We start from the raw sequence: 114,991 nt of genomic DNA, 5'->3' as shown, positions 1-114,991 counted from the left end.
GCTTCGGGGTGGTCAATCTAAGAGATGCCCTCATCACGGCATTGGCTTGACAAGAGACCTTTACTGTGGACTCCTAGCACTACACACACGCACAGGCACACACACGCACGCACACACAGTAGCACAATTTTCTGGTGAGTTAACCCCACAAACCTAGAGAGCGGCTAAGGCAAGAACAAGAGTATTTATTCAGCAAGTACAAGACCAGTTTGAGCGCTGCATTCGGTGCCACCAGAGACCCTTTTCGCTCCAGCCAGCAGCCCCCCCGGATCGGTGATGGGGTTGGCTGGAGCTCCGCACGGGGCAGGGAGTGGACACTGGGGGGGGTGATGGTTTGTTCAGCTCCTAGAGCCTCCTGATTCGCACCCAGAAGCTCCTGGGTGAGCACACAGTCTATGGAAGGGTGGACTTGGGTCTGTAGTGGGGTGGGGGCGGATGAAGCGGAAGGGCCCACAGCAGCCCCTTGAATGCGTACTCTCCCACCACCCCAGGGCACGCACGCACGCACGCACGCACGCACGCACGCACGTACGTCTCGGGTGGAGGCACTCAGGTAAAGCTTTCCTGGCCCAACCAAGGTGCCCAGCCTCGCCGGCCCTACCACCCCACGGATCTTTGGCACCTGCCCAAGGCCCATGACCAAGCAAGGGCAGAAACAGACAAAGATGACGTGTAGCTAGGCGTGGCAGCCTGCGCCTGTAATTCCAGGACTTGGGAAACCAAGGCAGGATTGCTGTGGGTTCAAGGCCAGGCTACATAGGCAAGACTTTGTCTCAAAAAGAAGAGGAGGAGGGAGGCTAAGACTGTACCAGGGGATCAGTATTTCTGTTTTTGTTACCCATGAAGGCTTTTCCAGGGTCATTACCTACTGTTTCCCCGCAGCTACCTCAGTTCTCTGGGTTATCATTTCAGCTCCTAAGTGAGGTCCATCAGGATAAGGATGCAACTGAAAACCACACACCGGTTCCCAACACTTCTCTCGTCCAGGCTCAACCCAAGGGCATACATTAGTCTGCTCACAATAAAGATAAAATCGACTTGTGCAAAGCAAGGCAGAATGCATCCCCAGGGAGAAAGCATTCTCTCTGGTTAAACTCCTGGTGGGCCTGACCACTGTTTTCCACAGCTAGGTGAGACAGCCAAGGTCATAAGGGCAGTCGTGGACACTTCTGGGGCCAGCTGGCCTTAACTTTTGGGGCCTCTGGGCTTTTTTTTTTTTTTTTTTTTTTTTTTTTTGTCTGTACGCTGGGGGACAGTGGTAGGCATTCCACCGTCAGGAGGCGTGAGAGCTGATACACGAAGTGCTTTGATGCGCCCAAAGCACTACAAAAATGTGCAGGGATGGGTGCCAAGATCTCCGGGGCCTCTGGCAAGTTTGGGGAGCTCAAACAAAAGGGAGATCACTTCCCAAGTGGGGGGGGAGGGATGAGGCTTATCAAAGGCCAACAGCTGGTCGGCTTCTCCGACTGTGTGGCCGCCTGTGAGAGGCTCCGAGGAGCTTCTGAGACAGGGCGGCTCAAACCAGTAGTGGACAAGAGCGTGATGTTGCGTGCAGGATCCTGCAGGACCCTCCAGCACTTGAGCAGTGGGGTGGATTCTCCAGCTAGACCTCGTGTGCTGCGGCCCCTTCCCTGGTGGCTGGCCGGCCAATCCTCTCCTACTCCCCCTCCTCAGCAGGTACGGGGGGGGGGGGGCGCTTGCTAGTCACGCAGGAGGAGCAGCTAGGCCTTGACCAGCAGGGGGCAAGTTATGGGAAGCTGTGTAGGGGTGTGAGGGTTATGGGTGTGGGGTTAGTGCTGGGAGAGATCAGGAGCAGGGACGAGAGAAAGGGGTTCCCAGGGTCAGCGTCCAGGACCATCGGAATGGAGGAAAGTAGGAGGGGGTGTGGCGAGAGGCGGGGGTGTGGGTCAGGGGAGGCATGGTCCAGGGCTTCTGGTAGCAGGAAGGACCCTGGATTGGAGGGACGGGGCCAGGGGCACAGCCTGCCCCCACGCCTGCCCTGTACTGTCTGGTTGGTGGCGAGTGCAGCATCTCCTAAGAACCAAATCTATTCCCGATTCTATGCTAATGCTAGCGACAAGAAGCACCGTTATTTTCCACAGGGTGCACACACAAGTCAAACCAAACCACTGCGCAAACCGAACGTGCAAAACAAAACCATTTACACGCGCCTGGCACCAGCCCCATGCCCACCCAGCTACCCTGCTGGGGCCCGAGACTCCCAGAGGGTGCGGGTAGGGAGTGGAAAAGAGGCTAGCAGAGGGCACAGGGTGTCCCGACCACGGCCACATCCAGGGTGTCCCGACCGAACCCACACAGGGCTAGGGGGTGAGTCGGGAGACGTGGGACATCTTGGGCACGGCTGGGGGAGCTGACACACCTGTCTGGCTTGGGAAATGTCACCATGGGACCTAAGGGGTGAGTGGGGGGAAGGCCCTTACTTATAAAACACATCTGCTAAAGTGCTCTGGACCCCTGTCTGGGTGGGCAGCGGGGCAGGGCACTCAAGTCCGGGCCTTCCCAGAAGCCAGCGCTGGAGGCTGTGGTGAGAGGTGGGCGGGGCCGGGCGCTATGCATATGCATTGGGTGCTGTGCATAGTGTGGTCTCTGGGGCCCAGAGACACCCCGGGGGGTGGGCCGAGGAAGGAAGGAGCAGGGCAGGAGGGACAGACAGCTCAAAGTGCCTCGTTAGGGGCGGGTCAAAGCCCCGTGAATCATGTTCAGACAAGGGGAGGGCTCTCCGCTTCCTGGAGCCCCCACTGGTAGTGCGCTGCCCTGCCCAGCCTCTCCCACCCACGGCAGCCGTGGCCGGAAGGTGCGCAGGTGGGTGACGGTGGAACAGCCTCACTTGGGGGGGTGCTGGTCAGAGCCTTTACCAAATACCGCTCGACCGGCCTCCAGGGGGCGCGAGGATCCGGGCCGAGGCCCGCTTTGGAACATGGTCATCAATCTGAGAACCTGCAGGAAGGAAGCAGGAAAGGTCAACCATCGCAGATGCTGCCTGGGTTAACAGGGCCCCTGTCACCACCCAGGCTCAGACCTCTCCCACCCCTCCCCTCCCTTAAGAGAAGGCTGTCCACCTATTTTAAGACGGGCCTGGAGCTGTGCGTGTGCCCGAGGGGGTGCTGGGGTCTCCTGGCGCTGGAATTAGGGGCCGTGAGCTGCCGGGCAGCGGTCAGTGAGTGCTGGGGAACTGGGAACTGAAACCAAGTCCTCTGGATGAGCAGTACACGCTCTTAACTGCTGAGCCGGCCCATGCCTAACTTTTTCAACGTGGTTTCTCGGAATTGAACTCAGGTCCTTGTGTTTGCAAGAAAAACGCTTTACTGACTGAGCCGTTCCCCTGGTCCCAGGAATTGGGCCATTTAACCCTGAGGACTCTATTCCAGTGTCTGGATGAGAAAACCAGGGCTCAGGGCCATCATACAATCTCCACGTTTTTACAGTCTAAGGGATTTGAAGAGCCTGGGTTTGAACCCGGGTTTTCCTGACTCAGAGCCTACTTTCTGAGCATCCCCACTCTCACATGAACGGCATACTTGCGCTGTTAGACCACGGGATTAGCCAGTTACCACACAGACCTTCACACACAGGTCTCAGTGAGTAGGCCAGAGACTAAAACAGGAAGCTGGGAACTACTTTGGAAAATGAAATACCCACACTCCAAAGGTCCCACCCTCTGGAATTCTGAGGCTCAGAAGGAAGGGTCTAGTGTCCCAGAGATCACAGGGGGGCATTCTTCAGTGCTCCCCATTTCCAACAGATTAAGACTTGGGGCTGGACGAGAGATGGCAGACAACTTGAGGTCTATCTACTGTGTCAAGCTCTTGGACTGGGGCAGAAGAGGCCACTGGCTAGTCTGGATGTTTCTGGGTACCCTGTGTACAATGTCTTCGAGGTGTTTCAGGGGATGAAAAACAGCGCCAGGGAGAGCATCTGGTGGCCGTGGCCTCTCTAGCGGCTGGTAAGCTCTCCTGGTCCTCCCAGCTGTCAGCCTAGGTCTCTAACAGCACACGCGGCATGTCCTCCCGGCTCTACGAAGGACCTGCAGGCTGCAGCCCACCGCCCGGGCCTCCCACTCCTGCCTGCCAGCTCCCACCACACCCTCACCCTTACCAGAAAGGCTGAAGCTGGATTCATGAAGGTCCCGCATGCCCCCATGCCGGGTGACCGGCCGCGTGGGGGTGTCTGCCAGGGGCGTTCCCATCTCTTTTTTCCCAGGGTGGACAACAACGGCGACGTCCCCTAGGTAGGGGGTGCGGTCCACTCCCCTCACTTTTAAGGTCTAGCGAAGAGAAAAGACAGGGACGTCAGGGCCCCTGCACACAGCTGCAGCCTCCTCTACATGACACATGCTATGTATGACACCCAGGACCCAAGACACACAGGGACAGGCTTCTTGCTTCTGCAGCCCAAGTGCTGAAGAAGGCCGTCCTTGCTTCTGCATAAGACGGGCGTGTGCCTTGCACGTACAGGTGCACGTGTGCAGGAAGTGCCTCCGTCTCTGCCCTCCACGTGGGTGGACTCTTTCCAGGGGAGTCTGGCAGGGATACAGTTGAGGAACTCCTCCACAGTAAACATCCAGGCGCATGCAGAGGTGTCCCGACGAGGCCAGGCTCCCAACCGGCCAGACCTTTTACTGTGGTCTGACAGTGCAGTGAAAACTTAGGCTAGGTACAGTTGGTTAGGACAACAGGACACCGCCGGAAGCAGTACTAAACAAACGGTCAGGAGTCGCACTGCACAAACCAGACCACCAGGGTTCCAACCTCAGCTCTGTCACTTAGAGCTGTCCTGGCCCAGGTCAGTTATGGTGACTCACTCACTATATTAAAAGTGAGGGGGACAAAGTGTGTCGGAGTGTGTGCTGGTGGCCGAGGGAGCAGCAGCAGTAGCAGAGATGTGAGCACTGTGTCCTTTGGGATCGACCTCCAGTGCACAGTTGCAGCAATCTGGCCCCTCTCTGCTTTCCCATTTAAATTTCATCTAAGCCGGGTGGCGGTGGTGGCGCACGCCTTTAATCCCAGCACTCGGGAGGCAGAGGCAGGCGGATCTCTGTGAGTTTGAGGTCAGCCTGGTCTACAGAACGAGATCCAGGACAGGAACCAAAACTACACAGAGAAACCTTGTCTCGAAAGCCTATTTTATATATATATATATATATATATATATATATATATATATATATATATATATATATATATATATATAGAGAGAGAGAGAGAGAGAGATTGTAGCAATGGCTCAGAGGTTAAAGGTGCGCACAGCTCTTGCAGAGGCCGTGAGTTCAATTCCCAGTACCCACGTGAGGTGACTCACAATCACTAGTAACTCTAGCTCCGGGGACATCTGTACCCTCTGGCCTCCATGGGCACCCTGACTCACAGGTATGTACATACATGTGTACACAAACACATGCACACATTAACAACAACAATAATAATAACAATAGATCTATGCAAAACGGGAAGTGGAAACCGGCATTCTCCAACTGCCACATACGCTCCTGAATGGATGGTGTTCGATAGCATCCAGAGAAAACAGTGTGTTAGGGCTTGAGTCCGAAATCCCCCCCTGTCCCCAGGCTCACATTCTGAATGTTCATTCCCCAGCTGGAGGCCCTGGAACTTGGCTGGGACTTGGCTGGCAGAAGTCGGTCACTGGGGTGGGCGTTTGAAGGCTACTAGCTGGCCTCCAGTTCTGGCTTCCGGCTTCTTCCCTGCCTGCTGCATGTGAGCGATCACTCTACCAGTGGTTCTCAGCCTGCCTTGAATACAGCTCCTCATGTTACAGTGACCCCCCCCCCCACACACCATAAAATTACTTCCTTGCTACTTCATAACTATAATTTTGCAACTGTCATGAATCATAATGCAAATATCTGATTGCTGAGAACCACCGCTCCCGTTATCGTAAACTGCACCAGGTTACGTTAAAGCTTCTGAAATCAGTTAACCCTTTCCTCTCTCTCTCTCTCTCTTTGGTTTTTCGAGACAAGGTTTCTCTGTGTAGTTTTGGTGCCTGTCCTGGAACTCACTCTGTAGCCCAGGCTCGAACTCAGAGATCCGCCTGGCTCTGCCTCCCAAGTGCTGGGATTAAAGGCGTGAGCCGCCGCCACTCGGCTCCTTTCCTCTCTTAAGGTATTCTGGTCACATTGATTCAAAAATAACATACAACATGAGAGGTAATGGAGGGAAGCAAAGATGCCCCCCAACAGGGGCCTTGACCTCGTCCCCCACATCTTCCTTCCTTCCTTCCCTGCCTTACCTTCTCTCTCTGCACCAGCTTCTTATAGACAATGTCTGGGAAAGACCGCAGAGGACAGAACTTGCCAGTGCCCTCAGCACACATGAAGACGCCGTTCTCATACACCACACGCCCCCTGCTGATGGTGACCAGTGGTACGCCATGGCAGCGCATGTTCTCATACAGATTGAAGTCTCCACCCTGCACCTGGGTGCTGGCTGAGATGGTCCTGGTGGGAGAGGAGGTCGGGACAAGATCTGAGCACAGGGAAAGACGGTACAGCTTGATGCAAAGAGATGCTGCCCCGTGGGAAGGAATGATACCCAGAGCTGTCAGATAGGGGCTTAATTCCATCCCCTTACAATTCTTGTGTTGAAAATGCTACCCCCAGCATCTCAGAATGGGACCATATTTGGGCCCAGAGCCTTTAGAGAATTAATGCAAAAGGTTATATACTTTTGTATATTAAAAAATGTGTACTTTTCCCGTCCGCCTGGCGTCCTTAGAAGAGGGGACAGAGACATTGGACATGGGTATACAAAGGAATGGTTTATACATGAGCTTGGGAGGCAGACAATCACCAGCATGTCACTGCCACATTCCTCTACACTTGAAATGCTGCAAAGATTATTCGCCTTTCAGTTCTGTACTACAAGTTCTTAAAAATCCCAAGCCCTCCTAGTCCCAGGAGACTAGCGGCAAGCTTTACTTTGTGGCTTCCGGGTCCCACACCACCACATCGGCATCGGCTCCGGGGATGATGCGGCCTTTGCGAGGATACAGGTTGAGAATCTTGGCTGCGTTGGAGCTGGTGACGGCTACGAAACGGTTCTCATCCATCTTCCCTCCAACCTGGAACGAGGTAGAAGTGTCAGCTCAGCCCGGCTCTGGATCTGTGGCTCCCTTTCCCAGGCACTTGCTACCCAGCCTGTGGTCTTGTAGCTCAGAGGGCCACAGCTGTGGTCCTAAGGCAAACAGTGTGAGTGGCACTGTCCCACTATGAGTCAACTGGCAGGGCTTGAGAGGGCCTACTGGTCCCTTTATCCCTCACCCGGCCACCCTGGTGACTTGTGCCAAAGGCTGCCTGCCTGGGACCAACGCACCTCCTAAGACAAGCTCCACTTAGACGCCCACTTGGGATGACTAAGGGGCTTCCCTTCATGTGCAAAAGCTTACGTCCTGTCTTGCTTGCTGGTCTTCTTCCAAGGCCCACACAGAACGCCCGAAACTACAGGGAACTGAGCTCTATTCACACTAGGCTTACTTCACATACGTGCACACCTTACGACCAAGTTAACTCCAAAGTTAGGCACGGCAGGAAGCTGACAAGAACTATTAGAATAATGGAACAATACACTGTAACAGAAATTATTTAAATACTTACAGTATAGGCTGTGATAGCGCATGCCTGTGATTTTAGCTCTGGGAAAGCTGAGGTAGGACTCTTGTGAATTTAAGGCCAGCCTGGGTTACAGAATGAGTTCCAGGCCGGCCTGGGGTACAATGTGAAACCCTGTCTCAAACAAATGAACAACTCCCCCAAACTTACGAACTATTTTTAGAATTTCCCACTAAATGTTTTGTGGACTGTGGACCACCTGACACAGTAGAAAGCTGGGAGAGGTTACGGTATCTTCTGTGTTCTGAGAGAACTACCTGCTCTGCTGCTGTGGATTCTCCTCAAGGGACATGCCCTGAGCTAGGTCCCAGCCTCACCCTGAGCAGATAGCTTAGTGTTTATGACTTCAAATCTCTTTGAGCTCCTACTGAGCGTTGGGAGTTTTCCATGATAGACCAAGACCAAAAAATACTTAACTCTCCGTAGGCAGAACAGGTGGCATTCAAATGAAATTCCAGCCCCGATCTTTTTTGAAATTCAATTAGACAAAACATACCCAGAACTTCATATTCGTATCCCTTGACCCAAAAATCCCCTTCTAGAAATCTGTCCTAAGGAAGTAATTAGAAATGGTGACGTTCTCAAACAAGGACTCTCCTACAGCAGCATTTGAAGTGTGAAAACCGGAAATAGCCAAAAGTTTCAAAGGAAGAATTAAATATAGTATTCCCATTGGAGGGAGTATTACGTAGTAATTTTTAAAAAGACACTTTGAGCCTAGGGGCGTAGGGAGTGGTGGAGCTCCGGCCTAGTGTGTATGAAGAGCTAAGCTGGATCACAAGTAGCAAAAACCAGCTTTTTAAAAAGCCCACAACCGGGGCTGGAGAGATGGCTCAGAGGTTAAGAGCACCGACTGCTCTTCCAGAGGTCCTGAGTTCAATTCCCAGCAACCACATGATGGCTCACAACCATCTGTCATGAGATCTGGCGCCCTCTTCTGTATACATAATAAATAAATAAATCTTAAAAAAAAAAAAAAAAAAAAAAAAAGCCCACAACTTTGTGGAGTTCTAGGAAGACACTCACAATGACTTAAAATATGAAGAAAATCAAGATGAATCCAGTTACTAAAATAGTGTATGTAGCCAGGCACAGTGGCCTCCACCTAAAATCCTGGCACTTGGGAGGATGAAGCAGGAAGACCGCCGACCATTCAAGGCCAAACATGTCAACAGAGCGAGATCCTGCCTCCAAAACCAGAAGGAAAGATCCAGTACATGCGCTGAACTTCAGAAGCACACCAAAATGCTAACGTTCTAGGTATCAAATTGTATGGATTTTTTTTCCTTATGCTCTTCTGAACTTTTCACATGTCAATAACAGGTCCTATCACTTTCTTAATGAAATGGGGTGAGTCTCCCCCCCAACCCCATAAGTGTGCGGTGACACTATGCTAGCTATACATGACCTCTGCCACCTAGTGACACTACCAACCTCTTTGCCTTGCTGTTGGGTAACACAGGAGCGAGCTGTGACTGGGTCATCTCTCCTGCGAAGGCTAGCCTCGGTGGTCAACTTGACTGGAATTAACTAAAACCCAGGCAGTTAGGCACACCTGTGAGGGATTTCTCTTGAATGGATTATTTGAGGTTGGCAGGTCCACCCCGATGCTGGGCCATACTCTCTGGTATATATATATGGACATGGAAGAAGGAAGCTTTTTCTCTTTGCCTGCTTGTCCTCACTCTTGCTGGCAAGTTCATCTACACTGTTGCTGGGGCATTCCTTCGCTGATATTAGAGCCTACTTTGTTGGTATTCTAACATATACTAAAGACTGGTTGAGACATCCAGCCTCATGGGCTGAATGACTACTGGATTCTTGGACTTTCTGTTGGGAGACAGACATTGTTGGGCCAGCCTGTGAGGTACTCTTTAAGATCCTATATATACGTGTGTGTGTGTGTGTGTGTGTGTGTGTGTGTGTGTGTGTGTGTTCACTCTATCAGTTCTGTTCCTCTAGAGAACCCTGACTAACACACCCCGCTAAGAGTGGGCTTGGCTGGAATCTTCAGTGCGGGCAAGGCTGCAGACACCTACCACTCCCCTCTCCCAGATCACGCTCATTCGATCCTGCACGCCGCTCACACCGTGTGGGATCTTGGTGAAGTCTTCCTTGCCCATGGCTTTCTGCTTTGTGGTGAATGGCCGGTGATCTGATGCCACAATATTCAGAGTGTCACTGGGGAGAGAGAAGTGGCCAGTGAGGGGACAGGAGGCCAATGCCCCGGGCGGGGGAGGGGGGGGCAGGTTGAGGGGAAAGCCTGGGCTTGGGAACCTGGAGAATCCATTTCCAACCTGATCTTGCTGCTTCCTTGCTGGGTGAGCTCTGGTGGTTTGTTTCTTTCATTTAAGAAATTTATCCATCTACAGAATTGGCATATGCGCAGGGCATGTTCCAGGAGACTTCTGCAAATGCTTGGGCTGATGATTGTTAAGATAGTGGGCAGAGAACTTACCCACCATTTAGAGCTTGGCGGGGGTGAGATGGCAGAAGTGATCTTAATGTCCAAGGCTCACATGCCAGCTCGCTTGCCCCACACTGTCCCAGGAGGACACACTTAGTAGGTGCTTGACAAAGCGTTTCCAAATCAGTGCTAAACTTGCTAAGTGGCTGGGAGCCACAGCGCCCAAGAGAAAGCATCCCAAGACTTAACAAACCACTGTCTAGAAGCTGATGACCAGTTCACCAGTTCACCAGTACCATCCACGACAAAGTCTTCAGGCGGATACAGAACCAGGGAAGGGTGTTCAGAGAAGCATGCTGTGGCCAGCTCTCTGCCAAAGAGGGAGGCAGACAGACGGACGCCCCTCCCTTCAGAGATTTCTGGACTGGAAGACGCAGCGATGAGAATGCTTATGTCACCAGGGCAAAGGAACCCTCACAGGGACCTGGCTGCCGCAAGGAGAGGATGTGGAAGCGGGGACATTCCTGGGAGTGCTCTGTAGAGCCCCCGAGGGTCTCATGTCTTGGGGATAAGCACATGGGCTAAACGGGCAGCCCACTCTGAAGGGGCCCTGGGAGCAGAACAGGGTGTGATGTGGTCTGGGGCTCTGGGGGCAGATTTTGAGGCTCTTGGCAGTTACCGGTCAGGCTACACAGAGGGTTGTCTCTCCCCGGACCTGGCAGGCCCAACAGTTCAGGCTCTTGCCAGAGACTAATAATGCCCCTGGCAAGTCCACGGCAAGATGACTCAGCTCTTTGGGTGGTAGGGCTGACCTCAGCCTAGGCTACAGAGACAGGATGAGACGTCCGGAGAACAAGAGTGTTCTAGAACCCCTGAGGCTCCCCATACCCCGTGAACCTGCAGAGGCCACAAGAAATGATGAGATCTCAGGGTCTGCTCTCTTCTCAGAGATCCTCAGATATCCAGGTGAGGCTTAGACTAGGGGGGATTCCAACAGAATAATGGGTTACAGGTCAGGGACCCCGAAACTCAGGCTCAACTCCCACCCTTTAAATGAGCACCTAACTTCCTCAGAAGCAGGTACCACTCAGCAAGTGTGAATAAATGGTAGTAAATTTTTAATTTTTGTTATTTATTATTTTTTTAAAGATTTATTTATTATGTATACAGTGTTCTGTTTGTATGTATGTCTGCAGACCAGAAGAGGGCACCAGATCTCATTACAGATGGTTGTGAGCCACCATGTGGTTGCTGGGAATTGAACTCAGGACCTCTGGAAGAGCAGTCAGTGTTCTTAACTGCTAAGCCATCTCTCCAGCCCTTGTTATTTATTATTTATCTATTTATTTATCTATTTATTTATCTATTTATTTATCTATCTATCTATTTATTTATTTATTTATTTATTTATTTATTTATTTATTTGTGTGTGTGTGCGCGCGCGCACATGTGGGTATCATGGCATGAGCATGGAGATCAGAAGACATCTTTCCTTCTAACATGTGGGTTCTGGGGATTAAACTTAAGGTGTCAGGTTTGGTGGCCATTGTCTTTTACCTGCCCAGGAAACCAGACTTGAAACCAAAGGACAAATGTGGCTTGTACTTTTTATTCAGGCTTCACCTGAGAAAGGATGCCATAAAGGAAATGAAGGGTGAGCAACTCAGATTCTCTCTCTCTCTCTCTCTCTCTCTCTCTCTCTCTCTCTCTCTCTCTCTCTCTCTTATTCCTTTTTATTTTATGGGTATGGGTGTTTTGACTGAATGTATAGCTCTGCATCACATAGATGCAGTGCCTGAGCAGCCAGAAGAGACCCTCTGGTCCCCTGGAACTGGAGTTACAGACAATTGTGAGCTGCCATGTGGATGCTGGGACTTGAACTCAGGTCACCTGGAAGAGCAGCCAGTGCTCTTAACTGCTGAGTCCTCTCTCTGGCCCTCAGATTCTCCTGTAGGACAGGTAACTGATGTCTGGGTTTACCAGCCAGCATTCTTCATCACATAAATTATACCAACAACATGTTATAGGAGAAAATTATAGCAATCATAAATTCCTATAAATAGTTAGAATTGTGCCCTGAATCCTATAAAATAGCACACATTTACAATGTGCACTGATTAAAAAGGAACTAAGACTATTTCTCTACCATATGATATCATAATTCTTACATGAGAATGTATTTAAATAATTAAAATCAATTAATTATTCAATGAATAATGCTTCCTTTTCCTGTCTGAGTATGGGTAGACTGAACACTTACTGTATTCTTGTTCCTTTGGCAAATTTTTTTGTAGCAAGTGGAATATTTCAAAGGACACTCTGACTTTGAACCTAGTCTTTATTACAGTATTATTTTTTAATATGTAAAAATGGTTGTTGTGCGTGTTTGCATGTGTGTGGCTGCACATGTGTGCATGCATGCATGCAGAGGCCCAAAGTTGCCATCACATGTGTCTTCCACAGTGGCTCTCCACTTCATTTATTGGGTCACGTGGGCACCTCCATTTGGCTATCAGACTCTTGAAACAATGGACCCCAAGAAATTAAGAGTTTCCCCAGAAACCTTCATGTTGAGAGACTGAGAGTCTCTGTGGGCGCCATGGGCCCTGGCCCCCGACTGGGAGTGGCTGCGGCCTTGCTTGCTTGACCTTGATCAAAATTCCTCCCTATTTGGATTCCCTGCCGGTATCCACCCTTCTGAATGCTTAAGGGAAGTTCCTTGTTGTGTATCCTGTATTTTGGGCGTTAACTACTTAGATGCTAGATGGTCGAACATTGAGTCTGGAATGTAGACCATTGACAGCGAACTTCTGCCCTCCGGGGGTTCCTCCATTTGTGCTGTAAGCCTGTAAGTATTTAAGGTTTCTCCCCTCTTTCAATAAACGGCATTCGACATCCAATCGTACGAATGACTCGCTGTCTTTTGTCTCTATTTTTTAATCCGCAGCCCTTCGCTCAGACATGGTGAACGGTTAGCAGTAACGCGGGCGTTACCGCTACAAATGGAGGTTCCTACCGAGATCTGAGAAAGAAAGGACCAGCTGACGGACACTCTTGGAAGGCCGGCCGGCATTTTAAAGGTAAGAGTGGATTGAAATGTTGAAATGGGTGCAGGTAGCTCACAGTCAGTTAATTGGACTGTTGAAGCAGGAAGGCACCAAAGTTAAGTAAGGGCAAGACAGCTAAAGATTTTAAATGAAAAAGGAAATCTTCCCCATAGAGAAGAGGGAAATTTCCCGTTAGAAAAGGGAGAAAAATTTTAATCAAGAAAAAAGGATTTTCCCGGTAAAAAGCGGAAAAATTTTTGAAACTAGGCCTAAAGATTGGGGCCCTGTAGAGGAAGGATGAAGGAAAGAGAGAAGCCTCTTCCCAGTGGTAATGGAGGATGTAAAGACTTTTTCCAACTGTAGAGTTTTCAGGATAGCTGAAACTCTGAGTTCTCTCTGCCAGTGCAGAGCCGCAGCATCTGAATTACAAAGAATCGGCAGGTAGGCCTCATTGCTGCTGTCTGAACAGCAGGCGAACCCAGAGCTTAAAGTTTTGCTGTTTGTTTGCTTAATTTTGGTTCAAATGTTTTTTATTTTTTCCTTCAGAGTGGGAATAGTTCAATATTTAGGGTCCCTTCGTGGGAAATGTTTTTCTGTTTTTCCCTTATGGTGGAAATAACTCGTTATTAGGTAGTCCCTTCATGGGAGTAGGAAGTTTAAGGGTGAGTTTGTGTGTGCGGGCACACACCCAATGGCGTGGCGGACAAAGGCGTGCACGAGATAGCCCAAAGCAGCGGGCGGGTGGACAGGTACACGCCGGTGGGAGGCAGAGTCGTGATGGAGTGCGGCCCAGGCAGGCGCTGGCAATAGAGCCCGAGCAGTGGGCAGAGCAAAGCTAAGCTACAGCCTCAGCTCTCGCCAAGCGATCAGAGGCCGGGAAGGGACTAGCACTAAAAGTTTAAACGGGCCTAACTTCTGGTGAATAATGGTTTCGGTCAGGACATGCTGAGTCAATGCTGTTTGAATAAAGGATGTTCTGTTCTTTTGATTGTCTTGATAAATGTTTGGATAAATGTTTGATCCTCATGGTAGATAAACTAAAGGAACAAAATTCATAATTTTGAACTATATATTAGATGTGCTCTTGTCTGTTGATCATTACTGAAAATTTGGCTCTACAATTTAAGTTGCTTTCTAAAAATTCTTGGTTTAATTCTATAAAAATATAACACCTAAAATGAATTGGGTTGTTAGCTTATTAAATAATGTTGCTAAGATAAACCCATAAATAATAATCTCTTACTAATAAAGAGGTTACAAAATTATTTTTACAGTAAATAAAATACAGGTAAATTGTTTGGTCCACATTGTTAATAATTGGCTATTTATGTTAATGTGTTACTTAAAATTTATAAAAAATAATCCTCTTTTTAAGATTTTATAAAAATACAAGAGTATTACCTAAAGTTTACCTTTTCAAATCCTATAGAGATTGTATTTAATGCTTTTATAATTGACATATGTAAAAAGGACCATGAAAACAAAAGCTGATGATAAAATTGCTCAATTATTATTGCTTTCATATTTTAAATTAAAAATGGCACTGATATATAGAACTAGAGGCTTTGAAAATACAGGAAAAAAGGTGTTTTGACAAACAGTTATCAATGATAAACAGCCTAAATTAAAAATAAAATTATGTGGGATTGAGATTAAAAGATTATTGGATTCTGGTGCTGGATATATCTATAATTTCACAGGAATCCTGAGATCCCAATTGGCCCCTTAAAAATTCTACCTCTAACCTACAAGGTATTGGCACAGCTCAGACGCCATTACAGAGCAGGCTACTTTTAAATTAAAAGGATGAGGAAGGTCATACAGGAACTTTTCAACCATTTGTGCTACCTGACATTCCAGTGAACTTGTGGGGACAGGATGTGTTAAATAATATGAGAAAGGTGCTTACTACACAGCCTATACAACAGATGCTAAAGAGTCAGGGCTACTGCCCGGGCAAAGGCTTAGGGAAAATGTTACAAGGAGACCTGCTCCCTGCGGCAGACAGAAACTGTGTCACTAGGGGTCCTGGCAATACTAGAGGATTAGGGTGTTTTCCATAGAGGTCACTGCATAGCAGCCTTCAATAATACAACCAATAAAAATCACTTAAAAAAGTGATAACCCTGTGTAGATGGCCAATAGCCCTACTATATGTCAAATCTATGTGTCTTTGGCCCTAGCTCCAGTTTAAAAAGCTTTTCCAGGTGTTTATATAATTCACTACATGGATGATATATTAATGGCTGCTAAAGATAAAAAACTTGTTTTTGATGCCTTTTCTAATTTACAAGAGGTTCTTAGCCTGGCTAATTTACAGATAGCCCCAGAAAAGGTACAGGTATCTTTTCCCTATCATTATTTAGGTCATGAATTGTTACGCACGGGCATACGCCCACAAAAGATTACTCTGCGTATGGATCAGCTACGCACACTTAATGATTTCCAAACCTTTCTGGGAGATATTCAATGGCTTCGTCCCACTTTAAAAATTCCAACAGGTCAGCTTCGCCCCTTGTATGATGTCTTAAAGGGTGACCCTGACCCTTCATCTCCCCGTAAATTAACAGCTGAAGGACGTGTAGCCCTACAACGTGTGCAAGAGGCCCTGGAACAGGCTCACGTGCAGTATATAGATCTTAATTCTCCCTTATTGTATTTGTGTAAAGAATCATTGTCTTCATGCTTTTGCTTACATGGGAATGCCAAAATACATAAAAACTGATAATGGTCCCGCCTATAGTAGTACGGGATTTTCAAAATTCTGCCAAGATTTTTCTATTGTTAATAAGACTGGTATTCCTTATAATCCTCAAGGGCAGGCTATAGTAGAACGCTGCCATCGTACCTTAAAAACTTATATTGCTAAAGTAAAAAAGGGGGAGCTAGGGGCTCATCTCTCCTCTCCACATTCTATTCTTTCCCTTGTTTTATATATTTTAAATTTTTTATTGGTGGATTCTGCTGGAGTATCTGCTGCAGATAAGCACTGGAGGGCTCCTGTTGCAAATCATCCTCTGGTGCAATGGAAAGATCTTTCTACTGGCACTTGGAGGGGACCCGATCCGGTGTTGGTGTGGGCCCGGGGATCTGTTTGTGTCTTTCCACAGGACAATGAAATTCCTCTCTGGGTTTCTGAACGCTGTGTGTGCCCTGTGGCTGCTGCTGAATCCCAACATGGCAGAGACCTATTGGGCCTTCGTAAAAAATTCTCCCCTTCTGATGCCGATGGGGATTGAGAGCCCAATATGGCCAGCCTTGGCAAACATTATTGTAAGCCTAGGAACTGTAGCCATGTGGTTGGATTCTTCAGAAGGTAATGTATGGTAACTTTTTTCAAAAAACATTGAGAATGTATCACACCTTAGAGATTAAGGATAACTCTGAAGGTCAATGAACTTCATTTGTTAACAGTAGCATGCCAGCTAAGCCTTTCACATTTCTCAACCCCCCTCAAGCTGGTGTAGTACCTACTTTTCAGGAATGGCTCTGTGCAACATTTATTTGCCTCCTGAAATTCATCTAGCCTTTTTGAAGATACCTCAAAATTTGTGAGCCTGAATGTGGCCATTATTGAGGCCATTAGTTCTACTCCTTGTTTGCTGTTTTTGTTTTCTGTTTTCTTTGTTTCTCAGTTGTTCTCTTGCAGACCTGCCAGCCTAAGTAGTGCTGGGACCAAGAAAAATGGGCCTTGGTGGTTCGTGTTCCTGGAGCCGTGTCCATGCCAGTGGACCGTGGCAGCTAGACACAGATGATGCTCACACGCTCCAGAAGAGACTCTGACATCGCTGTTGCCGTTGTTGCTGTTTTAGCAGTGGTGGTCACTGCTGCTATTGTTTCTGGGATTGCTATTTCATAATTGGTTACTACAGCTAGCACAATGGAGACCCTGGCAGCAAAAGTAGCTACCACAGTTAGTTAATCTTTCTTCTTATTGGGCATGACAAATTTAATTCCACTTTTATACATTATAATTGGCTTTGTAAGTTGTAAAAAATTATTAAAACTCAAGTTCCATTTGCTTATGGGATACCACCTTACAAGGACTCCTATTTACAGTAAGGCTCGTTTAAGAAGGGAATGGTTCAATTGCCCTTAGCTTCCTGGCTATGGGTGAGTTCGGACTTCTGTTGGTCTTTTCTGTGTCACACAGATTGCAAGCCCAGTGCCACTTTGAGATCTTTGGCGGCAGTCACTCTACAGCTCACATGGTTGAGTCTGTATGATAATGAGTATTCAGAGACGGGTAATGCTTGGGCGGCTGCCACCAACCTAAGACAGAGCACTTGTGTGGCCTGGGCAAGTGTCTCTATGACGGGTAAGGTGGTCTGCTGGTCCCACGCAACCTAAGTCAGAAGCTCATTTAATAAAAAGGGGGGAACTGTGGGCGCCATGGGCCCTGGCCCCCGACTGGGAGTGGCTGCGGCCTTGCTTGCTTGACCTTGATCAAAATTCCTCCCTATTTGGATTCCCTGCCGGTATCCACCCTTCTGAATGCTTAAGGGAAGTTCCTTGTTGTGTATCCTGTATTTTGGGCGTTAACTACTTAGATGCTAGATGGTCGAACATTGAGTCTGGAATGTAGACCATTGACAGCGAACTTCTGCCCTCCGGGGGTTCCTCCATTTGTGCTGTAAGCCTGTAAGTATTTAAGGTTTCTCCCCTCTTTCAATAAACGGCATTCGACATCCAATCGTACGAATGACTCGCTGTCTTTTGTCTCTATTTTTTAATCCGCAGCCCTTCGCTCAGACATGGTGAACGGTTAGCAGTAACGCGGGCGTTACCGCAACAAGTCTCCTGGAAGCTTGGTGAGAAAGAGGAAAAACTTGTCTCTCTGCAAAGAGATCTCCCACGGATCTGACAACTTGCCTGACTATCTTTTAAGGAGAGATTGGAGCTGGACAGTGATGAGTCAATGTTGGGCAAGACCACACGTTGACCAGTATAGCTTAGTTATGTGTGCCTCTTGCCCTCTCCGGACACCCAAGCTTCATGTCAGGGCCAGAAGACAGACTTCTCTTCCAGGGGCTGAGAGGGGCTTTAGGACACTGTCCCTGCTAATTTAGCCTACATCCAAGCTCTGGGTGAGACACAGGTGGTCTAGCCTGCTCTCCCACCAAAGCGATAGTCAAGCCCCATGAGGTTCCTGCGGGCTGGGGCACTATAGAAAGTGTCCTGGAGCAAGTGGCCTCACCAGGGCCCTTGCTGGTACTGGAAGCTGACTGAGGAACATGCCTGGGCAGGGGGAAGATGTTCTCACCTTCATTCTTCCTCCACCTTCTCTGGCATGAGCAGAGAGAGCTGGGGGGGCGGGGTCAAGGAGCCAACTATAAACTAGACAGGACTTTAACAGCCAAAGGGAAGAGAAAGTAATGTCTCTTCCCAGAATGCCACTAGCAGAGGCTCAAGAAGCTGCAAGCTGTCCCTGAAACAAAACCAACCTTTCGTGACGGTGGCTTGCCAAATCCAGAATGTTCCTTGGACTGTTTTCTTCAGGCTGGGGTTGAGCATGAGGCAGAGAGGGGATTGGGAATGGAGGTCGGGAGAGGGTATCACAGGGATGGAGGAAGACGGGGAAGGGGACAGAAAGAAGGATGGAATGCGCAGCAGGAGGAAGGGACACACAAGGAGGGAGAAACTGAGGCAATAATAGGGAGAGGTGACGGTAAGCATGGCTAATCTCTATGCCAACTGGATTGAATTAAGAGCTGCAAGGGCAATCGTGAGGTGCGCCTTTGGGTGTGTCTGTGAGGGCTTTTCTAGAAAGGACTGAGGGAAGAAGAATACAAGCTGTACCATCCTGAGAGCTGAGGGTCTGGGGTGAACAAACAGGAAAGAAAACCGGGTAACTCTGCACTTCTCTGCTCTCTGTCTCTTGACCCACTGAGATGTGGGGTCCTAGCAGCCTGCTCCCAAAGCCTTCATGGAGGGTGGTATCTCTGGAAAGGAGCTAAAAGAAGCCCTTCTTCTCTTAAAAGTTGGCTCTCTCAGGTATTGCAGTAATAAACTAACTAATGCAGTCAGGAAGGGAGAGGACAGGTCCTATCCCCCAGCGCCCCACTGGGCTTCAGGGTGAGGTGTCAATGGCCTCTGAAATGCTGGTCAATGGTCTCCACTCCAAATCAGGTTGTCAGAGACGCTCAACAGGACAGCAAGGGACAATTGGGGACAGGTTCAAGAAAAACCACCCCGAGGGCCCAACAGAACCAAACCCAGGTCAGGTTTGGTTTCTAGAGCTGGAGGACATCACCTTAAAGACCGATAGCCCCCCTGCGTGGAGTGCTGTGCGACTCCAAGCCCTTACTTGGCCAGCAGGCTCATGAGGTAGGTGGACGTGTTGGTGTCCAGTCTCAGAGGAGGCACCGTGACGTAGGCGGCTGCATGGGACCAGTCCTGGTGGTAGTAGTGCAAGCCTGTGAGCGTGGCATGTGCGTTGGTGGTCTCGGCCAGCACCACTTTCCCTGGAAGGAGAGGCGAAAGCATAACCAGGAAGGCCCTGGTCTGTGAGGTGGTTGGGTTGCACATCTCGCTGCACAGATAGATAAAGGAGCCGAAAGCAAACCGGAAAAGGCTTGCCCCAGCATGAAAGGCCCAGAGACGTTCTTATTGGGCCGACCCTGGGCAGAGACAGGTGTAGATTTCCAGGCCAGGGAGCATAGGAGAGAATTTTGAGGAGCCTAGTGTGGCCTGGCTGTGTACAGACAGCAGTCGGGGAGTGAGGCAGGGTGATGGTCGGGCATGCACGGACTGCCAGGCCTAGTGGGCAGTCCAGGCTGTTCTCTGGGCAGGCAGGGGATGTGCCGGTTCTGGGAGCTGCTGGAGTGAAATCCAGAAGCAGATTCGGGAGTCAGAAAGTCAGGGGAAGGGTCCATCCAGCAAGCTGGGCCAACAGTCCAGCTGGGACCCCTCAAGGGTCTTCAGCTGAAGGAGAGGCAGGATGTGGGTCCCAGATGTCAAGAGGTTATGAAGGCTGTGGCACCCACACTTCTGACTTACACCCACAGGGTTCTACCCTGACTTTGTTTCTTCTGTTACCAGTACCCCTGATAAGTACCCCTTACCAGTACCCCAGGCTAACAAGTTTGAGTACCACCAGGGAGTCTGCACTGGGGGTGGGGTGGGGGTCACACAAATGCCCCTCGGGGGTCAGATGCAGGGTTCACAGTGGTGATAAAGGGAAGTTGGGGGCCCACACACTGTTATTTCACCCTGCTCCCCCAGCTCCCCCCCCCACATGCCCCCTGGAACCGGTTTAGCATTTTGTTAGTTGCCAAGGTAATTTTTACCCAAAGGACATCAATTAACGAGTCAATTTAGGACTGTAATTTTACTTGACCTGGTCAAGGTAATAGACATTTCTGGAAAGCTGCTATGTATACACACGTGAGGAGAAGGGCTGGTTTGGATCTACTGAGCCCAGGCTAGCCCAGGGCACTCTGAGGCAGACAACTGTGAAGACATGGGAAGGGCAGGCTACCCCTGGTCTCAGCAGCCCAGCCGGGCAGAACGGGAGCTAATGGACCCTTCTCCTCCTCTGGTCCCACAGCACGAGGTACCAGGACCCTTACCTTGCATCTTAGCAGCTGCGATCACATCCCCAGCCGAGATGCTGGACACATTGACCAGGTAGATGGGACAGTGAGTCTGAAGACAAGAGACAGGAGGAAGTCTCGGTACCTGCCCACTTCCCCCCCCTCCCCCCGAAAGCTGCCATGTACCCAAACTACCCCTCCATCAGCCCTGCACCAACATACATCCCTGCATGTCATGCGTCACTCATCCCTAGATGAGAGTTCACACTCGGGGGATGCAGGGCTGGCGGTCTGAGCACACAACAGGGTGCGAATTGTGTGGAGCGAGGCGGAAACAGATGGAAGCCAGCATCGGGGACCACCAATCTAAGTGACCTCAGGCTGCAGCTGGTGAGTTTAAACCTCAGATTTTCTCTGATCTCATGGGTTTTCTCCTGCTTCATTTTTTTTTTTTTTTCTGTTCATAAGCACGATGACCCAGGAACAGTCGTGTGTTACATCCTACACCTGACATTTTGATGCCTGTGGTCCAAAGGTCACTTTATCAACAGACAGAATGTACCCAGGAGAAAAAAACCAGGCTCAGAGGCTAGGCTGGACAAAGTTGATCTTGTAACATCTGGACTGTCATATGCATCAGCTGTTCTACAGATGTGTGCAAACATAGTCCATGGCCTAATGTCTTTGGGCACTTTTGCACTGAGATGCAAGGAGCTGATGGTTGGTCAGACCCTTCCTGATTGTGGGCTGGGTGTCCACTAGGAAGTAGCTGGTAAGAACTGTTGTCATGACAACAGAACAACGTCCAGACCTTGAAGGAGCTAACAGGAAACCTTCCGAGATGCCATTCTGTGCCAGTTAGGAGACAGGGGCTTTGAGGTGCCTAGCATGAGCTGATTAACCCTAGGATTGGTTGATAGGCAGCCTCCCTGTCCTCTACATTCCTAGAAACATATTTCTGTGTTTCCACCCTTCCGGGCAGCCCAGGCCATTCCAGAGGGGAAGGCCCCAAGCAGGAGCCCTCATTAGAATCACGGGGGTTGGGAGAAAACAGACATCCTCCCAATACAGAATGCTGGGCACTGTCCCAGTTTCTGATTTACTGGGTCTCTCTGGAACTCGAGAGCTTGTTTATCTGAATCTGTAATTCTGACATGGTGCTGATTTTGCCCTCCAGGAACCACGTTGCGGGAAATCTATCGTTCTAGAGCCGGTAGTTCCGATTATCTGAGCAAATCAGACCCTTCAGCGACATCCTGCAGGAAGGGATGGCCTTTCCATGGCACAAAGTACTCTCCCTGAGTCCCAGCAGCTGTACGGAGCGGAGTAAGTGATGCCGCCACTCTGATTTCAGATGATGAAGTAGCGGATCAGAGGGGGCATGATGTGCATGATGTGCAGGTGGCTGAAAGCATGTATTTATCAGATAAGAGCAAGGCTCTGATTTCTGGCATCATCTCTAGCTGGTTCCCGCCACGCTCCGCCAGTGCCTTGTTAAGGCCTTTTCCTGAATCAAACCCGGGACAGAAGCTGGAACACTGAGGCCCCAGCGGCACAGGGTTAAATTCTAACTGCCTAAGCTACTTATACTTGAGCAATGAATCTCCGCTTTAGCGCTCCAGCTTCATCAAGCTCAAAGGGGTGGGGCAGAGAGCTGGGGCGGGCAGGATGCACACCGGAACTCTGGGACTAACACGTCCCTTCAGCCGGCGTTCCACCCCCCTCTCCCCGGGAGCCACTTGGGGCACTGGCCTCCAGACAAGAATGAGTTCACACCACGGTCCCAGGGGGGAGGACGGGGGTGGGGTGGGGGTGGGGGTGTGTGGGGGTTGGGGACGGGGACGACTTACCCTGTTTGCAATGGTGATGACGCGGTGAGTGGCCTCGGCTTCCAGCTGTTGAAAACAAGGGGCAACCGTTAGAGAACCAACCGTCACCATCTCCTTCAAGCCAGCCACACCTGCCTGAGAGCTCTCTGTAGGGAGAGCACTGGAGCAGCATCCACAGCAGAGGCTGGCTGCATCCACAGGCACTGGCTGTGGATGGGGGCCAGGCACCGGGCCCCAACCGCTAGGACCTCCGTGGCAAGACAGTCCCAGGATTTAGGATACCTGCTGCATCTCGGTACCCTAACGGTGTTTGCCAGGCAAGCCAGGTGACATGAAATCGTTGCTTGGAAACGACAGAGCTGTCCTCTGATTGCCACAGGTGTCCTATGGTGCCCTCCCCCCATACACAAGGTAATTAATAAAAATCTTTAAAAATGTCTTCAGGCAATGAAAGGATATTAAGCAAACAACAACTTAGAGTCTCACCTCTCTTGTCTGCTAGTGCGTTCACTCAGTGGCTACCACAGAAATGCAGTACATACATAAAGATGGAGGTTAGCCCAGATCCCAGTTTCTGCACCCTAATATTACTGACCCTGGAGCCCACGCATTCTCTATGGTTGAGGCTGTTTGCACACCGCAGGATGTTCACAGCACCCCTCGACTTTATCCATCAGGGATCAGCATCACTCTACTCACCGGCCCTGCTGGGCCAACGAAAACCATTACTAGACACTGTCGGATGTTTTCCGGACAGTCAGTCTGCCCTGGCACAGACCCAAGTCCGTCCCTCTTAAGCAGCAGATGCTGACTGTAACAATCATTGCTGTTACCAAGCCTGGCTCTTCCTCTTGTTCCCTGGCACAGACCGCTCAAGCCTGAGTCCGAGTCGGCCCTGTGTCAACCTTGTCACGATCCACCCTGGGGAGCAAGTGCGCCAAGTCTCCAGGAACCTAGGCCGTCCTTACACTCACAACACAGCAGAGGGTGACCTCGAACCCCTCTCAAGAGCTGGAATTGTGGGTGCATACCCCACTTTCAGCCATATGTGGTGTTGGGTATAGATCCAGGACCTCATGCCTGCTGGGCAAACATCTACCAACTGAGCTACATTCCCAACCCTGGTGCATATTTCTCTACAGATTCTGAGGTGCCCAAGCAGGACCTACATTTAGACCAGTGACTAGCAGGAACAGGACCAAGGCGGGAAGAGGGAAGCCAAGTTGGCTCGTGGGTGATGGTAGGATCACACATCGGCTCTCCTGGAGCTCCAACTACTACCCCGCTATAATGGATTGATTGACCAGAGAGAGGCTCTTGCTAGGCAGCCCAGGCCCGCCTGGAACCTCAGCCTTGCTGGAGCTGGGAATACAGAGTCCACACTACCCTCCCATTATTCTGCGTTTTAGGCTTTGAAGAAAAGAGAGGTTTCTTTCTACTGCAAATGGTGACCATGTCTGAATAGGGGGCCAGCACAGGAAGGTATTCTTTATCTACTGTGGCTCTCAGCAGCAGACTACTGGATATCCATGTCAATGCTCTATGAAAGTGCACACAGGGATACAAGCAGAGGGCCACAGGGCCTTTCCTGCTCACCCTGGTGAGTAATATGAGTGAGAGAGCCAGGGACACCATGCTTTGTTTTTGGTGGGAAGAAGGGCTCAAGGTCTTCCTCAGTTAGAATCTCATCGCCAGAGCGCAGAGTCCTGGCTTCGGGCTTCATTTCCTTCTAACACATCGAGGCTCTGTCTGTCTCTTTTGTCTCTGCACTCAATTATGGACAAAGTGACCCTCGAAATGATCTCTCCAAAGCCTTGAGATTAGAACTAAATGGGACATGACAGGGTTTACCCTGTCCTTCCAAAGGACGGTCAAGGTAGCCTCAGCATAGGTTTTTCCCCAGGAAGCTTCTAGATGGGAATTTCACCCATGGAGGAAAATGATGCAACATATATTTCCCCTCTGAAAATGACATAATTCTATTTTTCTTTATTTATTTTCTGAGAGAGGGTCTCATGTAGCCCAGGCTGGCCTCAAGCTTGCTATGTAACATATTTTTGACATTTCTTCTAAAAGATTGCATGAGTGTTACGTTTTGAATACGTAATGTTTCACAGGGTCTCATGATACAAATTCTTGGTCCCTAGATAGTGGTGGTATTTCTAGAAACATGAGGCAAGGCTGAGCTGGAGGAAGGAGGTCATAGGGATGGGTCCTTCCTTGGTAGTTCCCTGGCTACTTCCTGTTTCACTCTCTGTTTCCTTCCTGGTTGATCATCAAGTCAATAGTTCTCCTCTGCCACACATTCCTGTCACCATGACCTTCTGCCCAAGTGGAAACATCCACTGAATTCTTTGAAACAATGAGCATGCATAAAATAATGATAATGATAATAATAATAATTTTTCTCTCAGGTTTATTTTCAGTGACAGAAAGCTAATGAATTCAGGAAGTCTATATGAAAAAAATTGACCGTAGACACAGGAATTTTCTCCTACCTCCTCTGGACGGCTGATCTCGATTCCTTCTGGGCCTGTGATGCCCAAATCTAGAGCCTCCTTAGCACCCTGAATAATAGCGAGAGAAAGACAATCGAATTACAGAGATACAAGAAACTACCAAACCCAAGGGGCAGTAAAGTATGCCAGGCATGTCTTCCTTCTGTAACACACACTTTCCAAAGACTAACCCCGGGATCTCATGCTGTAAACGTCTCCTAATTCTCTCCTCACTTCTGACATCATAACATTCATACAAAATGATTACCTAAGACTTAAGAAACCTCTTGGATTATAAAACATAAGGAGAGATTTTAATATATATTTTAACACACACACACACACACACACACACACACACACACACACACACACACATTTAAAGTTTGGATTTCAGACCAAGATTTGGCATCCAGATGTTCACATCTCACACCATCTAACTACTTGAATTACACGAACCATGAAGGACAGTGACAAGTGGCCAGGGTGTCCCTGTGCGCTGTGTCCATCGGCTCCACCCCCACCCAACAACCTCTCCTGATGACTTGCCTCAGCCACGAGCTCCCCATTTTCAGCGTGGACTCGGGGGATCGCCCCAATGTCCCTGCAGGCATGAAACACTTGGTACAGCTCACTGTCTCGAAGCATGTACAAGTCCTTGTAGGTCATGAACATCTGGAAGGAGTTGACCCCCTTCTCCCTCACTAGTGTCTCCATTTCTGCTTTCACCTGGGGAGCAAATCGCAGAGTCAGTGCCAGGGAGGGTTGGCAGGTGCTGGCCCGGTGAGGAGACAGACCAGGGAGTGCTAAGAAGGGCAATGGTTAACTCTGTCTCAGCGCTGTAAACTCCAGCACACACAGGCCCTCTGTGCCTGAGCCAACTGCTCAGTGGTCCTCCCCATCAGCTGTTCATGGTACCTCGCGTACACATCGGGACATCCTGAGCCCTGGCAGTCAGGGCAAGGAGCCAACGCTCCTGAGTCTGGCCCATGGCCTTGGACTCTGCTGCAATGTGATGCTCACTGTGAATGCTGCAAAATAGGCTGTGGGAATCCACAACGATTTCCTGGTGAGACCTGAGCTTGCTTTCCACAGCAGGGCTGCATCAGGGGATGGCCTGATCGTGTGCATGGTCACCAGGTGTCTGGGATGGTCTGCACTTGGCTGTGCTGGGGGGAGGTCTTTTGCTCCACCCCTTGGCATTCCTTTAAAAGACCTTTAGTAGAGACAGAAGGGGCAGGTGGGTTTTGACCCAGGTCCTTCTAAGGCTATCCTGTGTTTTCTGTTTGTCTCTCTCCCTCTATATTTCTACCTAGATAATCCTCATTTCTCCCTGCTCAAGGTACCCTGCGGGGGGAAAAAGAGGGAGCAGGTATCCCTTAATGGGTCCTTTAAGATAGGCAGGAAAGTCCCCTTCCCCACCACCTTTATGGACTCCTAAATGTTCTGTTTGGCACATAGGGAAGCCAGAGTGGTGGTGGTGGAGGGTTTGTACACACAGAAGAGCATCAGGGCCCAGCCAGTTCAGTTACACACCCCTTTGTGCACCAGACCACTGGGGTCTTCTTTGGGGGTTCCATCAGCAGCGTTACCTTGGGTGCCCACCAGGTGATCCCCACATGGAGGGCATAATCACAGCAGACCTTGGGGTCAGCCAGAGCCCTGCACTTCTCGTAGGCTTCCACGAGGGAGGTCTCCTTGTCAGGCAGGACATGGCCCATGATCATCGTGGTGCCTCCAACGAGTGCCGCCTGAAGGAACAAGAGGAAAGGTCACACTCTGTCGCACTCATGTCACTGTCAAGGTGGGACACGCTGCTCAGGGTGCACTTGGGACAACCACGGAGATTCTGAGGATCCAACACGGCAAGGCTTGGGAAACCGGAAGGGGTGGTTCAGAGGTGCGAGGGATGATTTTCTTCAGAGCAAACAAACCCGCTCCTTCCTCGTGGAGAGTTCCAGCCTGGTCCTTTGGAAAAAGCACTTAGCATGTGGGATCCCACCTTCCCAGTAGGATCTCCCTCCAAGTGACTTTCGGCTAACTTCAATATAGAGACAACATGATCAAAGGCCCGAGTATATGTATATATCTGTCAATGACCAAGGGTTCATGTATAAAACTTGGTGATCTAGTCACACACATTAAACCATAGTGTGTAATAAGGTAGCATGAAGATATTGTTTTATTCCGTCACTTACTCTGAGGCAGTTTTACTTAAAATTCATATACATCTTCAACTTCAGACTTTTGGTCCTCTTTTCCCTTCTGCTAGCATATTAGCTTTATTTCCTTCCTTCCTTCTTCCTCCCTCCTCCTCCTCCTCTCTCTCTCCTTCTTTCTTTCTTTTCAAGACAGTTTCTCTGTGTAGCCCTGGCTGTCTCGAAACTGACTCCGTAGACCAGGCTAGCCTCAAACTCACAGAGATGTGCCTGTTAGCTTCACTTCTATCTGTCTTGTCTGGGCTAGAGTGCTTTTAGATGCATGTCTAATTTACTAGTGAAAAAATGACTCAATTCACAGGCTCCACACGCTACTATTTCTAAAAGATCCTCCCCTCATTTCTCATGTGTGTTTGTGCATGCCTCTTTGCATGTATGTGGGCACAAGTGTGTGGGGGAGGTGTGCATGCACGTGGGTGTACATGTGTGTGGAGACTCTATGTGGACGTTGAGAGTCATTCTTGATTGCTCTTCCATCTTGGCCACTAAGCAAGGTGTCTCAATCAAACCCAGAGCTTGCTGGTATAGACAGTCTGGCCAACAGGTGCTCTGGGGTCTCCTGACTCCACCTTTCAAGGCTGGGTCCTGGGAATCCGAATTCTAGTCCTCGCACTTGTGAGGTAAACACTCTGATCATGGAGCCCTCTCCTCGGCCCCTAAAAAGAAAATTTTAAGAAGCTTCACTCACAATCACAAGGCAAACCCCCAGGAAAAAATGATTACACCCATACTAAATTCCTCTACGACTCAAAAAGGAAAACTTGCTTGAACATGTGACTTTTGTGAACTTCTGAAACTGACATTTCCCAAAGGATGCTTCAGGTAAACGTGCTGTCCCCAAACCCTGTTGTCATGATTAAAATATCCAAGAGAGGGCTCTTCACACACGGAGCTAGCTTCCTGGCTAGACAATTGGAAGGGAGAGTCAAATCTCACTTTATGGAGTGGTAAGGGGCCATCTTGACGGGTGTGTTTAATCATCCTAATTACATTCCTTTCCAGAGGGGTGAAAAAGCCCGATGAAGCTGACGTCTCTATAAAGTCAAATTCCCTGATCCCAAATCAGAGAAACTGCTGGGGACTAAGGCACCAGAAAAAAAAAAGAAAAGGAAAGGAAAGGAAAGGAAAGGAAAGGAAAGGAAAGGAAAGGAAAGGAAAGGAAAGGAAAGGAAAGGAAAGGAAAGGAAAGGAAAGGAAAGGAAAGGAAAGGAAAGGAAAGGAAAGGAAAGGAAAGGAAAGGAAAGAAAAAAAAGTTCCGCAGCCGAACAATTAAGAATGAAAAAAAAAAAAAAATCTCAGCTTCTCGGTGGTTTGAATTCTTTCATTGCTTAGAGCAGCCAACAGAGGGCGCTAGCTCTGTGTAATACGCGAAGGATGGGGTGGGAGCGGAGGGGGTGGGGTACAGACTGTAGTTTACGATCTGGCTTCAGTTCCTGGTTCTGCTGGATCCCGCCGGGCTGATTCATCCTCACAGCAGGTGCATGTACTCTGTTTTGGCCTGCCGTGCCTTTCTCGCCTGTCCACGTGCACGCGGGGGCGTCTGGTGTACTAGTATGGTACTCCCTACGTTGTTTTGTTCTTTGGGTCTCTGGTGCTGTCTTTTGTGCCCCTTCCGCACCGCACAGCGGCAGCCGTGGATGGGGAAAAAAGGGACCCACGGAGAGCACCGTGGTAAAGGAGTTAGGATCCCCGAGGCAACGGTAGAAAAGGCAATCATTTGCAAATCTTCACATGCATGACCGTTCACATCAGGCTGATAAACCGTTATCCTCCTACCACGACAAATATTTCCTTCCAAGGGCCTCTGAAACTGAGCTACAGTGCAGAGACGTTGACTCTCCCTGAATTCCACCCTGTCTCACCACTTCCATCCTGGATACAGGCTGAGCACACAGGTCCCAAAACTGTTATGGCTGTAAAATGCTACCCTCGGACCTAGTGTGCACATCACATATTTGTGTTCTGATCCCCAAGAAGAGAGTGTAGGCTTGTGTGGATCCTAGAAGGGCTCTTGGCCTTTAGTCAGGGAATTCCAGGGACCAGCAATGGTGTAGATATGGGTTACCGGGGTTCTAGGCAGACACAACCTCTGAATCCTGTGGGAAAGGAGTACAAGTCGCCAGAGACCCCAAGCAGCATCCTCTGGAGTTGAACTATGGGAACTGAAGAGTTCTTGAAAACATGCCGAGTTGTGGTATTGACTTCCCTGCCTACTGGGTGTCATCTGGAGCAGCCACGGGTCCCCTCTGCGCCTCACACATGTGCATGCACACCTGCAGGGCAGCAGCTGTGGCAGACTTGGCACACACACACACACACACACACACACACACACACACACACACGGAGCCCACCTTTCAAACAGGCACAGTTCTGATGCCCAGGATGAATGCCTTGGGCTCCGTGTTCACAAGAACAGGACGACATCAGAGACGTGACAGACCTTTTCATCGTCACCCCACTTAGAGGCCTTGCAGAGATCATCACTGATCAAGGCCCTGTGTCCTGTCCCCATGCTTTCGGAAGGACGTGTTTAAGGATACTTGGCTGTGGGCCTGTCACATGTCATGACTATTTACACAAAAGCTGTTGCTTAGGTGAGCTGTGGATGATGCTTAGCGACAGGCAGTTAAGATGATGATCATGGATGCTGTCTTAGGGGTTCTATTGCTGTGATGAAACACCACCCACAAAAGTACCCTGGGGGAGGAAAGTTCCACATCGCAGTCCATCCTCAAAGGACGCCTGGGCAGCAACTCAAGGCAGAGCTGATGCAGAGGCCACGGCTTGCTCAACTTGCTTCTAATACACCCCAAGACCACCAGCCCAGAGGTGGCGCCACCCACAGTGGGATGACCTCCCACATCCATCAGCAATCAAAAAAATGCCCCGAGGCCAATCTGGTGGGGGCATTTTCTCAATGGGATCCCTCTTCTCAAGTAAACAAAACGCTAGCCAGCAGAGAAGCTAAGTAATAACATAAAAGGGCAATGCTGCAGGGAGCGGAGAAGCAGATTCGTTTGGTGCTACGCTAAGTCACACACAGGAAACATAGGAGGAAGCATGCCAAATACATTAATGACGGCTGTTTGGGGGTAATTGGTCCTGATAGTTTGTTTTTCCTTCTTTTCTAAAATCTATTCAACGGGATATGTTAATTTTACAACACACACGGAAAGCGACGTCATCTTTATAATGCGCACTATACAAATCAGCTTGGAACACGCCAAAACTAAATGTAGTTAGCCATGTCTCCATGTGTAAAAGATGTTGCAGTTATGAGATATTTCAGATGCAGAGTAATGTCACAGAGGACTGAAAACCTGCCCGTGTAACCTACCACATACATTTATCAGATACTAATAATTTTATAATTTTTGCTTCAGATATTAAAATTTAAACTTTTAATTTTTATTAAAAATATCATGGGGGGGGCAGTGGGAGAGGTCGAATCCAGGGTCTCATATGTGAAAACCTTGCTTTACCAGTAAGATACACCCCAGATGAGATTTTTTTTCCTTTGTGTATGTATGTGTCCGTGGTGTGCATGCATGTGTGGCTTCATGCTCATATGTGTGCATCTTCGGGTTCAGATGTGCATTTACATGTGTGTGTGCACATGTGCTCATTTGTGCATTCTCATGTGTGCACCTGTGTGTTCAAACATACATTTGCATATGTGTGGCTGCATGTGAGGGCCAATACCTGACATCACTTAGGCATCTTAATTGCTCTCCACTGTGTTTACTGAGGCGGAGTCTCTCCCTGAGCAAGGCTCGCACATTTGACGAGTCTAGCCAGCTTGCCCCAGGGTTCCTGTCACTGAACTTCCCAAATGCTGGCATTATAGGAGAGCTCACACACCCACCTCACGCTATGGCAAGTGGCTTATTAGCTGAGTGTCTCTCCAGCCTCAGGTACTTTCTAAATGAAATATCAATTCTGATATACCCCATGGTCTCCACTATTACCTGCTCTGAGGCTGACGTACTTCTCTGTGTTTATCAACGTGGACATGAACTGCTTCACCTCATGCTTGAACATTCTCACGCACGTGTGAGCAGAGCCCACACTCAGATGCACACTGGCAGGAAGTGGAAGTGCAACTTCATGGAGCCTGCAGACCTTCAACAACCCAGGCCTGACAGGGAAGAGCTGAACCCATCAAGGACTCCTTTTGCATGTGCATGTACACACACACACACACACACACACACACACACACACACACACACACTTCTGTCTAACCAGGCCTTCCATGGACACAACTTTCCCCTTATTGTAGGACTTCACATCTCTATCAATTAATGTGGACATGAAGACCATTTATCTAACCAGTAGTCACAATACACCGCGGTGCACATTTGGCAGGGCGTGAAACATCATTTTACTACTTCCCAAAGGCTACTGATATTTTGTTCTTGACATGTACGGCATACTCCTGGGTAAATCTGGATTTATTTGATGCCACTTTTATTCGTTCTTGGAAACCGCTAATCATACTTAATGATAATCCACTTTATGACACGGTTTCCATGCATAGACTTAGCCAAGACTAGGAACCAGTATTCAAATTCAATCTTTTATGCATGCCATCTTCATACGTCAGAAGGCCATTCCATCAGAGCACCCTATGGGGGAAAGGCAGGGGTCTGCATGCTCACCAGACACCCACCCTCAAACTGCACAGATACTACAGTCATTTAGCTGTTTATTTTCGGACACAGGATGGAACAATGAATTGGTCCTCAGCATTCTCAGGGCAAAGTGCTTTGAAGGGACATTCTCTTAAAATCTTTCACATTGCTACAGATCTTACTGTTTCCTCCAGTTTCCTATAGTGATGCCCCCTGACCCTCTCCCACAATGCTTCCCTATCCAATGTGGCTGTCTTGCTCCAGGGCCAAGAATGAACAGGTCAAGGCAAAAACCAACCAACCAACCAATCAACCAACCAACCAACCAACCAACCAACCAACCAACCAACCAACCATTGTCCTCTGCTGTTGAGAAGGCACTTGGGCCAAGGCCAATCCACCGGTTTTCCCTAGTGCACACACTCCCAGGATCACAAGGGTGGGTATGTAAGAGAAGCATTGGGATACTTGCTTTACAGATGTATGGCCCGAGGAAAACTCACTTTACAGGGAGTTATACTGAGATTCAAATGACGAGTTATCTGATGTTGCTATGGTGCGGATATAATTTGAATGCCACTTCCCAGTGGTTTTTGTGTGTCAAAATTTAATCCCCACTGAGAGATACCGGAAGGGTAGAAACAATCCCATTACCATGTTTTAGAGGTGGGGGGATTTAGGAGGCGATTAAAACAAGGTCATGGAGTGTGGCCTCATGACTTAAAACTGATGGTCTTACAGGGAGAAAGACCAGAGAACAGATAACCACATGCTTGTCTTCTCTGTCTCCTTGACACTCTCTTAGGACGCTGCTGGCAAAAAGGCCACCACCAGACGCAGCCCCTTGGCCTTAGACCTCCAGAATGACAAGCCAAACTAAGCCTTTTCCAGCACAAACCATGCAGCCGGAAGTATTTCATTGCAGCAGCAGTAATCAGGCCCATGCAGCTCTGCCTTGTAAATGCATCTTCATGCAGTTGCTGAAGCTAGCATCTGTTTATGTGAATCTGCTTCTCAAGAATGGCCAAATTCTTTCACTTTTAAAAGCATTCACATCCTCTATAAGGACTGAAAAAGATCACTGGCTCAGTGGTTTCTATACTTGGGGAAACATCCTTCACTATTAGTCGTCTGGTGCTTGTTGGCCTTCTTGGAAACTAGCTCTTGGATGGCATTGCATTTTGTTGTTGTTGTTGTTGTTTGTTTGTTTTTGAGACACAGTCTCCTGGTGTAGTAGCTCTGGCTGACTATGGACACTAGGTCGTCATGACCTTTTTTTAGTGCGCACATCCGCAGCATTCCTGTATGGAAAACTCACACCTTATCACTTTCTTCAGAGGAAACCGGCAGCGTTCCATTCACAACACACCTTAGGGTAAACACATTCCTCTCTGTGTGCCTGACACTTCAGGGACTCAAATGCTAAACCCAGAGGCAAAATTACCCCGGCATGAGTCAAACTTGGGGCGGAAGGGCAGATGGAGGCTTAAATCCTATTCCGGAGGCGGATGTAGTGGTGTACACCGCAACCTGAGCACCTGGGAGGCGGAGTCAGGAGGATGCGGAAGAGTTTGCGGGCAGCCTCAGCTACATAGTACATTTGAGACGGGCCTGCACTATGTGAAAATCTGACTTCATTTTTCCTTCCAAATTCTTTCTTAAACTACACTTTATAAATTTTCATCCCTTTTCGCTTTTGTTAACCCTGACTTTTCAGTAAAGCCCCCCAGTTCTGCAGCTTAGTAGCTGTTACACCCTTGAGCAATTTTTAATCACTCTGAACTCCATATGCTCATTTTACACACGGAGGTGGGAATACAGCCCTCATGGGGGTGACTATGAGAATTAAGAGGAGTGGCTGGAGAGATGGCTGGGGGTGGGGTGGGGTTTGGATGCTTGCTGCCAAATCTGACCACATATAACACACTAATGCAGGGAGGAGAAAAAAAAAAAAAAGAATTCAGTGGCATCATGCATGTCAAGTACCCAGCCCTGTGCCTGCACAGGGGAGCTCAATAAACTGTGACTGTTGGCAGCGGTGACTTGAAAGTGGCGTCATTTGTCCTCTGTGGAGCTGGGGCTTCATTAGCAAGAATATAAATACCTTTTGGAGCAGAGTCCAACTGGGAAACAGAATGAGGGGGAAACGCTCATTCCCAGTAGAAACAACTTCAGGACACTACGGGGGACACAAGGCAGAACAAGACAAAGTCCTCAAGGATGATGGAGACCGTCACCTTTCAAGAGGACTCGAGGAAGGGAGGGTCACACTGGGCAAGGGAGGTGGGTATGGCAACCAGAGCAGGAAGTGGTGTGGCAAAGTTAGGGCACAGGAAGAGGATGGAGAATGGACCTGTTTGGTTTGGGCTGAGGGAATTCTGATGAGGACCGAGTGCGTGAACCTTGATGAACCCGGAATGCATGCAACTAGCAATGCCGTCAACCTGTATTTACCGAGGTGGTAGCAATGATGGGGATCAGGGATGTGGGCCTAGGAACTCCTTTAGAGAGAACTCTGGCCTCACTCCCATCCATGGACAGGTCTATGGCCCAGGAAGAGGCTGTTTGGAGAGCTGGGATGTGTTTCTCCTTGATTTGTTTCTCTTGTTTTCTTTCGAGACAGGGTTTCTCTGTGTAGCTTTGCGCCTGTCCTGGAACTCACTCTGTAGACCAGGCTGGCCTCGAACTCACAGAGATCCGCCTGCCTCTGCCTCCCCAGTGCTGGGATTAAAGGCGTGCGCCACCGCCGCCGCCCGGCTCTCCTTGATTTCTGCCATAAGCTAGCTGCAGCCACAGCCAGCCTCAGATGACAACCATGACAATCAGACAAGAGTGTTACTCTGGCTGTGTGAGTGAGAGTTCAGTGTCAGCGTGGGGATGACCAGTCTGAATTTTGGGACTGGGATGGGAAGGGTGAAACACACTTCCTGAAGAAGCAAGTTTTGACAACGGAGGAAGAAAATAAGTAGCAGGCGAGGCTGAGTATTAGGAGAGGGGGTCAAATGTGCAGGGGGAGGGAGTTTTTAATAAAATGGGACAGAGCTGATTAAGGGACATTCAAGCGGAGACGAAACTTGCTGTTACTAACATAATTGAGCACTTACTGTATACATATTTTTGATGACAGCCTGTGAAAAAGATACACTATCCTCACTGGTCAGATGAGGAAGCTAAGTTGCTATTCACACCTGTTAGGCTGAGCTACTTCTTGCCATCCATTTGGGAAGGGGGTGTGGATACAGAAGGTGACCCCCCCCCAGGGACCACGATGGCGAGGGCTGAGGCAGCACATTCTCGGTCCCAGACTTCCTAGCAGAACAGGAAGTGAGGCCAAATGCCCTGAAAGCTGGCGTGAGCCAGGATGAGGGTCAAGAAAAGCACGTACAAATTCACTTTGGGGGCGTCACCGGGCTCACCCAAGGCCAGGAGCTGGGGCAAGAGAAAGCAGGCTGAGGTAGCTGAGCAGGGACAGCCAAGAATGATTGACAAAGGGGCCGAGGAGCCAGGCAGAAATCCAGCTCAGACACAAAATGTAGAGGGCTCCTGGGGCAGGTTAAATTTTGTTTGGGCTAAAGGTGTCATTTGTACCCCGCCCCCCCAGCCACTACGGCCCAGGCTGGCCTCAAACATGCCCAAATAGTTGAAGGCGACCATGACCTTTTGAACTGTCTGCCCCTACCTCTCCGGCGCTGGTATGACAGACACATACCACCACACATGGTTAAAGCAGTGGTGTGGATTGAACCCAGGGCCTCACGCCTGCTAGGTGGACACACTTCCTCTGGGTCATGATCCTAGACCTCTCTGTGCTCTTCACTTTTCTAGAAATGCAGTGCGATGATGACGCATGGGACCTGGGGGCAATGAGGCACAGGGTGGAACTTTGGGCTGGCAGGCCCGAACGAGACTCTCAGTTGTAGCAGTGAAGTGTCCTCGGACCCTGGGTGTGCTGGTTTGAATGAAAATAGCCCCCATATGGGCTGGAGAGAGGGCTTATGAGCACTGACTGCTCTTCCAGAGGACCTGGGTTCAACTCCCGGTACCCACACGGCAGCTCACAACTGTCTAACTCCAGTTCCAGGGGACCCGAGACCCATGACAAAACACTAATGCATATAAAGAAAAGAAAAGAAAAATAGCCCCCATAGACTCACAGGGAGCGGCATTATTGGAGATTGGAGTAGGTGTGGCCTTGTTTAGGAGGAAGTGCATCACAGGGGCTGGCTTTGAGGTTTCAGAAGCTCAAGCCAGGTCCAGTGGCTCACTGTCTCTTCCTGCTGCCTGCCCATCGGCATGTAGCAATCTCAGCTCCTCCTCCAGCACCACCAGTCTGCCTGCAGGCCACTGCGCTTCCCACCATGATGATAATGGACTAAACCTCTGAACTGTAAGCCAGCCCCAACTAAATGCTTTCCTTTATAAGAGTTGCCTTGGTCATGGTGTCTCTTCACAGCAACAGGACACTAAGACACTGGGTAAGGAAGCTCCAGCCTGGGTGGCTGTGGCACCATTCTCTAATGGAGGCATCCCTGGTAGAGGAATGGCTGTTGCTAGAAGTGAGGACCTCGGTTTGTTTTGAGGGCGTCTGAGTTGGTACCCAGAGCTGTCGGGCTTTGGTTAAACAGAGGAGTCATGGGGTACAGATTTCCTGTGAAAAGATTAGGGCTCAGAGGGAAAAAGAGTCCCGGTTTAGACCCACGAGGCAGCCAAACAGTGTTGGGTCACAGGCACAGACAAGACCTGGAAGACTAGCAAGGGATTCCTGAGGAGTCCCAGCTCTAGAAGCCAAGGCGTTGATACTCCCGGACTCCCTGGCTTCCAGGAGCATTTAGACGGTCAAAAGCGGGGCCCTGTGTCACTCGGACACAGTGAGCTTCTTATCCGCTGGTTCCAGCTCAGCAGGTGCACACCCACAGCCTGCAGCAAATCGCTATGAAATCCAAGCTTTCTTTTTCCTTTCATCTTTTAATAAAGAGTGCTGTTGGGGGCATGCGGGCCTTGCACTGGTCAGAAGGAGGCTGGCCACGGGCCCCTGTTCTCCTCCCCTTCCGACACAAATTCCACGACACAAAGGGAACTGCTCCAGCTGGGGGCTGTTGTGTGCAGCGGGGTTGGCCGGCAGTAGGACCATTGGCAGGAGCCTGGTAAGGCTCACTGCAGATCCCACAGTGAAAGACGCTTCCAAGATGATTCTCACGCTTGGACGGCTCCAGGGCAGCAAGAGAGTGCTTCCTACAGAAGACTTGGTGAAATTAGACCCCACGCCGTTCCAAGGCCCCGTCCTTCATGGCTCCACGCATGGATGGATCCAGGAGCAGGTCTCTCTAATCTTCACAGCTGCATGTGGCAGACGTGGCCATCATCCCAGATTTTCAGAGACCGGCCAGGCTGCAATCTAGGCATTTGTACTACCAAGCCCACGCTCTCCAGTGCTAACAGGTGTGAGGTGCCTCGGGCCGTCCCACCCCAGCTTCAGGGTTTCCCGGAGGGTGTGCTTAAAATAGACTGTGAGCCGGGCGGTGGTGGCGCACGCCTTTAATCCCAGCACTTGGGAGGCAGAGGCAGGCGGATCTCTGTGAGTTCGAGGCCAGCCTGGGCTACCAAGTGAGCTCCAGGAAAGGCGCAAAGCTACGCAGAGAAACCCTGTCTCGAAAAACCAAAAAAAAAAAAAAAAAAAAAGACTGTGAACAAGGAAGTGAACGCAGAGGGCTTAACTGTTTTTTTTTTTTTTCTTTTCCTCTTCCATTTTGGAAGTTAGGAATACATGAATATCACTTGGTGGGAGGACTATAAAAGCATGCGTGAATTTTCTGTGAGGTATGACACACGTACCCATGATTAAGACATTCCCTGTAAGTCCCAGAATGAAGGAATTTCCGCCAGGCTGGCCAGGGAGACAGACACAGCCTGTCACTAGCAGAGCAAGACATCGTCACCCTCACTGAAGTCATCGGTCTACTGTGACAGTAATTCCTAGGTTTAACTTCAGGAAAAAAAAAATACCGATAGCCGACTGTGTGCAGCGTTCTTTATGTTTACGATTGCTTTTGATCCTCAGAACGGCTCCATACGCATAGCTGGCCAAAGGACTGGAAATCAGTGACTGTTGAATGCTCAGCCCTCAGTGGGACATCTGTATCGACCTCCTCAAGGCTCAGGGAACACCGTGGAAGAGAGGATGGAAAGAGAGAAAAAGGTGGAAGATGGGTGGGGGAGGGGGCTGCTGGAAAACACACCTGTCTGGTCACGACGTGGCTGTGGTATGCATCAGCTCCCTGCAGCTGTGGTTTCCCACACATGCTCACGCCATCAAACTCAGCCAGCAGGCAGCACCGGCTGGATTCAACGGTTGTTAAAAAAAATTAAGTCATGCCAGGCAGTGGTGGCGCACACCTTTAATTCCAGCACTCGGGAGGCAGAGGCAGGCGGATCTCTGTGAGTTCAAGGCCAGCCTGGTCTACAGAGTGAGTTCCAGGAAAGGTGCAAAGCTACACAGAGAAACCCCGTCTTGAAAAACCAAAAAAAAAAAAAAAAAAAAAAAAATTTAGTCATGAGGGTGGGAAGGGGCTGTGTTGGGAGGTATAGAAGGAATAGGAAGGAGGAGTTGGGGGCAAGTATGATCAAGATACATTGTATACATGTAGGAAGCTGCAGAAGAATAAATAAAAGATACGCTTTCTTTTTTAAAAGGTTCTGTAAGTTGGGAACAGTAGTGTAGACCTTGCCACAGACGTGGGTCCCTGTGAGTTGGGGGCCAGCCTGGTCTACATAGCTGTTGTGTGACAGTCTCCTGTGAGATTGTAACATTGGGGGCCAGCCTGGTCTACATAGCTGTTGTGTGACAGTCTCCTATGAGACTGTAACATTCATCCTGCAGGGAGGCTCTTTAACCTAGAAGGTTAAAAACAACAACAACAACAACTTAAAATAGCTCCAGGAAGTCCCTGAAACTGACCAGATTCACGAGGTCCCGCCCTGCCAGAGTAAGTAAGCCATAAAAGCTGCCAAGAAGACGCTCAGACAAGCCAAGCTGCCAAGAAGATTCCCAGACCAGACCAGCTGAGCTGCCTGGAAGAGGCTGAGGGCAACGAAGCACTAGAAAGCTCACTCTGACCTGCTGAGCTGCCTTCAGGCTGTGCAGTGCGCTCCAGGTCCCCCCGCCCTGTGAGCTGTCACTCATGCTGGGGTGAGCTTTAGGGATGCAGCTGTCTGAGTCACGTCTGCTCCTGTAAGTAAACTTTCACCCCCACTCCTGTACATAACCCCAATAAAACTCATTGGTTACCGAGCCGGACGTCGGTGGTATCCATACTGTCTCTCCTGGGATCCCTGTCTGGGGTGAGTAAACACAGGTGTTTCATCTCCCCAGGGAAAGTTTTATCACTCAATAATAGTGCATTCTAGGCTAGCCAGGGCTGCATAGTGAGATTTTTGTCTCAACAACAATGGAAAAATGCCCTGTAATTACAAGTGGGGACTTGAACAGATGTGTACACCCACGTCTATAGCACTCACAATAGCTAAAAAAAAAAAAAAAAAAAAATGGGGGTAACCCAAGACTCCATCCATAGTCACAGATGAGTGGATAAGAACATGTGGTCAGCCGGGTGGTGGTGGCACACGCCTTTAATCCCAGCACTCGGGAGGCAGAGCCAGGCGGATCTCTGTGAGTTCGAGGCCAGCCTGGGCTACCAAGTGAGCTCCAGGAAAGGTGCAAAGCTACGCAGAGAAACCCTGTCTCCAAAAACCAAAAAAAAAAAAAAAAAAAAAAAAAAAGAACATGTGGTCTATGCATACAATGGAGTACTCCGACATGCTACAACCCGGATGAACCTGGAAGGCATTGCGCTAAGGGAAAGAAGTAGCCGCGATGGACAAGCACTGTCCCATGCCACTCAAACGCAGAACTTGAGTAGGCGTGCTCTCAGGGACAGAACACAGTATGGTGGTGTTACAAGGAGGAAAGAGGGACGGGGGTTAACCCTTAGTGGTGTGGAGCTGCAATTAAGATCAAAGCTCTGGACACATTGGTGGCCAAGTGTCCAAATGAACGTGCCTGAATCCCACAGAATGATATACCCAGACACGGTTAAAGTGGGAAGATTTATGTTATGTGTATTTACCAGGGCAATTTTTAAAAATTCTTGTAGACTAAGGGTTATAGTGGGGCTTCAAGGCCACCACACAGGCAAACTGAATGAGAGCCCATCTGACCACAGCTCCAGACTCCTTCCAGTTCAGTTACCCCTCAGCTCGGGCCAGCTCTGCATGACCGAGGGGCTCCCCATTTCCAAAATTCCAAGAATGGCAAAGAGTGAGAAGGAAATGAGACCTAGCTGTAGCTGTCATAGAGGAGAGGGTGTGGCTGGGGCTTGAATTACAGGGCTGACAGCAAGAATTGTACCAACATTTAAAATTATGAAATGAGGTGCCTGGGGCCTCGCTCTGATCCAGAATGATTATCTTCACAGCCGAGCACCCGATTTAAATTCATTGTGTCTAATACAAAGCCCCAGCACGGCACAGACTGTCTCCCGACATGCAGTTGCCATGGAGACCGGAGATGATCCTCAAAGGGAGCTGTGTGGCAGAAGGAACGTGGCTGCCAGCGCTCCAGAAGCCAAGGGGCCCGTGGAAATGGCTCTAAAGTGGAGCGGCACAGAGGGACCCTTTGTCACCCCGCTCTTCGGCAGGGCCCCTCCTGATCTCAAAGTGGGAAAGCTGACAGACCAGCAGGCCACACGGATGCCTAGTAAAAGCCCAGGCTGTCCACAGATGCCCGAGAGGAGCTGACCAGCAGCAGCCCAGAATGAAGTGCATGTGACCCCGCTTGCTCTCTCTGCATCGTCTGTTTCAAGGGGACCTTCATTTAGTCCCACGGCTAAGTGGTAACAACGCCACGAAGCTGTTAAGGAAGGATGCCAGGCCTGCCCTGCATTTATCCACCTGGCAAGTGATGTGACCTCTGAGGCCCAGCCTCCCACCCAGGAAGGACAGATCGCAAGGTCTGCCTGAGCTGGCTTCTGAAGGCCAAATCAGGTGCCTGCTGGACAGACAGAAGGGAGCTTTGAACAACAAGTCACGGCCCGACGGCTCAGACATGGGGTCAGGAGCCCCGCTATCAAAACAAGAGGATGCACGTGGAAAGCTTCAGGTCCTGGGGGAGCTACATGCTTCCAGGTGCTAGCAGAGGTCTGAGATCCCGGCCTATTGGGCGCTGAATACGCCCCATTTTGAACTCTGCGTTTTTCACATGGCAGGGAAAACAGACCACCTCAGGGCCACTGAGTCTGGGGCCTAGAGACGACAGACGGAAGTCCAAGTGTGTGTCACGTCTGGCAAAGGGAGAGTCAAGCAAGTGAGCATGAAGAGAGAAGCTTGCCCAGGCCTGATGGGAAATGGATCACACTGGGAACCCAACAGTGCTTAGACTTTCAGTCTGGGAAGTTACCCTTGTCTAGTTGGTTCGGGAGCCTCTAGCTGACCCACGGACCCTGAATGTAGGGCACAGGGAGCGCAGAATGAACTGTCTCCCAGGTTGCTGTCACATTTTCACAGGTTATACAAAGGCCATACATCCATTTACATCGCTATCTATAATCATACCATTATTTATTATTATTATTATTATTATTATTATTATTATTATTATTTCTCTTGGAGTAACGTCAGGAGCTTAAAAGGTCTGGGAATGTCACGGTTGGTGGAGAGCCCCCCTGGCATACCACAAAGCCCTGGGTTCAGCACCATGAGAAACAAGCATGGTGGCCTGAATCCTCGCACCTGCGAGGTGCAGCAGAAGGCTCAGAAGATCGAGGTCACCCTCGGGTACATAGTGAGTTCAAGGCTAGCCTGGGCTACAAGAGACCTTGTCTCCAAAAGAATAAAAATGATTAATTCTTGTCTACCTAGGGGAGGAACTGTTTTAGGGACCAAGAATGTTTGCCAGGTGCCTGGCTTATACCCTCAGTTCACAGTTCTTAAAGGTTCAGACCCTGCACTAAAAATGGCGGCTTCTGTGTATGTGGATGGGCAAAGGCAGCTTTGAAAATGAGGGTCAGAGTTAGATGGGTCAGTGCTACGTACTCTGAAGAACGTCCTTAAAGCTGCAATAACCAAGTGGGTGGTTCTGGTGTAGAGACAGACAAATTGGTGAAGGATCTCTCTCTCTCTCTCTCTCTCTCTCTCTCTCTCTCTCTCTCTCTCTCTCTCTATTTCTCTCTCTCTCTCTCTCTCTCTCTCTCTCTCTCTCTCTCTCTCTCTCTCTCACACACACACACACACACACACACACACAGGCCCCCATATCTGTGATCGGCTGACTTTTAACAGGGGGTAGATAATCTTTTATATAAATGGTGCTGGGGCACCTTGAGAGTCATGTATAAGAAACCTAAACACCAACCCTTACCGTGTGCCGTGCAGAAAAAACTAACTTCAAATGGCCACAGGCCTACTTACCTGAGGCTAAAATGACAGAAGAAAACCCTAATGACTTGAATGTGTCTCTCCAAAGACACATGCTGGTCAGATGTAGTGGTGCATGCCTATAATCCCAGGAGTTGGAAGGCAGAGGCAGGAAGATTGAGAGTTCAAAGCCAGCCTGAGCTGTAGAACCAAGACCCTGTCTTACAGGACAAGCAAGAAAAGTTCACATTACAAGTGTAATCTCTAAATTCCTAGGTTGATGGTTTTGGAGGTGGAGCCTCTGGGAAATACATTAGGACCTCAATGGAGTCATGAAGATTGGGCCCCCACATTAACAGCAGTGGCTTTTTAAAGAGTGAGAGTGACCAGTCCGGCACAACTGCCCTCTCTTGCCAAGTGATGGCTTTTGCCATGTTATGATGTAGCAAGCAGTTCCTCAACAGATTCAGTGCCATGCTCTTGGGATTCCTAACCTCCAGAACCATGCGCCAATCCGCCTCTATTCTTTACAAAGTTTGTGGCATTTAGTTCAAGCAGCAAAAAATAGACTAAAAGAAAATATAGGGGAGTGGGAGAGACAGCTCGACTGTTGAGCACTGGCTGCTCTTCCAGTGGACCTGGGGTTCAGTTCCCAGCGCCCACGTGGTGGCTCACACCCATCGGTAACTCCAGTCTCAGGGGATCCAGCATGCCGCCATGCTCCCCACCGTGATGATAATGGACTGAATCTCTGAAACTGTAAGCGAGACAGCCCAAGGAGATGTTTTCTTTGTAAGAGTTGCTGTGGTCATGGTGTCTCTTCACAGCAATGAGAACCCTAACTAATACATAGGGGAAAAACCTATACTCATAAAATAAAAATAATACCTTAAAAAATTACAGGAGAAAATCTTAGCGTGGATTTTATAAAAACGTCCAGATTCTACAACAAATAAATGAATTCAAAAAAAAAAAAAAAGAAGAAGTCAACACATAGAACTTCAAAATAAAAAAAAAACACTTTTGCCCTTTAAAAGTCATTGCTGAGGGGCCTGGAAGATGGCTCAGTGAGAAAAGTGCTTGCTGTCTAAGCATGAGGACCTGAGTTCGAATCCCCAGAACCCGCATAAGAGTCAGATACATCTGTAATCCTAAAGCTTGTACAGGGAAAATGGGAGACAGAGAGGGGAGGTTCCCCCGAAGTCCAGGGCCAGCCAGCTCAGTGGATGCAGCAGAAACAAAAGAAACTTGTGTCATCCAGCTGTGGTGGCGAACACCTTAATTACCAGCATCTGGGAGGCTGAGGCAGGTGTATCTCTTGTGAGTTCGAGGCCAGCCTGGTCTACAGAGTGAGTTCCAGGAAAGGTGCCAAAGCTACACAGAGAAACCCTGTCTCAAAAAACCAAAAAAAAAAAAAAAAAAAAAAAAAGAAAAAAAAGAAAAAGAAAAAGAAAAAAGAAAAAAAAGAAAAAGAAAAGAAAACTTGCAAAGACATCAGACACTTCACTTCACCAAAGATACACACAGGCAGATGAGCGTGGAAAAATATTCAGACACAGTCATTAGGGAAATGCCAATTAATAGTGCAAGGAGTTGCAGCACACACGAGCACAGCTAAAATTCAGCAAGCGGACCGTGAATGACTGCGAAGAGGCAGAGCATCTGCTGGGAGGAACATAAACTGTTGCAATCAGCGTGGGAACCAGTTTGACGATTTCCTAAAAAGCCAAACATACACCCACAGCATGACTGAGACATTCACTGCTAGGTACTTTCCAAAGGGAAATGTGAGCTCATGTCCATACGAACACACAGACACAGAAGCTCATAGTAGCATCTGTGACTGATAACTAATAGCTCAATAGTACAAGCTTAATGGTGAAAGCCAGAAAGCAGATTTTTAAAAAGGGGGGAGGGTAAGGATACGTGTTTCATCATCCCATATATACAGAAATGCTGGGGAATACAGACTGACCCATATCGACAGGGAAAAAGGTCAGTGGTTACCTGGGGCCTGGGAGGCCAGTAGTTGGAGAGATTACAAGGATATTAAGAAGCTCTGGGAGGGGAAGGCAGATGTTTCTCATATTAACTGGGATGCCATGCCAGTATATACATATATCAAAAGGTACTACACTGTATGTGCAGCTTTGGTGCTAGAGAGATGGCTCAGAGGTTAAGAACACTGGTTGCTCTTCCAGAGGTCCTGAGTTCAATTCCCAGCACCCATCTGTAATGGTGGCTCACAACCATCTGTAATGAGATCTGGTGCCTCTTCTGGCCTGCAGGCAGAACACTGTGTATATAATAAATATATTTTTAAAATGTGTAGCTTCTATTTGGTTATCCTATACTAAACAGTCAGCTCTAAAACTATATACATACAAGTAACACTATAGGGATTGAACAGGTTGTATTTTATATATTTAAGAATATACACACACACAGAGCAAAAATTACAGAAAAGGAGTCTGTAAATTTGAGATAGAGTAAGGGGGAGGGTATATGGGAAGAGCTGGAAGAAAGGGAAGGGAGAAAATGATATATTTTAATTTTAAAAAATGTAGCTTATTGTATACTGATAAATATATAATATTTATTAATAAACTTGTTCTCTTTTTTTCCCTCAAGATGGGGTTTCTCTGTGTAGCCAAGGCTGTCCTTCAACTCGCTCTGTAGACCAGGCTGGCCTCGAACTCACAGAGATCCGCCTGCCTCTGCCTCCCAAGTGCTGGGATTAAAGGCGTGCACCAGCTCTGCCCGGTGTGTTTCCTTTTCTTAAAGACGTATTTATTTTTATTTTATGTGTATGTTACTTTGCTGTTGGGTATGTCTGTGCCTCAAGTGCACGCAGCACTGGCAGAGGCCGGAAGAGGGCATCAGTTTCCCTGGCACAGGAGTTAAAGTGGTTATGAGTAGCCATGTGGGTGCTGGGAACTGAACCAGGTCCTCTGCAAGAGTCATGAATGCTCTTGACTGCTGAACCATTTCTCCAGCCCAAGTTATTTATTTATTTTTTGAAAGATTTATTATGTATATAGTATTCTGCCTGCATGTACGCCTCAATGCCAGAAGAGGGCGCCAGATCACATTACAGATGGTTGTGAGTCCCCATGTGGTTGCTGGGAATTGAACTCAGGACCTCTGGAAGACCAGCCAGTGCTCCTGTGCCATCTCTTCATTGGTGGGGGAAAAAAAAAAAGGAGTGGGGAGCCCCGAGTACCCAATCATAACTGTTACTTTCTATACAGGCTCTCCCCAAGGATAGCGCTCGCCAATAAGATAGCAAGCTTCATTGAATTCTTAAATATTAATTGAAAATATTATGGTACTTAAATCTAAACAGGACAAGCAATTTGTGGCTAGCGGTCGAATTAATTCACTCCCAATGTCATCTTCCAGCTCTGTCACTGTGTGTGTAAATGTGTGACCACAAGGATGCCTAGGGGTGTGAGAGCAGAGCTTGCACCAGACCTAAGTATCAGTCAGTGAGAAAGCTGTTCCTGTAGTCAGGTCACAGCCTTATCTTTCATAGTCACTAGGTAAGCATCCTCCAGCTTTGAAGACTTTTCTTGTCTTGTTTGTTGGTGGGGCAGAGTCTCATGAAGCCCAGCTGGCTTCAAACCAGCTACACAGCTGAGGCTGACCTTGAACTCCTGGATCCTTCTGCCTCTACCTCCCAGGTGCTTGGATTGCAGGCATTGCCCACCACGGCCAGTTTATGTGGTCCTAAAGATTGAACCCAAGGGCCTCGTGCATGCTAGATAAGCACTGTACCAACTGAGCTACATTATTCCTAGCCTTTAAATAAAAGGGTTCTAAAGGAGAGGATAACACTGCTGGTCGTAGGAACAGAAAAGCAAGGCTGGAACCCCCCTCGGGGGGATAGAGTCAGTGTCTACATGTATGGCCATCCTAAGACACGCACTGCATGTTCAATACAGGAATATGGCGACTCCAGAGGGGACCTCAGCAAGGCTTGGGAGGGCAGAGACTTGCAAATGAGTGCTTCTGAAATTTTGTGCAAGACCACATTAAAACGTTTTTGGGGAAGTGGGGAGGTGGGTTCGTGTATAGAGTGCCTGTCATGCAAACATGTGGATCTGAATTCAAACCCCTAGTACCTATATAAAAACCAGGCATGGCTGCATGTGCCTATCACCCCAGGGGTGGGAAGTGGAGACAGGTGGATCCCGGGACCTTGCTGTCCAGCCAGCCTGGTCAAAAGTGAGCTCAGGGGCAGTGACAGGACCCTGTCTCAAGGGATAAGGTGGAGAGCAATAGAGGAGAACCCTTGGCATCCTCCTCTGGCCTCCAAACGCACACGGATGGGTGTGTGCACATGCATACACATGAACACACACATCCACATATGTGCATGCACACATATACCACACACACAACACACACCCCATAAAATCTCGAAATATCAAAGAAAATATATTAATTGTCTTCTTTTTAAATTAAAAGATTGTATTTATTTGTGTGTGTGTGTGTGTGTGTGTGCGTGCAGTGCCATGGCACATGCCTGGAGGTGAGAGGACAATGTTTGGGAGTCAGTTCTCTCTCTCTCCTGCCGTGTGGGTCTCAGGGACTGAACTCCGGCGGCAAGCAAGCACTTTTATAGGTTGAACCATCCCATCAGCTCTTCTTTCTACAATGTCTGAGGCCAAGTGGAAAACACAGAGCTTTTTGTATTGGGTCTAGAAGTCTTTTAAGACGCACATGGGCCTGTTAAGCTCTATTCTGGTCTCCAGATTTCAAAATGCAGGGATCACTCTGTATTGATAAATTCTTTGCAAACGCCCTTTATTCTGGGAAGCAGGACGGAGGTCAGCAAAGGGAGTCCTTTCCAATCATAGATGTAAAAGCTGAAATAAGAAATGACAGATCTCCCTTACACTTGTTCTACGAAGGACTGATCTAGCCTTCTTCCATTTTGGGCTGCCAATCAATGTGCAGGCAGACTGAAAATTGCCAGCAAGGTTTTGTTAAGCAAGGTACCTTAACAGTAGAAATGGAATCCAATTTTTCAGTTCCTAACTGATGCCCACGGCTTTAATGCATGAGAGACCACCACAGTAGGCTTTCTTTTTCTTTCTTTCTTCTTTCTTTCTTTCTTTCTTTCTTTCTTTCTTTCTTTCTTTCTCTCTCTCTCTCTCTCTCTCTCTCTCTCTCTCTCTCTTCCTTCCTTCCTTCCTTCCTTCCTTCCTCTTTCTTTTTCTTTCTTCTCTCGTCTCTCTTTTCTCTCTTCTCTCTTCTCTCTCTCTCTCTCTCTCTCTCTCTCTCTCTCTCTCTCTCTCTCTCTCTCTTCTTTCTTTTTTGAGACAGGGTTTCTCTGTGTAGCCCTGCCTGTCCTGGAACTCACTCTGTAGACCAGGCTGGCTTCAAACTCAGAGATCCTCCTGCCTCTGCCTCCTGAGTGCTGGGATGAAAGACATGCACCATCACTGCCCAGCCACAAACAGATTTTCAAGGCTCTGCCTTTAGTCAACCCAATCAATATATGCATTTAACAAATGCTTATTTAATGCTTCATAAGCATCAAGTGCTGTTTTACGTTCTTCATAGCAACTCAATAAATGTAAACGAAGGGCCATTAATAATCTGTTTTCCAGATAAGGACATCGAGCGACCAGGAGACATTAACTTGTGTAAGCCACAGTCTGCGAAGGTGGAGCTGACCATCAGGCTTGGGGAGCGTGCCTCGGCTCCACTCCTAACTGCTACACTGAGCTGACAGTCAGTTGTGAGGTGGGGGCTGTGTGAGCCTTCAGGCAGTCACAGACCACACATAAACAAACCACGGTCTCTGGCCCTCAGAGACTTCCACCTGGCTGAGCCCAGGACGATGACGAGGCTGGGCCTGAAGTCACTGTAGGCAGTGTGACACTGGGGTACTGGGGAAGGGTACCACAGGTGGACTAAGGTGGCAACTGTAGTTCCAGGGGACCCAATGACCGACCTCCTCAGGCACCAGCCACACACATGGCGCCCAAATAAACATACAGGCAAAACCCTCACACATAAAAACATGAATAAATCTGCACCCGATCTTAGCCAAAAGGCCGAGAAGCGATGAATGGATAAAACTAATTTAAACGTTTTGAAATGTATTTGTACAACCTTCTTGATCTATTTATGTCTGTGTGTTGCATGCATGTGTACATGAGTGTGTGCACCAGTGCGCTCATCTGGGTGGAGGCCAGAGGTTGATGCTGAGTGTCTGTCTTCATTGCTCTTTACCTCCTTTTTTTGAGACAGGGTCCCTCACTGAACCTGGAGGAACCTGGAGCTTGCGGTTTGGATGGACTGGCTGGCCATCAACCTCTCAGGGTCCATGTGACCAACCCCAGCAGTGAGCTTACAAGTTTGTGCTGCTGTGCCTGGGTTTCATGTGGGCGTTGAGGATCAAAGTCAGGTCCTCATACTTCATCCACCGTACCATCATCTCCCCAGCCCAGGGGCAGAATCTTTAAAAAGCTTAAGTAGTTAACGAAACTGGTGAGTGGAAGGCAGAATGATGGTAGAATGGCTGTGATTGTGTACGTAATGCCTTGTACAAGGCAGGGAAAATTATAAGTGAACTCACAGTGACACACACCTTGCCGCACACACCCTTCCGTGGAGAAGGAAGGGACCCAGTGAAGAAGACAGCACGCTGTCTTCCAGAAAGGAAGCCAACTCTCTCTCTCCCCTCTCTCCCTCTCTCCTCTCTCTCTCTCTCTCTCTCTCTCTCTCTCTCTCTCTCTCTCTCTCTCATTTATTTATTTATTTATTTATTTTATTTTTTTGAGACAGGGTTTCTCTGTGTAGCTTTGGAGCCTTTCCTGGATCTCACTCTGTAGACCAAGCTGGCCTCGAACTCACAGAGATCCGCCTGCCTCTGCCTCCCAAGTTAAAGGTGTGCACCACCACCACCCGGCGGGAGCAAACTCTTTAAGTGGACCTCAGTTAACTAGGTGAATCTATCCTGCCGGGGGTCAAGGCTTATCCTGATGGGAGAGATTCTGGCTGGGGATTTGATGGCAGAGGGGGATTTGGGACAAGAGTGGCTTCGAAGATGAGTGCGGTGTGAGGCGGGTGTGAGGCAAGGCATGGCGGGCAGCCACTAAGGAGCTGAGATCAGCCCTCGGCTAAGAGCCAACAAGGACAGGGACCTCAGCCGCCTCCAACTGAAAGAAATGGCACCCTACCACTAGCGTAAGAGCGCCCTAAACTCCAGCGACACCTTGATGACAGCTTGTGAGACTGTGGGTGGCAGAAGACCTGCGTCCAAATCTCCCACCTACTAAACAGCTAATGAATGGCTATTGTAAATTACGACGAATACAGTAATTCGTTCCACAGAAAATTAACATATTCTTTGTAAGTGGTTAGGCACCATCGGGGAGGGGTACGGAGTTTCTTCCAGGTGTCTAGGAAGGGAGAGTCAGACCATGAAGCACTCACGGAACTCTCCTGGTTCGACCCCAGGTGACCTAGACCGCAAGGCAGAAAGAAGGGCGGAGCTATGCTGGTCCCGACCAGCGCAGCCAGGTGAGCGAGGGGGGCGGGCAGCCAGGAGGGCAGCGTGGCACAGCAGTCACTGCTGAGAGATGAGGGATGACGCCCCAAGAAGGCCAGTGAAGGCGCCACGGTGGGTGGCAGAGCCAGAGACACAGGCAGCGAGGGTATTCAGGAGGGCGGAAGAGGGGTCGGAGAGACGGACGGCTTGGCAGTTAACAGCGCCTGCTCACTAGCAGAGGATTGCATGCTGTCCCCAGCACCCACATCCAGTAGCTGACGACTACCTCTAACTCCAGTTCAGGGGATCCTGTGTCCTCTTCTGGCCTCGGCGAGCATCACACACATGTGCACATATATGCACACACACATATACAAATAATAAAAATAAAAATCTCTAAAGAAAAAAATCATAGAATGCTTCCATGGTAAAGCCAAAGTGAATGGATCTTTCCTCAGGGAACCAAAGCCACTGGAAGATGGCCTAGGGTTGAAGTAGTAAACCCTATCTGGGACATCACAAATGCTGGGTGACCACCTCGTTAACATTTAGAATGGTATGACCTATCCTGTCCCAAAGTGCTGACATCCACATGATCGTCAACATGGGGATAATCAGGCTGCCATCTTGGGTGGGTGGAGGGCTCAACAGTTCTGTCTCGTGGGCCAGTTCTGCGACATCCTTCTCTGGTCCAGACAACTTAAAATGCATGGAGTGCCAAGAAAACTATTTGTGTGTGGTCCACTAAGGGGTCATAAGGTTGTACAAGAGGTCATCAGGTTGTACACTGTTTAACGCAGTGGTTTTCAGCCTTCCTAATGCTGTGGCCTAATACACTTTCTCATATTGTGGTGACCCACAACCCTAAAATTATTTTGCAGCCGGGTGGTGGTGGCGCACGCCTTTAATCCCAGCACTTGGGAGGCAGAGCCAGGCGGATCTTTGTAAGTTTGAGGCTAGCCTGGGCTACCAAGTGAGCTCCAGGAAAGGCGCAAAGCTACATAGAGAAACCCTGTCTCGAAAAACCAAAAAAAAAAAAAAAAAAAAAAAAAAAAAATATTTTGCTACTACTTCATTACTGTAATTTTGCTCCTGTTATGGACAGTAATGTAAATATGTGATATGCCCGATATCTGACATATAACCCCTGTGGAAGTGGACTGCAAAGGGGTCACAACCCACAGGTTGAGAACCACTAACGATTTAAGGAATTCCTAAGAGAGTTTTTGAAAAAAAAAAAAAAAAGACCCAGTTCCACCAGGTGTGGTAGTGCACACCTTTAATCCCAGCACTCGGGAGGCAGAGGCAAGTAGAACTCTGTGAGTTCAAGGCCAGCCTTGTTTACATAATGAGTTCCAGGACAGTCAGGGTTACATAGTGAGACCCTGTCTCAAAACAAACAACAAAACAAAACAAAAACAAACAAGACCTAATTCTGAGAAACCTATGTTCTGATTCAGTTAGCTTTGGGACTGGGCAGGTGTGGGGGTGGGGTGGGGGGGTGATGCCTTCCTCCTCTCTCTGTCTCCGTAACAACAGGGAATAGAATTACAAGACTTCAAAGGTCTCGCCCAGCTTTGTTCAGGGATGAGGAAACACCTGAACTTAGGAACATCAGTTAATGAAGAAGACCATATGAGTCCGGATTCCCACATGCAGGAAGCATTACTGCAGTACTTAGAGACTAGAAACATGATTTCAGCCAGAATCAGCCAGAAACTGGGGTCATGCAAAAAGAAAGGCAATAAGCAGCCATTTGAAAGGTTTAATTTCAAGAGAGAAAACTTCAGAGGCAAAAACCAGCCTGCCCGATGGACCAACGGGTTCCTTGGGAATGATGTTGAGAAGGCTGAACATCCCAGGGAGTTCATTTATGAACTAGAGCCTGGCATATCTCAGGACCCTACGAGATAGGCTCCGCAGTGGGAGATGGAAAGGGTGGGGACATGACGGTCCTAAAATGTCTTATGCCACTTAAGAGCCCCCAGGCCTGTCCCACACCCGACAAGCACTCCTCCCCCGGGGGGGGGGGGGGGGCTGACTGTAAAAATCCCTCGATGCCGACGTTTTCACGGAAGGTGGTCTCTGTGACGCGGCAGCCCTCGGCACAGGGAGGAGGTTGTCTCTGGGACCTCCGGGAAGTGGGCCAGTCTCAGCCACTATCCTGTTGGATAACTGCTCTCACCAGCGGCCCACTTCTCTATGGTGATTTCTGCAGGGCACATATAGGAAGGCAGACTATGGTGCCAGGGGCGCTCAGAAAGTGTAGGGGCAGCAGGCTTGGGCTGGGATTTGGGAGCCCGTGTGTAGGAGCCTGGAATGTGAGTGGAAAAACAGATGCAAATAGGATTGGCAGGCAGGCTATGCCATCAAATGGAATTCAGCTGTCAGCCTTGGCACGTAAGCTGAGGACCAGTCAGATGGGCATCATAGTGCAGCCAGGGCACAGCGCCATTCCCAACAGCCAAGAAAGTTCCCCAACAGTCTTCCTGCCCGTGGTTAGAGTCACCAGGGTACCTTGAAAAATAAAACACGGATGAGGGCGGGAGCAGACCTGATTTAATTGGTCTGGGCTAGGGTCTGATACCGGCAATACAATACTGTTAAAAACTCCCCAAGTGCTTCTCATAATGAAGGTTGCTTCCAAGGACGGACAGCCATCAGCCTGCCTAGGCTGTGGTCCCTTATAATAGTTTTTGGACGAAGCATGGGAGGCACACAGGGTGCGTCTGACGGTGGTGGTACATGTCTGCCCATCTATCAGCATGTTCGTGAAGAGGCTGGTGCCTATTAAAAAATGGATTTTGGACCAGGGAGTTAAGAGCACTGGCTGCTCTTCCAAAGGACCGGGGTTCAATTTCCAGGACCCACATGGCGGTTCACAACCATCTTTAACTCCAGTTCCAGGGGATCCGCAGACATACATGGAGGCAAAACACACAGACAGACAGACAGACAGACAGACACACACGTTTTTTTAAAAAATAAAATAACTGATACTGATTATTTCACCTGGCCATGAGAACCACTGAGTGGTGGCACCAGTCCAACACCCCTGTGACTGTTCTTGGTGGCACCACATGAGGTGCACACAAAGAGGATGATCCCACCCCCTCAGCCAACACAGCGGGGCCACTGGATGTTTCCTTCTCGACATCTGCCTCCCCACAGTGGGAAACAGCCTTCCGGAATGGGATCTGGATTATCCCAAGTAGCTGGTCCCGCTGGAGGGGAAGCCTGTAGGTTGGAGTGGTGAGGGGGAGGTGGTGTGGGGGAGGTGGTGTGGGGCAGGCAGGAGAATAGGAGCAGTGAGTGGGAGCGCAAGGCAGAGCCTGCCGCTGGCTTGCTACAGTGCGGCAGAGAGAATTCTCCTCAGACCCAGCACAATGGAGACCCAGATGCTCCTGGCAAAGCCAGGCTTTCAACTACTTTTTCTTCCCCCTAAGCCTGATGGCTGGTCTCCAAACATCAAGCATGCCAACTTTGAGGGGGGGCATGAGGTGCAGGGTTCAAGACCCAAGTGGCTCTGCCAGGAACCCACACACAAGAAGAGATGCAATTCAACCCCTCTCTGCTCTGCTGGCCAATCACACAGGAGCTTTTCCTCCGGCCTGTGATTCTATTGTAAACTCAGACCCTTAGAGTCAATGAGTCTTTCCCAGTGCGAGCTAAGCAGATCGGTGGCCATTTCTCCGGAGTGTACAGCCTTTGCATGAAGGCCAAGTTGGCATAATTAAACCCACAGGTCCCTGTCAGTCAGTGTCTGCAGGGAAGCAGCTGTCTACTAGGGACTCGTTGAGACAGGGAATCGGAACGTTTGCTGTAGAAGCAGCAACTGGAGGAGAGATGTGAGGGTCAGTGAGGGAGAGGCCAGGGAAGTGGTCTCTTCTTGGGAGACTTGAGGCAGAACTTCTGAGGAGGTCAGGGCCTTTGTTACCTAAATGGTGGGCAATAGGAAGGCTGGGGCATAGAGGCTTGCTTAGGAGAGGGATGGAAAAAATAGAGGCCAGCGAGTGGGTCAGCAGGGGAAGGTATATGCTATACCATCCTGGGCACGTAATTTCCAATGCCAGAACCCATGTAATGGAGAGAACCCAAGTCATCCTCTTTACCTCTACATGCACACCACACATGGACACATAGACAGACACACACATGCGCGCGCACGCGCACGAGCACACACACACACACACACACACACACACACACACACACGTCCATTTATAGGTGTCGCTGTCACCAGGAGATGGCTTGGGGGAGGGGTGTCTACAATTTAAACTCCCATTACACAGAGTGGGGGTGTCTGCAGCAGCCCACACCCACAGCACTGGGGCCTTTAATCCCACAGAGGCCTTTGGATATTCTCTGATATTTTCTGTCCTAATGGATGAGCAGGCTGGAAATGATCAAGAGTTCCCTTCCACCTTGCACAGAAGAGCCGTGCCCAGAACTCTTGATCAGTTATAAAGAGCTGGAGGCTCTCCAGGGAAAACCTGTCACTCCTGGCTAATGAGGCCCTGGCCAGACAGCGTGGAAAAGAGGACAGAGAAGGCCACCCCGACCTCTGCGAGGCTGGCGGAAAGCACAGTGACACAGGGTGGCATCCGGCTCAGGATTAAAGGTCTCCCAAAAGCAGGGGCAGCAACCAGCAAGCTGTGATTTTGGTTCAAAGTCTGAGCATCCTACAGAAGGGGCCCCAAGACCGGAGCAGTCATGTCAATGTCAATCATCGTGGCGTCCACACTACCTGCTAGGGTTGAAGTGGCCCTAACCAGTTTGGAAGCTATCGGGCAGAGTCTACGAGTGCTGAACACGTCTGTGAAACATACCTTGACCTGACCAGTTACATCCCCAGGGATATGCACAGCACTGTGTACATCTGTGCTGGCCAAAAGACAGCCACGGCCACAGCCATAGCAACAGTACTGTAGGACCAGATGTTCACTGGCAGCAGGGTGGGTGAGTTCTATGTGGAATGCCACAGAGCCGGGCCCCTCAACAGACAACAACATGCAGCAACTTGTAGGAAGTTTTGAGTGAAAAAAAAAACAAAACAAAACAAAAAAACAACAACAACAACAACAAAAAAAAAAAACTAGTGGATTTCATTGACATAACCTTAGGTTAAACACTGAAAAACCAACCTATAACAGATATACTAAAAACCACTGACTCAGCTGCTTTGGTTTTATTTATTCATTTTGAGACATTTTCTATGTAGCCCTGGCTGAACCCGGTCTGGCCTCAAACTTCCGACACCCCCCCCTGCAGTCTCTCAAGTTCGGGGATCACAGATGTGTCCCCCACCCTCTTGCATACTTCACATAGTGAATTATGTGATTTGTGAATAATACCTCACTGTTCTATTAAAAAATCTGTAGCATTTGAAGTCAGGATGGTGGTTACCCTTGGTGGAGACTGGGCGGGGCTTCTGGGTCTTGGTTCATTGAAAGGGAGCTGGTAACAAGAGCATGCTCCGGTGTGACGACGCTGGGTGCCTGTGCATGTCTCTGTGTGTACATTGTACCTTAGTAAAACGGGCAGTGAAAATAACCACAAACAGCCGGGCAGTGGTGGCGCACACCTTTAATCCCAGCACTCAGGAGGAAGAAGCAGGTGGATAGTTCTGAGTTCAAGGCCAGCCTGGTCTACAGAGTGAGTTCCAGGGCAGCCAGGGCTACAGAGAAGCCCTGCCTTGAAAAACTGAAAAGAAAGAAAATAACCACAAACAAAACAGGCCTGGCCTCGGTGCTCAGGGTGGTGACCAGATACACTTTTAAGAAAAGTCCTAAGAAAAGTCCTAAGTGCCACCACAGCATCCTGCAAAGGACCCCAGGTTTATGAGGATGGGGTTTTCTATTTCACCAGTGCAGCATGACCTGCAGAATGCAGGGAGGTTCTCAGAGGAGAAGGCAGAGTGTCTGCTGCCTTTTCTCCCCCAGGTTGAGGCCATCCTCAGAGCCAGGAAACATCTGACCTCAGCTCAGAGGCTAAGCGGTGGCTCTTGTGATGTGTGACCCTCTGGGTTCGGAAGTGGGCGTGTCTTCACCCCAGGGAGACCTCTATAGGCCTTGATGGACAAACCTATAGGGATGTCTCCTCAGAGTCTCGCTTCTCTTGTCCCTCAAGCCCCAGCTAGAATCCTCAGGATGGGCTTGGGGGACCTGTCAGTCACTGCTTGGCAGCAGGAACACCTGAGCCCCCAGAGAATGAATCTCACAGGGAGAGTCCTGAGCTTGGGGTATTTAGGGTGCAGGACCATGGGGGGTTTGAGCCATCTCTCCAGCCCTTGTGGCAGTATTGGGAAGTATTGGTTCACATGGGTCTCATCTGGAGCAGTCCCAGAAACAGGATAAAGCTACAAAGGGAAAGTCACTTTGGGCACAAAGGAGCATTACCTTGGTCCCATGGTAGAAGTCGTCCACACAGGTGGCGTTCATGAAGGTCTGGTGGAAGTGGGTGCTGGTGTCAATCCCCCCGGGGATCACCAGTTTCCCGGTGGCGTCAATCACCTTGGCTCCTCCGGGGATCATGAGCTCGCGGCCCACCTGCTGGATGATGCCGTTCTCGATGTAGACGTCTGCCTCGTGGGTACAATCATCGTTGACCACCTTGCCTCCCTTGATGAGAATCCGCACGCTGGCTGAATTGGCAAGCATGTTCCTGGGGAAGGTAAGTGGAATCTGGTTCAGGTCACTTCATCCGGTGACACCTCAGAGGCCCCGAAGCCCATCCCCCTTCCTCCCAGAGCTCAATTTCACAGCCAGGGAATACAGACGGGTAGCCTGAAAATACCTGTCCTACAGGAAGCTTTGATCACAAGCCTTTCCCTGATCTCATAGTGGGTTCTTATGGGAAATCGTGACACAGTTGGTATTAATATAGAAGCTGGGGGCCCTGGGGCCCACCGAAACATCACTTTTAGGTGTGTACAAGTACCCATGCATGGGTGTAAACACATGTGGAGGTCAGAGGTCAACCATGGGTGTCACTCCTCAGGTGTTGCTCACTGTCTTTTTTTAAAAAGTTTATTTTTAGGTCTATTTATTTTATGCATATGAGTATTTTACCTACATATATGTCTGGGTACCATGTATGTGCTTGGTGCCCAAGGAAGTCAGAAGAGGGTTGTAGGAGCTCATGGAACTTGGGTTAAGGATAATTGTGAACCACCATAAGGGTGCTGGGAGTCAAAGCCTGGTCCTCTGGAAGAAAAGCTAGAACTTTGAACCGCTGAGCCATCTCTCCAGCCCCATTTACTGAGTTTCTTGAGAAAGGCTCTTTCACCTGGATTTGGAGCTTTCCAGTTAGGTGAGGCTGGCTGGTCAGCAGGCCCCAGGATTCTCCTGTCTCTGCTGTCGGGCTCTGGGATCCCCAGGGTACACCACCACACCCAGCTTTCCACATGGGTGTTGGAGACTGACCTCAGGTTCCCATGCTTGTGCGCAAGCGCTTTATTGATCAAGTCATTTTCCCAGCCCCTGGGACATCACTTCTCACCTTTCCAAAATGCTATCTGAATTTATATAGCCCTCTGTAGTCCTGGCTGGCTTTGAACTTTGTTCTTTCCAATCTACCTCCCAAGTATTGGGGTTTCAAGTATGTAACCCCATGCCAGCTTGCTATATGAGTTTAAAATATTCCCATATCCACTATTTACTTTTATTTCCAAAATTTTACTTTTTGGAGTCACATTTTACAGGTAAGAAATCTGAAATTGCTAAGGAATTTGTGGCTAACAAATAACCAGGTCAACCACTCTGGTTTATATGACCAGTATCTCTCTAGACCTCCATGGCTCCCAGGGCATGTCTCAGAGAGCCACATTCTCCACACCCCATGACTGTCTAACTCGTGACGTTCTTCATGTAGTCAGGGGCCTTCATGGCCCTGGATACGCCTCAAAAGTCTACTACCCATGAGGCCTTGGCAGCTGGCTGCTACCAAGTAGTAAACTTGCTGAACTGTTGAAAAAACACCTATGACCTATGGCCAAGCATGTAACCCCAGAGATTTAGGACTCAAAGGGACCTTTTATTTTTGAGACATCATCTCACTATGTAGCCTTGAATGGCTTGGAACTCACTCTGTAGACCAGAACTTACAGAGATTCATCTGCCTCTGCCTCCTGAGTGCTGTGATTAAAAGCACGCACCACTATACCCAGCTTGAAGTCCACTTTCATACATGGTGAATGTCTTGTCCTTCAGGACTCGATCCTACTGTCCTCTCTACGAAGGCACCTCCTCTGACTCTCCCTGTTTGTTTGTTTGGCCTTTTGCTGTTGTTTTGAGAGAAAGGGTCTCCCCTATGTTGCTCTGGCTGAATTGCAACTTCCTATGTAGACCAGGCTGGCCTTGAACTCTCAGAGATCCATTTACCTCTGCCTCCAAAGACTAAAGGCTTGCACCAATGTGTTCAACGGATGTGTGAAAGCTTTGCTTTTTTTCCTAAAGAGAGGCAGGAGGGATGTAAGGTGGTCCAGGCCAGCTGGCAGGACTCAGCCCATGTCCTCTTTTCTCAGAAGAGCCATTGCTGTTCAGAGGGCTCCAGCACACCCTCCCCTTCTCTCTGGGCTGCCCATCTAAACATGTGGTCCCCACCTCCCTGCTACTTCCCAGTTGGAATCACTGAAGGCAAATGTAGCCCTGACAGCTCCCCTGAAGAATAGCAAGTAATCCTACATCATCATCATCATCCCTTTCCTACCCCCACCCCCTACCCCGGTCTGGAGACACCATGCTCCAGGGCTGGGCCAGCCTTGGGTAGTCAGGCTGGACTGCACTTAGAACCACTGAGGGGGAAATTCTTTCATTACTCATCCACAGGAGGAGCGAGCTGTGATTGACACTGCACCACACCGCCAACATCTGCACACAGACCTCGGGATGGCCTTGCCATTTCTGTGAGCCTGAGGCATTGGGGTCCTTGACATGGCCGTCCTGGTGTCAACTCGTATTTACTTGGGATTTCATCTGCCCCTCCCCTCATATCTCCCCACCCTCGAGTGTGTATGCCAAACAAAGCCTTATGCCCCAGGGGCAGGGGGCTGTATCTGCAGATGAATCTTTAAAGTTAAATGAGGTTATAAATAGGATGAAGAAACCCTGACCTGATGGGACTTGTGCCCTTGTAAGAAACACCAGATGGTCATTTTTTTTCTTCTTTTTCTTTCTAAGAATGTTAAAAAAATAAACATGGAAATCCATATGAAAACACTGAGAAGGTAGCCATCTACCAGCTAGGCCCTTTCCAAAGTAGACTTCCGGCCTCGGAACTAGAAGCAAGTTAAGTTTTCACTGTTTCCTCCACCCAGTCTGTGACATTTTGTTACAGCATCCTTGGCATACAAATACGAATGCACACACTCTTAGCCTTAAGCTATGCTACCAATATGGATGTGGGATGGCCTAGCTCCTAGATCTACAGCTGCCCAGTGGAGCCACTTAGGTATTAACCACAGCCTAGCCTTGAGGCAGGATTGGACCCGGTTCCGTAAGCACCATCCTGACTTCTGGTTCCTCCTGGCACAGTGGACTGTTATCCTGGGACACCCTCAACCTGCCCTGCCTTGTTCAGATAATACCAAGGCAAAGTTGTTTAACACATGCCGGCTCAAGCATCTGGAGACTATTTCTTTAAATGCAATACTGAAATTGTTCGTAACTTCTTCCTTTTTTTTACTGGACACAATTGTGGAAAAGACCCAGGGCCTGCTCTGAGGATACCCAGCCTGCCCTGTGAGGGAGACATGGGTCACCACTTCGCAGACGCACCGAATGGTAAAGAGATAAACACACTGACGGATACTGGTTCACACTGGGTGCCTTTCCCAGTCTGCCAGACCAGAGCTGGCATGGGGGAGAGCAGCTTGTCCCGTGATGGTAGGGAGGAAGCCTTCTGACATCAGGATCCTCCCACGGGTTTCTACATTTTCAAGTCTGTGTCGCCAAGATGCCACGCCCTCCCAGGTCCCCCTGCTGTGGGCTGTTGACATTCATTATGCCTCTCACCTCCCCTGTAACCTCATTAGCACCTGTTCCTACAGCTTGTCCTGCTCAGCTCTGCTGAACTAAACAAAAGAAGCGTGTTCCTGGCTTCTCTCTCCACAGCTTTGCCAGCCGTCTGCAGGTGGAAGGGTCTGGGACAGAATGGAGTCAGCGTGGTCCAAAAGGGAGAGGTTTGAAGGCAACTGTAATATACTCTCTTTAGCACCCGTCCATTGTAATAATAGCCTTCAAATCTTCTTTAGCGCCATCAATGTCCCTGCCTATTCTGTCCCTCTGCTCTGGTGGAGCCAGCTGGCCCAGGCAGCATTCTAGTCAGAAGGTTCCAATCAAAAGAACAGAGACACCGTACAGAATGTTAGTATTGATTTTTACCAGATCACCCAGTTTATCCCCCAATCACGCTGCGACTCCATAGACAGAGCCCATATCTGGCCCACAGGTTCGTTACACAGAGTGAACGCTGTGTGTCTCCCTCCCAAGCTTGAAACCTGACTCCTCGGGGCTATGGATGGTACTTAGAGATGGAGCCTCTGGGAGGTAATTAGGTTACAAGGTGAAACCCTTACGGGTGGGATTACTATCTTTATTAGAAGAAGCAGGAGTCTGATGTCTCGCTTTCACTCTCCACCCCATGAGGATACAACATCAACACATTTGTCCCCAAAAGCCAGGAATAGAACCCTCAGCAAAAGCCAAATCAGTGGGTACCTTGACCTCAGCACTCCCAGGCTTCAGAACTGTCAAATCACCAAATCCATGCTTTTCCCTTCTGTCATTCTGAAGAGCCTAAACATCACACTAGACAGTAATGGGCATTATAATTAAATCACCATTAAGGGACAACTGGGCCTTGAAATAAATGTCACCGCATTTAGCGGCTTCTGGCCCTACGTTTAACAACAACAAAAATCTTAATCAGATGGTCATTTGTCTGTGCGCAAAAGAATTCAGAACACATGTCTGTCTCGGGCAGAAATGATAAAAAAAAAAAAAATATGCCGGATAGTTAAAGCCATTAGAAGGAATAAAGAATGGCATTCCAGAACTGCACCTATTGTCCAGTTTGGTGAGGCTTTCTCTCCAGTCTCCGGAGTTTTATCAACAAAGGATTCTCCAGGAGGGACAAGGGTAGTGTTCTCCTGCAAACCGAGGCATCTGAAAAATCCTAAAATTTATTCATGAGCAGTGAGGCCTTCAACAGCAAGATGGTGCCTATCTTGATGTGCCAAGATTTATCTAACGGCACACACAGCTTGCATCCCCAGATTTCCTGATTCTGTGGCCTGGTGTCTGTATTTCCTCACTCAGTCTGGGGTTAGTGCTGAGGGGACATGTCAAGCTGGGATCCGGGCTTTCTGGGCGGGAGGCAACACTGGGAGGAGGAAGCGAGGTCTTTCGGAGCGAGCCTCTACAGGCTCAAAATAGCAACAATTACCGCTATCCAGCTGCAGTCGTGCTGAACGGCAGAAGCCCCGCCCCTTGGAAACTGCAGGTGGGCGTTCCCAATGCAGAATCTGCCCTGGGAGCATCCTGCCTCCTACAGAGACCGTCCAGGTGAAGGCAGCAGCAGCCACGAAACGCACACACCATGCACTCCTCGAAGGCGGCGGTGTTCTGCCAAGGAAATGCCGACCCCGAGCCTGCACTTTGGAAATGTCTGCTGTCATCACCTTCCCCAGCTCCCCGGGCCTGTGGGGAGGCGCCAGACAAGGGAAGCCCGCACAGTCTGTCCCGCACAGCTGGCCCGCCCTCCCCCGCCGCAGTTCAGCTGGAGGCTGCATGGGTACATGGGTGCAACGGGGCCTCTTCCCGCACCGGGGCCTCAACACGAACTTGGCATCGGTTTTTAAGACATAGATTCCTATTTTTTTTAACAGGCTCCCATTTTCCCTTTTGAGAGAATCCGCACAAAAGTGTGTGAGGACGCGTTTCCTCCCTTGGGAACCCTGCCCACTCTGGGGTGTGTCTCTTTCCGCTTGATTTCTTCACTTTTCTGTGACGAGTCTTAATAAAGCTTGCTTCTGTTTTGCAAAGTGAGGAGAGAGAAGGCGGTGGGGGGGGAATGCGGGGGGGGGGGTAGTGACTGTGGTTTACCATATAACTTGATGCTAAGACATTAAAAAAAAAAAAAAAGGCATTCCCGTGGCACTTAAACTAACCCAACTGCTAGCTGGGTGGCAATTTGAGGGCTGAAAGAAGCTGGTGCAATCCGAAGCTGACATGAGCTGGCTGGTGTCGACCTAAGTAGTTAGTTACCACTTGCCTTGGGATCAACACTCACAGCTGTTTCAGAATAACGTGTGCTGAAAGCCTGAAGCTATTTTTCCTTCTAATCAGCACAAAAGAAAGCAACAGAGACATGGTATTTAGCAGCTTTCCCCATTAGAGAGCCATCCTCAAAGGGTGTGAGGATACGGGGTGTGGCTCAGTGGTAGAGCTTTCCTAGTATGTGGGACTCTTGGTTTGATCTTGGCACCGGAAAACCGAAAGGAAAAAAAAAAAAAAAAAGGAAGGGCGTACTGGGAGAGTTAACCAGCACCCTCGCGCCACTCGGGAAAGGATCTGCTTTTGAGTTAAAAACATAACAACAAATCAAAGCTTCAACAGATCCTGAAAAGCAGAGTCGGGAACTTGGAGGAAAGTGGGGGAATGCTGAGTTTACGTTAATAAATTAAATATGGTAAATTATTTTAGATGTGTGGGTGTTTTGCTTGCTTGTCTGTCTGTGTATCATGTACATGACTGATGCCTATGAACATTAGAACAAGGCATCAGATCCCCTGGAACTGGAGTTACAGACAGTTGTGAGCTGCCATATGGGTGCTGGGACCTGAACCTGGGTCCTCTGGAAGAGCAGCCAGTGCTCTTAACCACTGAACCATCTCTGCAGTCTCAATTTTTTTTTTTAAAGTAAAATTGATTTCTAAATTTAGAAAGCACAAAATAGTACTTCAGTCATATAAAACAGTAAAATTTTATAATTAATTCTTAATAATTTTTTATCAACAATTGAGTAGATTTTAAATGATATCTATGGGGTCAGCTCAGGGGTAGAACATGCATTTAACATGTGGGAGGTCCTGGGTTCAATCTCCAGCATTAAACTAAAACCATGTAGAATATTTAGGACACACAAGTAAGGCAAGCAGGTGATGACAGGTGGCCCTGAAGCTCTGTACTGCCATCAGCCAGCTCCTCTGAGAGAGGCAGGCACTCCTTAGTGTCAGTGACAACTAGGTGATCACAAAAGAAGAAAAAAGCCACCGCTGTCTCCACTCCTGTGTCTTTCCCCAGATGTTCCACAAGCAAACCCCACCTGCCCTGGGCGGAGCTCTTCACCAACCCTGGTTCTCTTTTCTCTCTTTCTCTCTCTCCCTTCCTTCCTTCCTTTTTTTCTTTCTTCTTTCCTTATTTTTTTTTTTTTAATAAGCAGGAATCTACAAACCCATTCCATTTCTTATTATCCAGGTACCCACCAGACCCTTCTGGAATGTTCCACAGGCAGTAGGGACGCAGCTCGTCCAAAACAAATTTTATTGTCCTGTCAATTTTCCCAAAAAACTGGCCTTTTCCGTGAGCCCCAGGCCAGTGTGACTGCCCAGGAGAGCTGGCTTGAGTGACAGACAGGCCTGATTTGGGTCAGCTGGGACGCTCAGGGGAAATGTTTTGAGGGATCCTGCAAGCAGAACCTCATCATCATGGGGAGAGGAACTGGGAGGACCAAAGGGCAGCTCTTCTGTACTTTGTCTGGGACCTCCAAAGACTGGTTGGGGATCTGGACACCAGGGATCTGGACACGAAGAAAGGCCAAATAGACAGACAAGGAATACCTAGACAAGCAACTAGAAAGTTGTGACATCATCTTGGGTCCTTTGTACCCACAAACACATTAATAGTCCAGACTGGCTAATAAAGAACCCTCTTAATGAGCCCCGGGACCTCCCTCTCTTTAGCTGGGAGGCTGGGCAGCATCAGGCCCGTAGAGGGTATCGTTTAGGTGGAGGACTGCACAGGGTGTCGGAAACCGGGGACCACAAAGCATCTACATCTGTAGTAGTGTCCCTCCTGGGTCACTGCACCACAAAGAAAAGTGGGAGAGGCCTGAGGTGACGGGACTTAGAGCCAGCACCCTAAGGGGCTTTCAAGGAAGAGAGCCCTGCTCTTAGGATGCCCATGTGATGGCTGGACCAGGTACTTTGTATTTGGAAAACTTTAAAAACTAACTCAAGGCAAAGGAGCTGCTGCTACAAACCCCACCCGCCCAAGAGCAGCTGCCTCCTCCACCCAGGCCAGGGAGGGGATAAAGGAACAAGTCCACTTCAGGAAGTGGGATCCAAGGGCACCGAGCCCTTAACAGGCTAAGATCAAGTAAGAGGTTTTAATCCCAGCAGTTCATCTGGATTGGCCTGGATCGGCGTGGCCGGCCCTAATGAGGCAGCAGCAGCAGTCTGAAGAGGACAGAGGCTACATTCCCAAGGATTAGCTGTGAGAGGGTGGGAAGAAGCGGATCACAGAACACTTGTTCAGGGAGGTTAGCTGTAAGGCATGGGGGGGGGGGGGGGAGACGGGGACACGGGGGGGGGGGGGGGCACACTGGCAGCTGTCAGAAGCCAGAGTTCAACGTGTGTGTGTGTGTGTGTGTGTGTGTGTGTGTGTGTGTGTGTGTGTGTGCGCGCGTGTTGAGGTGGGTTGGGATAGATTGGGACAGGTAACCTTCACTGTGTCGATGCCCATAGGCATCTTGTACATCCCTGGGTACTGCCTTGACCACGGAGGCAGACAATGGCTCTTTCTAAATGTCTAGAGGTCAAGTATTCTGAAGAAATGTAAGTACAACAAAACCCCACATTCACAATCCTGGTCCCCCAGACCCCAGGGAAGGCTGACAGAGGTATGTATACATGGGGGACAAGCACTCTAGACCTCTGACCAAGGCTTGAGCCAGAGAACACCCAAAACCAGGGACCAGCATTCACTACCATCCCACAGTCCCCTCCCTGATCCCCAGCAGATTCTTCAGCTCTGCTGAGCTCTCCAGGGCCCCAGCCAGCTGTCTCCAGACCCTAGAAAGAATTTCCCCAGCACCCTTTGAAGGAAGCAGCTGCGGCTCAAAGACCTCCAGAGTGGCTGCTTCCAGGAAGCCAGCCACGGTGTGGAGGGCCAGATGTCCCGAGCCAGGAGGGGACAGGCAACGGATCCTTCTCAAGTGGAGACCTATGTTCTGAGGTTGATAGTCACAAGCAGGAAAACAACAACAATAACACAACAAAAACCCAGGGCTGGAGAGATAGCTCAGTGGTTAAGAATGCTGGCTGCTCTTCCTGAGGACCCAGGTTCAATTTCCAGTGCCCACATGGCAGCTTATAGCTGTCTGTAACTCCAATTCCAGGTGATTAAAACAATCATTAAAACAAACAAATCATTAAAAACAAAACCCAAGTTTTCCTAACTGCAAAATTACCACGAGCCTGGACTACCTTCTAAAAATCTAGATTTAGATTGAACTGGAAGATAAAAAAGAACTGCATTTTTCTCATTTCGACTGAAAATTAGTATGAACTAACTATTGCCATATGCAATACTTGCAAACAATATTAGAGGGGACAAGGTACACACGAACGCATGAATACAGAATGACCTCATTAACACAATGATCGGACCAGGCAAAAGTGAATTAGAGAGGTTAGGCATGTTGCGGTGGAATGTGGAGAAAAGCCAAGGGCGCCATGGCCTGTGAGGTCAGGACAGTCATTCTATTTGTCAGGTAGGGAGAGGGGAGTGGGCTCAAGACTTCCTGTCACACATAGCTGGGTGTGACAGACAGACAGACAGACTTCCTGTCACACATAGCTGGGTGTGACAGACAGACAGACACTGGCTTCGAATCTGTGTTTAACCCGTTAAATGAATTCTTAGATGTAATTCATTAAACATTTAAAAATAAAAACAAAACAAAATCAGGATGGGCCCCTGTCTTAGAGGGACACAAACAGGGAGTGAGTGAAGAGACCCAGGCTTCCGAGGATGTGTGAGAGGAGGAAACGGGGTGGCTTTCAGCATAAGGTAGAGCCAGGAGCCTTGGAATTGCTTTCACCCCTGTGAACACACAGCTGTGGCTGTTGGGTGACATCAGCTCATCCTAACTCTTGAGCGCCTTGGCATGTCAGCCTCAATAACGCTGACAAGAGCCCTCTGAGGAAACCACTGTGACTCTTGCTGTGGCCGAGGAGGGTTGAGCGAGTTCCTGGGAATCAGTCCCCTGACAGTTGAGCCTTGCTGAATCCACTGCATCCTTCTGAGAGAGACGAAGGCGCTCACTAAACACGGGCCGGGGGACGGATAAGCCAGCGGGGTGGCGCTTTGCATGCGTCGAGGGTTGGTTATAAGACGTGTTGGTCATAAGAAGAGCCGAAAGAAATGGTCACGAAGGCTTCTCACTGAGAGTCCTGTGGGTCAGTGGCGGGCCAAGGGCTTGGGAGAGGACCACAGGAGGCATCTCTCATTTCTTTGGAAGGAGCCAACAGTGTGGGCTGCGGTGGCAAGCTCGTTCATAGTCTTGGGGCCTTAGAAGTGGGCCTGGGATGAGGAAGCTGCTTCGAGACAGGGGGTAAAGTCTACGAGTGCAGACCCAGCAGCAGCGGCTCTGAGAGACACGGCTCACGCACGGGGTGTGAGCAGCAGCCAGAGCAGCAGCCAATGTGTGGTCGTGGATAAAAATGTGATGGGACGCCGGTCTTAGGATCTTTAGCTGCCTGGAGGCAGAAAAGCCATGTCCATGGCAGTCGGGGCTGAGGATGCCCTGAGTTAACTAGGTGGCCAGCAGAATAGAAAAGGAAGGAACAGAGGTAGGAAGGGATCGAATGCTTTTAGGGGAAGAATGGAGGGGGCCACCCAAACTATACATAGCCAGGGTCTGTCTTGAAAATTAAATAAATACACGTTTTCCAAAAGCTGATGGTTACTTTCTTTCTTGAAATCCCTTAGTCCAGTCAGGAGATGACAACTAACCCATAATGATCAAGGGGAGGCGGAGAACAGAGACCTGGCCCTGAGTACTGCTACTCTTGTACAAGGCACTTCAGGACGCCTGCCTCACAGCTGGCCTTGGGTGATGCTAATTTCACTCGACAGATAATGTGGTGGTAATGACCAGGCCAGGTCACAGGCTTTGTGAAAAGGGGTAGGGACAGGAGTAATTCTAAATAATTATATAATGATCTAAGGTCTGGACGGTGCTAATGGGCTACCACATTGACCCCCCCCCCCTCTCACGTGGACTGTTTAGGAGACACCTCAAATCCAGCCTGGCACTCAAGCACTTCCAGCTCTTTCCTGTCTACTAAACAGATGTTTTTCATCTGTCCCACTGTGCTCAAGCCAGACCCTGATGGCTTACCTGAACTACGACATTGCTACTTCCTGAATACTCTAATTGGTGTGTGGATCTCTACACTGCTCTAACCGTGAGTCTGTTTAACTGTAATCCAGATTACAGAGACAGGGGGCCACAGTTTGGTGGGGACCCCCTCCTCTGCCCCGTGTGTTTGAATACTCGGTCCCTGGCTGGTGGCACTGTTTGGGGGAGGTTGTGGAACCTTTAGGAGGTGGAACTTAGCTCGAGAACTGGGTCATCGGGAGGTGAGCCTTGAAGGTGAGAGCCACCTGCTTACGGCCTGAGCTCTCTGCTGCGTGATGTGTGAGATGTGAGCAAGCAGCCTCATGGTCCACCGCCACGGACTCCACTGTGCCCTCCCCCGGCTCATGCCAGGTACCGTCCTCTCACACCCCGAGCCAAACACATTGTCCTTTAAGTTGTTTCCTACAGGTATTTTATCATAGCTGGCACAGACACACAGATACACACACACACACACACACACACACACACACACACACACACACACACTCAGACGGGGATGGGACAAAAAACAAAACAAACAAACAAACAAAAGCAAGGTCACTGCCTACCATATGATGGCACTGTGACAGAGACAAGGTGACAGACAGCATTAACAACCAATGAGTCGGACGTTTATAGCAGAAGAAATGCATAGTCAGAGAGAGTTCCAGTATGAGATGGAAACCACACGAGGTACGGCAGCCCTGAGAAAGGTGGGTACACACTCATCTCTGACGGGAGTAGAGGAACTGCCTCTCGGAAATGCTTCGGAGCTGAAACTTGGTGGTTGTTTAGCTCCCTGGGGCATGGGAGAGGCTAAGCAAGGGAATTTCAGACAGGAGCCGGCCCCAGAGGCCATTTGGCTCTGCATTCGACAACTGGTACATGTCATGCGTGGGAATCTCAAGGGCAGGGCCCACATGTGGCCAGGACTCTGAGAGCAGCAGGAAGGTTTGCCAGGGTCTTGAGCAAAGAAGTGTCATCATTAGATTAAAACACTAAAACACACACACACACACACACACACACACACACACACACACACACACTGGAAGAAAACATAGAAGAGGTATGTATAAACTTGATGGGTATTTCTGCAGTGGAATCCAAAACCAGAAAGAATAAGATTGATTTAGCTAAGACTATATGATACTGGGAAACTGTAATACTGCAAAAGGTACTACAAATTGCTTTTCATAAAAATAAATAAAAACGGGTCCTGACATGTTCCCAACATAAAATCAAGGATTAACATTTGCCACATACAGGCCTGCTTACAAATCATCCGATGAAAAATCCTCCAGTAGAGAAGACAGAAGAACTTGAGCAGCAACCTCTTGGGAGAGGAGGACACATACAGCTAACAAGAAAATGAAAAGATGTTCACCTTTATTAATATTCAGAGGAATGCAAATCAAGGTGAGCTTCCATTTTACACCTGTCCCAGGGGCCCAGAGGAAAAGGAACAACGCCCGGAGTGAGTGAGGAAGGCCGGCACCACAGCAGGGCTGGGGACACACGCCTACAATCCCAGCACTTGGGGGCAGACACAAGTGGACTGTGAGTTCGAGGTCAGTCTGGGCTACACTGCAAGTCCAAGTCTGCCTGAGCCACACACACACCATGAAAATGAGGGGGAGGGGAGGCAAGAGAGAGTGATGGGGCGAATATGAACGGAGTACAGTGATATATAAGTATGAAAATGTCATAGTGAAAACTTGATGCTGAATGTGAGCTAAAGCATCTTTTTTTTTTTTTGGGGGGGGGCGTTTCGAAACAGGGTTTCTCTGTGTAGTTTTGATGCCTGTCCTGGAACTCACTCTGTAGCCCAGAGTGGCCTCGAACTCACAGAGATCCGCATGCCTCTGCCTCCTGAGTGTTGGGATTAAAGGCATGTGCCACCATCACCCGGCCCTAGCTAAAGCATCTTAATTTAAAATACATACATACATACATACATACATACATACATACATACATACATACATACATAAAAACTGAAAACTGGGGATGTAGCTCAGTAGATACAGCGCATGCAGAGAGCCTTGGGTTTGACCCTCAGAACTGCAGAAAACTAGGGCCGGTGGCACATGCCTATGTTACCAACACTCCAGAGGAAGTGGGGGCAAGAGGATCAGAAGTTCGAGGTCATCCTTGGCTACAAAGTGAGTTTGAGGCCGGCCCAGGTGACACGGGACCCTGTCTCAAAATAAAAATATTATATATGCAATATACATCGCATATTATCATAGACATGGGGAGGAGCGGGGCACAGCCTTGCCTCACTATTTGGATGTGAAGGCATTTGTACCGTAATGTGGTTGTGTAGTTAGCAAGAGCCCTGGCTAGTGGGGTCAGTAGCACAAAAACACAGGTGGAAGAAACTTGTGCCAGGGCAGTCAAATTCCCCGGCGACCTACTTATTGCCTCTTGCACACTTATTTAACAATGAACTTGTGCAGCATGTGGCCTATTGTGGTGGTTCTCAACCTTCCTCACACTGCAATCGTCTAATACAGCTCCTTATGGGGTGGTGACCCCCCCAACCATAAAACTATTTCATTGCTGCTTCATAACTGTAATGTTGCTACCGTTGTGAATCGTAATGTAAATATCTGATAGGCTAGACACGCAATATGCGATCTCCAAAGGGGGTCGCGACCCACAGATTGAGAACCCCTGGCCTATTGGCAATTTCTGCTTTGGTATCTCACTGGTCCCAACAAAGATCATCATGCTCTGCCTCCACCTGGCTCCGGAGCCAGTGTCCCCAGCTTTAGTGAAAGTCACCCTCGCCCTGCCTGGCCCTAGCAGCAAGACATCACCTTCAGTGAGAAGAGTACATGGCAGGACCACTTGGGCAAGCAGTAGCGAGTGGCCCCCTTTCTCCATTGTGCTTCTTGAAACCTCGGACACGTGGCGTGTGCCACATGGCCGCAAAACAGGCACCCGTCCCACCCGGTGATCCCGCCTACCCGGAGGCTGCCTTCCTTGAACAAATGGGGGAAGAGATAAATGATAGAATGAAGTTTCAAGGCTCTTCCTAGGGGCGAGTCTGCAAAGCGGAAGTCACCTTTCAGCGTTCCAGAGCCTTCCCTTCCACACAAGGGCAGGGCTATGAAGTGTCTTGAGCAGGAATGTGATACACACACATACACACACACACACACACACACACACACACCACATATATATCAGAAGAGATGCGTGTGCTGTCCCTCGAAAGCCAGTCCAATGTGGGAACAGGGGTGTGGCTGCCTGCGTGTGTAATTCACCCATCCCGAACGCCAGTTCACTGTTCCTGCCGCGAGAGCTGTAGTGCTGAACCGACGGTCAGACACCGTGATTCTTTCCTATCAATGCTTGTTTATCCCTCCTGACTTCCCAGAAGAGCTGGCCAGTCTTCCTTTGTGCCTGGTCCCTGGCCATTCTGGACTGAAGCTAAGGACCATCTCTCTCCTCTCTCTCTCTTCTCTCTCTCTCTCTCTCTCTGTCTCTCTCTCTCTCTTAAAGATTTATTTATTTATTATGTATACAGTGTTCTGTCTGCATGTACCCCTGCAAGCTAGAAGAGGGCACCAGATCCCATCACAGATGGTTGTGAGCCACCATATGGGTGCTGGGAATTGAACTCAGGACCTCTGGAAGAACAGCCAGTGTTCTTAACCTCTGAGCCATCTCTCCAGCCCTAAGGGCCATCTCTTAAGGCAAGTTTAGAGTCCATCACATTGAGACTCCAGATTGGGACGTCTGGTGCTAGACCAGCCTTGATAGCAACTTTGTGGCCCTGACAGTCAGACCCCAGCTCCCCAGTCACGCTTTGAGTTCCTGGCCCTGGGCCCTGGTTGTAAAGGGCTACTGTCTTATTTCCTGTAAAGTGGTAAACTGGCTTCTTGCTTGGTGACATGCCCTCCTGCAGGGAGAAGGGGCCAGTCTGTGTCTGGGGGACTCCTCCTGTTGACGCTCTCTCCTGACATCAGCCGCCTGCCTCCTCCCTACCTGCGTCTAGGTTCTCATCACCACGGTGCCTGCCCACCTGTTTCCACACCACATGCCTGCGGGTTATCGACCAGCTGTCCCCCTCCATCACAGCTGCTCTTCCCAGGAGAGCGAAGCTGTTCCAGTGTCTGTCATCTGTCACCCCCCTACCCCATCCCAGCTATTCCAGGCCTAGCTTGTCCCACTGGGCCTTATTCTGTGGAGGTAATCGAGTGATCTATTGCCACTCTGAAAGTTGACAGAGTGAGACCAGTCTCCACATTAAAAAGTGTTCATCTCGTTGAAAAAAACATCTAAAGAGGCACACTGAACAGGATATAGGTAAAATCTATATAATGAGATGATACAGTACTAGAATTTGAGATTCAAGAAAAAGTGAAATGGAACACAATAAGTTCGCAGGCTGTAAAGACTTCTTCCTATAAAGGAGTCGATTCTCCCCTGTGGGGGTCACTGGATCCACCCTATCCATCCTAGGACTTTGCAATCAAAGTCCTAATAGACCATTGTAGATAGTGATAATCGGATTCCAACAGGAATCTAGGACTTAGAATAAACAAGCCAATTTTGAAAAAGGATAAATTAGGAAGGCAATCCTGTTTCAAGATTTACTATAAAAGTATAGGGCCAGGTAGTGTGGTCCTGGTGTGAGACCGGACAGATAGAGGCAAGATATAGGAGAAAGTCTAGAAATAGAACCACCTACAGAGGGTTAATTGATTTTTGACAAAAAGGCCAAGATAATTCAATAAAGGACGTAAAACACAGTCTAGCAAACAGGTGCATAGAAGTATCGAAAGATGTATTATATTAGGCTTTGGCCTCCTGAGGTCTGTTACACAAAACAAGGACAACTCCTGATCATGGATCACCATTCTTTACATCAACAAATCCACCCCAAAACAGGCAAGTAAACAGAACTAATAAGTTCTGAAAAGTTTGCCGAAAAGCCACTCCAAGTAAAAATTCTAACCATGGAACAGAACTGTGAAGGAGGTCAGGTTTCCAAGGAAAAAGAAAAAACACAAAACCTTCCCACGAAACATGAAAAAGAAATATTCCAGGGCAGGGGATGCAGCTCAGTGGTAGGGGACTTGTCTAGCAAGCACAAGGTCCTGGTGTCTTAGTCACTGTTCTATTGCTGTGCAGAGACACAGAGATCAAGGCAACTCTTAGGAAAGAAAGCATTTAACTGGGGGGCTTGCTCACAGTTTCGGAGGGTGAGTCCGTTATCACCATGGCAGAGAGCAGGGGGGCCTGTAGACCGGCACCTGAGCAGTAGCTGTGAGCTAGAGGGAAAGAGGGGAGGGGACAGAGAGAGATACCGGGCCTGGCTCGGGCTTTTGAGACCTCAGAGCCCATCACCCCCCACCCAGCGACACACTTCCTCCCACAAGGCCACGCCTCCTCATCCTTCCCAAAGAGTTCCACTCCCTGATGAGCCCATGGGGGACATTCTTATTCAAACCACCGCACCTGGGCTCCACCCCTAGCAGCACACAAGAATCAGTGTAGTGGTGCTCGCGTGCAATCTGGAGAGAGAACATCAGCAGTTCAAGGGTTTCTGTGGCTAAATAGCACGTTTGAGGGTACATGAGACCCTAACACACACACACACACACACACACACACACACACACACACACACAGCTGTAGTCATTACAATAGACAGGAATAGGATAGAGGGGGTGACTCTTCTAACCACTATTATTAAGTAATATTTTAAGGCTACTAGAAAATGCAGCAAGAAAAATCCTCAGGATAAACATGAGTAAATTAATTACAATTACGTAGTTTAAAAACTAACGGTAGGGGTCTGGAGGGGGGTTCGGTGGCTAAGAGCACTGGCTACTCTTCCAGAGGACCCAGGTTTGATTCCCAGCACCCACATGGTGGCTCCCAACCTTCTGTAACTCCAGTTCTAGGAAATCCAGTTCTGTTTTTTGGTGTCCTCAAGAGCCAGGCACATACATGGTTCATATACATACATGCGGGCAAACACACACATAAAAGAAATCTTTTTTTTTTTTTTTAATTTTTATTTTTCAAGACAGGGTTTCTCTCTGTAGCTTTGCGCCTTTCCTGGATCTCGCTCTGTAGACCAGGCTGGCCTCGAACTCACTGGCTCTGCCTCCCGAGTGCTGGGATAAAAGGCGCGTGCCACCACTGCCCGGCAAAATAAAATAAATCTTTAAAAAAACCAAAAAGGCCTGATAATCTATTAGTAAAATTATCTTATTAGTAAAATAAGATAAATACAGTAGGCTTTTTTCCCCCCTAGCAAGTGGGTAGCAGAAAAAATGGGAAAACGTTGTATTTGAAATAGGGAAAAAAATGTTTAAAACAAAACAAAACAAAACGAAAAAACCCACTTAATAATAAAGAAGAACAGCAGCAGGACTGGTCCAGAAAAGGCCCACCTCTACAGACAGCACCTTCTCTACTTGGATCTGTTTTGACAGGTGGTTTCCTTGGGGTTTAGGTGGAAGCCCCACCCCGGCCCCGCCTCTCTCTCTCCAGACCCCGCCCCCTGAGAAAGCCTGCCAAGCAGCAGCTCCACCCCGGAGCTGCTCAAAGACCACGCCTACAGGGTGTTTAATTAAGACCCGGCCATAGACATGCCTGGTGGTTTCCCCTCGTCCTCTGAGACCACCCGGGAATGCTTTACTCAGATTAAAACCCGGACTTTAATTCGGCCTGATTTGATTTATTGCGTTGGTGGAGAAATCCAATATCAGGGTAGGGAAACTTTTCACTTAGGGCTGGGGACGGGAGAAGCCATGGTAAATGGCTAAAGGATTCATTCCTTCAGTCACAGAAGGCTTCCTCACTATCATGGCTACATATTTCTTTTTCTATGATTTATTTTTATTTTATATACATTGGTGTTTTGCCTTCATGTGTGTCTGTGTGAGAGTGTCAAACACCCTGGAACTGGAGCTACAGACAGTTGTAAGCTACCATGTGGATGCTGGGAATTAAACCCCGGTCCTCTGGAAGAGCAGCCAGTGCTCCTAACTGCTGAACCATGTCTCCAGTCCCACGGCTACATATTTTTAACCATCAGTGGACTGCATCTTTAGGGTGGGTGATTGTTAAAGACCTTAAGTAAGTATTAAAATATGCTCTCCTGTGGGAGACCAGCTCTCACTTTTTCTTCCAGGGTACTCTTAGGAGGGAGAAGTGAGAAATATTTAGACAGAAATACAGGACAGCCTCAGGAGAGCCTGGATCAAAACCCACCAGCCCCTTCTGTCTCTTCCAAAGGGCTTTTAAAGGAATGCCAAGGGGTGGAGCAAAAGACCTCCCCCCAGCACAGCCAAGGGCAGACCATCCCAGACACCTGATGACCATTGCACGTAGTCAAGCAATCCCCCAACGCAGCCCTGCTGTGTCAAGCAAGCTCAGATCTCACTAGGAAATCTTTGTGGGCTCTGATACTCTTTCAAACCCCTGTCGTTAAAACTGAGGCAGCAGCATCTGATTAGTCAAAATCATGAGTGGGGACACAGTACTTGGCGGCGGACTCCAAAGCACTCTCTCAAGCAGAAGTAATAATTCACATCAATGAGAAAAATGACTCATGCCCTCAACGATAGCATAACTGGTTATGACTCAGGAAGGACATTAAATTTGCATTCCACCTTATAGTACACCCGAGTCGGTCATCCACCTGGAATTTATCTGAATGTAAAACACTAAACATTATAAACGCTAGAAGGTGGATGATCCACAAAAATGACACCCCCAACCAAGGAGCCAAGGAGACTTTCCAGCTGAATCTGGAAACCTAAACCACCAAGGACAGGACAGCTTTCTGATACTGTGCAATTAACTTGATAAAGTAAAAGGCGCCTTTGACTGTTAGTGTTAACTGTCAACTTAGTCTAGAACAGTGGTTCTCAACCTTCCTAATGCTGCCACCCTTTAATACAGTTCCTCATGCTGTGCTGACCCCCAACCATAAAATTATGTTGGTTGCTACTCCATAACTGTAATTTTGTTACTGTTTTGAATCGTAATGAGGATATCTGATATTCGACCCCTGTGAAAGGGTCATTCAGCCCCCAAAGGGGTCCAGAGACCCACAGGTTGAGAACCCATGGTCTAGCGTCACCTAGGAAACGGGCCTGTAGGGGATTATCCTGACTGCACTGACTACGGGTGGCTCCCTTTCCCTGGGTGGGGATGCTGGGGTGTGTATATGGAGAAAAGAAACTGAAGGGCACACACACATGCATGTATTGCTCACTTCTGACCGCAGCAGGGATGCGACCAGCTGCTTCAGGTTCTAGCAGCCTTGACTTCCCTACCTCGAGCTGTGAGAGAAAATGAACCGTTTTCCCCCTATCACAGCCACAGGAAAAGAAACCGAGACAGCGTCACAGAAATAAAAAGTCACCAGGTAAATAGTTAGCGGCCTGGGAAAGCGAGTGCGGTCCGCGTGACAGCTCCGGGTTCTTAAACACGGATAGGAACAGCATATGCAAACAAGAGAAAGTGTGTGGATTGAGCAATGCACAATGGAGCAAATCTAAACGTCCGGCCTCTGCAGCAGTCCAGGGCATGTGAAGGAAAGTAGCAGTGAGGCGATTCCTGACATTGGCAGGCATTGAGAGCATAGGTTTGGTGTAAGGACAGTCTCAGGCGGTACTGAGGGAGTCACACCTCTCCGGAGATGTCGGGAGAGATCGCTACCCAGATTTCTGAAAGCCCCGCGGCTCCACTGCTAGGATTTTAAGCACACAGATAAAGACACTGGAAGCTGAGGGGACAGCCACAGGGACGGCCGCAGCCACACTGCTTGTCCTCACACATTAACACTGGAAGCAGATGGGATGGCCGTCCGTGGGCAATGGTCGGGTAAGCTGCAGTGGTCTCCATCCCTTTGAATGTGAGATATGTAAACAAGAACTCCACCAGACCAGACAAGTTACAGACACGTACTTCACTAACATGGAAATCCAGTGCAGGCACTGTGATCGTTGCAAACTGTTCATTTTCACAAATGAACGAAGACAAAAATCATCTACTTTCATACTTCTATAAACATAAACTGGCGTGTATGGGCATGGTGTAAACAGGGACTGAGACACTCCACGGGTTACTTCATGTTGGGGTGGTAATTTTTAGATGGTCAAATGAGAAGACTTTCCTTTTTTTTTTTTTAAAGAAAGATATCAACCACTAAAACAATGGACCCGGGGCTGGAGAGATGTCTCAGCAGTTAAGAGCATGTACTGAGCTCACAGAGAACCTAGTTTGGTTCCAGCATCCACATTAGGTGGCCCACAACCACCTGTAATTCCAGCTCCAGGGGATCCAATACCCTCTTCTGGCCTCCACTGGCACCTGTGGTCACGTGCACAAACACAGGCATATACACATAATTTAAAAATAAAAAATAAATCTAAAAAGAAAATAAATACCAGAATGGGTGTTGTATGTGCGCATTTGTATAACGGGGCATCAAAGATGGTCGGCACAGTACTCATGGCGGCTACCTGAGGGGTTCACTCCCTTCTTGCTTCCTCCCTTCCTCATGGTATTTTCTTACAGTATGTCTGGCTGTCTCTCTTCTCACCCTTGAAAGCCTTTTGGTTTTGCTCAGCACTATCACACGCCGAGCACAGGCTGTAGGTTTTATATGCAGTCATCCGGTCATCCCTGAAAAGGGCTGGGTTCCAGGTTCCCCTTTTCCAAGATGCTAAAATCTGAAGATGCTCAAGCAGCTTATTCAGAAATGGCATACATTTCTACAGGACGTTTACACAGCCTCCTGTGTACTTTTGACATTCTCGGGCTGGCAAGCTGACTCGGTGGGGAGAGGTGCTGGCTGCCAAGGCCGATGACCTGGGTTCAGTCCCTCAGATTGGATGAAGAGAACCAACTCCTGCAAGTTGTCCTCTGACCTCCCTAGGCACACTAACACCCCCTTACCCTTACATACTAAACACATACAATAATATAAAAGAAGTATTCTCTACACTATTTACAATTCCTTAATATAATTTTAACACCACCTAAGTAGTTGTTATATTGTAGGAAACGATGTCTGTACATGTTAAAGACATGCAATTTTTCCCCCCAAATATCTTCCAGTCCCCACTTGGTTGAATAATCTCAGGAATTAGAGCCTGCCGCCATGAAGGGCTAAGTATACTCATTCCTAATTCTCAAAGCAGCCCTGCAATGGATGAGGCCCATCACGTTCAGAAAGGCGAAGTGACTTGACCCACAGCACACAGCTGATTAATAAACACGACAAGGCAAGATCTAAGCACACGGGCACACATGATGGCCCTCAATACCCTTGATGGCAGGGTTCAAAATGGGTACCTTCCTGCCGTCAAGAATCGCTGACTGCTGATGCCAGGCGGTGGTGGCGCACGCCTTTAATCCCAGCACTCGGGAGGCAGAGCCAGGCGGACCTCTGTGAGTTCGAGGCCAGCCTGGGCTACCAAGTGAGTCCCAGGAAAGGCGCAAAGCTACACAGAGAAACCCTGTCTCGAAAAACAAAACAAAACAAAACAAACAAACAAAAAAAAGAATCGCTGACTGCTAATGTTTCAGTCTGTGGTGCCTGGGGGAGGGCAGAGGACTGTGTTACAGAAATCTCGATCATAGCATGGGTGGTAATACTTGGCACTGGTCCTTGTAAACCTTCAGTCATTGACAACTGCTTAGCTTCGAACACAAGAAACCATGAGCTACATTTTCCAGCCTCTGGACTCTCTTTTCCACGCAGGGTCTTTCTTGAGGTCCACACACATTATGATAAAATTTGTATATCATAAAATATGCTCTGTTGACCCCAAGGTCAGCCTAAAGGTGAAACAAGACAAAAATTGTGACATCTTAACTGGAACAAGATGCTATAGTCGAGGAGAGGCCATGTGTCTCATGCTATTTGTTAGCTACTTGAAGCACAAAAGACCTAAGGAAGGTTCCCAAGGGGAAGAAAAATGTGTGATGTTATTTTACTCTAAGTCCACAGGAAATAAACGTATTGCATGTATGCACAGCATTTTCTTAAACATACACAGATACTAAAGACTATTTCCCAACGCGGCCAGGCATTGTCATGGAGTTTAATGCACAGGAAAAGGAAGGTACTTTCTGAAGGCAGTCTAGAGACTCAGTGCAATGCTTGGACTTTAAGGCAAATAATTTCACCCAAATTAATGTGGATGAAGCCAAGGGCTGCTCATGTCCCACGTCTCTAGCCCCACTCCTCAGGCCTAGCAGCCCTGGACTCTGGAAAGCCGATAGGTGCCAGTAAGGAAGAGCCAAGAAAAAAAAATTGAAACAGTGTCATGGCATGGTCTCGGCCGCCTTTAACCTCTCTGCCTGCTTCCCTCTCTCTGCCTCTCACGCCCCCTTTTCCCAGCCACTCTGATCCCACCAGCTCCTCAGATCTGTGGGCACTTCACACCTAGCCCTCTGCATGGGGCCCTTTCCCTACCAAAACCCATCCCAACCCCAGCTCAGCGAAGCCGTAGGTTGGATCCCAGCAGCCAAGAAGGTCCTCTTGGGGGCAGCCCTACAGCTGTGCTATGCGTTAGTTATTTGCAGCCACACAGTGCCAGGCTCTACACAGAAGGCAGCTGGCACCCCCACAGCCACTTTGTTACGGTGATGGATGTGAAATGTTCTCTGCAAGAGGCTCACTTGTTGAAGAAGATTTGGGCCCCGAGCAATGACTTGCTCAGTGGTGGGGCTTCAGAAGTCATTGTACCTCAGCGGATCCACTCATGCATGGGTTCATCACGTGATGGCATTCTTGGTGGGGGGTGGGGGTGGAGATTTTTGGGTGGGCCTGGTTGGAGGAAGAGGGTCACTGGGAGCACGCCTTTGATGGATGCTCTTATCCTCGCCCTTCCTATGTTCTTTGTCACTCTGCTGAGGTGGGCAGCTTCCCCTGCCATGAGTTCCCGCCGCCATGATATTCTACCTCACCACAGGCAAATGGCGCCAGCCCACCATGAGCCCTCTGAAACCGTGATCCAAAGCAAATCTGTTTCTCGGGGTATTTTTTTTTGCCACGGTGATGGAAACAACACAATCACCTTTTCCCTTCCGAGCTACTTAGATGTCAGCCATCGGCCCCATCTACTTCAAGGATTCTGCTGTGGGATTTGTTCCTGCTCTGGACAGAAAGAGGTCTAGATGTCCTATCAGCTGTCCTTTTCAAAGCGTGGCACCAGATAACCAGGCTTCTCCTCTTCTTCCTCTTCTTTAATTTGGATTGAACCTAGGGCCTCACACATAACAGACAAGCCCTCAACCACTGAGCTAGGTTCTAGCCTTAGCATGCACTTTCCCAAATGACTTTAATCGTTATATTAAAGCTAAATAAATAAATAAATGAAATGAAAGAGTATACTGTGGACTAGAGTGAAGACATCACATCGATTGGAACATGGGGCTTCAATGGTCACACAAGGCCAAATGGGCAAATCACACAGACAGAAGTAGCTGAATGGTAGCTAGGAGGTGAAGAGGCAGGGAGAAGATGCATGGGGGGGGGGGGGAGCGGGGGAAATGGGGTTGACTGCTGTTGGGCCTGAGAGGTTCCTTCCTGGGCAATGAAAGTTCTAACATTAGAATATGGTGGCATTTGTGCCACTCTGCAAACATATCGGAGCCCGTGGAATTGCACACAGGGCGACTTTATGGTATTCAGATCACGTCTAACTCCAGATCATGAAAGAGCCGCTCCAGGCCAGGCCCTGGCTCCCTGGGTTTGGGCTTTTTCTTGGCTGCCCGGGGGGCAAACTTGAAGCAGTAATAGGAAAAGTAGGGAAATTCCAGGCTGGCCTGGGCAAGTCAAGAAAATGGGTTCTCAGGCTGGGATGCTCCTCCACAGTAGAGTGAAGCGTGAAGCGGGTGGAGGAGGCTCAGGCTTTTCAGGAGGGCATCGAGAAAGAGGACAGGGGGCAGTGAGTGTCAGGACTGTGGGCACGGGTCCTGCCTGGTAAGTGGCCGAGCAGGGACAGTGTGAAGAGGGACCAGGGCCAAGAATCGAGAGCCGTTTCACGGGGTCATTCCAGAGCCGCACGTTGAGTCGTGGCAAGGGCACTGAGGCACAGGGATGGGACAGAGCAGAGCTGACTCTGACTCACACAATGGGCTGACTAGGGTGACAGATTCGGGGCGGGCAGAAAGGGCCTTCAACTCCACGGAGCCACGTAGCGTGTGGGAAAGGGCGAGGCTCCCCAGACGGCTTCTGAGGAAGATGCCTCTGGAGATGGAGAGCAGGGAAAAGAGGCATCTCCTTCCCGGGTGGAGAGAAACCTCCAAGACCACGGGCCAGCTGGCACAGGGAGCTTTTCCAAAAGGAGGGCTTGGGATGCGTCAAGTTCACTCAAACAGAGCACAGCCAGAGCAACGCGGGACGAACTGAAGCGGCTTCTGGAATGGGTCACGCAGAGTGGGAAGGGCCACAGCATGCAGTGCTGGCCATGGTCACCCAGGTCACCCACCCTGCTTCTAACAGGTTCTTTACTCTCTGTCTTGATGCACCTGCATCTCTACACAGCTCAAAGTCTCCCACTAAACAGTATCGTTAGCCCCGCCTGCCAAACACTTACAACGCCCCTCCGGCTCTGAGTACCTCATCCCATTAGCCCCTCAACAAACCCGTGAAGATGGTGTTAACAACCCCTCAGTTCACAAAGAAACAGGCTTTAGGGAGATGAAGGCGCGGGCCTCATTTCTCTTCCCCACGAGCTAGCTCCTTCCTGGGGATGGATCAGCGCCTGCTGTAGGCACTCAGCAAATACAGGCAGTCCTGAGAGAGGACGTTCATTTCAAAATATTAGCTCTGAGGAAAGTCAAGTTCTCATCCAAATGCCCGGTTACTAAGCTGTTGCGGAATTATTTGGTTACACTGTGTGAGGATGTGTCACTGTGATTGGTTTAATAAAGAGCTGAGTGGCCAATAGCTAGGCAGGAGAGAACGGGTGGGACTTCCGGAGAGAGAGAGGAACTCGGGATGAATCTGGGCACACGAAGAGAGGCCAGTGAGACACTGAGGAAGTCAGACATACGGGTGCAGAGGAGAGGTAACCGAGCCATGTGGCAGAATGTAGATTAATAGAAACAGGTTAATTTAAATTATAAGAGCTAGTTGGGAATAAGCCTACGCTAAAGGCCAAGCTTTCATAATTAATAATGTCTCTGTGACATGATTTGGAGGTTGGCGGTCCAAGAAAGTCAGCAAGAAAGTCGACCGACACTAAGCTTAACCTGACAGCATTTATCCCTGCTCCTGACTGGGGGAACTGTGTTCTCAGATACTGTGACTCTACCCAGAGCCCCAGAACTGTCTCCTCTCTCCACAATAGGGAGATCATTTCATTTCTCTCACAGTGGCCAATTCTTGGCGCTACCTGCTAATGAGAGATAGCATCATTAGATAGACCTTGCTGATAAAAATCAGCTTTTTCTTCGGGTCCTTTGTCTTTCCAAATTCTTATTGCAGGTCTTGACTGATTACCTCAGACAATTTTTTTTAAGTTTTATTACCTATATTTGTGTGTATAGGTGTTCTACCTACATGCATGAAGTGCCCATGGAGGCCAGAAGAGGCCACAGGACATAAGAGGGCATAGGACACCCTAGATCTGGAGTTACAGATAGTTGTGAGCTGCCATGTGGGTGCTGAGAATTGAACCTGGGTCCTCCAGAAGAGCAACCAGTGCTCTTGACTACTGAGCCATCTCTCCAGCACCACCACAGACAATTTTATGCCAACTTTCTCACAAACTCTTTGATGACCATCTCGCCATCGCGGCTGTCTAGGACGCATTCTCTGGGGAGGTAGTTCAGTGGTAGAGCTCTGGCCAGGCATGCACAAGGCACAGTTTCCTCTCTGGCACTGAAAAGAGAAATCTCTCTTCAGACAGATTTGTGAAGTTGGTCAAGCCAAGAAACTAAACACTTACTTATAACTTCTCTATATTTAAGAATCACTGCCAGGTCCAGGAGTACACGCCTGTAATTCCAGCACTTAGGAGGCAGAGGCAGGTGAATCTCTGGATTCAAGACCAGCCTGGACTACATAGCGATACCCTATCTTAAAACAAAAAACAACAACAACAACAACAAAAAAAAAAAAAAACAAGAAAGAAAGAAAACCCTTATCACTTACTATGGATGAAATTGTACCCCCTGACAGGCTACTGTGGACTCAAGAGACACAGCTTAAGGTGTTGCTCAAAGATAGAGTTTGGGGCCAGCGGGGTGACTCATGACAGGGGACAAAGGTCCCTGGAACTCAGGCTGACAACCCGAGTTCCATCCCAGGGACCCACAAAGTGGAAGAAGAGAACCAACCCCCGTAGATGGTCATCTGACATGTGTATGTGTACTACAATGTACACACACACACACACACACACACACACACACTAAAATGTAATAACCCTTTTAAAAAGTGCTCACCACTTATCTTACTGTTTGACACAATTTACTATAACCACACAGGTACGCCCTTGACCCAACAACTCCACTTTTCAGTATACACTCGAGAGAGACACATGTTCAATCAAGAAACACACCTGAGTGTTCATGGTAGCAGAGTTCATGATATCCGCAAACTAAAAGCTACCCAGATGGTCATCAACAACGCGTGAATAAACTACAGGGTGTTCCCACAACTCACACCACACAGCAAGGACCTGGGTGAATTAAACAGTGGCTGTAGGCGGTATGGCACAAAACTCTGGGCCACTCAGGAAGGGGGTCCACTGTACCATTCCCCTTGTTCAATAATGGGTGACGCTACCCTGCGCTGTGAGATGGATGATAGATTACTCGGTGGGTAAAAGTCTAGCTTTTCAAGTCTGGCGATCCAAGTGCCGTCCCAGAACCCACGTAAACAGCCTGATGTGGTGCTGGTCACCAATAATCCCAGCATCACTAAGGCCGCATGAGATGTAGAAAGCGGAGCAGCAGAAACCAGACCCTGTGTTTACAGGCGGACGGCAAGAAAGCACTCCCCAGAGTTGTCCACACCTGCCGTGGCACATGTGCCTATACGTACGTACACACATACACATACTTTAAAAAGTTTAAAAAATAAAGTCAGAAGAGTATCTGGTTATCCTGGAAGAAATGTTCATAACTGGAAGCAGGCATAGGGGTTTTTGAATATTTGGTCATCTGATCCTTTGAAGATGATTATTATATGTTGTTATGTTTAGCTTGCAAAAATCATCAAGCTATACACTTAGGTGTTTTTCTGAGTATCTATTGGGTTTCACTAAAAAGGTGTGTGTGTGTGTGTGTGTGTGTGTGTGTGTGTGTGTGTGTGTGTGTGTGCCTGGAAGTACAGCTCAGTGGTTGAGCACTTGCCAAGAATGCACAAGGCCCTGGGTTCAATCCCTAGCATTAAAATATCTATAAACATAAGCAAGCATACATACATATTTTTTTCTTTTTTGACATTTATTTATCAGGGGGCGCGTGCATGGCAAGGCATGACCATGTGGGTTCCAGAGATTGAATTCAGGTTGTCAGGCTTGGCAGTAAGTGTCTTTACCTGCTGGGCCATCTCACTGGACCATAAACCATTTGAAAACTATTTGGGGGTGGGGCACTAGGACTTGACTCAGAGCCTTCTGTATGCTAGACAAGCACTCTATCATTGAGCTATAACCCCAGCTCCCACATATGTATTTCTTTTTTTTTTTTTTTTTTTTTTTTTTTTTTTTTTTTTTTTCGAGACAGGGTTTCTCTGTGTAGCTTTGCGCCTCTCCTGGAACTCACTTGGTAGCCCAGGCTGGCCTTGAACTCACAGAGATCCACCTGGCTCTGCCTCCCAAGTGCTGGGATTAAAGGCGTGCGCCACCACCGCCCGGCACACATATGTATTTCAAATACATCCCCAGCCACTCTGCCTGTCTCTCCCAAAGTTGCCATGTTATGTATATGCTTTGCTACTTGGGGACCTGGCAAACTTAAGCCAGTCCAAGTAACATCTCTCCGATGGGACTGATGCTGCACATGCTAGAAACAGGTCGTTTGGTTTTAAAATCCGAGGTGGCATTTGGGTTATATGACAGACTAGGCAAAACAGTCCCCGTGGACGGAGGTCTAAATTAGTAACGATGAGGAAGGAGGCAGCTTCTGAATCAATAGAGGGCCTTGCTCTGCAGAAGGACAAAGGGAACCACAGGACCAGACAAAAGGAGAGAGAATAAAGACCCCAGGCCTGAGAAATTCCTGCAAGCCAATGGCGGATTTGAAATCAACAAAGGGCAGCCTGGAAACGGACCCTGGTGTGACACAAAGGTGGTGTGTCTGAGTGCTGGGCACTGGGAATATGTGGGAGACACACACACACATACACACTCACACACACACTCACACACACAGTCACACACACAGTCACACACACACACACACACACACACACACACACACACACACACACACACACACACACTCTCACACACACAGTTGATGCAGGGACAGACCCAAAACACTGTGCCAAGCCAATGAAAATGGACAGATGTCAGGGGGCGGGAAGTGACAATGCTCAATTCAGATTGTAGAAATGCTCTTTTTTTTTTTTTTTTTTTTTTTTACCTCCCTAAGAGAAACTGGCCATTCACAAAACCTTAACTTCATTGAGCTCAAATGACTGCAAATTTAAATGAGGAGCCGGAGGTCTCAGGGGCGGGACAAATTCCACAAAATATCCTCTAACTCGGTCAGCCAGTTGCTCTTCTGGTACCGCCCATTAAGTGCTTGAGTCTGAGCAGTATTTTGTGTTGAAAACAGATGAGAAAAGAGGAACAAATTCCAGTTTAAACATGGTGACGTATAATTCTGTGTAATTTCAGGGTCTACCACTCAATTCACTATATTTATTTTCGGTTTTCTTTAAAAATCAACTTTATTTTCACTTGTATGTGTGCGCTTAATTAGGATGTTCTGGGAGGCCAGGCAAGAACATTCAATCCCCTGGAGCTGGAGGGACATGTAATTGTGAGTGGCCTGCCTCATGTGGGTGCTGAGAACCGATCTCCACTGCTCTGGAAGAGCGATAAGCACTTTTAACCACTACCAATCTCTCCAGCCTCTATTGTTTTTGTTTGTTTATTTATTTAGTTTTGAGACAAGGTCTCAGGTAGCTGAGGCTAGCCCTGATTTTGACACACTGCCTTAACTCCTGATTCTTTTATCTTTCTACCTACTAAGCATTGAGATGATTGGTGTGTGTCACAGTACCCGTGAAAATTTCTTAGTTTGCTATAAACCTTATACCCAACTAGTATTTTTTTTAAGCTTGGGGTTGTTTTAAGAGCATGGGATGTGCAGATGGTTGGATTTTGTGCCACCCTGGTTAGGCTACCACGTCCAAGCACTGAGTTCACCACCTAAGCTGCCCAGAATGGATGCCGAGGGTGTGTTTAGCATCTGCCATCAGTCGGCCGAAAGCAAAGGAGACTGTCCTCAATCATGTGAACAGTGTTCATCTCATTAGTTGAATAAAGAAAAACACAGGCTGCCATCCCCCAAGGAAAACCAAGAAGCGATTTAGCTTACAACTGGACCGTTGGCCCCCATCCATATTTCTAACCCATCAGCCTGCCCTACCAAGGACCAGACGACGTGCTAGCTCCCAAGCCAATCCAACAACACAAGCTGTAAGCGGACTCCTGGGGTTTGAACACAGGCTACCACTTCTTTCTCTGGGTGAGCGATCCTTCGTATTTCTGTGGCCTCATTTGTAAACTGGTAATAACCATGGGATCTATCTACTCCTGGGTGGAGAAAATGCTTTGCACATGTTTGGGAAGTCAACGATTCTGAGATCTTGATTTCTTTACATGGGGTGCGCATGTGTGTGTATGTCCATATCTGTGTGGACGTGAGCACACACACTTTGGGTGAATATGCGCGGGCAGGGGTACAGAGGAGGCCAGAGGCCAATGCTGAATGTTTTCCTCAATGGCTTTCTATCTCATTTCTATCTGAGACAGAGTCCCCCTGAACCTGGTTGGCCAATGAGAGTCAGCCTGCCTCTCTCCCCAGATTACAAACTACATCTGGCTTTTAACCTGGATCCTGAATAAGGCCTTCCAGCCTGCTCAGCAAGCACTTTTCCGACTGAGCCTTCTCAGCCCCAGGACCTATAGTTCTTAGCTGGAAAAGTAGAGCTATTTTATTCCCAACATTTTACCATTAACTAAGCCTGGTCACTCTTCCTACCTCCCAGGACAAAACAGCTCGGGGACAGTATCCCTCAGGTGCTAGGTTGCTCCTTTGGGTGGTATGGGAGGGGAGGACAGCAGGCTGACCCTTTATGTCGGGGCGATTCACCAAACCTGGGGTCAGTGCACTTCTGGAACTTTCTTACACTCTCCAAGTTCTCAGCTGCTCTAAACAGCTGTGGGTTAAGGTCATGCTATTCCTACTATTTGCGAGGGTGGGGTTTCAGAAAGGAGTCCTAACCACGCTCGGTGTTCCCACTCGCGAGATCACAGGGCAGAAGCCTGTCCTGGGGAATAAAGAGCAAAGGAGAACTCTGAATGCTGCGTGTGGGCACGGGTTATGGGGGAGAGTGCGAGGGTGGTGGTAGTGACATCATTTTTATGCGCCACTTGTTAGGTGCCAGACACTGCTCTCAGGTCCACACAGCTACTAAATCATTGCATCCCCTGGTACACACTGTACCCACCAACTACATTTACTGTATCTGAAAGACAATTCGCCTAAGGTTAGTCAGATAGGAAATAGCGGCGGCGGCGGGTAAGGGTCTGCTCTCCCACCAGGACACTATCTCTGAGCCTTGACTATCTCTGAGCCTAGACGACGGACGGACGGACGGACGGAAGGAATAAGGGAACAAGTGACTGAAAGCAGTCCTTCACAGGCACCAGTGATGTTGAGGGTTAGTCAATTTATTTTTAAATAAAACAAGCTTCAAAGACTGAAACGGAACAAGTCATAAACGTACCTCCCTGAATCTATTCTGCTAAACTGACAGCCGCTTTCAGGCATACAGATGGAAGTTCATAAAATTCATACCTTAGCATCTCAACCTTTTGGCTCCCTGCAAAAGTCTTGAAGCAATCTTAAATGAGTTCATATTTACTCACAAGCAGTGCAATAAATCAAATATCTGATCTCTTAAAAAATTAATGAAACACACGTATGGTTCTTTGCTATCATATGGTACCAATTTCTTTCTACAGTATTTCACATTGACAAGGCATTCTGTATAATGGCTCCACAGTCTCCCAGGAACTTGTTCTGAAACCGTGGCTTAGAGAGGAAAGGGGAAAAGACGCCAGATCCTATCAGAACCCTGGAAATTATTTCTATATGAGAAAGACACACTGGGTCTCAGATACTCTAGTCTTACAATTCCAACCTGCCACCCCGACTACTTTGCTAAGTTCTACTTAAAAAGAAAAATATCGGTGAACGTAGATTGCCTTTGCCTTGGAGATTTGCCCCTGGCGCTGAGCATCTGAATCCTGCTTCGAGGAGCCAAGTGGAGGCAGAAGGAGGGTGGAGCTGGAGAGCGGTGAAGATATCTCGGATGAAGGCTACTCTGGGTTCACAGTTGATTTTGGTCAACTGTGTAAATCCACATTGCTGTGGGAATTGTTTCCAGAGACAGGAGCATGCAGCATGTGGGGATCAAGCAACTATACAGGCTAATTCCAGAGTCGCCCAGAGGCCATGCGGGAAACTCCTGGGGTCCCGGGGCCAACTACAAAATTGTGGACTTAACTGAAGTCCCTGGTTTCATGGAAGTGAGAGTTAAGAATGGCACCCTAGAAGTACTTTTCTGGGGCCACCTGTCTCTGTTCTTCCTGGGTTCTATGTTCTAGGGGTTTCACAGGAGCAGCCCCAGCAGAAGCAGGGGGAGGTATGGGGAGGTTGCTTTCTCTCTCCCTCTTTCTTGCAGAAGCCAGCTGGGCACACCCGTTAATCAGACTCTCCTTCCTGAGCACTGTGCTGGATGTTCACAGAGCACTCTCAGGATCAAACCTTCTTGAAAAATCCATACGATTGGCCAACACGGTGACTCATGCTTATGATTTTGGCACTAGGGAGTCTGAGGAAGAATTGCTGCAAGTTTGAAGCCAGTTTGGGTTAAATTGCCTCCAAAAAACCCAAACCAAAACAAACCTCTAAATTCATAGGTTTGTTACAAAAAAAAAAAAAAAAAAAAAAAAAAAAACAAACAAACCAACAAAACGGTCCCTCTCAAATTTTTTCCTTTTTGGAAAAGGAAAAAAAAAAAGCAAGCATCTCTTTTATAAGAAAAGCTATTGTCAGATTTCTGGATTTGCAATGTTAAAATTCTAGTTTTCATATGCCAGAATGAACGTATTCAGATATAAATACATGTGGATATATACAGTGTGTGTGTGTGTGTTGTTTAAGATTTAATAAAACTGTAGTTAAAAAACATCCAGTGAGCAGCATTCCAGCTAGCCTTTGGCGACTAGTTTTGTAAATTCCAAGATGCACCATCTCAAATCATCACCTTTTAAATCCAATGAGCTCTGACTTACTGATTTCCCATAGTCAGGTCCTTGGAGAAGTGGTCCAGAGGTGGGCGACCATCCACCTCCACCGTCAGGGCCAGGGTAGGAGGGCCAAATGGCTCATCAGTTAATTTGATAGCAAACCTAGATAACGTCGGTTCTATGACGTTTTGAAATTTAGTCTTTCCATCTCGCAGGAAAAACCTGTCTGATTTGCTTTTTGTCTTCTGCAAATCGGTGGTGATTGAACTTTATGCCCAAGATTCACCATTAACTTCTCAGTCACAGAAATAACATGACAAATAACATAATTCAGGCTTTGGGCTGTTCGTTCGCCCCTGACACACAAGGTGCTTGGCCAGCCCGCCATAGAGAGGGTGTTTAGACCCAAGACCTCGGCGTGCTTATTCTCGGTTCATCATCAGCTTTCCTACGGGCAAGCACCACCACCTACATCACAGCTATCTTCTCACTCTTAGGTCGGCAGACAAAATGGGTGAAATCTGCAGAGGATGCCCTCGCTTGGGTGTGGCCACCGGCAAGAGAAAGCTTTGAGTCCCCCGGCGGCAAGTTCTAAAACCCAAGAGCCGCACCCTTGACGCGTAATCCCCACCACTAAGGCTTCTCCCCAATTTACCCCAAACCTCACCAGCCCCGAGGGCTCCTTTAGGAAGCATAGCAGGCCCCAGACTGGGGCTCAAGGCGGTTTGGGCAGACAAAGCCTGTTTTGCACCACGGCGACCTTCGGCCTCTGGGACTAGCACGGCTGCCACGCTGCTGCTCCGCGCCACTATCTAAACTCGTCAATCGCGGCGGGGGACAGAGACGGGCAGGTCGAGCGACCCTAGAAGCCGGGGCGGGGGGGGGGGCGGCTGTCCCCGCGCTCGGAGCCTGGGGGGGCAGAGAGAAACATGCGACTCCCACTCATAATTGCCAGGGGTGCCAGGTGCCCTAAGGCAAACCCCAGAGACAAGCACGTGCTCTGAGGTCTCTCGCCGAGCCTTTTCTGCACCAGAACACCTCGCACTTGAATTCTGGGGCGGGGGGGGGGGGTGGTTCTTGCTACGACGACGGGCGGACACTATGCAGGCTATTGTTCTCAGGGTCTCCGGGGCGGGAGACGCCCCCCCGCTCCGCCGCATCCGCCTCCCGGGCAGCATCTGCCGCTGGGCAAAGCCTTTCAGCTAAGCGTGAACAGGGTGTGCCGGGGGGCGCTGCGGATTATCATAAAATTCTAAACGAGTCCCTATGGGTTGTTCCAAGCTTTAGAAACAAAGCTCCTAGCCGAGCCAGCCCAGCCCCGTCGGGGACCCGCTACCGGAGCTCCCTTGCCCAGTCCAAGGACCACGCCCAGCCAGCCTCCCAGGCCGTGCGGCGACAGAGCTGGAGCGGAGACTCGCCCCTCCTCGGCTGCCTGCCCCCCCCCCGATGGAGGACCCCCCCCCTTCAGGAGGAGGACCCCTCCCCTGCACAGCCTCAGTCCCCTCCCCATGCCTGTCTGCTCCCCCCAAACCCGGGAGGTCTCCACCCTCCCTCGTCTCTCCTCCTCCTCTCTTCATTCTTCAGCCCAGCCTCGCCTCGCGCCACCTGCGCCCGAGCTTCAGACCCGCCCCCCATCCACTCCTCAGTCCTTTCCCAAGCCACGGCCTCCTCCCTCAGATTCGATCACCTGTCCCCACCCAGCTCCCCGGTTTTGTTTTTTTTTGTTTTTTGCTCAAATCCAGGCCTCCGCCCCCCGTTGGTCCCCTTCGCGGCTAAGTCTCCAGCCAGCTCCCCCCAGGCCACCGGGGCGTCGACGTCCCTCGCCCACCAAGATCGATGCTGCGTGGCAGATTTGGCGACAGGGCTCCTGCGGAGGGACCTAGGGCCGCGCCGCTAGGGGCTGGGCAGATGCAAGAGGCCTTTGTGGTTCCCGCAGGTGCCTCGAAGGCCTCCGCTCTGCCGCGGGACAGAAGACACAGACGGTCCGGGTTTGGTCCAGGTTGGGCAGACCTCAACCCGGAGGCAAAAGGAACCAAGGACGAGCATCTAGGCGGTGGGTGGGAACCAGGGACAGTGGCGATCCAGGGAAATACCGGAGGGCAGGTCGGCCACTCGAGAAACGCTCCTCGGTAGTCCCACCCTTTTAGCCATTTACTCTACGACGACCAGCTACGGCAGCGCGACTACTGGGGGCTAGGCGTGAACCCCTTCAACTCGGCCGCCTCCTCACTCTAGTTATTTGTAAATCTCTCCAGCGCACATTAAACGCCTTAAGGCGCCGCAAGGCACCAAGCCGAGCTCGGTGGGCGTACAAAGAACCCGACTGGCGCCCCACCTTAGTCGGGATGGCTGCCCCAGCCCTCAACATCTCTCTCCGCGGCCCGGGGAGCCTAGGCGCATCCCAATTCCCTCCCTTTTGTGCGCTTCTTGGCGACACGGAGAGAGCGGGACGGATGCTCCGGCCCCGGGAAGGTTAAGCCCACCACCCTCCCCTCGCCATCACCCACTCCTCCAGGATGCTGCGACTGTGCGGGTCCGTCGGTCGGTCTCTGGGTCTCGCCGCGGCGCGGTAGCTGCGGATGCACGGGGCGGGAGCGGCTGCTAGCGCGCTCGCTCGGTGGCCGCCTTGCGCGCCTGGAGCTGGAGTCCCGAGTGGCGAGCGGGGGTGGGGACGAGGGTGGGGGCTGGGAGCCGCCTGGGCCAATCACGGATCCGAGGGCTCCGCCCCAGCGCTAGCCACCTCGCGCCAGCAGGTTAGGGGGAGGCGGGACCAGCAGCGCCCCGCATCCTTCTCGCGGCCGCCGCCTTTGGGACTACAAATCCCGACAGTCCCTGTTGCAGGGCCGGGGGTCCGAGAGGGGACAGAGGGCACGGCCCCAGAACCTCTGCAGCCCCCTGCCCTCTAAGCGCCATTCTCCGCGTTCCTTTCGGGTCCCATGGTAACTAGCGACACTTCACAAAGCCCCGGCGCCGAGGCGCGCAGCTGTACGGGTCCCCTGGGAGGGTATGGGGCGGCTCCCGAGGACACATCGCCTCCCCTCCCCCTGCAAGACCCCACCCGAGGGGCTGAAACAATGCGGCGGCGGCGGCTCTCCGAGGCTGCGGGTCCCCACTTGCTCCACCGGGTCAGCGCCCCACCGAGTCTGACGCTGGCGGGATGGCAGGCTGGAGAAGGCGAGGGAGGTCGGCCCAGGAAAACTGTTCTCTTAGACCACGGGAACGGCCACTCTGGGTCGCCTCGGTTCGCATCTGCGCGCTTTGGGTGACTGCAGTTTTGTCCAGGGCAGCGACCAGGTTCAAGATGCCTACCCTATTTTTGGCATCTCCTTTAAAAGATAGTGAAATTGCTGGAGTGTGCGTGCGTACTTGTGTGTGTGTATGTGTGTGTGTGTGTGTGTGAATGTGTGTGTGTGTTTGTTCGCGCGCGCGCGTGTGTTAAGCTCAGTTCACAATCGGAGTCACCTATTCTTGTTTTATTTCCTGGCTGTTTTAACGGTCTTGTTCTGCAGCTCCCGCTAGCCTGGAACCTGCAGTGATCCTCCTGCCTCTGTCTCTCGAGTGCGGGGATTACAGATGTACGCCACCGCACCTGGCTCAGTTTCACATTTGTACACACTTGATTTAACCAAGGAGCCCCTCCCTTTCCCTGAACTAACCTAACGCCCAAGGCTTTCCCCGAGCTCGGTCTGAAGCTGTGGTGACAGCTTAAACATGGCTTCAGAATTTGCCTCTTTTCAATCGATGTCACCCTAAAGGTGTTGCAAAGCCGTGTTGAAACGCAACACCAACCCTGCCCCTCACCCCTACCCTGGATTCCTGGGGATCTCCATCCGCTGTTGAAGAAGAGGATTCCTTCCAGGGCTTCCCTTGGTTCCGCGGGTGGGGATGTGGGTGTGAATCCCGCGGCTGCTTTCCTGAGGTGTTTTTCCCTACAGGCATGTTTTCAAAGAAAACCGTGCTTTTATAACTTCGGTTGGAGGGGGCGGGATCCACTGAATTTTAACAAAATGTACACCAGCTGTGAAACCCCAGTCCTCCAAAGTGTGTGTGTGTGAGGGGGGGGTTCCCCACTGGGCGATACATTCTGGATGAGTTTAGGGCCACACGGTTTGCATCTAGGGCAGTGGTTCTCAACCTTCCTAACGCTGCGACCCTTTAATACAGTTCCTCGTGTTGTGGTGACCCCCAACCATAAAATTGTTTTGTTGCTACTTCATGTGTATAATTTTGCTACTGTTATGAATCATAATGTAAATATCTGTGTTTTCCAATGGTCTTCATTTGACACCCCCCCCCCCAGATTGAGAACCGCTAATCTAGGGGATGCCAGCTTGCTCTATTTGGTCTCCAATTCTGAGAGGGAAAAAAAAATTTTTTTTTTTCTGCCTTCTCTCTGTCCTGTGTTTTCCTGGTAGTGAACTTGGGCAAGGAACCTCCAGTCAAGCTTAGGGCCATCCTCAAAACACCCCTAACCCTAGAGAGCCTGGGATGTGTCTGTGAAAATTGCTCCACCTTAGGGCCCTGCCTATGGTTTCCCCAGCTGTCCAGGGAAATTTTTGCAAAATGCTTTGCGCCTCTGGAAGATGTAGTTAATCACCCAGCTAGCTCAGAGCAAGATCCTCTGATCACCTTTTGCCTAAGGTGGAGGGAGCCCCCTAGTGGCAGCAAGAGTTTTCTGCAGCATTTAGTTGGGCTTGTATTTAAATGTTTGCTTTCTCCGACCTGCCTACTTCTGACTGCTAGTCCGCCGTCAACATCGATAAAAACCTTACCCACCTGAGGTTTCAGATATCCTCAGTGCTTGATTTTTAGCTATTTTGCTTTTTGTTTAATTTATTCTCTGTTTTATTTGATTTAGAGCATAGAGCCACCTATCTCTGAATTTGAATCCTGGTTCCCGTCACATTATGGATACCTGACTTTGGAAAAGGAGCCCATCCTGAGCCTTAGCTTCTTCATATGGTACCCAGAGTCATCATGCATTTCATGAGGGAATTCATATAAAGGGCATAGCCCACTGTCTGGCATACACAGAGCAGACTCACAAATGTAACTATTATTTATTCAAAGCTGTACAACAATGTGAGGGATATAAAGACATATGACAATTCCACAAGAACAGCCACAAAGGTCAGCTTGGTGTGACTTACTCTAGAGTTCCTCATAGAAGGTCAGATCAAAGATAAGAAGATGAAAGCAGCCGGGCGGTCCCAGCACTCAGGAGGCAGAGTCAGGTGGATCTCTGTGAGTTCAAGGCCAGCCTGGTCTAAAAAGAGAGTTCCAGGATAGGCTCCAAAGCTGCACAGAGAAACCCTGTCTCAGAAAAAAAAAAGATGAAATCAGATGAGGGAGAAACAGGTTCTGAACCCATCACCATGGAATGGAGGAGCCATGTTTCATGTGGCTGTTGACTTGATAGGCAGATCGAAGCCAGGATCTGAGAATTCAGGATGAAGGAGTATAAGATGTGGGTGAGGGAACCTAGGGGTGTTTGGGAGACAGTGGAGGACCTTCCCAAAGCTTAGAAGCCAAGGCCAACCATGAACGGAGGTGGTGGGAAGAGAAGGGAATAGGCAGAGATTGGGGCCAGACAGACCCCACAAACCCCAAGGCTACTTGTTACAAGTCCACATGTACTAGGCTTGAAATAACCTTACAACAAATGAGAACAAGGTACAGGTCGGGGCTGTCATAAAAGGAGGAGGAAGGACTTAAACTCTTGGCTACAAGCAGGGTCAGCTAGTCTACAATACATCATTCCATCCTTACAGCTCCACTCAGCAAGGTATCAGGAATCATTTCTTACCAGTTCAACTTACTCTGAGATGCCCAGAAAGTCGCACTGTTCTGAGGAGCAAAAGAATTCCAAAGGACATCTGCTTGATGGAAAGCCAACCTCTTCAGCTGCTGCTCACTCCTGCTCTCACCCCCAGGAAGCTGACTCTCCAGAGTAAATAGTAAACGATTCCTGGATGGCTTATTGACATTCCACTGGCCTCAGACAGTCTATCCCCTTCTGTTTCAACTGTTTCTCCTTTGGTTCCTTCTGGGAAAGGGGTTCTCCAGGACAAGTGAGAAGTGGTATTAAGATTCTTCTTCAACTGAGCAGGATGTGGTGATACACATGGTTAATCCCAGCACTTGGGAGGCAGAGGAAGGTGGATCCCTGTGCATTTGAGGCCAGCCTAGTTCATAGTGAACTCCGGGACAGCCAGGACTACACAGAAAGACCCTGTCTCAATCCCCACCTCCTGAAAAAGGTTCTCCATCAGTCTGCTCTTTTCACCGTCTACTCCCTCACATCCCTCAGCAACAGCCCTAGGTGGAGAACACTTTAAAAATCTATTTAGCCATTAAAATAACTGTGAGCTGAGAGTCAAACCTCTGTATCTAGGTCATTGCCATGGAGCAGGAACCAGAACAGGGACAAGAAAACAGAGAGATGGATACTGAGAGAGGAAGAAAGGACACAGAAAGCGTGAAGAAGATCTAAAGATTTGTAGAGATGGGGTGGGGTGAGATGGGGGAGTGTCAAGGGCTGAGCTCTTATATGTGTGAGGTCCTGCATTCATTCAGTCGCCACCCAGCAAGCAGACAATCAGATACACAAACGGGGGCCGTGGGAAATGAGACGCAGGCCATCCAGCCTGACACAGGGGACAGAGGAGAGAGGACCCAGAGGGGCTGGAGGTGAAAACATCAGTTAGTTTTAGTGTGTCATCACTGCCTGAAATGCAGAGAACACTCCAGAAATTAAAGACCATGCCTTCTAGCCTACAGTGTGATTTTATTTACTATATTTATTTTTTTCAATTGCAAATTGGAAATAAAAGCTCGTCTTCTTTTTCCGATCAGAATGGTCCCAACCCGCATCCTGGAAGAACCCGCGGGATGATTGGAGCTGCTCTCGCCCCATCTTTGAAACCCACAACTGGAAACTTGGACTTCTTTCACGCACACAGAGATTCCTCAAGTCGGAGGGCACCTAGAAGTCGCTGAGTCTCACAATGCCAGCATTCTACAGACAAGGATAATGAAGCTTTGTTTTCTGTTCTTTTCTCCCTCCACCAAATTTGCTTGTGTACTAAGCAAGAATAATAAATAATGAGGGCGAGGAAGGAACTCTTCCGATTACCTCGGAGAGCAGGGAGCGTAAGGGCTAGATCTTCAGTCATTTTTGTGACCTGCACCCGTCATACCCCACGGCACACTGCCTCAGCAGCCCCCTCCTCCCCCGAGGGGCTGAGGACATTGGAAAGAAGCCCAGCCTTTGCTCCTGAGTAGGTTATACAATTTTATTTTATTTTTTGAAAGCAGTAAAGAACCTATCCCAGCACTTGCAGGCCAGAGGCAGGTGGATCTCTGTGAGTTCGAGGCCAGCCTGGTCTACAGATCGAGATCTAGGACAGGCACCAAAACTACACAGAGAAACCCTGTCTCCAAAAACAAAACAAAACAAGAAGAACTTATTACTATGTGATTAGTTTAACATTCTGCAATGGTTAATCTTCACTGTCAATATGAATGGGTTCAGAGTCACGTGGGAAACACATCTAGAGTGTTTCCTGAAAGGTTTTAACACCGGAGGGAAGACCTGTCTTGAGTGTGGGTGGTGCCATGCCGTGGGCTGGAAAAGGGAGGGGGTTTGCAGGGGTGCATCTCTCTTCCCTGACGGATGCGGATGCAGTGTGACCACAGCCACACAGTCACGCAGCCTCGGCTGTTCTTCATGTCCCTGCTTCCCTCTCAATGAGCTAGCTGCACCATCGCCTCATGCTGAGAGCCCAAGTCAGCCCTTCCTTCCATTGCCAAGCGATGAGGACAGTAACGACACTCTCGGGAAGCCGGCCGGGCAATGTGACTAGATATCTCCTTCTGCAACTTACTGAATTTTCAAGCTAGGAGGCAAAAGAAACCCCTTCTTTCCTTAACTTCTGCAGGTGTTTTATACACTCACCCATAGTCACCTAAACATTCTATGTGGCTTTGTAGTTCTTTATTTTTACACTGTACAGTTACACCTCTGGTTGTTTGTTTTGTTTATCTGTGGGTTTTTTGTTTGTTTGTTTGTTTTTTGTTTTGTTTTGTTCGAGACAGGGTTTCTCTTTGTAGTTTTGGAGCCTGTCCTGGATCTCACTCTATAGAGCAGGCTGGCCTCAATTCATGTAGATTCACCTGCCTCTGCCTGCCGAATGCTGGGATGAAAGATACCACCACGCCTGGCTTTTCTGGGCCATTTCTGAATCATTGTATGCTAAAGGTATGATGTCTGTGTCTCTATTATTTTTCTTGCATGAGTATGCCCATTTGCTCCAGCGCCATTTGTTGAAAAGACTGTCCATTTTCTATTGAGTTACCTTTGCGTCTTCTTTTTTTTTTTTTTTTTTTTTTTGGTTTTCCGAGACAGGGTTTCTCTGTGTAGCTTTGCGCCTTTCCTGGAACTCACTTGGTAGCCCAGGCTGGCCTCAAACTCACAGAGATCCGCCTGGCTCTGCCTCCCGAGTGCTGGGATTAAAGGCATGTGCCACCACCGCCCGGCCCTTTGCTTCTTGCTAGAGATTAGTTTCTTAAATTTGTGTGGCTTCATTTTTCTGGTGTCCCGGGGGAAGAATACCTCTCCCCTGACTCAGAAGCTGCCCTCCAGGCAGGGGCTGAGGGTGGTGCCAAGTGTGAATCTACTGTCAAGGATGTCATTGACTTCACTTTGCTTGGTTCAGAAATACTAAAAATCATATTAATTGACCCCATCCTATTTTTTTTTCTTAATAGAAAACGTTCTTCTCTCACACAATATATCCTAACCACAGTTTCCCCTCCCTCCACTCTTCCCAGTACCCATCCTCCCCAAATCCACCCCCCCCCCAACATTTCCTTTTCAGCAAAGAGCAAGCCTCCAAGAGACGGCAGCCAAACAGGACAAAACAAGATACAATAAGACAAGGCAGAAGCCCTTGTACGGAGGCTGAGTAAGGCAAACCCGGTAGGAGTAATAGAGTTCTAACGGCAGGCGAAAGAGCCAGAGACAAACCCGCGCCCCCTGTCCGTCCGGGAGTCCCATCAAAACACCGAGCTCCCAGCCATAACGTATGCAGAGGACCCGGCGCAGACCCACGCATGCCCTATGCTCACTGCTTCGGTCTCTGTGAGCCCCAAGGAGACCTGCTCAGTGGATGCAGTGGGCCAACGTGTTCTCCTGGTGGCCTCCACCCCCTCTGACTCCAATCTCTCCCCCGCCTCTTCTGCAGGGTTCCCTGAGCTCTGAGGGGAGGGACCCGATGGAGAGAGACCTCCAGTTTAGACTCTCTCCCCACATAACGTCCAGCGGTGGGTCTCTGCACCCGCTCCCATCTGCTGCCAGAGAAAGCCTCTCCGATGACCGCTGGAGAAGCCCAGGTTGGCATTCTTCATAGGAAAACACAAGACTCCCTTCTCAACACCCCTTCGCTCTTTTGATAGAGAGGGTTCTTTTGTACAAGTGTCGTGCGCAGCCAACACCGAGGACATCTTTATGCGTGCCAAGCTCTGTCCCACATAGTTCCATATCGACTTAATGTGGTCATAGAGTCCACAAGGCTGGAAGAAAACTGTTTTTATCATGGTAGGAGAAATATTCGTAGCAGCTGGCTAGTGTGAGAGAGGCAGGGGGCGGACACCAGGACCCGCGGCTAAGCTGTTTGTTTTGAGACATGATCGATCTCACTATGTAGCCCAGGCTGGTCTTGAATTCACAATCCTCCTGCCTCAGCCCCCTGAGTGTTGGGATTCTAGGTGTGCCCAGGTCCAGCTCCCAGCAAGTAGTCATGGTAGTTTGTGATGTGCTCAGTGTGCTAAAGGGCACAGTCGCCCTGATCTCTGTCCCGAGGGCCGATTCTCTGTGACAAAGGAATTGCTGTTTGTCCAGGATTTGGGTGTGTGTCCCTTATCCACTTAGGTCACATGACAGGATACTGGGGATAAAATCAATCCCAGAGTGGGTGCTTAACACTTGAAGAGGTCCAGGTGAGGTTAGAGGTCGGACTCCAGACCAGAATGGCCTATCCATGGGGCATGGTCATCAAGAATGGGACACTGGCCTTCAAAGGTTATTTGACCTGCGTGTGGTAAGAGGCAGGAAGAAGGGAGAAAAGCAACATTTATCCATGTTGCTGTAGACCCCGAGTCTTCCTGAGAACATTCTGTTTTCATGCCAGGAACCTCATTTCATCATTTTTGGAGGCTTTTTTCTCCTAAGGTCCTAGGCTTAAGAATAACCCCCAAAGAAGATTCCAGAAACATAAATGGCCTGGGGGCACGTGGCCCGATATTGCACTAAAATTTGCTCACGGTAAATAAAACCCAGCTTGGCAGCTTTAAAATGTGCTCTTTTCAAAATTGCGTTTTATTGATTTCTTTTTATTGTAGAAGCAGGTTTATTTGCTGTGGGAAAATTATAGAGGATAAATTTAAAAAAAAAAAAAAAAGGAAAAAAAAACCACACCTACATTTCCCTTCTTCAGAGAGAATCACAGCAAAGATTTTGACATCACCCCTCTCCCATGCACTTTTGTTTTTTACAGACAGGGTCCCATGTAGCCCAGGCTGGCCTCAAATGCCCTAGAAAGGCTGAACTTGAAGCCCTGATCCTCCTGTGTCCATCTTCAAGGGCTGAAATTACAGGTGTAAGCCACCTTGTCTAACCAATTTCTCCACTCTCTTAGTATAAGTTTTTTTCTCATTAAAAATGAGATTATATTTTAAAAGACATTTGTTTAGCTTAAAAAAAAATAAAACCTTTCTGTTTAACTCATTGTATTTTTTTTTTTTCAGAAAAAAATCTGAATGGCTTTTAAATATGCAAAATGACACCTGGGTATCCTTTTGTTGGGATGAGACATTGTCTCACGGTACTTATCAGGCTGCTAAACCACAATGGCCACTTGAAATATGACGAGTCTGGTACACACTGAATTACAAAGACAGTTCAAAAGTGCCCCCATAACACACAGTACATCGTCAGAAATTTCATGTTGGAATGATTGGGTTCAGTACACTATGCTCTTAAAATTAATTGGTGCTTTTTGAGTTTTAAAAATACAGCTTGTGGGCTGGAGAGATAGCTCAGTAGTTAAGAGCACCGACTGCTCTTCCAGAGGTCCTGAGTTCAATTCCCAGCAACCACATGGTGGCTCACAACCACTTGTAATGAGATCTGGTGCCCTCTTCTGGCCTGCAGGGATATGTGCAGACAGAACACTGTATACATAATAAATAAATAAATCTTAAAAAAAATACAGCTCGTAGATTTCTAGAAGACCCTTCCTAGGTTCTCCACTTCTTAGGAGCCTACGCTGTTCTTTGTCTTTGGAGACTCTGCAGCTCAGCTCAGCAATGGAAGAAATCCACTTGTGGGAAGCCTGTCTACAGGCCGGCAAGTGAGTTTTTCCTGGGAAAAAAAAGATGAAACTGACTTTGATTCCCATGGAAGAAGCCAGTCCTGCCTCTGTCAGCCAATGTTTTCCAGTATTTCCAGCTTTCTGTCCTTTGAATTTCTCTCAAATTTCTCCAATTTGTGTGAGTTACGGGTCCCCATTCAATCCATAAGTTAAATAAGTCTTTGATGTGTGTTCCTGTTATATTATGAACCAATCATGAGTCGTGATTTTGTCATTTGAAAAATGTATTTTAGCCATTGTTTTTTAATGGCTGGGTGGGGGAGGGTCTTGCCAAGGTCCCCGGTGAAGTCATGTGACAGGACCAAGTTACTGTTGCCTGAGAAGCTCCCCTGAGGGCTGCTGGCACAGCCTGTCTCTCCTTGGACTTCAGAGTGATCACCTATATTCAGTCACTTTCCTCGTTGTTCTGACCAAACACCTGGCAGGAGTGACTTCTGGGAGATTTCCTGGGGCTGATGGTTTTAAAGGCACCAGCGTCACGGTGAGGAAGGTGAGGTGGCCAGGGACAGCTGCCTCCACAGTGCTGGGATCACAAGACAGCAGCGTTTCACATCTTGATAGATCAGGAGGTATGCAACTTCAGACTGGAAGCAGAGGTAGGTGTAATCCTCCAAAGCCCGCCCCCAGTGGCCCACATCTCCCAGCTGGGGCCCATGTCCCACAGGTGTAAGAACCCCATCAGACAGGGCTTCCGGCTGGAGATCAAGCAAACACATGAGCCTGGGGGAACATGTCTAATCCAGACCGGGACACTCCCAAGCGGGAGTGGGAACCTGAGTGGTCTTTCCTTCATCAGCCTCTTTACAGGTTTTGCCTTTTGCTTCTCACGCCTGCCAGGCCGATGTTCCCCCGGTGGCAACAATTTTGACAGAAAATGTACGTTTATAGCTTGAGTGTTTGAGGATCCCCATAGATGGATGATAGAAATTGTCTTCTTCTGTTGAAAGGTGTGACAGAATTTCTTTTTGTTTATGTGGCTATCTGGGGCACGAACCAATTGAGACAACCATGCTCACTGGGAAGAAAAACAGGCCCCTGACCTCAGAACTGGCAAATTTTGTGTTTACTCATTGTTAAGTACAAACTTACTTTTTTGTGTGTGATTCTAGGGATGGAACCCAGAGACTAATGCATTGGGCTAGAGTTAGAACTCAGTGGTAGAGCACCTACTTAGTATGTGCAAGGTCCCGGGTTCGATCTCCTGTCCCACATACAATCCACCAACCAACCAACCAACCAACCAACCAACCAACCAACAAGGTAGTACCAGAGACTGGTGCATTTGAGATTAATGTTCTATGGCTAAGCTACATATCAGTCCCTACATGTACTCTTGGTCTGCCATAAAAGCTGTTCCAACTACCATATGTGTCTGTACATCTATGTGTCAGTAATGTCTATAAGCTTTTACACCAACAGCAATTGAATTCTGTAGATGTTATCTTGAATATTTTTACCATGATATTTGGGTAGTGTAAAACCTTCAGCAGAAGTCTAAGAGTTAATTAATAGCCACGGATTACTTAATACCAAATGATAAAGAACACCCACACAAAGTATCAAGGTAATTTTACAGTTAGACATTGTGCTCATTTTTTATGTTTTGTATATTATAGAGAAGGTCTGGCTTTGAGGCCTATGAGATGATGACTAGTCTACATTCTCACCTGGATTTGGAGTCACCTAGGAGACACACCTATGGCTATGTCTGTGGGGGAGTTCCCGGAGAAATTTAACTTGGGAAAGACTCAATCTGAGAAGTGGTGCCATCTAAAAGGGAAAAGAGGGGAAGCCAGATGAACACCAGGGTTGCCCTCTCTCTGCTTCCTGATGGTGAGCGTAATGACATCTGGCAGCATCCTGTTGCTATCTCTTCCCCATCAGAGTGGACCGGAACCCCTCAGACCATTGCTAAAACAAACCTTTCCTCAAGGCGCTTTTCTCAGGTATTTTACCATGGGGGAAAAGTAGCAGTCTTTTTCTATCAGTCTGTCTGCCTGTCTGTCTGTCTGCAGCAAGGTCTCACTGGAGCCCAGGATGGTCTAGAGCTTGCTGTGTGGCCAAGGATGACTGAGAACTTCTGGCCTTCCTGCTCCAGTCTCCTGAGTACTGGGATTCCTGGCACGCTCCACCACATTCGGCTGGAGGTATGTATTTCTGTCCCTTTCAAAAGGTATAAAGGGGTGTGTGCAGCCATGCAAAGTCGTGTTATGTGTCCTTCAGAAAATATGTATGTGATGGGCATGTCTTAGCTATCCAGCTGCTGATTTTCTTTGTGAAATAGAAATTACTTTGATTGTTGGCTGTCATTGATATGTGAGAACATTCTAGAGATAATAGTAAAAAAAAAAAAGTAAGACTGTGTGTGCATACTTAAAAAAGAGAGAGTAGCAGTTTTTCCTAATATGGCAATTCCCAAGCATTCTGGTCTTAGGACCCTGGGCATACATTAAAAATTATTGTGGGTACCAAACAGTTTTTGCCCCAGTGGGCTACAGTTACTAATAATCAACATACAGAAAATTAATTCAGAATTTAAAAAAAAAATTTGTTTGTGGAAATGATGAAGTCACTGCATACTAACACATTTTACGAAAAATACTATGTTTTCCACAAAAATAAGAAGTGGCATCATTTTGTACTTTCAAATCTTAATGGGCAGCTGAATAGAAGATTGCGGGATTCGCATATCTGCTTTGGCATGCAATCTCATTTCTCACACATCTTATAGTCTCATTCAATACTCAAAAGAAAATAAGAGGGGAGAATCAATGTTTTATTATGATTATGAAAATAGTTTTGACCTCATGAACTCCCCCAAGAGGATCTTGAGGGCTCCTTTGAGGACCTTTGGATGACACACATCAAGTGTCAGTTTGTTCCAGAACATGAATGACCATAATGAAGGGCAAAATTAAGGAGTGGTTTTTATTTGCTTTAATCACGGACAGCTGTGCCTGAGAAGACGCTGTATGAATATTTCCTTGGGAAAGAAGGCAGGCACTTGCCAGAAGCAGAGAGGAAAAGGAGGCAACCCCTCCTTTGGGGTTCTGAAGCCCAGGGCTCTGGAGGGAAGGAACTGGGTCATGGTCAATAGGTTCAGAAGATCATGAATGTGAGCAAGTCTTCATGCTTGGACATGAAAAAGGTTTCCAGGTGTGGTGGGGATGGGCTGCTCTTGTGGGTACCAGGGAGGGCCCCATGACCTGCCCTGGCCCCTCCCCTGCTTGTGGTGAGCACAAGAGATTACCCTGATAAAACCAGCCAACTTACAGCAGAGGTACTCCACCCCCAGAGAATCATCATTCCCTGTGATTAAGTTGTGGCCACTACTCTTACTCCAACTGAATAGCTCCTGGAATAAAAACTCAATTCTGAGGCTTGGGAGGTGGCTCGCTTGGTCAAGCATCTACTGTGCAAGCCTGGGGACCTGGGCTTGGCTCTCCAGCACCCGTGTAGAAAGTCTGGTAGAGTAGTGTGAGTCTACCACCTCGTGGAGCTCGACTCTCTGTGAGGGATCTTGAGTGAGAGCCTGGGAAGCCACGTTGGGTGTGGGAAGCGAGGGGAAGGTCTTCTAGCTGCAGCTCAGAATTGGAAGGCAACAGGGAAGAACACTGAACTGGTCAAGCCCCTAACAGCACCCCAATGAGACGATATCCAGCCCAAGGAGGGCCTTCATGGGCTCAGCCTACGCCTAGAGGGAGAGCCACCCAGCCACCCAGCCTGCCCAGGCCCTTCGCTCCGAAGACAAAGGCTTTGTTTATTTGCTGAAGCGCTTGGGATTTTCAAGCACATGACTCCCTGCCTCCCGTTGGCATGCCATTGTGTCACAGGCTGTCTGTCCCCTTGCAGGTGATCCCTGACTGGGGCATCACTGCCTTTCCTGCTCCAGAGAGATGTCCAAGGCCGAGGAACTCATGTATGGGTCAGGGTAGGTGGGACTGGGTATATCTTGTGTTATCAATTTGGCCGCCACCTGATGCCAGTACTATGCTGGGTGTTTTGTCAACATTGAAGTTCAGCTGTGCATTTCGGCTCTTCCCACTGAGACTGGCGGGCTAGAGTCTTGGTCAGTCACAGAGAAGGAGGCCACTAGTGTCCCAAAGTTCAGCAAGGGAAAGGGAAGGCCACCCAGGGAAGATGGCTTTTCTTATGATGTTCCCTGTAGGGGACTTGGGTGGGACGCGGCTGACTGTGGTACTCAGGTTGGGAGGATGGGTTTGTATCTGGAGGGCAGAATTGAGAAGTGGGCCTGTTAGTATCTAAGGGTCTGGATCAGGTTTGTTTCCACTAATTCAAGGATCAAAGGGCAGGAGAAAGCTCAATACTTTGGGCAGCAGGGAACGTCTCAGAAACGGCAGATGGATGGAACAAGAGGGAAGAAGTTATTAAAGGTGGAGAAGCCAGGGGCTGGAGAGATGGCTCAGTGGTTAAGAGCATAGGCTGCTCTTCCAGAGGACCCAAGTTCAATTCCCAGACCCCATGTGGCAGCTCACAACTGCCTATAAATCCAGTTCCAGGGGATCTGACACCTTCACACAGATATATATGCAGGCAAAACATCAATGTACATAAAATAAGAATAAAAATTATTTAAAAAAATAAAATATTTTTTAAAAAGGTGGAGAAGCATACAGACATACTGACCAAGGCACACAGAAAGACCCCTATGCACAGCCAAAGCCCTGTCTCTCCTAGAGGACTAAAGGACTTAAGGGTCTTTGGTGGCTGGGAATGAATCCTATCTCAATTTAAGGTCGGTCAGTTTATACCATTGGTTCTCAACCTGTGGGTCATGACCCCTTGGTTGGTCACCTAAGACCATTGGAAAACACAGATATTTACATTATGATTTATAACAGTAGCAAAATTACAGTTATGAGGTAGCAACAAAAATAATTTTATGGTTGGGGGGTCACTACAACCTGAGGAACTGTATGAAAGGGTCGTAGCAGTAGAAAGGTTGAAAACCATTGATTTAGACAAAGAAAGGGTAGATGATAAGCCTGCATCTTGGGATAAACAGTCCAGATTCTACCCTCAGCTTATTTGGCTAGCTGGACTGATTAGCCAGAAAGCAGCAGCCAATGGCCCTGTTGATAGAAAACAAAGCCCCCCACACCCCCAAGCCTTTGTCTCAGATAGGGAGAGAGAAAAAGCTGGAAGCTTGCCATCATTTATCTATCTGTGGCCTCTTTCCCTTTGTCTGTCTGTTGGGGATCTGTCTAACCCCTAGTCCTTCGTGCCCTTTGGTCCTCCTTAAAAGGAATCAATGCCACCAGTGTGTGCAAAAGTCTTGGAGACCCAGAGCTGGGGCCTCCAAGCAGGCAGGGAGTGAGTGGCTCAGTCCTGTGGAATGAGAAGAAACGAGAGCTGGCCAGGAGAGCCGGGCAGAATCAGGCTTCTGTGACCTGCCTGTATGTGAGGACCTTCCTGGAGAGGAGCCCAGGGCAGCTGAGGATCCCGGCACTCTGGGCGGAAGGCAAGGAGGAAACTTCCGGGGAAGCTCCGGGATGGAGACTGGCCTGAGGAGAAGGCAGAGAACGGGGTTTGGAAACTAAAAACACCACACCAAAACGACACCGGAAGTTGAGCATCCCACGGGACTGTGAAATGAGGCAACTGAGAATTTGAAATCCAAATCTGGGAGGTCCCAAGAGCCAGCGGGGTGGTGTTGGGGTCCATCTCCTGGGGCCCTTTGCGTACCCTGGTTTTCCTTCGGGTTGGACAGGACCACCACCATCTTGAAACAGTGTCATGACCCAGAAGCCCGAAGAGATCGGGGCTATTTGCATTTCCCTGTGGAGAGCCTGTAGGGATGCTCAGCAGGCCTTGGTCCTCTCAAGTCTACTCCCTTCCTGAGATCCCAACAGCCACAACACAAAAGGGGAACAATTGGCTTTACAGCGGTGTGGCTGGGCAGGCTCCTCCTGGAACTCCAATACCCAGCTTGGTTCCCCAAGCCGGACTTGGAAGGAATCGTTTTTTTTTTTTTTTTTTTTTTTTTTTTGGTCTACCATTGCCCTCTCTACCTGGGATGAACAGATATTTCTTTACACTTCTCCAGGAAAGTGACGCAACTCCTCGGGAGAAGATAGATGTGAAGTATATAGGGACAAGAAGGACACTTGGGGAATGCCTGGTGTCCCGGTTGAGAGAACTGCCGGGAAGCTGGGCTAGGGGAGCCAATCTCACGGGCGGCACGGGTAGAGAAGCACAGCGCTTGCAGCCCGTGTTGGGTGATTTTCACTTAGATCAGGGGGTCTCTAGGGAGTAAAGGCAGGAAGGGTGGAGGTTAATGCAGGGGAAGCATGTTGGGACAGGAGGGGACTGACAGGGCCGTGCGTATGGATGAGGAGAAGAGTCCTTGCAGGAAGCCAGAAGGCAAAGACAGGTTAGGTCGAGGGGTGCGTGTGCATGTGCGTGTGCGTGTACATGTGCGTGCGCACGCGCGTGCATGTAGGAGAGTCCTGTAGGAGCAAATGAGGGGAAGGTGTTGGGAACACAGAAATACTAGGTGTCTTAGGGTTTCTAGTGCTGAGACCAAACACCGTGACCAAAAAGCAAGTTGGTAGGAAAAGGGCTTATTTGGCTTGCACGTCAGCATTGCTGTTCATCACTGAAGGAAGGCAGGACAGGAACTCAAACAGGGCAGGATCCCAGAGGCAGGAGCTGATGCAGAGGCCATGGAGAGGTGCTGCTTACTGGCTTGCTCAGCCTGCTGTCTTAAAGAACCCATGACCAGCAACCCAGGGATGGCACCACCCACCATGGCCTGGGCCCTCCCCCATTGATCACTAATTGAGAGAATGCCTTACAGCTGGATCTCCAGGAGGCATCTCCTCAGCTGAGGCTCCTTCCTCTGATGACTCCAGCTTGTGTCAAGTTGACACACAAAATCACCCAGGACACTGGATATCTTAAGGAGGAGGAAATAGTCACATGGATGGTGCTTAGGGATCACCTCCCAGTCTTGTTCTGGCCTTCAGGAACTGGCTCTGTCTGTGACCTTTGTGGCATGATGCTGAGCTGTAATAATAGCAGCAACAAGCTGGGATGGTTGATGGCTTCCCTGGAACAGGCCCACGAGCTCTCTGCTTTACCCTTCTGGAAAATGGGGCCGGTCTTCCTTGCCCATTTCCCTAGGGTGTCACTGAGGACATGTGCGAAAACCTTTCTGGAAACCAGAGAGAATTGTCACCTCTTGGCAATTTATTACGATACTGAAGGTTGTAGGTGAACTGGAATTTTCCTCAGTGGCTTCTTCTCAGAAGTTGAGAAAAAAAAAACAAAAAAACAAAAAAACTTACTTTGAAGTGCTTTGATCTGCTTGGCAGGATGGCACCAAGTAAATTCAAGATGTCACAGCGCGTTAGTCTCCCTGCTTTGCTACTCAGGGTGACCAATCCTGCTCAATAGTTAGTGACAACCATTTGGAAGTGTTTAAAACCCCTGAGCCTGGCCTCCTTATTGTCCCATGCTTTCCCCTCATATGTGGTCCTGAAACCAGGTTCCCTATGACAGGGATTTGAAGCAGAAACCCTGTTTATGTTACCATTGCTATTTGCTCTGTTCCAGACTGTCCTCTCCTGGTATGTATGTATGTATGTATGTATGTATGTATGTATGTATGTTTATTTGTGTGTGTGTGTGTGTGTGTGTGTGTGTGTGTGTGTGTAGGGGTGCACGCGCTATAGTGTGTGGAAGTCAGGAGGTGACTCGTGGGAGTCTGGATCTTGCATCCCGCCATGTGCAAGCTGAGGACCGAACCCAGGTTCTCAGACTCCGCGGCGAGCACCTTTACCAGAGCAGCCGCCACACTAGCCGCGTCCTGGTAATGACGGCTGCACCTTGGATCTACTTGAATTAGCCCGAGATAACTAACCTCTGTCTCTGCGAATGCTGGTACCACACAGCAGTGAGGACGGAAGCAGCCACCATTCCCTCGGCTCACCAGGCGCTTTCTCATCCACAGCTCCAGCAGGGAGGGTCTGTCATCATTAAGGAATGGAGCACCCTGGCCAGGGTCATGGGGCTACAAACTCAGGGCTCCATCCCATCGTTGTCACCGACATGCTTCATTATTTCCTGGGGAGAGCACGGCTCTGGACACCCTCTCACAGCCATCACTGGGAAGAAAGGGTTATCAGCCCACATGAAAGTTCTGGAAAGACAGAGGGATCTGAGTTAATGTGCTCTGCCTCTAGGCCTCCTCATGGCTCTTATTAACTAATAGCTGCTGTCAGCGTGATGGTCTACCGGGTTTATTTTCTCCCATCACCCATGCCCCGATGCTGTTTCCCTTTCTTTGAATTTTTAGATTAGAATTTTTTAAAAATTAAAGTACAAAAATGGAGCTTCCAGAGGACGCTTTCGCACTACGCTTTGTTCATATTTGCCTCCCCAGCCTTCTCCTGTCTCTCTTCTCCCCACGGTGTGGCTTCTGTCACCGTGGAGTTAGGGTCGCGCAGTGGCATTTCGGGTCTCTTGTCTCACCACAGGGTCTACATTCCCTTACTGGACGCAGAATCCTTCCTCTGCAGATTCCAGCAGGACAACCCTCTACCCCCAGGGGCTCCGGGTCCAGCCTTCTTGCTGGTGTCTTCTCTTGCATGGACGTGCGGTTGATGTCTCGGGGCTGTTGGGGTGATGCTTCGTTTTCTCTTTCTTTCCTCCATACAGGTGCTCTGGGAGGGCCCAGGGTCCGCTTCTGTGGGCACACCTGTGTTCTGTGGGCACACCTGTTCTGTGTGGCTTCTGTGGCTGCCTCTACACGGTGGAGGTTCGGGTGGTGGTGAGAGCCGTGTTGTCCCCTGAGGCTGCCGTAATGAAGGACTGCAGAACTATCATTCTGCCATCATGAAGAAGTCCAGGGCTAGAGGCTGCAAGCCTGAGGTCAAGGACTTCTCAGGGCTGATATCTTCTTGATTTGCAGATGGCCATCTTTGCCCCAAGACATCACATGGTTTCCCTCTGTCTCAGAATACCCTTCCTCTCCTTGGAAACATGTCACCATCCATGGCCATTAGGGAAATCATAAGCAAGGCTATATGGAATTTTTGGCTCTAGTTAGAATGGCTATTGTCAAGGAAACACACAGACAAACTGACAGATACACACACACAACACACACACACACACATGAATAGATAGACAGAGACAGAGATACAGATAGACACAGACACACACACACAGACACAGACATGGACACACATACAGACATATCACTAACTTACAAACATACAGACAAACAGACACATACACACACATGCTAGAGAGGAAGCAGGGGCTGATGAAGAGGAATCCTTACACTCTCTAAGTGGAAATGTAAATTAATGCAGTCACTATGGAAATGGAGGGTCCTCCAAAAAAACTACACTAAAAATAGACCTACCATATGGTCCGACTACAGTCCTCGAGAATGTACTAAGTAGGACCCTAAGTCAGCACGCCAGTGACACTTGCACATCCGTGTTTACTGCTGCGCTGATCACATGGCCACATCCTAGAATCCATCTGTCAGTCCGAGAACAGATGAACAGACACAAAATGCACTAACATACAAAAGGATTTTTATCCAGCTATAAAGGAAGGTAAAATGATGCAGTTTCCAGGAAGTGACATACAACTGGAGACTATCATGTTCAGCAAAAGAAGCCAGACTCAGAAATACAAACACTGTATGTTTTCTTTTAGGCATGTATTTTAAAAGACATAAAAGCTCCAGGAGACTAATTGAGATGAGCAAGAGGGGGCGGGGGACAAGCGTAGATCATAGGGCAAATACAATCAAATTACATTATACACATGTGCAAAAATCTCATAATAAAATATATTAGTATATGCACTTATAAGTTAATTATGCATCAATTAATAATATGCATTAATTAATCCTCATTATAATGACATCAATCCCATTGGGTTGGGACCACTCTAATGGCCTCATTTTACCTCAATTGATTTAAAGACTCTGTGCCCAAGTACAGACACACTCTGAAGGTACTGGCGATTAGGCCTTCAACATCATGGATTTTTAGGGAACAATTTGACCCATAACAAGGGCCAACAGGATATTTTAGAGGTATCCCCCAAGCTAGTCTAATTGGTTCTCTGTAACGACAATAGGTTTCTCTGCTGACGCAGTAAGCCAGATCAAGCCAAACTGAAAAAGTAAAAGAACAGGTTTATTTGAGCAAAGAAACTCCCCCAGTGAGTTCTCCAGCCCCAGAAATCCAGGCAGGAGAAGTCACATGGCCAAACTAAAGCAGAGAGCTTATATACCCTGTCGGTGAGGGGTGATGACGTGTCCTCCACAAGCTGGGTTTGTGCCCAAGTGTGGTCAAAAGCTGGCCGCTTTAGGCGGGGTCTTGGGCTAATGGCTACTTTAGGGTAGGAGCTGCCGTAGCTACCAAAAATGGGGAACTGGGCTTTTGGGTGCCTTTTCTTTGTTGGAGATTCTCTGAAAGGGTGGGATTTGGAGAGAAAGGAATGGAGCTTTCCGGATCAAGCAGGAGTGAGCTGGAGGTTGCAGCTGAACAGTCGTCTACCTCAGGGCAGTGGCCAAGGACAGGCACAGGCAAGGTCCCCAGCATCCTCCATATCTTCTAGGACTTACCTTTGGTGGTCCCAAGGGCTTTGGTCCTTCTTGTCCTCCCAGGAGACAGGAGTTGAGCGCCGATGCCACATCCTTAAAGGCCACAAGAGTGATTAAGGAAAGACTTGGTGGCAGGAGGCTCCACGACAGAGGTCTGAGGGAGTGTGCTGGCTAGTTTTATGCCAACTTGACGCACTGGAGAGATGGGAGGCTTAACTGAGAAAATGCCCCAATAACGTCAAGCTGTAGGCAAGCCTGTAAGGCATTTTCTTAATTAATGATTGACATGTTAAGGCTCAGCCCATTGTGGGTGGGGCCACCCCAGGCAGGTGGGTCTTGAATTCTATAAGAAAGCAGGCTGAGCAAGCCTGAGGGAGCAAGCCAGTACGCAGCACCCCTCCATGGCCTCTGCATCAGCTCCTGTCTCCAGGTTCCTGTCCTGTTTGAGTTCCTGTCCTGACTTCCTTCAGTGACGGACTATGGATGTGGAAGCATAAACCTTTTCCTCTCCAACTTGCTTTTGGTCATGGTGTTTCATCACAGCAATAGCAACCGTAACTAAGGTAGGGAGGGACTTCGTCTAGGCCTGGTGCCTTCCCTTCTCTTTCCAGCCACTTTGAATAGCATGATATTGAAGGTCTCACAGGGTTCTCTCTGTTTTTATAGGGATGCCTGTCATGTCAGAGAGGTGTGAGGTCTGGTCTGTAGTCTCAATGGGGTAGAAACAGTTGATGAATAGACGACCTTGGGAGGTAATGAGCCAGCTCCCAGTCAGTAGAGGATCCAAGCAGAGGCCAGACAAGCTACAGGACAGAAGGCGGCTTGGGGACAGGTGTTTGTCTAGACACACTGAGAGTTTCCCCAAGCTTGGGTATTTAATCATTTCTTTATTATTAGTGTGTAGAGCGGGCGAGAGAGGGTAGGTGCCTGTGCCGCAGTTATGTGTGTAGAGATCAGAAGACAATTTTGTGGAGTCAGTTCTCTTCCTCCAACTTTATGCGGGTTCTGGGGACAAAGCCAGGTCATCAAGATGGCAACTGAAGTGCCTTTAGCATCAGGGCCAGCTTGCTCGCCCCCAGACTAAGAGTCTTGGAATGCATGCTCGAAGAGAGCAGGTTTTAATTCAAAGCACTAGCTGCACCGTCTCTTGAGTTTTGTGGTGGGATCTGGCTCCAGGTTGATGCTAGCTCCTCCCTGTTCCTTGCTGTAGTTTCCATGGAAAGTTGCAAGTAAGCACCTGTCATCAAAAGACATGTTTTCAAATCTCTGGTGTATCTATGTGTGATCCAACACAGCACAGAATGAGTCCCTCCCTCCCTCTTTCCCTTCCTCCCTCCCTCCCTCCGTTTTCTTTCCCTCCCTCCCTCCCCCTCCCTCTGTATCTGTCTGCATATGCACTTCCTTGGCTGTCCAGTCTGCTTCCTCTTCTGACATTCCTTGCAATGAGGAACAACACTCAGTAGCAATTCTTCCTTCTGTGCTGTTTATCGGGGACCCTCTGTGTGTGGCTCTCTGTAATTGATGGCTTGTTTTTATGTTTATTAATCCATAAACATGGCAGTCTCTTTAGTAGAGAAATTTTACGTATTGGTGAATATGATCAATGGTCACTTTTATGGGTTAATTCTTTAAAAATCAGAAACACAAGGGGTGTGGTGGCCTTTAATCCCAGCACTCTAGAGGTAGAGAGAGGTGGATGTCTGTGAGTTTGAGGCACATAGTGAGTTCCAAGCCATCTAGGGTTAGAGTGAGACACTGTCTAAAATAATAATAATAGCCGGGCGGTGGTGGCACACGCCTTTAATCCCAGCACTCGGGAGGCAGAGCCAGGCAGATCTCTGTGAGTTCGAGGCCAGCCTGGGCTACCAAGTGAGCTCCAGGAAAGGTGCAAAGCTACGCAGAGAAACCCTGTCTCGAAAAACCAAAAAAAAATAATAAAATAATAATAATAATAGGTTCTGCCTTGTGCTTTACATTGTGTGGTGTCTTATGCAGTCTGTTGCTGGAATAATAGCTTATCCAAATTAAAACATACAGATACCATGTTCTCTCTCTCCCGAAACTCTCAGTGATTTTGTCATTTCAGCATGTCACGTGGCTGAACGAACTACACAGGAGGTGATGGGCCATGAGGCTCATTTTCAGTAGTCACTGTTTTCCTCTCATGACCTTGACTTTGTATCTGCTCAGCTAGCTGTCAAGGGTTGCTGATGCTCATTATAGCCAAACAACCACGGACGGTCCTGCCATCTAGGCGTGAGTTCTAGTGTGCACAATTGCCTCTTGTGTCCCCCCCCCCCGTCTGTCCCCCCCCTCCCCGCGCACACTTTTACTGTTTCCTGGTGTCTAGGGTGCCCCCATGTGTCTCCACCAATGCAGTCTTCATATTCTTCCACATCTACGGCTTCTTTCATTTTCCGCTCCACGCAGTACCGAGTAATCTTGAGTTTTATACGGTCCTTGCTTCCCAGTGTATCCTCCAACAGCTTCTTCGGTCACTCCCGAAACACCTTGCTATGAGAAGTGTCTACCCATCTCTCAATTCCTTCTTCTTCAATGACAGTTTCCACTCCATCGATCCACACTTGTAGCATGGCACATCTTTGGTCACCAACAGTTTTCTGCACGCTGGTAACCATGCCTGCGCTAACATTCCTTCCCCTGTAGCTCATTGCCGGGTTGGTCAGTGAGAGACCAAGTGGCCTCCAGCTGTCACAGACCCCTCTGGAGTGACTGCACCTTTTTCCTTATAATTTTGATTTCTCGGGGTCAAGTACTTTGCCTTCCCTTTCATTATGTTAATCAGATTCTACATCCTGGGGTCAAAGCAGTTGCCCACCCCATGGTGGTGTAGAGAGAGAAGCAGAGACAGGGGCTTGGGAGAAAAAAAAAACAACCAAAAAACACAACTGATTCACATCAGCATTGATTGGCTTGTTTAACCATGGGAGCAAGAAGCTCAGTGATGTTTGAGGCCTAAGTAAGTGCAGATCTCCAGCTACTTAAAAACTGGGCATGGTGGTGCACATTTATAACCCCGGTGTGGGGGGCAGAGACAGGCAGACCTGAGCCTCACTGACCAGCCAATCTAACAGAAATGAAGAGCTTCAGTGAAAGACCCTGTCCCCAAATACATCATAATACCACCTGCTGGGGGGATCCATAGAGGAAGATGTCTCAGTGTCAGTCACTGGATTTCCCTGGCCCACAGCGGCAGGCATACCTGCATATGCATGTACACACACACACACACACACACACACACACACACACACACACACGAAAGAACAAATGAATAAATGAAAGAAAGGAGAAAAAGAAAGGAGGAAAGGAAGGAAGGAAGGAAGGAAGGAAGGAAGGAAGGAAGGAAGGAAGGAAGGAAGGAAGGAAGGAAGGAAACACATTAAGTATTTTTGGTGCCAACTCTTATCTCTAATCCCCTTACTTTGGGTTCTAGATATTCCGACTGTGAAATGAACCTGCATGGATCAGACCTCTGGGACTAAAGGATTCCTAAAATGACAGATGGATGAAACTCAGACTCTAATGCATATAGGATAACATGCATTCCAGCCACAAACCATCCATCCATCCATCCATCCATCCATCCATCCATCCATCATCCATCCAACCCTCATCCACCCATCTATCCATCATCTACTCATCATCCATCCATCCATCCATCCATCTGCTCATTTGTTCATTCCGTGTTTATTCTAAGAGACCTGGGCTAGGAACTGGGAAGACAAACACACATGTGGAGGCTCTGTGTTGCAAAAGCCTGGGGTCAAGCCAACTGTAGTGAAAAGACTTCTCCTTTCCTTGGCCCTGTCTTCATTCTTAACAAAGAGCGTGTGTAGGATAGACTTGAAGGATCATCTAGTATAAAGCTTCCCTACCCTCCCCTCCCCTCTCATCCCCCCCTCCCCACAAAACAGGGTTTCTCTGTGTAGCTTTGGAGCCTGTCCTGGAACTCGCTCTGTAGACCAGGCTGGCCTCAAACTCACAGAGATTCGCCTGCCTCTGCCTCCTGAGTGCTGGGATTAAAGGAAGGCGCCACCACCACCCAGCTATAATTCTAAAATCTTACGTTTACTGAATTTAGACTCTAGGGTGTGGTTGCTCAGCTCTTCCGAGAAGAATGGCTCCTTTGTCACATAACTGTGACTGGCTTCATTTAGGACCTTAAAATGAATTGTAGTAAGGGCTTCTCGGGGTTAGTACTCCATATCTGGGCTATTGGTATCTGCCCTGTGAAGCCACAGGCACATCCGGTTTGTCAGCAGCTGTTCCTTTGGTCCTCAGCCAAGCCTATCCCATCCTGA

The 114,991-nt window shown here is 48.9% G+C and overlaps 2 protein-coding genes across 8 annotated transcripts; one reads left to right on the top strand and one right to left on the bottom strand.

The window, feature by feature from the left end:
• Positions 1-2,683: 2,683 nt before the first annotated feature.
• Dpysl5 (dihydropyrimidinase like 5) lies at positions 2,684-91,576 on the bottom strand. The gene is made up of 13 exons (XM_042267058.2): positions 91,148-91,576; positions 56,130-56,394; positions 26,554-26,712; positions 25,511-25,690; positions 24,962-25,030; positions 22,485-22,529; positions 20,671-20,746; positions 19,407-19,563; positions 9,685-9,826; positions 6,956-7,098; positions 6,268-6,475; positions 4,117-4,285; positions 2,684-2,958 (listed from the first exon to the last, which is right to left on the bottom strand). The coding sequence occupies exons 2-13, from the start codon at positions 56,388-56,390 to the stop codon at positions 2,873-2,875; spliced, it is 1,695 nt and encodes a 564-aa protein (XP_042122992.1). The 5' UTR covers positions 56,391-56,394; positions 91,148-91,576; the 3' UTR covers positions 2,684-2,872.
• On the top strand, positions 91,562-95,796 carry LOC121825012 (uncharacterized). 7 transcript variants are annotated; one of them, XM_042267060.1, is made up of 4 exons: positions 91,562-91,765; positions 93,499-93,602; positions 94,412-94,590; positions 95,496-95,796. In XM_042267060.1, the coding sequence occupies exons 1-4, from the start codon at positions 91,577-91,579 to the stop codon at positions 95,627-95,629; spliced, it is 606 nt and encodes a 201-aa protein (XP_042122994.1). In that variant the 5' UTR covers positions 91,562-91,576; the 3' UTR covers positions 95,630-95,796. The 7 variants fall into 7 exon arrangements, 2 of the variants coding, with proteins under 2 accessions (XP_042122994.1, XP_076415233.1); XR_013047172.1 differs by having other exon boundaries at positions 91,580-91,765; positions 94,450-94,590; XM_076559118.1 differs by lacking the exon at positions 93,499-93,602 and having other exon boundaries at positions 91,562-91,881; positions 94,450-94,590.
• The last annotated feature ends 19,195 nt before the right edge of the window (positions 95,797-114,991 follow it).

Source organism: Peromyscus maniculatus, chromosome 22 (assembly GCF_049852395.1).
Source record: "Peromyscus maniculatus bairdii isolate BWxNUB_F1_BW_parent chromosome 22, HU_Pman_BW_mat_3.1, whole genome shotgun sequence".
NCBI lineage: Eukaryota > Metazoa > Chordata > Mammalia > Rodentia > Cricetidae > Peromyscus > Peromyscus maniculatus.
Note: the sequence above shows the minus strand (reverse complement) of the source record. Positions and strands in the feature narration are given on the sequence as shown.

Coding starts and splice junctions, on each gene's coding strand:
- Dpysl5 (XM_042267058.2), bottom strand. CDS start 56,390: ATGCTTGCCAATTCAGCCAGCGTGCGGATTCTCATCAAGGGAGGCAAG. Junction 22,530..24,961: donor AGATCAGCCGTCCAGAGGAG/GTAGGAGAAAAT, acceptor TGTTTTCAACAG/CTGGAAGCCGAGGCCACTCA. Junction 19,564..20,670: donor CGCAGCTGCTAAGATGCAAG/GTAAGGGTCCTG, acceptor CTCTCCTTCCAG/GGAAAGTGGTGCTGGCCGAG.
- LOC121825012 (XM_042267060.1), top strand. CDS start 91,577: ATGGTAACTAGCGACACTTCACAAAGCCCCGGCGCCGAGGCGCGCAGC. Junction 91,766..93,498: donor GTCCCCACTTGCTCCACCGG/GTCAGCGCCCCA, acceptor TATTTGATTTAG/AGCATAGAGCCACCTATCTC. Junction 94,591..95,495: donor CAGGAAGCTGACTCTCCAGA/GTAAATAGTAAA, acceptor TTTTCCGATCAG/AATGGTCCCAACCCGCATCC.